Source organism: Podarcis gaigeae, assembly GCF_964106915.1.
Source record: "Podarcis gaigeae genome assembly, chromosome: 5".
In the NCBI taxonomy this organism is placed as follows: Eukaryota; Metazoa; Chordata; class Lepidosauria; order Squamata; family Lacertidae; genus Podarcis; species Podarcis gaigeae.
The window spans coordinates 36232791-36334698 of NC_139681.1; the positions used below are offsets into that span (position 1 = coordinate 36232791).

The 101908-nt window shown below is 41.7% G+C and overlaps 1 protein-coding gene and 1 long non-coding RNA gene across 4 annotated transcripts; one reads left to right on the forward strand and one right to left on the reverse strand.

The window, feature by feature from the left end:
- Nucleotides 1-3010: 3010 nt before the first annotated feature.
- On the reverse strand, nt 3011-95676 carry RNLS (renalase, FAD dependent amine oxidase). Of its 3 annotated transcripts, XM_083740784.1 has the most exons (8): nt 95400-95557; nt 94252-94357; nt 91071-91213; nt 88828-88989; nt 32744-32917; nt 19335-19510; nt 16533-16705; nt 3173-3306 (listed from the first exon to the last, which is right to left on the reverse strand). In XM_083740784.1, exons 1-7 carry the CDS (start codon nt 95518-95520, stop codon nt 16562-16564), a joined length of 1026 nt encoding a protein of 341 aa, XP_083596910.1. In that variant the 5' UTR covers nt 95521-95557; the 3' UTR covers nt 3173-3306; nt 16533-16561. The 3 variants fall into 3 exon arrangements, with proteins under 3 accessions (XP_083596909.1, XP_083596908.1, XP_083596910.1); XM_083740783.1 differs by lacking the exon at nt 16533-16705 and having other exon boundaries at nt 3011-3306; nt 88828-88986; nt 95400-95676; XM_083740782.1 differs by lacking the exon at nt 16533-16705 and having other exon boundaries at nt 3011-3306; nt 95400-95556.
- On the forward strand, nt 64054-70095 carry LOC310845600. Its single transcript, XR_014564861.1, has 3 exons — nt 64054-65579; nt 65871-65968; nt 69542-70095. It is a non-coding gene; the product is annotated as an uncharacterized lncRNA (long non-coding RNA).
- Nucleotides 95677-101908: the final 6232 nt, after the last annotated feature.

Genomic DNA, 101908 nt, shown 5'->3' on the forward strand with positions numbered 1-101908 from the left:
TAATATCTTCATGTAAATGCAGATGAGTAGATTAATTTTCCTTTCCCTATGAGGATCATCCCCCGCCCCCAAATTCTCTGATCAAAATGTCAATGCTGGTCTCAACAACACATTTATTTTTCAAAGGATTTTAACAATGTTAAAATAGCTTCTCTACACCCCCCTTCTTTTTTGGCAAGGTAATTTCCTGCTTGCAGAAAACATTCAAGGTGGAAAAAAATTACTGCTCACTTGTGATCATTTGTCATCCTCAGCTCCTGAACAGGACATGTGGGCTGACAGTTTGTTAATTAAGCTTTTCCAACACAGCATCGTAAAGTTTTATTTCGGCAAAGGCTGTGCTTACTAGCCAACATGCATTATATCACGCAGCTACTAACCCCATTTCCCAGCTGAACACACATATGCTTAAAAATAAAAATAAAAATGATTAGCTTCTGTCAATTTCCTAAAGTTTTTTTTTTTTTTAAGGAAATGGGCTGACGGGTTCTCAATAAAAGACAAATACACACTTATAAGTTGTCAGGGAACTGCCATCAGGGCCAGAGGGAGAGAGCGGGCTCCAGAGGGAATCCAGAGAGCGTCCCGGGATGGGGAGAGGCAGCCCATCTTCTGGGGAAGGGAATCAGCGTAGCACCAGTGGAGAAGGGGGGCAGATGGGGGAATCAGCGAGGCAGTCCCATGACTCCTCACCGGGGACCAGCGGGGAGAGTAAGGGTCCTCCGCTGCCCACACCCTCCTTGCGCAGAAGGCTTCCGCACAGGGAGAGTAGGCGGAGACTAGGCGTCAAAGAGCTTCTTTGCTGGAAGAAGTTCAAGAAACGCCCACTGACGGATTCTGCCAGCGATTGAGACAGCCACGGGCGAGTGGCTGTCCGGACAGAAAAGGTTCACTCAGGCAACCCAGCCAGGTGTGGCACCGGTTTACGCACGAGCAACCCCTAGAACCATTACATAAGTGTTTCTGGGAAGGGCCAGAGAAGTGCTTAATGGGGCCAAACTCAAATGGTCTCCAAATTCTGAATTTCTTAATTTCTGTTCACTAGTGATAAATTTGGGGGACATTTTTTTCAAGGTTTAATGTCAAGATTGTGTGTTATGTGTCAGTCACAGTGGGAACCCTTCACCTCCCTTCTGAACACAGTGTGTGGAAGAGGCGGCTATCATGGCTGCCATTTTTTCCTCACAACGCACTGGACGCAAGGAACTGTGTTCTTCCTACCCTACCTCACCGGTCAGATTACCTTGGAGAACCAGGCACATGGCCTGAAGTTTTATTGAGTTTTCTGTTGTAGCCACTTGTACTGCTAAAGAGTCAAGCTGCTTTTCAACTTCACATTTTCAACACCATCAACAACAAAACGAATTGTTTTTTCCCCACCATACAAGCAGATACCATGTTTCAAATAACCTGCTGGCTTTTCAGCATTTCCCTCTTATTTCCATTGTGATCTTAGAGGCAACCTCCAAGTTGCCCTGGTCTGTGCAACAGTTTAAGAATCACAGACTCATCTAGCAAACAACTGAGCTATTGCAATTGTCTCCCGGTTTTGTTTTTGTCTGCTACACTGAAAGTTGCAGCAGCCCAAATGCAAGCAAGTATATGTTAGCGGACACTTCAAGATAACAATTTGAGTAAAATGTGATTGCTGGAAGAAACATAAATCAACTTAAATTTCTTTCAAATCCTCTTAATTCTTTCCTTATTGTGCACGGTCAGATTGTTGGTTGGCCAGACAACATACAGGATAAGAAAAAGCAAAGCATTTTCATTCACTATCAAAGAGGAAATGGGGTAACAGTGCTCTACTCTTCATGTCTATGATTGAGTAAGTCCCACTACGTTTAATGGACTCACTCCCAGGTAAATGAGTATAGAATTGCTGCCTGAATAGCTCTGCCATTCTAGTAGATTCCTTAGATACTGTGCACACAAAGCCACTGCCTGTATACGACAAAGAACTGTGGTAAATAAGTCAGGGTAATGGCTTTTTAAAAAATCACAAACTGTTAATTGTTTTAGGACACATTACTATAATCTCATTCAGTGATTCTCAAACTATATTCCAGCAAGCAATACGTTGAGGGAAATAATTGGTGAAGTTTGCAATGAAAACTCAAGCCACAAAATATTCTGATATATGCTCCTCAGTGAAACCATGCAATTCCACAATTCTCTCACTGATTTTAGGTGGCCATTTTAAAAGGTGGAATAATCCCCATGAGGTGACATTCCTTTGCATTAACATGGTAAAACGGTTCTGTAAAAAAGTGCAAGGCCATGGAGGTACTATGAGAGACTTTGGGTGCTACCTTGCTGCACAGGAAAAGGTTTCATCAGTTCCCCTGCACTTCCTGTTCTGTCACCACACCACCTTCCCATTTTGCATTGACATCACTGCGTAGAGAACTGGTTCGTGTCATTTCTGTGCAACAGAGATACATCCAAAGCATGTTTTGAAATAGAAGCTGTGTCATGGCTTCCCCAGGATTGGGCAACTTGAACATTTTGCAAGACCGTTTTAGCGTGTGAACATGGGCAGGAGAGCCACACCACCATGGCTTGTATATCCCAACTTTGTTCCATTGTGGAACTCAATCTAGTGTCCACTGGTTTTCCAGGCAGCCTCCCATCCAGGCCCTCACTTCATCCAGCATAGTGGTTGCATCATGTGACTTCATAAGATGCTAAAACTGGTGAATACAGATGACTGATCCCAGTTAGACTCACACAACTACCCATTTCCCACACTAGCTTGCTGTTCTTTGGTGGTTGGTCCCTATAATAATTCAGGAGGTAGCCTAAGGTTTCTTCCCCCTTACCCATCTAAAACTGGTGGAAATGTTTTGCCCAGAGCTGGGGAATTTGGGTGAAGACAGAAGGCATACAACCATTTTGATGTATGTCTGACACTCTGTGAAGCCAGAAAAGTTATCACAGCGAGTGTCTTCAAGGCAGAGCAAATAAATAAGCAACATTTCCAGCTATTGCAATAAATCTGTGAAACGTCTGAAGACTTCTCATGATTTATTTCCTTAAAATAGAGGTCAAGTAGGTCAAGTATATCAAGCTTTAGTATATTGTATAATTCGTCATAGAAATAAGATGGCATGGGGGTGGGACAGGAAACAAACAAACAAATGATGAAAAATCCTACAAACTGGACTTCAAAGCCTGCACAATACTCATTGCTGAATCTATGCACCCATCAAAGTTGGAATGAATAAATCCATCACCTCCACAGACAAGAAACGGTTTCGTATGGAGAGTTATTTGTCCTGGACTGCCAGGGAAAGCTTTGGTAACCTGGGGGGAAAAAACACACAGAGGGGATTAGAAAAATAAGTAGCTATTCATTATATTGCATGACATATGAGTAACTCATATCTCAAGGAAAGACGTGTGTTAATTGGAAGAAACAGTCCCTTCGTTTTAATAATAATTGACACCTATCACAACAAACATGCTTAGTGCTCTTTCATTCTATGGTAAAATGCTTTATGACATGAGAAGGGAAAAGGAACTGAAACCTCTATAAAATTCATGAAGGCCATCTGCCTAAAATACATTTGCACTACTGACGTTGCCGAGTTTTGGAACGTTGGCAATACGAATCTTAGCAGCACACAATAGTTGTCTCAAAAAAAAATACAAAGTACCGAAGCCTGCTTTTTCTGGTTCCAAAGCCATTTCCACTCACTTGTAAATTTACCTTCCTCACTGGATCTCATGGGGAAATCGAAGGAGGTCTTTCATTCTCATCTCTTGCACATGGCATGCTGCCGCACACGTGAGCAAACTGCACTGGGAAAAGTATTTCCCCCAGTATGGCACCTGCCAAGCCAAGTTGGCTTGGTGTGCCTCCCCTGCACCTGCCAACATGGGTGCCAACTTGAATAAAATATTGGGGGGAGGGAAGGTAAGTCCCATTCGATCAAATGACATGGCATACCATTTGAATGGGAATTCCCTTCAACTTTTGGGGAGAGTGGCCTCTTCAAATATTTTATGAGGTGGGACGAAGGGACCTCAGCTCCTAGGAGTTGGCTTCTATGCCCACCAATTTCAGCATAGTCTGAAGCTGCATGATACAACACCTATGATTGCTAGAGTTAAGCAGGTCTGGGTGCAAAAAGATTCTGGATGGGAGTCCCCCTGGGAAAATCAATCGACGCTGCCTTGAGTTTCAGGTTGGAACAAAGGTGGGATAGAAATGTAAATAAATGGATGCATGACTAGAGAGATAAATAAATAAATAAATAGATTTAAACTTGGAAAGATTGAATCCCCATGTCTTACATAGGCTATGACTCCAATTAAGAGATTTCTTACGACAGCTAGTACTACAACAACACCATCATCATTTAATATACAGTAGCTACCCACCAAAAATATCCCTTGTTTGACTTGTAACAAAATAAAGTTAAAAAGACAAAATATAGCAATTAAAAGCAACCACAACAATAAGAGGTAGCAAAAACCTCCTTACAACTGAGAGCGAATGAATCAGGTTAAAAGTCTGGATTTTAAGTACAATTTGCAAGTCTGGGTAAATAAAAAGGTTTTCAGCTGGCTCCAAAAAGACGATAAAGAAGGCATCCAGGTAGGCCTTTCTGGACAGAGCATGCCTAAGCCTCTGCCCAGAAGCCATGTTATCACTGTGCAGGTTTGCATTATGGCTGTGAATGCCCCTAATCTGATTCAGGGCCTCATTTGGCCCTTTTGAGTGGCCCTAATCTGTTCCTGACCTTGATCCAGGGCCCGAAATGGATTGGGGCCTTGCAGAGTTTTTAATTAGGGCTTAAAACCACAATTGAACATTGGGTGGGTAGGTAGGGAAGGGAGAAGGAGACAGTGTGCATGTGTTTCCTTCTACTCCTTCCTCACCTCACCTCCTGACCGACCCTTTAAACAAGCACAGATTGATCTGGGAGACCTGGGGCTGCCTCAACCCACTCTGGCTAAATCCTGGGTCAACCAGAATCAGTTCAGGATTTGGGATTTGGCTGGAGCAATGGTCTGCCTATATTCAGCATTATTAAAATGAAAAACAAAACAAAAACACCTCTCAATTTGAAGAGAGCACAGAAGCAGTGGTCCGAATCCAGTACATTAAAACACAATGTATGTTGAGCCTATGATATTGCTAATGGTCAAGGAATTCTCTAAACAGTGAGAAACGGCATTACATTTCTCTGGGCAAAGTAAACACTGCATGCGTGGTCCCCCACCCCCCTCGACTTTGTTAGGAGAGGAGTGGAATAGATTCCTTTTAGCATCAATAGACCTGTTTACAGAAAGAGAGTACAATATAAATAAAAAGGAACATAGACTGTGATTACTGCTGATGCAAATGGAAATAGCTGTTTATATGTTTACAGATATGGAATTTGCCTGGGCTTTATAAAAGGGACACATCCACAGATTAATGTCAACAGGGCAAAACAGCAACGACTGCTTATCGAAACCTCTGACTCAGATGAAAGAAGTGATACGGAAATACTTTATCTTGAATTAAGGCGATGCCTGCCATATGGCCGTATGGCTATAAAGATGAGCCACAGCTGAGTCAGCAAGCTAATGTCAGCCCCTTCTTCCTTCCTCTTGGCCTCGCTTTCTGTCCTCCTGCACTCTTAGCCTTCTCCTGCTTCCGGCCTTTTCCTGCACATCTTGCCTCATCCGTCCTGTTCATCCCCATCCCTTCTCCATTTGGCTATCACTTCTACCATATGCCTTTTCCTAGGCTACCTACTGCCTCCCTCTTTTAACCCCCATGTTTACCTTCTTGCCTACTCATCTGACCTTTCTGCATTTGCCCCCTCTTCCATAGCTCAGTGGTAAAGCATCTGCTTTATATAGAAGGTCCCAGGTTTAACCCCCAGCCTGACACCATGGAGAGCTCCTGACAGGCAGTGTGGACAGCACTGAGCCTGATGGAGGAAGGGTCTGCTTCAGTACAAGATATCTTCCTATGCTGCCTTGTTTCCATATATAGCAAAGTTCACCTTTGAGATGGCTGAATCTTTCTAACAACAAGCAGAATTTATTATTATTATTATTAAAGGTAAAGGGACCCCTGACCATTAGGTCCAGTCGTGGCCGACTCTCGGGTTGTCGCGCTCATCTCGCTTTATTGGCCGAGGGAGCCGGTGTACAGCTTCCGGGTCATGTGGCCAGCATGACTAAACTGCTTCTGGCGAACCAGAGTAGTGCACGGAAACGCCGTTTACCTTCCTGCCAGAGCGGTACCTATTTATCTACTTCCACTTTGACGCGCTTTCGAACTGCTAGGTTGGCAGGAGCAGGGACCGAGCAATGGGAGCTCACCCCGTCGCGGGGATTCGAACCGCCGACCTTCTGATCGGCAAGTCCTAGGCTCTGTGGTTTAACCCACAGCGCCATCCGCGTCTATTATTATTATTATTATTATTATTATTATTATTCACTCCCGCAAACCTGTAAAGTCTGCTTTTAGAAATCCTGCATTGTCATGTAGCAGTCTATATTACTAGACAATGTCTGTGCACTGGGCTGCTTACTTCTGTAGGTTTGAATTCCTTCTTTGACAATTATTGTCCAAAAAAGAAAAAAAAGCATTGGTAATGTTTACAAATATGCCTAGTTAATGTTAGACTTAATCAATGCTATTTTTTTTATAGAAAAAGAGGTGCCGGAATTCACCATGAACACCTCCCTCATTCTCTTAGAATGGCAATGGCACCCACCTGAGAGGTGCTGGAACTGATGTCCAGCGAGTTCTGAGTGTACAAAAGCACTGGACTTAATAGTTTAATAGCAGCCCTCACCCCCAATGGTAATGTGTATTATTCTACCTATGGGACCGTCTCTCCCAGTATGCCACACAGAGAGCCTCAAGGTCCATAAATAGCAACAACTTAGTGGTCCCGGGCCCTAAGGAAGTTAGATTAGCTTCAACCAGAGCCAGGGCCTTCTCAACACTGGCTCTGGCCTGGTGGAATGCTCTGCCTCATGAGACCAGGGCCCTGCAGGATCTGATTTCTTTCCGCAGGGCATGTAAGACAGAGTTGTTCTGCCTGTCCTTTGGCTTGGAGCCAATTTGATTCCCTCCCTCCCTCTCTTTCTTGTTTTCCTTCTCCTCCTGCGAGGAGGCTACATTTTAATATTTTAATGTTTCAATATTTTAATGTTGTATTTTAATCTTGATTTTAAGTTGTATTCATTCAACTTGTTTTTATTATTGCTTATTAGCTGCCCTGAGCCCGGCCTTGGCTGGGGAGGGTGGGGTATAAATAAAAATTATTATTATTATTACATCCTTCTCAAAACGTAGTTAGCTGCTTGCTCTGCTGCATTTGGTGGCCCACTTCCACATTCTGCTGAGAGGGGCCATTTGACTTTTGCCCCAAAGTCCTACTCCGGCGGCACCAACAATTTCTAACCTTGAACCCTTTTCAACTCTGAACTGAATTTAGCTTGCAGATAAAAGGCATATTTTATTTATTTCTTGTGTTAAAATCCGTACCCAGTTTTCTACCAAATGGTGCTCAAGACGGCTAACAGCCACAATGTAAATACAATATGAGAAAGCATCAATAAAACATACTGTAAAAAAGAACTAAAGTAAGGCAGGCAAAACATTACTAACAACTCTTAAAGCCAATCCAACATCAAGTCTTAAACCTCAGGATTCTTCTTTCGTATTCCAATTAACAACTAAAGACATTCACAGGAACATAATGCTCAGCCTGACTGATGGAGACATTCCTCCTTAATCAGTTTTATTTTACTCATTTATTGCTTTATCTTATACATGTTTATCACCAAGCGTTGCAACACCAACTTTTGCAAAACTTTTATTTAGAAGGCAGTTGTTAACAAAGAGCACCAGCCTTTGTATCATAATAATTGACAAGATGTGTGAACTGAAACATCCCAAGTGGCTTTTGCTGAAGTCTGCTGAAAATCTCAAGGGAATGAATAACGTGGGTGATGCTAATGGCTGCATCTGACGACAAAGCAATCAACATGGCTGAAAAAAGGTCCAGTTTTATGCTCTCCCTGGTTAAGTTTTTCACTGCGATGGATGCCAATATTTATGAATGTTGCTGTCTAATATTTATTGAGTCAGAGATACGCTTGTAATATTGACTGAAATGTCCATCTTCTGGCAAGACTAAGAGAAGGGATTGTGCATCATGTTAACTGAGATCAATGAATAATTTAGAGTGGCCTGCATTTTCCTTTTCCTTTATGCATGTAATATAAAGCCCAGCATCCATCCTCACCATTGACAAAGCCTGTAAAGCCAGGGCTTTACATTACATGCACTTCATGCCAAGTAGCATGGTTGGCTATTGACACCAATTGCAACATCCACTGGTGTGTGTGTGTGTGTGTGTGTGTGTGTTGAGTGTTGATGGAGTTAGGGAACAGACAGAACCCAGGCCCTTTTCTTTCCTCTGGAGAAAGGTGGGGTGTTAGGGTTCACCATGATATTTGTCCGAGGGAACTTCCAAGCTGTCAACAATCTATGGGAAGGGCTGAAGTGCATACTGGGAAATTGAGCCTTGCATAGCTGAAGTGGGTTAAAGCACTCCGCCATCCTAGCACAACAAGTACACTTTTAAAAAAATAAACAGGCTTTTTGCAGTTAGGAAGGTGATGGGGGAAATGCACTGAAAAGTGTGGAATGAATGATTAACCAGAAGTACAAATGCCCTGAAAGCATATCAGAATGCTCATTGTTGTATCCAGGCAGAGACTGAGTACAATCCAACCTCCTTGTAAGCTTAGTGCAAGCAAATCAGGGTGCTCAATAGACCGTCTGGAGGAGCCATGAAACTGAAAATACAGTGAGAGAAGGCTGAGCTTCTCTTACCCTGCTGCTCCATGAGCATAGTTTAAAAACCATCTAAGTATACAGTGCCTTGAACTTTCTAAATTTAACATTGGATTTTGTTTTTAGATACTTTTGTCCAATTTTCCTTCCATTCTGGGGGTGGGGGGAGCAGCCCCTTGGAAATTCCCAACTGACCCATTACAGAGAACAAATAGCTGAGCCTGCAGGATGAGAGAAAGAAATTATTTAGTACAAGGAGGAAAAGGGGAAGATAGGGTGTGAAAGCAAAGTGGAGCAGGGGCCAACAGGAAAGTGATGTGACCAAATTAAGCCATGGCCAAAGAAGAGCCCAGCAGGCCCATCTAATCCAACATCCTGTTATCAGGGGCCAGACACATTCCTTTGGGAAAGAGGACTTTTGGATCTCTCTCTCTCTTTCTCTCCTCGCCTCCCGCATCAGCCTTTCCAACACAGTCAATGGATATTCCCCGTACACATTCTACCACTGTGGTTAAGGATCTGCAGCCAAGAACCAACTGCGCAGTAAACCCAGCAAAGTTTCTCCTCCCCATGTGTATCAGCTCCCTTTAACATTTAGCATGCCCAGTGGCCTTTTTTTGTTTAAAGGGCGGCGGGGGGGGGGGGAGGAAAGAACTGTCTCCAGCCATTGCAAGCCAGCTGTCATATGTGGGCCACTGAGCTTTCTTTAATAATGGAAGGGATGTGCTTTTAGGAAGCAGTTCGAGACTTGACAGCTCGTGGTGGCCTGTTTGGCCTGCCTGATTCCACCTTTTGCAAACGAGCCCATATAAAAAAAGCAGGGCTCTCTGGAGAGCGCAGAGTACAGTAGATGAGTCATGCAGAGCACTACTGTGACATCTGCTACCACGGCTATCGTTATGGATCCGTAAGCCTGCCTGTTCAGGCTGACGGTGTATGTGTGTGGGAGGAGTTAATGGGAGAGAGAGAGAGGGAGAGAGAGAATTTCTCTTTCCCGAACTCTGTAACGCAGTGCCAGACTGCAGTTTTCAAAGCTGCAGCTGCTCAAGGGACATGCGGAGGGGCACGGCATCTATGGCAGTGCCTAGGAGCAATCTGTCTGCAGAGAACATACGTGCAGGAGGAATCCAGGCGCACGCTTCTGGGACCGGCTTTCGCCGCTCCACATTGTCACGGAAAGGAGGGCAGGGGCAGGGCATGCCCCAGTGAAATGGCAGTTGTATCCAGGAATGAATACAACAAGGGGGAAGGAAGGAAAGGAAAAGAATGACCAAACTCAGTGGGGCCTTGTAGACATCTAGAGCAACCCCCTCCTCGGTACAAGAAACCCATAGCTAAATGATTTGACTCTGCTTAAAGACCTCCACCTCTCCCTTAGATAACTGGTTCGACTATAGGCTTGTTCTTACTAAGACGTTTCTCCAGCTGAAATCCACCCTCCTATACCGATTTAAGCCCAATAGTTTTCATCCTATCCTCTGGGGCAGCAGAGAACAAATCTTTGCTGTCTTCTGTGTGAGAATCTTTGGGTATCTGAGTGCTGTTGCAATCTGCCTCAGAATTCACCTAAATCGACCATTTTTTCCAAGCTTTCCTCATAGGCCTTATTTTCCAGATTCTCAATCATCTTTGTTGCCTTTTTTCTGAACCTGTTTTGGTTTGTCTATTTCCTTCTTAAAGTGTGAAGGCAGAACTGTGCCTTCTGATAATTACAGAACTGTGCACAGTGCTTCCAGATGAGCTCTGAACTGTGCAGAATAAAGGGGTGCCTTTACTTCTTACATATTGGAAACCATGGCTCTATTAACTGCAGGCTAAAACTGCATTAGCCTGTATTGATGCTGCATCACACAGCTGACTCATGTTCACATTGTGCAGGACTGTGATCCAGACATCACAGCTAGGTATTCCCCCCAAATCCTATACTTGTACAATTGATTTCCTTCCCTCTAACTGAAGAACTCTGCAATTTTCTCTGTTGAATTCAGTTTCTTTTTGTTTCAGACCAGTTTTCTATTCCTTTTCATTTTGCCAGAAATATTGATCAACAATGGGAAAACATCCAGAAATTTAAAACGCTATGAAAATTGTATTATATTTATCAGGACACCTAATGTCCATTATTACTTCCATTATTATGTGGCTTACATTATTAAGATTCACTTGTAATTATCACTCTTTTTAGAGAAGCTAATCAGTGCCATGCTTTACTCAAATCCTGTATTGTGATGTATAGTTGCTTCTGAAGAGTTCTTGTGAACAATTAGTACTAAATTTGGCCACCAAACTGCAGGATGGGCCAAAGAGAATATACAGCCGTACCTTGGAATTCGAACAGAATCTGTTCTGGAAGTCCGTTTGGCTTCCAAAACATTCAAAAACCAAATCATGGCTTCTGATTGGCTGCAGGAAGCTCCTGCAGCCAATCAGAAGCCGCGGAAGCCCCGTCGGACGTTCGGCTTCCAAAAGAACATTCGCAAAGTGGAACAATCACTTCCAGGTTTGCAGCATTCGGGAGTCAAAATGTCCAGGGTATTCGGGATCCAAGGTATGACTGTATGTCAATTCTGATGAAATCTAGTGGTTCCCAGTTCATTTTCTGGGCCCAATTCATTAATCTTTGACTGCCATTCAGAGTAGTTAAAGGACCATCTTCTCCACTATAAACCTACCTATTCTTCAAAATATTCCTTGGAGGCCTTATTTCACTTCAAGTATGGGAGGGAATTGCCCTGGGCAGGGTCTTTACTGTGGTGGCTTTAAGGCTTTGGAACTCCGAGACTAACAGTGTGTTTGCAAGGCACCTTTTGCTGTCTATGGTACTGAGCTTTTTAGAGGGAAGGTTCTGCTGCTTTTTTGCTTTTGTTGTTGCTGTTTCAAATAACTGTATTTGGTTTTGATGCTGTTTAGCTGCCTTAGAGTGTCAGTGTTGTGAAATGTGAAAGGGAAAAAGATAAGAGTTTTAAAAACTAGATGAAATAGAATAGAGTGGCAACTGAAATGACAACTGGACCAAAAGTCATGAACATTATTAATGTTTTTGGTGGTGGTGGTGGGGAATGGGACATAGATCTACGCTTGGTTCAGAGTAAAGGTTCTTTTAGGTAGATCAAAAGATGTACATCCCTCTGGCAGTGAGACCAAAGGATATACTGTAGAAATGAAAGACAACAAAACAAATGAGAAGGTTTTAAAAAATAACAAACAACAGCTTAAGAAGAAGAATGCAACCCCTCCTTCAAATCTTCCCAGTAAAATTTCCCACTTGACTCTTCCTTGGAATCTGTTGTTGTTTAGTTTGGATTTGCTTCTTCCGGATCAAAGATTTGTTTAGAAGTGCAGCTGAACTACAAATGTCAAGTTTACTGCTCTACTTCCCTTGTGTTATTGTATGCCACTAGGTACAGGGCAGCACAAAGCATCAACCTTAGTAAGAAACCGATGGTACCGAGCAACAACAGCTCCGATCATTCGTAAGAAAAATAATTGTCTACAAGATAATAAATCTCATTTGCCTCAGGTGTTTAACTGGGACTTGGAAAACCCAGCCCCTCTGCTGTTAATAATTTAACTGGCACTCTAAGCCAGTTAAAACTAGGGAGCCTAGCTCACCTGTTCCTGGACTGTAATGGGGAGGAGAAAGCAAAAGAGGGCCACCTGAAAGGGAGCAGGGCGCAACAGGAGTAAACAACGGTGTGCAGAAGCAACTGGGCAAGACACAAGCCTCTGGACCTACAATTCTTGATTCAAACAATGGACAGAAGAGAACCCTATCCTATGGAGGGGAAGAGAGTTAAAAGAGGTCTTCTGTCCTTTGGCCACATTGGATCTTCTAGTCAGTGTGTACATAGAATAAAAAAAATAGCATTGTAGAGTTGGATAAGATGCTGAGGGTAATCTAGTCCAACCCCACTGTAATCCAGCAATCACACAAGTATGCATACATATAAACGCACACAGGGAAGAAATGCCCATGTAGGATTATTATTAGCTGACAGTGCTGTACTTCCAAATTAAAAATCCCCTTCCATAGGGTTGTTTGGGCTGTACGATACCTGTGGCAGAGATGCCCTTCCAATTCAGCAGGAGAGACCAAGCCAACGTGCCTCTTGACCCTTTGTGCTTGGGAATGGGAGGCAGGTCTGCTTTTAAATGGCGCTACCTCTTTGCTTTAGGAATGTGGGCTCCTTTAACATATAATTTCAATGATACAGCAAATGCGCTGCTTATAAAAAAGTATGAAATGGCCATATTGCTCAGGCTATGCTCCCCCCCGCCCGAGTCCTACCACAATGCAACATGATGGCTGAAAAGACTTTCTGGCTCAGGAATCCTTGATTGCTGATGCTAATGTTGTCTTATCATAATTAAACCATGGGATAGAGCACGGCAGCTGTGCTGCTAAGTAGTATCAATAGAAGTTTGGGAGGACTAATCCCACATCTTCCATGGATAATTGTAATGTCTGCATTTTAATCCTGGGATTGTATTTGGCCCATATGAAGGGCATAATGGCTGTACTGAATTAACAAAAAGAATAAATCCCGCTTGAAAGCCTCGGGGGGTTGGGGGGACCACGTCCACCCTTCATTTTCTCCTTTTGCTGCTGTGTCAATAGTTGATTGGAATGTTAAAGCAGAAATAGCTGTAAGGTAATTAGCAAGCACCACTGTATAGCACTTAAGCGTAGTCAGTTCTTGTAGGGAGCTTCCTTTCTGAGAATGCATTCTTCATTTACATTCACTTAATGCCATCTATGGGGACAGATCTATGGCTGACAAATAAGCTTCTTATGAATCAGCCACATCTAATATATAAGCATGTGTGAATTAATGGGGCAGGCAAAGACCTCTTTGTCACCGTCATCACCACCACCACCATTGTTATTTATTAAATTTCTATATCACCTTTTACTTGAAGATTACAGGGTGGTTTACAATATAAAAACAGAAGAAATACTTACTGTAATAACAAACCAAAACAATAGAGTGGTACCTTGGTTCCCAAATGTAATCCGTTCCGGAAGTCCGTTCGACTTCCGAAACGTTCAAAATCCAAGCGGCGTTGGACGTTTGGCTTCTGAAAAACATTCAAAACCCGGAACACTTACTTCCGGGTTTTCGCCATTCAGGAGCAGATTTGTTCGTCAACTATGTTGTTTGAGAACCAAGGTTCCACTGTATCTCTTTCCCCCTCCCCAGATTAAAAGGTCACAGTTTAATTATCTTAAGGCCTGGGAAAAGAGGTATGGTTTAGCCTGACACCTAAAGATATGCAAGACTCCCCAGGGATAGAATTCCACAAATGGGGAGTCACTGCAGAAAAGGCCCATTCTCATGTTGCAGTCCTTAAACAGTCCTAAGCTGTTTAAGGTTTTATAGGTCAAAACCAGCAGTCTGAAATGGGCCCAGAAACTAATTGGCAGCCTGTGCAGTTGGGCCAAGATTGGCATTATATGCTCAAAGCGTCTTGCCTCAGAGAGCAACCTGGCCACTAAATTCTGCACCAGCTAAAGTTTCCGAACTGTCATCAGAGGCTGCTCCACCATAGGCGCCGACTCCATGGGGCCTGAGGGGACCCGAGCCCCCTCAAAAATTCGTTTGGGGGGGCTCCGCCCCCCCAATAATTTAAGAAAATTATTAGTTATATTATGCTTTGTAAAATCACAAAATTATGTTGGTATTTTTTATTTTCCTTGTTTGACGATAGTTATCTTTTAAAATACATTCAGTAATGAATTAAAACAAAGCCACTCCCGATCTAGAGAGGGGGTGGGGTTGCGGGCTCTCGACCCATCAACAATCTCGCGGGGCTGGCGTCAGCCCTGCGAGAAGCGGGGATTCCCCCTAGCTCATTAATATTCACCGCCCACGGCGGCAGCCAATCGGCTGCCACAAAGGGCGGGCCCTCACAGGTTCACTTAAGGTCGGGGCAGCCCGGGGCTCGCCCCTTTCGTTCCCCCAGCAGCAGCGGTTTGGAGGTCTTGGGCCCCCCAATATTTTTTATAAGTCGGTATGGGCCCCCGCCCCCCCAATATTTTTTATAAGTCGGCGCCCCTGTGCTCCACATATAACACATTGCTGTAATCTAACCTAGAAGTAACCAGAGCATACACAACAGCAGTTAAACTGTACCTGTCTTGATATGGGTGCAGCTGGGCCACCAGCCAAATTAATGGAAGGAACTCCATGGCACCGAGGCCACGTGAAGCTCAAGTGACAGCAAAGTACCCCTGAGCTATGTACCTGCTCCTTCAGAAGTAGTGTAACCCCAACAAGAGCAGACAACCTCCCAGCCATTCAGTCTAGGGAACCACTCACTAACAATGCCTCATTCTTATATGGATTGAGCTTCACTTTATTGGCTCTCATGCAGTCCATTACCTAAGCAAGAAAATGGTCCAGCACATACACTGCCTCACCAGCAAATGTAAAGGAGAAGTGGAGCTATGTGCGATCAGCATATTGCTGACAATGTTCTCCAAAACACTAGGTGATTTATGATTTCACGTGCAGAGGACATTATCTGGCATGTGCATTGTAAGGTTTGCATAAATGTTACATGCAAAGATTCATGTCCCATTTACTTTGGCCCTGAGCCCCATATGCCTAGCCCTAAAGTACCCTATGCTTGGTTCTTGGCTAACCTGTAGTGGACACAGAAGGCCACCTCCATCATTCTGCCCGGACTCTGAGGTCCAGCGCCAAGGGCCTTCTAGCGGTTCCCTTGCTGCAAGAAGCCAAGTTACAGGGAACCAGACAGAGGGCCTTCTCGGTAGTGGCACCCGCCCTGTGGAATGCCCTTCCACCAAATGTCAAAGAGAAAAATAACTACCAAACTTTTAGAAGACATCTGAAGGCAGCCCTGTTTAGGGAAGCTTTTAACGTTTAATAAGTTACTGTATTTTAGTGTTTTGTTGGAAGCCGCCCAGAGCGGCTGGGGAAACCCAGCCAGATGGGAGGGGGAAAATAATAAACTATTATTATTATTAGTGGCTAGAGAATATCTAGGTCCAAGGAAAGATCTGTTCAAAGCACCCTTATTATTTTTGATGTAGACAGGTGGTGTAATCTTGCTACATTTATAGTACTGAAATGTTGTCTTTTGCATGCTCTTATGTTCCTTGTATGTTGCTGTTTTATTATTGCTGTTGGTGTGAAATTATTCTTACAATTGTTGATTACGTGATGTATTGTTATTCTTGTTGTGGACAACACCACATCTTTTTTGTGTGGAAAGGCCGTGTATGCTGTGATGACGCTGATGATGTTTGTTAGGGAAGCTAACTCCTAGGGCAAGGGTGCATAGGATTGAAACCTTAGATGCCTACCTAAAAGATGAAATGTGGCAAACAGATAATTGCAAACACATTTACAAGACACACACTTGTCAAGCCCTGGCTGCCTCAGTGGTACCCTCGGTTTTTGCTCCATGGCAGCCCTAAGATCCATGAATCGTGTTCAGAGTTGTGCATCTCTCTTCCTCTCTCTGGGCTCCAGGAATTAAATACCATGTCCCTAATTTCAACCAGCTATTACAGTGCAGGCATTGTGGGCATTACAGTAGCACGAGTGATGAATTATAATAACCACAATAAACCTAATTAACAACCTGGTGTTTTTATCTTTGTAATTAAATCTAGCTGCCATAATGATAACCACTCTGGAAATCCTGCTGCTGCTGCTATTATATTATGATCAAAACAGATTACCTTATGGTAGTATTTTTAACCTCTGGTCCTCAGATGGCCTCTTGCTGGTTCAGAGGCTGCTTCCTGCCACTCTGGAGCAAGAGTGGCATTTGAGCCTCCTGCTGCTGAGGCAGAAGCTCAATTTGCCCCTTCCTTCGACAGAAAGGGAGTCCCAGAGCCAGATCACTCTGCAGCTAGATGAAAGTGGGGAGATGAGCGAGTGATAAAACTCAAGTTTCAGCACAGGCTATGCTCACCTCCTAAGAGGCTGTTGCACATGTGTTGTGGTCGCAACATTTAAGAACAAGGGACAAACCCACGCTACAAGATGAGTATGAATCATGTGCATCGGCCAAAAACCGTGGCTTCAAATTTACTTTTCTTCTTTTAATTTCAAAAACACAGGCTCCAGAGCCATGGCAGAAATGGAAAGGTGACAGACTATTCAGCGGCTAAGTTTATACAGCTTCTTTCTACCAATGCATACAAGATGATTGGCGATTTAAAATAATGGCTTATAAGGCACAGTACAAAATGAAAACAAAGCAGAGAAATAAGAAAACAAGCAAATGGAGTTATCAAAGATACTCATGTTTCCAGGGGAATTAATTTTTCATGTTCATCATAGTTTTGATTTTTAAAGCTGAGCAGCCTAAGGCGTGTAAAGGACCATCACTTTCAACATGAACTTATCTTCAGAGTCCCTTCAGTCTTCTGGGGGCAGGGAGGTGCTTGCAAGCAAGGGGGTCCTTTTAGTGGTGGTGCCAAATTATGGAATCCTGTTCCTAGATATGCTTTCTGGGATCTTTCCTTAGTTATATTTTGGGTGCCAGGCAAAGATTATACTGTTCTTTCATGCTTTTAATGTATCTAAGATCCCCTCTTTGTCTTTTTTCGTTTTTTTAAGCCGCTGTTTAATTTGCTGGCCTTGATGTTTTTATCATGCAGTTTGATTGTTGTTTACTTTGCTGTTTGGTATTGTTTATACTTCTACCGGTTACTTGAGGGTATTGTCTTTAAAAAATGGACTTTTTATAAAACAAACAATCAAAATAGTTTCTTAACTTAGTTCAGGGGCAGTGTGATGAACATACCTAATAGCAAACAGCGTACTGTGAGTGTTAACAGGTCTATCTCCATGTCTGGTCCTGTCCTGTAACATCTTGTGAAATTCATTGTGTGATGTGATGTCCTCTGTCGAAAACCTTGGTTATGGAGCATCATGGAAGAACCCTAACTATCTGCTAACTATATCTATATCTATATCTATATCTATATCTATCTATCATCTATCTATCTATCTATCTATCTATCTATCTATCTATCTATCTATCTATCATCTATCTATCTATATCTATATCTATATCTATATCTATATCTATAACTATAACTATCTATACTCATACACACATGCCATTTTGATTTGCACTAAGTGGTTAGGCTGCTAAATTTCATTTAGAAAGGAAAAAAAGAATTTTGAAAAGCCTGGCCTGAATTAGACACTTCAGATATGTGTCCATCTTTATTTTTTACAACTGGTAACTATCAGCATCTTCTGGTAATTATCTGCACACACATACAGTATATACACACATTACAGTTGCTTAATATACCATATTTTTCGTTCTATAAGATGCACTTTTCCCCTCCTAAAAAGTAAGGGGAAATGTGTGTGCGTCTTATGGAGCAAATGCAGGATGCGTGGCTATCCCAGAAGCCAGAACAGCAAGAGGGATCACTGTGCAGTGATCTCTCTTGCTGTTCTGGCTTCTGGGATAGCCGCGCGAAGCCTCTTCAGGGCAGGGGGAGCATTATGGCTCCATTTGTTTATGTGAAGGCATAGAAGAAGAGAAGGAGCTATGCCAAAAGAGAAACAGCCATTTCAGCCACCAGAGCAAGGTGCCTCATATTTGACAGTCAGCTATATACTATTTCCCTTTATCATCTTTTGTCCAGAGATAGGAAAACAGCTAACCAGGATTGCATCAGAGGCACCATTTTTTTTTGTTCCCAGCATCTGGCTAGCTGGAGGCCCAGCCTGGGATGGGTGGCATGTATCTCCAGAAGGGACTCACACGGGGAACCAAGATAGCAATAGCTTCTCTGCTCCATTTCACACATTTGATAAGTAACTGTCCTGCAACGCTCAGTTGTCCTGTAGCAAGACAACAGGGTCAGAAAGAATATAGCAGAATAAAGAATAGACTTCAGGCCCTCTGTGCGACCAGGTTTTCACACCACAGTGGTGCATGGATATAGGATCTCTCTCTGTGATATGCTTGACCACCATGATTGCTGCTGATGCCATTGCAGCACGGAATCCCAGCCATGCAGGGTGGTTTTCTAAAAAAGGTTGGTATGAACCTACCTTAGAATGGGTCAACCTCATGGAATGCTTAGCCCAATTCTGCACATTTTCCATAGTTGGTGGCAGGCATAATTCTTAACTGGAGATGCCAATAATTCGACTAAACCCACACATACAGAACTCAAAGTGCTGAAATGGTGTTGGTAGGTGGTCTCCCTTCTGTCTGGATCTAGACCTGCTTAGCTTCAATGAGGTGACTGCATCATGTGCCCTCATAACAAAGCCCTGGCTCTTTGTGCTCTACCACAGAGCTTCAGCAAGGGGCCACATCCTGATACAATTGAGCTATGTAGGTGGCTTGCATTCAGATGTCTCACAAAATGCTGAACAAACTACAGCGAGTCAGTGTTCAGAAGCCAGTGCAATGCTTGAATAAAAATCCTGTGCGCCTCTCACATTCCTGAACAAGCTATCATTGGACGAGCATTTTGCTATCATCCTTTATTATTGATTACCTGAGAATACCTCCACCTATGGCACTTGATGCTGGCTGGTTTAGGCAAACTAGGTACAACATCTTTCAGCTGGTCTAGGATCAACTGCTGAACCTTTTCCTTGTCTGACTCCAAGTGGCTAGTTCCAAAGGGAACGCTGGTGTGAACAACAACAGATGGAGCGACATCAGGTGATTCTGCAAGAGACACAAATAAATATATATATATATTATTTGGTGTACAAATAATTATGTTCAAGATTCAGCACTGTTTTGTACCTTAAATGCAGCTTCAATTGGAATCCAAAAGCAACTAACGGCATAGTAGTTAATATGGATAGCACAAAGTAAGCATTATAATCTGTTTTCTCTCTGAACAACATTTAATTCAGGGGTGGGGAACCTTTTTCAGCCTGAAGACCGCATCTCCTTCTGAGGGCCACATGCCAGAGGGAATAAATGTATTTTTTACTTTTGTACAATGGGCTAGTATCTTTACATATTCACAAGCCCCTCTCTGTCATCTATCTGCGCAAGCAGGGGGCATTATTGGAGTTCAAGGACACAATATAAGCGGGCAAAAACACTAAAGTTGTGGCTTGGGGACAGGGGGTATAGCTTAGAGAGAGAGTCCTGAGGACCATATAGAGAGGAATGTACCACCTAGTAACTAAAGTATATAAAAGCTAAAAAGTAAATGACCCCTGGATGGCTAAGTCCAGTCAAAGGTGACTATGGGGTTGCAGTGCTCAACTCGCTTTCAGGCCGAGGGAGCCAGTGTTTGTCCACAGACAGCTTTCCGGGTCACGTGGCCAGCATGACTAAACCACTTCTGGCACAACGGAACATTGTGACATAAGCCAGAGCATACAGAAACACCGTTTCCCTTCCTGCTGCAGCTGTACCTATTTATCTACTTGCACTGGCATGCTTTCAAACTGCTAGGTTGGCAGGAGCTGGGACAGAGCAACGGGAGCTCACCCCGTCATGGGGATTTGAACCGCTGACCTTCTTGGCAAGCCGAAGAGGCTCAGCACTAGGCACACAGTGTGCCAAGGATGCAGAACCTGTGGTCCTCCAGATGTTGCTGAACTCCATTTCCCATCAACCCCACCTAATATGATAAATGGTCAGTGATGAAGGAAGTTGTAGTCCAGCAATATGCAATATGTTGTAGTAGGTAAAGGGTTAGACTAGGACCATTCCAGGTTCAAATGCCTACTCAGCCACAAAGCTCATTGGTAAACACTTGTACTGGTCGTATTCTCTTCACTTAACCTATTTTCCAGAGTTGGTGTGAGGCCAAAACAGGTTAGCGGACTGCCATGTGCACCACACTGAGTTGCTTGGAGAAATAATTGTAGTAAGACAATAAATCAAAGTGTGCTGCCACCAGTGAGACGGTGGTAGATCCTGCTGCCTGGTCCTGTCAGCTGCTTTCTCCTTTCCCTCACTATTCAGACAAACCATGTCCCTACTAACCACATTGGGTGAATGCATTAGCAGGATGAATTAGGGATGTTTTACAGTGGAAAATTTAATGCCATGAATCTGATTGCAAGGTGGCAACCCTGAGATACTTCCAGGGGTAGAGGCAGTTCTTACTAGACCTCCTTCTAGTCTCTGTCTAGCTTCAGATATTCTTTCTTTCTTATATCTTTTGCAGCTCACACCTAAAATCCTCCCAAGCCACCTGAGGCTACTTTGGGCCTAACTTTGTGCAATGTGTAAATGATTTATCTGCCAACACAAGCTCTTCTCAGCTCGTCCCCAAAGGGGTGCTGTGAGGGTTGTGTTGCCCAGGAGCAATGAACCACACAGGAGATGGGAAGCTTCCTAGTAAAAGTAGAGAGGGATGCTGTGCTCACTCAGCAATAAGAAACGGCAACCGAGAAGCTGTTTTTTTGTTGGGATGGCAGCAGAGAACTGTGTGTGACTGAGGCTGAAACCCAAACTGCAATGGATTTAATACTGAGGTTACTGGAGCAAGATTGTTCTTAAAATTAAGGGTTATTCTTAGAAGCTGACATTCGAAAACACACGAAGCGAAATTGGATTCTGAAGGTGACGGGCTATGTTTTTATGGGGGCGCGGGGGAATCACAGTTAAGTTCCATGAAAACGGTGGTGTGGTGAAATGCAGAAGCTGACCAAAACTAAAAGTGATACAATAGGAGTGCATCTTCCTGTATTTTGCGTATTTGCTGTTCTTCCTACACTTTGCTCAGCATGTGCCTCATCTGATTTCAGGCACAGAACTCATTTATCACTCAGAAATGTCAAACATGCTTGTGTTTGGAGCCAAAATGTAAACAGGGCTCAAGCACTTGGTACAGCCCCAGTTCTGTTGCGTATGACCACCAGGATAGTCTCGAAACAAACCTAAAAAACTTGTTACCGCTCAAAGCCTAGGGGAGGATTATTTATTGGGAACTAGAAGCTTGCTACGGTGAAGTATCACTGCCCACTCCAAAAAGATGGCCGATACCTCATAGAAAATAAACAAATAGCAGTGGTGAGTCTAACTCAGAGAAACAAGATATCATAACAGTGAAGAAAGAAAGGGAGAGAAAGAGAGTGAGGCCAATAAGAAGAAAGTACAATATTTGTGATTTTAGCTATAGGAAAGATCTTGGTACCAATGGCCCTCCGGCTTATTGCCAACTACCATTCATTCACTCATTATTGCCAACTAAGGAATGAATCAGTAACATTCTAGGAACTGGACTAACACAACTAAATTTGGTTAGATGCTTCCAAAACAAGTTAGGGAGCAATCGTAACCTACCTACCTGGGAATAAGCCCCACTTAACTCAATAGGACTTAATACTCAAATGTTTATAGGTATACATTTCCTGCTTTGTCTCCTGTTAATTTGATTCTTTCCCTTTTCTTGACTGAATTATCTGGAGCTATTTCTTCTTCTTTCCCATGGTGTACCTGCACTCCAGTGGAGGAACATTATGATTTGAGGTGTATGAGTTGATTGGTTTCTGCTGTAATTATTGATTGTTATTGTATGCTAATGTTTTATCGTTGTAGATGGCTAGAGAACATTGCTATGGGGGAAACAGATAAATATTGCAAAAAAGAAAAAAAGTCTGCTCTTTCTTTCCTCCTTTTCCTTCAGCAGTTACCATATTCACCCCATGGGCTGTGAGCAGTAGATATCTTTGATGTTTTCCAGCCCTGCTGTATCCATGCTAGGCTGTTTCCCCACACCCCTCTTCTTGGTATAGTTAAAATGTAAGAGAATAAGGCATTCTTTTTTCCCTTTTGCTTTTAAAAAGAGTCCTTTCATCCCTTCTTCAGAAGGCAGAAAATAACCTAAGGAGAAAAACTGCAGTTGATCCCCCAATTTCTGATGCAAATTATTCAGTGTTAGAGATTTTGCAGAAGTCTTTCCCCTGTAACTATCAAACAAACAGCCCTTTCACTGCATTTATAGTCGTCTTTCTGCCAGGGGACCATCATACTACTTGCATTCTGCATAGAGGAAAGTTCTTGGGATAATGAAGCCTCATGAAGATTTTGCACTGGACTGTTCTAAGTATTTTTGCTCGTGCCCCTGCCACCCGCTTCCCTCCCAGCCCATAGTGTCCTTATCCCTTTGCCTTTCTATCTAGTCAATTCCTTAAACTAGACCTGCTCGAGACAGTTTTCTCAGTTTGCACCCTGACTTGCATGTGATTATTCCACATGAACCTTGCTGTGGATCTGTTTCAAGAGCTCCATTGCAATTCTGATCCCAGTCCTACTAGAGCTCACCTTTCAAATAATTGACAGCCTATGGGACCGATGCTGGTGGAAAGGCAAACAGAAATAAGCAAGTCAGAATTTGCTTAGGAAATAACACCAGAACATGCTGAGTCACTATATGGAAATATATATCAATGTGCTGTGGCTCCTCGCTCCATACACAATGACACTGGGAAAAGTCAACTTTGTTGACTTCCAGCACATAAAAAGGACTTCTCCAATCTGGCTGTCTCAACTCCATAATACAGCTGGAGAGGTGGAGCCTGTAGTGCCTGGGTGCTACTCTGTCCTCAAAGCTGCTGTCACCACGAATATTGGCAACAGAGTTTTAGGTTGTCCCTAAAACAATCACCTGTTAGCTTGTATTGACTGCTGCTTGCATAGCCAACATGGGCAAGAAGACTGCAAGCCCTTTTGTGACAGTTTACAAATACTGTCACTTGATTCTAACCAGAAATCCCTCTGGTCAGAAGTCCAGGGTGTATTTAGTAGGGTTGTAGTTTTTGGTTAATTAATTGTTTCAGTTGGTATATTCATGTTTTGACTGGCTAGAAACTTGCTACCCGATGAATTGGGAGGCTGATATTTTAAAATAACTTACAAAAAACTGTTGGTATTAGCTGCTATCTTAGTAGAGAAATTCCCTCTTGAGCAAAGGATATGGTTTTTTCTACGTGGCTTCTGCTGTGACAAATGCTTGCATTGTCCAAAAACAAAACATGTTTTCTATTCTATGATTTGTTTTATTCACACGAAAAACCATGTAGCTTTGATCAATCAACTAACCATTCAGCTAAAACTCATATAGTTAATCAGCTAGGGTTTATCATTTTTATTGTGTTGTATTTAGGACTCATGTGCTGAAATAAAAAAAAAGCAGAGACAGGTCAAATAAATTTGAAGAAAGATACAAGGCAAAACAACAACAACAACAACAACTTGGTTTCCCAAAAGTTCTGATTCTAGCACTTTTGTAGCTACACTGACTGTTTTCAAACCATCCCATTCAAAAATTGTTTCTATGAATTGGCCCACGTCTGATATTATGTAATGGGGGCTATGAATCTTAAGTTAGGGAAAAATATATTAGCACTGTTGATGTCATACATCTTAAAATATTAATTGCTTTCCATTTTCATTTTATCAGCTGAAACACAGAAGGATTACAGCACATCAATGAAATCATTTAATCTAATCTCAGTTGAACAGTATTTTTGTTCTGTGCTAATTCGCATTTACAGGTGAACCCACCTAATTTACACTTTCTGAAACAATACATGAACCAAACAAAACATGCCTATTTCTTTAAAATTCACACTTCTCCAAATTTTCAAGTGCAGTTCTTTGCCGCAGTGATGTGTAGAGAACTGAAGGCTAGAAAAATGGGGAACTGGGATAAACTAAAAGTGATAACATAGCTAACAAGTAGCTATGTTATTGCTACTTGTTTCTGATAAAAGAAGGACTTTGGGACGGACAGATATGGATATTGCATGCTTTCCCACATATTTTCAAGAAACAATTTTGTTCACATGTATTTTGCCTATGGGAAAATGGATTAAAAAAAAAAGAATAAAAAAAAAATAAGGAGTTTAAGATAACTAACTGCCAGAAAGGGGTCTGGGAGTATCACGATAAACAAAAGTTCATGTTAAAGAGACATTAAATATTTAAGAAGTTATAGTGATTTAACTTTTTAATCTTAATGATTAAAAGTGCTCATGACATCCATGAAGTTTGAAGGAAAGAAGTATCAGTGAAAATGGTTCTACAGTATTCTTAGCTAAACTACAAACCTGAGCTCAGTAATGTCTTAGCTATCTTAGCAGATTGTAAATCATGAAGAATTAAAGGTTTTGCTTGAGTAAATGTCTCGCTTAATACACTTCACAACGTGAGAACTCTTCCCGTGGAGACTGGAGAAGGTAGAAATTATACATAGTCTATGAAAGTGGGAAGCAATACAGCAATTCAGGAAGGTTTTAGAAAGTGGTGAGGTCTGAAAACAACAGTTTAAAGTCAAGCAGGCAGGGATGCCTGGTCTGTTCAACCAAGAAACTTCTTTTTGCAAAATTTGCTACTGTGTTTGCCAGCTACCTTTTCATTTACATTACAGTATTTCTTATACATGTGAGGTAAAGGTAAAGGGACCCCTGACCATTAGGTCCAGTTGTGACCAACTCTGGGGTTGCGGCGCTCATCTCGCTTTATTGGCCGAGGGAGCCGGTGTACAGCTTCCGGGTCATGTGGCCAGCATGACTAAGCCGCTTCTGGCGAACCAGAGCAGCGCACGGAAATGCCGTTTACCTTCCCGCCGGAGCGGTACCTATTTATCTACTTGCACTTTGACATGCTTCCGAACTGCTAGGTGGGCAGGAGCAGGGACTGAGCAACGGGAGCTCACCCCATCACGGGGATTCGAACCGCCAACCTTGTGATCAGCAAGTCCTAGGCTCTGTGGTTTAACCCACAGCGCCACCCGTGTCCCACACATGTGAAATAGGGAAGGAATAAACCACTGACAGCCAATGCGGCATTTTCCAGGTGCTGTGGGACTCTTATTCCCATCAGCCCAAGTTAGCATTTGACAACGGTCAGGGATGATGCAGCTTCTGAAGGGCACCACATACCATACCCCCATAAATAAGTGTCTCTGCTCTTATTCATTTTTTAGACAACCCCACAGAAAGCCACAGAATTAGAATAATTCTGCCGTTGTTTTAAAATACTGTTTTGACAAGTTATCAAGCAAGTTCTCACAGAAACTGACATTTCTTACAATAAAAAAAGAAAGCTCTAAAATCTTTGATTTTTCTTTAATATAAAAAACACAAACAAACTGTATTTGCCCAAGTATAATCGCATTCTGTGCAAATTGAATCGGTGATTGTTACCCAGTTCTGAACTTAAAAAAGGATTTGATGCCAAAAGTCCCTACCACAATCAACACTTTTGTTCACGGTCTCCACAGGGATACAGAGAACAGAATGTGCTGAGAAACTAAACCACATTTGCTTTTAGAAGTGGTAGTTCCTCTCGTTTGTGAATGAAGTGGTATTTCTAGGGCAAACTGAGGAAGCATGTGCTAGTTTCCATATGCATCTCTGCCCCGTGGTTCATAGTGTTTTATTTTATTGATGTGTAAGAGAGAAAAAAGGAGAACAGTATGACTATAAAAAACCCCTTTTTAAAAGAACCATAGGTATTTGTTTCAGGCCTGGTTGAGATGGTCAGTCCATACGATGACCTAGAATCAGAGCTTGGTCACTTTGTGAAAGGTTGATATAAAAATGTTGGGTGTAAACATGCAAATAAATCAATAATCTCCCTTTAAAGCCATCTGAACTCACGTGAGAGGCGGGATGTTGCATGTAATGTATGTGCAATGGGCCTAACCCTTCTCCCTCCCAAAACAGCCCTTCCCCCAACACCATAATTTATGTGATCCTGGGCAATTAGGTTTCTCAAGTCTCATCCTTATTCTCACCATATGAATGCTGCTGCCCAAGGGCAAAATGACCAAACCACATCCTCAGGTTTCCTTTAAAAAGATATTTCAGTTAGCCACTTGATTTTATGGTACAGTAGACATTTTATGGTATGGTGTACACATAGCATATGTTCAGTACTTTTAAGTGGTAAGAGGCAACACTCTGTCTTTTAGCGTAGATAGAATCCGCTGTGCCACGCATGTTTTGCCCTGAAATATTGCTAAAACAACGGCAATTGGTCTGCCTACTGAAGCGGGGTTTGTGCTCACGATTTTTTAAATGTTGCATTTGACTCCTGATCTAACGATCCGTTCCAGGTGTGCAAATTCTGACGCATGCCATTCCTTGCAATGGTTTTGCTATTTGTGTCCTGTTTAATGGGAAGTTAAGACTTGCTTGTTCAGGAAGATCGCTGGCTTGCCTTTTCTTTTTTTAGTTTTAATTAATACTGCTTATTTTATTGTGTTTTTTTTTAATCTTGTTTTATTTTACATGATCGATTTGGCTCAATCAGCAAAATCTCTAAGTGGTTTACATAAAATGCACATTAAAATTACCAATAAAATCAGATGCTAAAGAAAGTTAGTCTGAACTTTTTCAAAATAAACCCAGCATGTTAAAATACATATCAAATGTGTAAGTCTAGGTAAGCTTGCATAAACAAAAACGTTTTTAGCAGGCATCAAAAGCAGTAGTCTCAATGGGCAGGGAGTTCCACAGTGTAGCTGCTGCCATGGTGAAGGACTGATTCCTTGCGAGTGCTGAACGAATATTATGTGGCACTTTGTATTTTTATAAGCTATTAGCTTTCACAGTCCACTGTGCTGAGACCGCACGATTAGAATTTTTGAAATAAATAAGAAAGCATTTCTATAAGAGGTTAGCCTCCAGTGCAATTTATTTTAATTATATAGAGAGAATGGCAGGAAAAAATGCCATTTCTGACTACTCCCCTTTCCTTCTACCTAAAGAACAAAGCAGAGGTCTCCAACCCAGTGCCCGTGGGCACCATTGGGCAAGTTCCCTAGACCCCGAGTGTTCATTTAAAAAATAAATAAAATATCTAGCTCTCCTATAAAGAAAGCTGCAGGACAAATATGTGAGAAACTTTTATGCCATTTTCTGTGAAATGAGACGGGTGGTGTGGCTACCTTGTATATTTTTCCTAGTGCTTAGGAATGATCTGTGTGTGTGTGTGTGTGTGTGTGTGTGTGTGTTTGTGTGTGTGTCTGTGTGTGTGTGTGTGTGAGAGAGAGAGAGAGAGAGAGAGAGAGAGAGAGAGAGACAGACAGACAGACAGACAGACAGACAGATCTCCATAATCAGGACCAGTAGGACATAGCTAACTTCCCATGGAAAGCATAAGGATGTCAGGGGTGCCCGTCTCTCTAATTCTGAATTATGCCATGCTCCCTGTGGCAGCCATTTTGTGATATGCCATGCCTCCTCCGTGGTAGCCATTTTGTGACTGGCATTTCCAGCCCTCTTTCAGCATTTGAAATGCTCCCCAAAGGGCTGGCAACCCCTGAATTGAAGTCTGAATGGCAATCTGGAAGGGAAAATGACACACACAAATAGAGATCTAATGACAAGTAGGATGAGAAGAAAAAAACTTGGAAAGTAGGTAATCTGTTATTTGAGCGGACTGGGTGCCTCTAAAATATCTATCGAGAAAAATCATTTTGGATTTAATAAGATGTATCTAGCTATGAATAATGAATAAAAATAAATTCCTTCGAATCTAAAAATAAACTTGGAATTTCCTCTGAAATGTCAGTACTGACGTTAATGTACTACTTTGCAAACGGATGGGCTGTTCTTGGTTTTTCTATTAAAAATTCACATGGCTTGTCGAGTTTCTTCTATTCCTCCTGGAATCGCCTTAATGTATAGAGCACATATCAGAGGGAGTCCTGCAAAGAGAATGCTGGATAACCTATTCCGTCTTTCGTTATCTTCGTGAATAATTTCTTAGTGGCCTTGAAAGGAGATACAAAAGGGGCTATAAAGCAAACCGATAAAGCAAAAAGGAGTCAAATGTATTGGTGGAGTGACCTGCTGAGGGAGGCAAAGTAAATAAAGGCCTTTTTGCAACAGGAGGAGGAGAAGAAACTGTATATGCGGAGGCTAGAGCAAGCTTGAAAAAGCTGAAAACGTTTTCCTGCAAATTTCTTAACTGGAAAGCAAGCCACAAGAGAGGCAGTATGCAGCATGTCTAGTGGTTAAGGATGATGATCACTGTTGTTCAGTAACTTCTGGAGGGCCACAGGTTCCCCATCCCTGATCTACTGAGTCTCACCAGGCGAGAATGAGCCTTGCAAGGAACACTGTTTTCTGCTCTGTCTGATGCATATTGGCATGACATAACTGGCACCATGTCAAGAAGCCTACACAAAGCTTGTAGGCAGGACAAAGAAGAATGACACCTTCTGTCTGCACCCTATGGCTTGCTTCTTCTTTCGGCAAAGCCCACTCTTTGTGGGTTTCGTGCACCAGAGTTGGCCAAACATGTTATGCACTGCAGACTGAGAACAATGTGTATGAGTTCAGTTTTAAGCACTTATTTATGCTCTTGTACTTATCTTCCTTCCAATGGGAGCACAATGACTTGTGAGCATTATAGTTTTGGTGAATCTATATCTATCTATCATCTATCTATCTATCTATCTATCTATCTATCTATCTATCTATCATCATCTATCTATCATCTATCTATCTATCTCTATCCCTGGCTAGATAGTCTTCATCATAAGCATCCTGGCTTGCAGTAATGTTCATTAAACATAGCAAAAGACGTATGTCCTTAAGGACAAAAATCCCCTTCACTCTTACTGTTCTTGTTCAGCTATTTCATTGCTATTTTTTAAATTAAAGAAAACCCAGAGAATATGGAACCATCTCATAAAACCCCTGAGATTAAATAGAGCCCTTGCCTTCACAACTATTTCTGTTTTGCTGCTAATAAGCACATTGTCCTACTACTACTTTTCTTGGAACGGAGTTGCAATTTGCAAAATTCAACCGAGTTAACAAGGGGCAACAGAGTACAAAAGAGAAGGAGGACCATATGTCATAATGAGGTCTTGTGGGAAGAAATTCATCTGCAACTGCTGGTCTTCAGCATTTTTTTTTTTAAAAAAGCTTATAACAGTTATATAGTTCACTCCCTCTGAGAAAGCTGGTTATCTTAGACAAATTACTGCCAACAAATATTTCTCCCCCACCCCCACCTCACTCCCAACTCTCAATTTATAAATCTGTGTCATGAAGGATGAGCATGCTTTGATACACTGTGGCTTTCTCTTAATCCATCAGGAGCAGCTGGTTAAATCAGGCTTACATGTATACAGGCACAATGGCATGATATTTCAATCAACGGAGGCTGATATTTAATTCCCCCTTCCCTTCTTGTTTTGTTTATTATTAATTAAACACAATAGAAACAACAATGGAGTTGGCACTTCATTGGGCAATACAAGTTTCCTAACAGGCACCTGCCCATCCCATTACTGTAGCTATTAGCTCCAAATATTTCTCCCCAATGTTCCAGAAGTGGCTAGCTGCTTCTGTTGTGCGTTTTCTCAGTTTGCAGAAGAGAAATATCCATTTGCAAGTGTGGTCTGAATCCAAACTGCACCTGCAAGAATGTTGTCAGGTGGGTGGGGCTGCCCACCTGTCAACGTTGGCCACAGGAGGTGGGCCCTTGCAGGATTATGGTTGATCTGGGCAAGAACAGCTGCCACAATCGCAGGACCACAAGTTGGCTGATGGCAAGATGGCAATGGATGAGAAAAAGAAGAAGAGAAGATGGGGAAAAGAAGCAACTAGCCAAGCCAGATTCTCTGACAAACCATGTAGAGAATTCAGGTGAAAAGTTACATCTTTCCCCTCTGCTAAAAAAAAGAGATGTCCTTAAATATCAATTCTTAACTTATACTTTAATAGAACTAATATATTTTCATGTTTCAGATGTTTTAAATGTGAGAATCCTCACAGCACACATGATTTTGTACTAAATGCAGAATATAATAGATGGAAGGTTAAAATTCCTCTCCCACATCACAAACATAAACCATAAGCCAACTGGGAGAGCAGAGCAAGATTTGGGGAACAGTCCAAGGGATGCTGATTGAAGTGAAAACTGGGAAGATGCCCTGGGAATTTTATGGAAGGGTACGATATGAATCTCTAAAATAAATAAAACAAAGACAGTATGACTGTTGTTGACAATGAGGACAGATAAAAGTAGTTATTAATAACTGTATTTTTCTGGTTATAAATTGAGGTGTGGGGGTGTTACTGGCTTGTTTTGGTTTTGTCCTTGTTTTTATAATATATTTAGTGCTTTTATCTTGTATTTTTATGCTGTGAACCACCCTGAGATCTACAGATGAAGGGTGGGATACAAATTTATAAATACTACTACTATATATATTTTTTAAAAAGTATGTCTTATATATGGTTCTTACACTGTTGGAAGTCAGGGCTTGCCTAATAATAATAATAATAATAATAATAATAATAATATCCTGCACAACCAAACTAAATCTGTGCAATTTTTATTTAGTGATCTGAGCAGAGAAATGAAGGCTGGGAAATATATAAAGTCATCTATATCTAGATCTTTACATACATAGACATAGATGCTATGTATATATAACCATCTTTGAATGAAGACCAACTTAGAAAGCAATCTAGGAAACAGGCAGGCTGCAACTGAAAGCACATCACTCTAGTACTTCTCATGCTTCATTGCCCTGTGTTCAATATTGGATTTAGGTCAAGGTCCAGATCTTGACCTTCTATGCCCTTGGTGGGCTGCACCTCCCATGGCCTCCTGATATGACCTACATGACAGCTGCATTCATTAGGGATGCTGCAGTTACAGGGACAAGGGTGAAACGGGTAGGAGCAGAGGGCAGCCTTTCCTGGCAGATGGCCCACAGCAGTGCCCTTAAAGAGCAGAGGCTCGAGTGTCTACAGATTCTACCCAATTGGTGCAAATTGCCACTGAACTTGCACCTTTGCAACAGCCCCTCTGCAGAAAGAGCTTGGCATAGTTTCCCCTGAAAGAATACAGTCTTAAGACACAACATGAGGACTGTGTGAGTTCGTGCCTTGGAAAAAGGCAAGTCTCACTTCATTTTGAGAAGACACCTTTGAAAATATACAATCTGGAGGGACTTCTAAGGAAGGGGTGCTGGAAATAGGACTTCACTTTCAGGGGCCCATGCCACAGATAGATGCCGACAACCATTTGCATATCATTAGAACCTGTGGCAAAATGCAGAATTCTGGAGACTTTAGAGCCAAAGTACACATTAAATGTGTGGTTTGTTAACTGCGTCTTGGAAACTGCAATGTAGGAGCAGCTGAAGTTGGGGGAAAGCACATCCTAACTGCGACAGGAGAAACGAGGTGGAGGGTGGGTGGGTGTTAAAACCTTTCTTCCCATGCCACAGTCCTGATGAAAATCTCTCCTCCTCCAAAGAAGGCATTTGCCTTAGAAGGGGGGGGGGGGGAATAAAAGTGGCACCCAATGCCTCTTCCACAGCCATTTTCAACAACGTATCCCAAAACACTGACAAAAGCAGCACTTTGGGGGGGGGGGGAGGTCTTCTTGAATAATATATGGAATTACAGAAATGTCATGGTCCTTCCATGCTAACACGCCCCCCCCCCCCTCAGCACTGCCACAGGACTGGGCTCAACAGCCATGCCTACACATTTCATTTCTGGAGCCAAGCATACTCAGCGGGGAAGAGTGACGAAGGGTAGTAAAATTCTGGATGGACGGTAGAATAAATTGTGCAAAAATCAAATCTTTAAACAGCAAAACCAGGGCATTTCTTGGAATAGCCAGGTTTTGATGTTTTCCTTTGTTCTTCCTCTTTCTCTTTTTAACCCATCTCTGACACTGCTTTCATAAAATGCTATAATATAAACCATGTGTCGGGTGATGATGATGATGATTTTTAAAAATCCTTCTTAATTTCATTGTGCATTTTATTGCAGGCCAAATGTGACATTACTTTTTTTTTTGTTAATCCCCTACGGCATGGAGTTAAATACTTGCTCTGTTCAGAATAGCAACACTCAATTAAGTCGCTTCTCCCCCCGCCCTTCATGATCTACACCCTCCTTTGTTACTGTGCTTAAAGGGAATAATGGGAGCACTGACCTATATTGCGCTTCTTATTATCAATGGAGATGAAGCGTATGCAGGGATTATCGGAGATGTACCGTACTGCCCAAGGGACATCAATCTGTGTGCCGGCTTCATAAAAAAGGCCCAGAGCGTAACGAGAGGAGTAGCTCACAGATTCCAGTTGCTGCCTTTGACTTTTGTTAATTACTGTGGAGGAAAAAAAAGACAAATAAAGGAATTAGACAATTACTTTTCTCTCAGAGCATTAAACCTGCAAATAATGCTATAGTTAAGCCGCTTAGACTTTTCCTAAAACAGCACTCATATGTGCCTAGAAATAAAAGGAAGGGGGGTTGCGGGCAGCAGAAGTCATGCGCCGTTGCATAGTTTCAAATGACAGAACACGAATGTAGTCCTAGGTCTTTGTTACTGTCACACAGAGGGTCATCAGACAGTTTTAAGGATACTTAAAGAAGCCACGTTTTATGAAACATGGGATATATCCTTGTGCATAAAATGGAAAAGGTAGATGCGAGCAGAGGTGAGCGGAGGGTGGGGAGGCGATATAAGCCACTTGCACACACAAAAAAAGGGGGGTGGAGAGCTTTGCCACAACAGAATCTTGAGAACACATTATGGCTAAGAGGAAAGTCCTGCAAGATAAAATCGTATCATCCACAAAATATATGTAATCGGATTACTAGCTAATGGCTATAACGAGGAGAAGAGGAAGAAGAAGAAGAAGAATTACATCTCACAAAGGGTATCGTATCACATATTAATACATTTAATTTGGGACATTTCATAACTTACAGTAAATTCTAAAAGCCCACTCAAGAACAGAGACGTGGTACTCCATTCAGAAACCCGTTCCAAAAATGTTATTAGGCAAATAGGAATCCATTTCCTCCCAAGGAATAAAACTCAAAGGAAGTCCCAAGAGGCCGTGTCCCTGAGTGTACTTTCAAATCTTTATTATTGCTATTACATTTCTACCCCACCTTCCCTTCAAGGACCTCAAGGTGGCATATGTGGTTCTCTATTATATCTTCACAACAATCCTGTGGGGTAGGTTAGGTTGCGCGATAGTGGCTGGCCCAAGGTTGCCCAACGGCTGAGTGGGCTTTCGAACCTGGGTTTCCCAGTACTACTCTGACACTGACCACTACAACACCGTGTGTTAACCGTGAGGAGCCTACATTATTATTCATGCCCTAAGAACTAATTTCAGATTTGCTAGTAGAAGTACAGTGGTACCTCAGGTTACAGATGCTTCAGGTTACAGACTCCAGAAATAGTACTATTTCTGGGTTAGCGGAGTCTGTAACCTGAAGCGTCTGTAACCCGAGGTACCACTGTATCCCCCTGCCGTGGTGGGCCGCTGTGGTGGTCTGGGCTGGTGACCTTGTCCTCTTATTATAATGCAGACATAAATTCAAGAATGTGAGTCTTATTTTAGTCTCTTTTTCTTTAAAAGTAGTCAAGGAGAATACTTCCAAGCTTCCATAATAAATAACAATACATACGTAATATTGTACTCAGTAGAATTACCCGCATAGATAGATTTCCTTTGCGTGCAAAAAATTACCAGAAAGTCATGCAACCACACGTGTGCATCTGCATGTTTGGAATTTAGAACAAGGACTCCAGAAAATATCAATCTTAAACACCAAATAATCTTTTCATTACTAATCAGCAACATTCTTGACAATGCAGACTCAGTTCTTGGTGACCTCTAGATCTGGGAGTTCATGAGTACAAAAATATATATGTCTATGCTGCTGTGAGTATAGATAAGATTGTGAGTCGTGGACAAGAACCAGTGCATTCACGATTAGAGATTAAAAGTGCTGTTTCATTTCAACATGGCTCCAGAGTAATTTCCCTGGACTAAACACACATGGAGACATTCATTCATTTATTTATTCCACTTTCACGCCTGCTAAGGACCCTCAAAGCAGTTGTACCATAAAACTAACCCTCCCCCGTCAGGGGGAAAGGATCCATCAGAACGTTGTGTAAGGCAAAGACAAATACAGTGGTGCCTCAGAAGTCAAATTGGAAATCCGTTCGACTTCCAAAATGTTTGGAAACCAAGGCGCAGCTTCTGATTGGCTGCAGGAAGCTCTTGCAGCCAACTGGAAGCCGTGGAAGCCCCATCGGACGTTCGGCTTCTAAAGAATGATCGCAAACAGAACACTCATTTGCGGGCTTGCAGCGTTTGGGAGCCAAAATGGACAAGTACCAAGGCGTTTGACAACCAAGGTACAACTGTATGTTCTAAATGAAGGTGATGCTTCCTTGAAACTGCAGAAATCACCAGTGCCATCTGCAGGTAGTCACAGCTGTCACCTCTTCACGTCACCCAGCAGTGGTTGTGAAGCAAACTCCAGAGCCGCAAGCCCCACAGGGCAATAGGAAGGGCTGCTAATCCACAGCTGTCATGCACTTCAACTGTATTCACAGCCTCCGCCCTGACTACTTGACTCACCATTTCATCGGTGCCTCGTTCACCCCACGGGCATTGAAGTTTAATGGCTCTTTAAAACACTTTATATACACCAATGAAGTGGGAGGCGACACAATCCAGTCTGCCCTCCCCACCCCCATTTCATTCAGCTGAATGCAAGAAATCTGTAGCTAAAGCATCCCCAACAGTTATTAATTTTATTATAGAGGTGAGGAAACCCCCCCCACCCCCAGTCTGAGGGAAGTATTCCCTCATGAGAAACCTACATGGGAATGATGGGCAGGGCCCGTTGTGAAAGCTGGTGAAGCAACGGCTGTGATTCGTATATTTGCACAGCAGGATGCATTCAAGCTATGCAAACGTCACAAGGTTTCCATACAGACATCTGTCTATCCTCCATCCATTATAGCAGTTCAATAACACATTTTAGCCAGGCAAAAGCAATAAGAGAGGGTGTAGGTATGTGGCTTTGTGTGTGTCTTTTATTGGGGGGGGGGCAGATTGGAGAACAGCTAGGCGAGGCCAGGAGGCCTATGTTTTATTATAATACAGGGGTGGTGAAGGGATGCGGGTGGCGCTGTGGGTTAAACCACAGAGCCTCTTGGGCTTGCCGATCAGAAGGTCGGCGGTTCGAATCCCCGGAACGGGGTGAGCTCCCGTTGTTCGGTCCCTGCTCCTGCCAACCTAGCAGTTCGAAAGCACGTCAAAGTGCAGGTAGATAAATAGGTACCGCTCCAGCAGGAAGGTAAATGGCATTTCCGTGTGCTGCTCTGGTTCACCAGAAGCGGCTTAGTCATGCTGGCCACGTAACCCAGAAGCTGTACGCCGGCTCCCTCAGCCAATAAAGCGAGATGAGTGCCACAACCCCAGAGTCGGTCACAACTGGACCTAACGGTTAGGGGTCCCTTTACCTTTAGGGGTGGTGAACTGGTTGGTTAGGTGGAACCAAATGTCAAGGGTGGCCAGGGCCAGAGGCAAAAGTGATTGGGGCAACAAACATAAATGTTAGCTTTGTACGATATGTTAGCTGGTTTCTACACATACCTCTATCTATCCTCCATCCAGGCAAGCAAATGCCATTATCAGAGCTACAGGACACATTTCAACATGAAAAGAGGGACTAAAGCAGGGTAGATGAGGAGCATGGCCTGGGGAGAGGTTCCGTGGCATGAGGAGAGTCCAGAAGGTCAGATAGGTGATCTGAGATTCCCCACCCCTGATATGAAGATTTATGCCTCACTTTTTTAATACAGGCAGCAACCATTTTAGGAGTATCCAATATGTGCTCAACCATGCACACGCGCATCGTGCCGAACCTGGAAGTGACCCAAAAACATCACCAAAATGTCACCAAAAAGGCGACGGAATGGGGTAGGCTGACGTGGGCCCCATGCATGGGAGTCCGGAACTGATTGTTGCCTGTATATATGAGCTATTCAAGGCACCCTGCGATAATTAAAATCACAAAAAGAAAATACAGCAAGAAGAAGAAATATATATAACAGACATGAGCATGGCAGATAAAACAGTCTTCAATAAAAACACCTCAGTGTGGAAAATTAAAAGATTGATAAAAGAAAAGGATGTCTTCACAAGTCAGCAGAAGGCCATCAGAGAGGAGGCTCCCCAAAACTCATAGAATGAAGCATCCCACCATCCTAGTTACTGTGGCTGTTGTCCTGCTCCTCATCACAACTGACCATTCTCCCAAAGTGGGACATAGATAAGGGCTCTGTGGTGGCTACCCACTCCTGCTTAGAGACACCCCATGAAGTTACAACCTGGTGCCACCATAAATAACTGGTTCCAAAGTAAAATCACTCTTACCATCAATAGTCCCCCCCAAAGAAACTTCAATGCAAATCTATCCTCCTGTAAATTAAGCCCATGAGGTCTAAGCATGCCATCTGAGGCAGCCGAGGACAAGTCTTTGCCTTCTTGCACAGGGCAGCCATCCAGGTTTTTGTAGACTTCCATCATATCCCCCCTCAATATTCCTTTAACCTAGTTCATAGGACTTTGTTTCAAAAGCCCACCAGGTTCCTTGCTCTCCTCTTAATTTGCCCCAATTTGGCTATATATTCCTTAATTTGTGGTGCCCAGAACTGGGCACAGTACTCTAGATGAGGTGTGACGACTGCAGGATAAAATGGGACTATTACTTATTGCTACTTGGAAACGATGTCTCTATTAATGTAGCCTAAAGCTGCATTTTCCTTTATTGCAGCCATGTTATACTACTGACTTACGATCAACTCAAGATTGCCCACAATCCTGAGGTCTTTTCACTACAGCTAAGCCACTATACCCGTGCATTTAACCCCTTCCCGCCAGCCTATACCTATGTATCTGATTTCCCTCACCAAGCGCAGCACTTCAAAATATGAAACCCACCAAAGTAGTCCAACTACATTCGATTCTACAAGTAAGGGATGACTAACCTTTTCAGGCCTGTGGGCACACTTTAAACCTCTAGCCACTTATCTCCCCCTCCTCTGGATCAACCTCACTGAGAGACAGAGAGAGATAAGGGGGCACGCACACAAACACACTTCACTTTTCCAAGAGATCTATGTCAAAGTCGGATCTTGTGGAGTTAATCTGACCTTTGAAAAACACTTAAGATAGGAAAGAGGAAGTGGGAAAGAATGTGGCACATCCAGCTTCAGCTCCATGTATTTTTCAACAGAGAAAAATGTTACCACCCTCACCACTTCATGAGCAGTCAGTTATGTGTGTGTGTCTCAGAAGACTTGTGGGTGCTAGGGAAAGACCTCATGGGTGCCATGTTTGTGACCCCTTCTACAAGTTGTGTTAAGAAGTCCTGCTTCCTTAGTTGTGGCTCTTGTGAACTATTGAGTGACAGTATTCCATGTGCCAGACATTTCAGGTGAAGGCTAAGCTGAAATTAATACCAATTTACATTCACATGGGATAGCTGACCATCTGTGAACAGGCACAATCTGGATCTTATAGAGTCCCCCGTGTGCTCAGACTTCTGAACGAAGCACCCTCCCCATGGTGCCCTTCACCTTTTGTTAGCTATCTCAGTAATAACCGTGACTGAATAGTCACTGGAAACATGGCTTAAATCTCAAGGTGAAACACCAGTTAAATGGTTAATGTGACAAAAAAGGATATAAAGCAGACACTTCCCTTAAAAGAGTCTGTGCCAAAGTAACCAATCCTCTACTAGGTTTATCTTTTAAAGTAAGTTTATATGATTATTCAAATTACCAATGCACTTGCACCAACTTTCTCCTTTAATTGGAACAGATGGATATATATATATATACACAAAATATGCAATATCCTCCCCATGGATCTACACTACTGTGCTGTTTCATTATTAAGAAGCCATTTGGCAGGTGAAAGTGTACATGTATGGTCGTGTTTGAGGGCCTATTAGCATCTTGTTTGAGCAAATAAAAGCCTTTGTGAACTGAACGTCAACGTAACATTCAAGTTTCGAATGAAAGACAAAAAATGTTCACGTTAAGTGTTGTCTTTCACCCATTGCCTAGATCAGATTAACAGAAATATTGCATAACAATGCACAGTTATATGCCTGGCATTGTGAAGATTTCTACTAAGGACAGTGAGGTGAGTCAAGTTCAATCAAGGTGAGAGTTTCAGTTCTGGGAATTCTGTGTGTGTTGGTTTGAATTTGAACAAGGTAGATGATTTGACATGGTTTCTAAAATAATATATATATCTCCTTCCTTCCCAAAGCAGGTATGATTTAATAACAACTCTAGAGTGTGGGTGTTGGGGGCAGAGTTGCGCTCTTGCTTTTAGAATGCACTCATACAGAGTACAAGATGTTGGAGTTCTCTGAGAGTTCTAAAAAGCCAAGCTAATTAAGTCATGGATAGAAGGTTTGCAACAGACCACCACAACTGGAGCATAAACGGAAGCCTTGGTCATAACTGTCCCACTGGCAATTTAATTACAAAGAAACAGAGATGGTTATTTCCCCCTGAAACATACTAAAAACAAAACTGTATTATCATTCAGATGTAGCAACACCTCTTCCATTATGACTTAGAAAGAAAAACCGCTATCCCGATGCTACAACATTCAAATAAAAATGCTAGTGCTCCATCCTAATACGGACAAGTGATAAATTAAGGACTCCAATGTGCAGAAGCCAGAAGACACCATGAGAGCTGGGAGATAACCACGTTGAGCACTTATAAATTAAGAAATGAGAACCAACAAACTCTAGAGAGTGAAGGAATTGACCTGAATACCCAATATTGACTTGGAAGTGGTAGAGCAGTGGGACAATGCCCAGCAAGAGTCATCTGCTGGGTCAAGGACAGTGATGACTTGTGTGTAGGCTCTAGGTTGGTGCAACTGTATGAAAGCAAAGGGCAGATGGGTTCTGTAAAGAGGAAAGCAGAAAACACATGGAGGGGTTCAAGGTATGCCTCACCTTGCTAAGGCTCCCAGATGCAGGGGGAAGGGCTGTAGCTCAGTATTAAGAGTACATATTGTGCATGGAAAAGGTCCCAAGTTCAATAAATGGCATCTCCAAGTAGGGTTGGGAAAGAGTCCTGTCTAAAACCCTGGAGAATTGTTGGGTAGCCAACACTGTGCCCTCTAGATTAACTGGACTGTAAATCCCACCATCCCTACCCATTGGCTATGCTAGAGATGATGGGAGCTGGAGTTCAATAGCAATTAGAGGGCCACAGGTTCGCCCACTTTTGCTGTAGACAATACTGAGTGAGATGGACCCACAGATTGATGTGCTGTAAGGCAGCATCCTGTATTTCTTATAAGAGTGGTGGTACCCAAGATGAAGCTGGATGGGGGAATGAGCTAGGAAGGAGAAAAAAGAGACCCATGTCCTTGATCTGGGGGGAAAACCCCTCATAAGCAGTAGTATGTGTGGGAATTAAGGACCATTTATGAGCAAGGAAAGGGAGATTGTAGGAAGTGGGATCAGTTGAATGAAATATATTAAATGGCAAGGATAAAGGAAACTAGGGATAAAGGAGCTCTTGATAGTAAAAGAAAAGAAGAAACAGGCTCCTTGTATGAATCTTCTTTATACTAGGTCAGGTCATTTTGCAATGTACTCTCTATTGATTCATCTATTTGGAAAAAATCATAGACAGTTAAAAATTAGTGGTGTGCAATAATAAAAACACAACAAATAAGGCAGATTAAAAACAGTTTCCCAAAAGAAATCTGATTTCTGACATTGAGTCGACAGAACCTTTTGGGAAGGCCTGTAGAAATAGTTTCTAGCATCTGATGAAATGTGCATGATGTTGGTACTTGTCTAACTTTAGTGGACAGGCATGCTTAAGGACCTGATCTGAGTAACCATGAAACAAACCTCTGGTGCCCATGGAACCATGAGGTGGGCCCATACAGTGAGCAGACAGGTATATAGGGAGTAAACTGATCTCTCAAACGTGTTTAGGGCTTTAGACACTACCGGTAAACTTTAAATTTGGTCCGGGAGCATATTAGCAACCAGCGTAGCTCTCAGCGCACTAGTGTTATGAGTTGACTCTAATATCCTATACACAGAGATAGGCTGCAAACCAGGTGAGACTGTTCATCCACCTTGCCCAATGTTCACTACCCAGGAGGGTTTAAATATTAGGTGGCTGAAAGTCTTTCTTTCTTTCTTTCTTTCTTTCTTTCTTTCTTTCTTTCTCAAACACTTATCTCATCCTTCCTCAGGTACAGTGTGCAGTCCTCCTTTCTCCTCATATGATCATCAGAACAACCCCCAGTGACCTTCATGAGAATTTGAACCTAGATGTCCCCAGTTCTCTAGCTCTGATACTTTAAGCACTGAATTATGCTGGATCTATTCACACAAGGAAAGGTTAAGTGAGACTGGCAGATCTGGACTGCTCAGTAGAGGAGCATAGAATTGTACTGTTCACCTTTTATTTTGTTACTTTCCTTTTGTATGTATATACATATGCTTGGGGTTGTGTGAACACACACACACACACACACACACACACACACACACACACACACACACACAAAATGTTCAATGCAGTACAAAAAATATATTATTTCTTCCTTCAACAGACTGTTTTGTTTAAGATGATTTTATTTGTAGTGTCTGACTAAATCATACTTTGGCCAAGAATTTAAAACTAGTCAATTAGATACAGATTGCCTGAACAAGCTGTAGTATTTGGAGCTGCTGCTGATTGCTGTTTTAAGTTAAAAAGGAAATTGTGGTTAAACTGTAACATAGGTATTTTTAGCGTGGGCATTCTGTTTAACAGAATTCAGAAGAACATTTGCCCTGACAGATTATGCAGCCTGACCTTTTTTTTACCTTGGAGCTGATGTTTGCCAAGACCAAATTCCAAGAAGAAGGGATACAAGAAAAGATGTGGTGTTAGTTCCATGGAGTTGGAATGTTCCAAAAAACAAGGAACATCGATTGTGCCATAACTAGCAATAGGATTGTTGAAGTGGTGCCCAATTAAATGTTCTTTTGGGATGACTCACTGGAGGGGATCTGACTGATCCAACAGACTCCAGGCTGTGAAGGAATCCACCTCTTCCCACCCCCCACCCCTGGCTAAATTGGCTGGAGACCCTGGGAATTTTATGCCTTCTCCTTGCATTGTGTGGTTGGGCTCTTTGCCTGAATCATCTACAGCTATTCATAAGTATCTTGTTGCTGTGCTGCACCTGCTCCCTTGCTTGTTGGCCAACGTAGACTGGACTGTGAAGGCTGCCCGGTGGATGGATACAGCCCTTGCTTGTTTCAGGGGGTTAAACCAGAACACATGTAGTCCCTTTCTCAATTCCATGAGACTGATGGTGAAGCAATGGATGTCTAGAATAAGGGGGTGGGGTGGGGTGGGAAATGGAAAGAAAGGCAACTTCCTGAAATGTTTTGATCAAGGAGATTCATTTACTCATGAGACTAAAAGCCATGTCTGAACATGCATGGGAAGATACCGGGGGGGGGGGGGGAGTTAAATACATGCACAACAATAGCTAAGAGAAGAACAATACAAAGCAAAGTTCAAGCATTCTGCAGTTCCCACTATACTTGGGAGATGGATCCAGATTTAGTCATCCTTTAGAGAATACTCATAGAAATAAATGGGACTTCAGCTAGTGATGATTAACATAATCTCCATTGATTTCAGTGGATGTACTATAAACCTGAATTTGACTCTCAGAAATCACAGAATCATAGAGTTCGTGCCACAAGATTCCTGAAGCGAAAGCACTTCCACACAGGAAATATTTGGTATATTTATAACCCTGGCTTTCTTCCCATTATGGAACTCAAGGAGATGTACATGGGTTTCCCAGAATGTCTCACATCTAGGCACTGACGAAACCCAAACCTGCTTCACTTCAACTAGATTGCTCCTTCATGTGCCTTGTACACCACGCACTGTGGCACAGTACCTTGAATCCTTAATATGGGTTGGCATATGAAAGCAGCACAAATGTGGTAAAGATAAACAACGATTAGTTGCAGCCAGATTACATGAACGTGCATTTTTTAAATGGGTATCACATATCTATCTTGGCAATCCTATACATGTCTCCTCAGACATAGGCCCCACTGAGTTCAGTGGGAGTTACTCCTACGCAAGTCAGTATAGGATTCCAGCCTAAATCCGTTGAGTATGCTTCCTGTGCACCAACCAAATTAATTTCAAACTAGGTAAAACTCAAGTTAAACATTAGCACCGAACAGACATATAAGCAAAGCTTCCACATGTTACAATAAATATGCTATTCTGGTGTCATTAAGGGTGAAAACAGTAACAATAATATTTGATAACTGACACCACAATCCTAGGCATGTCTGCTCAAAAGTAAGGTCCATTGAACAGGAAAGTATGTACTGTATTGTAGCCTAAATTTTATTCAGAACTGTTGGTAACTGGGAGCTCACGCACAGTAATTGCATAATTTTATGTGTGAGTTCGAGACGGTTGCTCTGATACCAGTTGTCCGAAGCCCCACATGCTATGGTGACATGCAAGTCTAGAGATAGGTAAGTTTTTTTGATTCTGTTTGATTCTATAAAGCCAAACCTATCTAATTTGTATTTTCCGAAAGAATACATGAACTAAAACACAGCCATCTTTCAAAATTTTGCAATGCAATTCTCCAGCCAATGTGTATACCAATGAAAGCAACACACACCATTTGATTATATTAGGGTACATTGCTTTCAAAGAATGTGTACATTAGGCAAAACTGCACACAAACATCTTTATTACAACAAATACACACTACAATGATGGTGAATTTTCATGATAATTTTTTTCCTTAATGCAATCTAGAAATGGAACTGTGGTGAACTGAATTTAAGGCTGGAGAAACAGAGAGAAATCAAAATTAACAGATCCACCCTTGTCTATAAGCAACTTTGGACATTTGTCTTACAAGTAAAAAGATTATTTATTTAGGCAATTTAAATTCTGCTTATCCATAAAAAAGCAGGGGAAGTTTAAAAACATACTCTTTATGTAAGACTATAAAGAATTACTGTTTGCGTTATGGAGAAAACTTTTAGAAGCACTTCTGAGAACGAAACCTTAACATAGGAAACCGCCCTTGAACACTGTTGCGACTTGTAAGGGTAGAGCTGTATTTTTAAAACGCAATGTGAGAACGAGCCTGAAATACTTTCTTTCCCTTTAGAATAAAGGACATTTTGCAATCAGAAGCGACACTGTTTCAACCTGACAGGCCTTAAACTCTATACAGCATTATGTCTGAGGTCTTGAATTATACAAAATTACACATTACATTAAAAGTTGATGAAGTCAGCAAGCAAGAAAACCATTCCTTCCTTTGTGGGATTTCTCTACCAGAGAATCAGAAGCTGCTTATTAAGATACTATCTGTGAGGAGGCTATAAAGAAGAGACTTTAAAAAGAAAAAGAAAAAAGCCATTTGTTAATCATTAAGGTTTTTTTTTTTTAACTGTCACAGTGAAAGGATGCTGGCTTCTTGCCACCGCATAGGCCATTTCCAGCTGCAGAGCATTTGACTGCTTTTATACTTACGTAGGAGGTAGCAAAGGTTATGAGAAAGACATGGTCCTCGAGCTGCGTTTCCTTATCATGTCTTCAGATTTTAAAGGGCAGCACTGCAGATAAATTCAGCCATGTTAAGGCTTGCACAATAATGGCAATTTTAAAAAGAGATATGCAAAAATGTAAGTGCACTTCGAATATGCTGAACTTCCATTTTGGTGTTTCTACTGAGAGCCGCAGCATAATAGTTATCTTTGCAAGAGCACAGTGCTTAGGAACATTACGGCAATTGTCTATTAATGAGCGGCATTTCTAAATCACTGTCGTCATGAATGGTTTCCTATAAAGTTTATTGCCTGAAGTTTGTGACACGTGAAAGATGTGTAAAGGGTACATTTATGGAGTTATATAATCAAAGCAGGGGAAAAGACACGAAGAATTACATCACAATGAGTTTTATGAAGTAACATAATGAGTTACGACAACTTTTCAGGTGCGTGTATCAGTTCAGTGAAACAACTGAAAAACAGAATCGTTATAAGAAAGCAGCTACAGTGGTACCTCAGGTTACATACACTTCAGGTTACAGACTCAGTTAACCCAGAAATAGTGATTCAGGTTAAGAACTTTGCTTCAGGATGAGAAAAGAAATCGTGCTCCGGTGGCGTGGCGGCAGCAGGAGGCCCCATTAGCTAAAGTGGTGCTTCAGGTTAAGAACAGTTTCAGGTTAAGTACGGACCTCCGGAACGAATTAAGTACTTAACCTGAGGTACCACTGTATTCACATAAAATCCTAAATTACTCAGCTAGAACGCTGTTTTGATACAGACCAACTTAAGTGGAACACCCTGATTCTAAAAATATTACGTAGGCATATGACTCTCAGTGATATCATTGCCACATATTTCCAGATCAAATGTGCTATCTGGCTAAGGCAAAACACCCGAGTCCCACGGTTCTCTTTGGGAAGGAGTTAAGTACATCCTCTGAAAAGTGCAGCAAAAAGAGCTATAGCTGGGTAAACTTTCATGTATTGAGATTATGAATCATCTTTCTAAATACAGAAAGTGCACGGAGAAAACAAGGACACCCAATAGTAGTTTCTTGTAAGCTCATGCTTAACCAGAAAAACCTTCCTCCAAATCCGATCATAATGATTTGGAGGGCCCTGCTCATAAATATGCTGTTTCATTATGCAAAGGGGAGAAATGGCTCTTCTGTTAACCTAGGCATTGTACTGGTGGGTGGTGAGAGCCACCCTGGATGCCTGCCTGTGCCAAAAGATTGGAACGTAAATTACACCCATCTGACAGGCTGCACCTTCCAACTATTCGAAGGTTTGCTTCATAGAATCATATGCACACGTCTCCCAAAAGGGATAGATGTATAGATTTTTTGGGTTCATTTATTTCCCACCTTTCTTCCAAGGAGCTCAAGGTGGCGTACGTGGCTACCCGCTCCCAGTTTCAGTCCAAATTTGCCCATTGAGCTTCATGACCAACGGGAGATTTGAACTCTCGTCTCCCAGGTCCTAGCCTAACATTCTAACCACTACACCACACTGGCTCTCCTTATGATTGTGACCTAGGTTTTAATGTGTTCATAGACACTTCCTAGAGTGTTACAGGACTAAACAGCTATAACAAGTGTGGTTAACGGAACAAGGGTACAGCAGGCATGACTAACCCCTAGTTCTATAAGCAAATTGAGTCACTAGGCAGTTCCTGAGCTTAGCTTAGTGTTAGAATTGCAGATCTTGTTGCAATCATGCCAATAAAAATTGTGGTCCAGGCTATCCAATACTCTGATGTCTTATTTCTTTCTTCTAGTAAGTACCTGCACCAGCATTACAAGTGAGATCTGTAAAAAAAGTTTCAGTATATTGCCGCCTAATAATAAGAATACTTCTGTTCTAGGTGTCAGCCAGCCAGCCAGCCAGCTGTGCCCTCCTTTAGGTTGCCAGAAATCAGGAAATGGTAGCTTGTGGCCACCCAGATGTTGTAAAATTCCAATGTCCACCCGTCTCAGTTAGCATGGTCAGTGTTCAGGTATGATGAGAGAACAACAGTATCTGCTATAAGGCATTAAGAGGTCATACTGGGCATTTCACACCACACAACTTTCTTCCGTTTCTAACACTCAATCTTCTGTAGGTAAACACTATACTCCGTTCTTATTGGGGTTTTGTTTTAGGAATTTGGGTTATATTTAATGTTAATCTTACTCAGAGTAGACCCACTGATGTTAATAGACATGACTAACTTAGGTTCCTTAATTTCAGTGGGCCTACTTTGAACAGAACTTAGTTGAGCACAGTCCTCGCCTCCTTAGGGGTTTGGTTTTTTTTTTTTTTTCTAAAAATTTGTTGTGCTTCGGTAAAACTCAGGGTTCCCTTCAGCATACTGATACCTCTCTCTTCTTTCTCAGTAACCCCATTTTGGCTACAATCCTGTTCGTACCTTGCATGCAAGTTCACTATTAGAAGAAGTGATATTTAGCTTAGGGGGTTCAGTAGTTCATATTTTAGCAAACCCAGCTTCTCCTCTGGGGATGGGTCATAGACATCTGCTTTGCATGCAGAAGATTGCAAGTTCAAATCCCTGGTATCTCTAGGTAGGGCTGGGACAAAATCACTAGCAGTCAGTGCAGACAATACTGAGTAGATGGGCTAATGCTCCAACTTATTATAAGGCAACTTTCTGTGTTCCTGAAGTGCACGCATACTGTATTCTGTTTTGTGCATTTTGAAAACAGGGTAACTGGTTCACTTTTATCAAGTGATAAAATTATGAATTCCAATTGTCTGACTTTAAGATCATGTGCTGGCAAAAGGGTGCGTGGCATAGCAACAGCCTCCCCCCCCCCATGGATGTATTTATTAATTAAGCTGGAATTACTCCATGGTCTTTGTAATCATTTGGACCACGCCATGGCAGCTTTGTTTCCTACCTTGAAGTGCGGAGATTTAGACAATGAACCTTTTCACGGTACATGCCATAAATATAAAACTCTCATTGCTTATATAATCTTAATTACAAAGCACTTAGCAAATAACTTTTGCATAAAGCATAGCATGCCTCAAGCAGTTGAGGTGAACAATGAAATAAGAGCATTCATTTTCTTCGTGCATGACACTATTTGCAGAAATGGCACTAAAAGCCTTTTAAGTCACACAAAAGAGAATCTGGGTTTCTGAGGTGGCTCCTCCCTCGTCAGAGAACAAAGGCATGTCTAGTGATCTTGACCGACCTGTTTATCTCCTCCACACTCATGATGGATCAAAATAATATTTGGTTTAGGAGAATTCACTCATGCACCTAGCTCTAGCTGGTAGATCTCAGGTTTTACACACCTGTGCTAAGGCACCTGGCTTAACCTCTGCACCACGTAAGCCAGGGATGTGGTCCTCCAGTTACTGTTGGAGTCTAACTCCGATGAGCCCCAATCAGCATGGACAATGGTTCAAATCACTTGGCTCCCCATCCCTGATGTAAGCAGAAAATGCTTACTTCCCATTTGTTCCAACATTCACATGCTGGAAGAACAGTGCTTTGGAGCGGGCTGCCCTCTGTGTACTACCCAGATCTATGTATTCTTTCCCTCTGAATCAGATAGGGGCAAAGGCAGAAATCGAGCAGATTAATCTCTGCACCCTGATGTCATTGCTCAGTGGGACGCTTAAAAGTCTTCCGGCAGGATAAGTGAGCAGAGCAGGCCGAACGTGGCCTAAAGCATGAAGTCAAAAACAACTGTGATACCAGCTGGCAAGGAAAAGAAATAAAATATATGGGCAATACCCCAGGTTGGCAGTTCACAATTTAAGGCAATCCCATCTTCCTTAGGCACAACACCAGCTTCCTTTCCTGTTTCATCCAGAGATGGAATGTACCCACAAGATTCACAAAGCTTCCTTAATGCTTCTACTCAACACAGATTGGCCCAGTGATTCAGGAGTGGGCAAGAGGATCTGGCCAGATCCCAGTTCTACATGTACCATGCTGACAGGGAGGCAGGGCTGCCCACCTGTCAATCACCTGGCAAGACGCCAGGAGACACAACGTCAAAAGAAATAATAGTTTAATGGCATTCTGAGTGCGCTCCCCATTCTTTCCTTTCTTCCTTTGTAGCCTGGCTTAGACACAAGTCAAGCTACACCAGGGAGTTATCAGTTGGCTGACTGGCACTGACAACATGCCTTTCTTCCCAATGAACAATTAGGTGTGAATTCCAAGGCTCCCACTTGTTCCTTTGCAGCTGTGTCTTTACCTGCCCCCCACATCTGTCAGGTGTGGGCCAACTGGGTGTTATTTGTGGAATGGCCTCATGGGCCAAGTTGGGTCTAATTTTGCCTGTGGGCCATAGACCCCCCACTTCTGCAGTAATGTACCACCACATACATTTTGCATGGCTCATTTTTTGGAGTCAGAATATTGACAGATCTTTCCACCAAGTGCAGTCTTAGTTTCCCTCCAAACCGAGCTTCCATTGTGCTACAGGCACTGTCAAGACACTGTCAAGGATTCTTAGCAGCACCACACAGAGTTGCTGAAGTGAAAACAATGGCTTGTTACCTCCAGCAGATTGGAAGCCACTTCTCCCCACTCTTTGGGGTGGGCTGGGGCCCTGTTGAATGGAAGGGGAGCAGGTAGAGTGGAAGTTCACATGTGAATGCATCCCAGGCACAAAAATCATCTGACCCAGCCTATCCTTCTGGGGCCAGAACAAAGAGCTGACATCTACTCCCACTTAAAGTCCTCAAGTGATTCAGCGAAACCACATCAAAACACTATGGGAAGCAGCTGATGGGCTGAGCAGCACAAAAGACATACTATAAGCATAAAACAATCTTTCTTCACTTCTGTGAAGCGAAGCATAGTCAACCCCTGTCTTTTCTTGTCATGCTTTCTTTTTTAAAAAAAGTCTCTTACAACATATAGTGGTACCTTGGGTTATATACATTTCAGGTTACATACGCTTCAGGTTACAGACTCCGCTAACCCAGAAATATTACCTTGGGTTAAGAACGTTGCTTCAGGATGAGAACAGAAATCGTGCAGCAGCAGTGCAGCGGCAGCAGGAGGCCCCATTAGCTAAAGTGGTGCTTCCGGTTAAGAACACTTTCAGGTTAAGAACAGACCTCCTGAACAAATTAAGTTCTTAACCCGAGGTACCACTGTATACCACTTAATGCATTGTCTTGATACATTTGCATATTGCTCTCACAGCTCACCCAATGAAATATTGATCCTCCATAGCAATTGCTGCTCCGCTTTCATTCCCATGAACATATCACTGTGTATAAGAAACAGTATTTCTTACGCAGGACTATGTCCTCATGATCGCATGTCAGTGACATTATGGGCTGGTTAGTTTTACTTCCCTCTGTGTATTTTCCTCACCTGGCATTTCCTTTTAAAATGATTCCTTCCTGTTTTTAAGAAACATTCATGGGGGGGTTGTGAATACATTTTTTTAAAAACTAGTCCACTTCATATTTGGATAGAGGGTCTGTATTATACACCTGGTACAGTGAGTTCTATGTAAGCTCACACCATAATAAAGCAATTCACTTGGGGGGGGGGGGTTATAATCAGGAACAGATTAAAGCAATGAGGATCTTATTATACTCAGCCAAAGACTGAGAACCCACCTCCCAGATGAGGGAGGAACAAATCTGTCAGTTTTGGGTTCTCTCCTTTTCTCACCCACCCCTCTCACACATATATCCTCTCAAAACAACCTTTGGACGCCAATGGTTGGTACTGGTAGCTTAGTGGCAAATTCAGAAGTGCAGGGTTCCTTTATGACAGTCATTCCACACCTCCTCACAGCTATGCCGCCTTCTAAGATTATACAATCTTCTAAGATTATACATCAAAAATGAGCTTTCGGTCTCTTACTTTGTTTGGAGTTCCGATGAACAATATATGCGGGATCAGGGTATGGGTTTGTTGGTTTGTTTTTAGTTCATCAAGAAGACGACAAAGGTAGAAAGAGCAAGAGGCTTGGCTTTTGCTGAGAATAAGTTACAACTCAGAGCAAATCACACAAACACACGCTCAGAGCAAAACGTTTTTGGGTTTTTGCAGAACAAAGCAAAGCAGCTTTAAAAAGTTTCAATAACACAGCCCACAAGTAAAATAATTTTTTTTAAAAAACCAACCCTTACAGGACAGAGACATAAATGTGCAGAAATTAAATTACAAGTCCTCAGCTTCAAAAAACCAGGGTCCTTCTCAAAGCAATAGCAATTTGCCTTCAAATGAAGCCCGTTTCAAGCGTTTCCCCAGAGGGAAGGAGGAGGCAGAGAGCAGAGCCTTTAGATAGCCCAGAATGTCCTTGGCAATGCTCTTGGCAAGGACATTCTGGTGCAAAATTGCAAAACTGCCTGAGGGAAAAATCTTGGGTGCTGCAGATAATGACCTATTAGTCTCGTTCTTTAGCTACTTAGAGGGCAATTAATATGAGAACTTTGCAGCAGCAATGCATAAGTCAATGCAAATCATCACTCATTGGGAGCTGGGTTGTAGGGTGCCAACATGGGGACTTTCCTAGAACTCTGCTCCCACAAAACATAATGGATCAATGACCCACAACCCTAGCTAACTACACCCTTGGTTGGTGCAATCCTAAACTAACCCAAGGTTAGTTAAAGGACAATGCACTAGAAAAGTCTATTGGTGTTGTTTAGCGCACAAGTAATTGAGCAAGAAATAACTATAAGGCTAAACCCACTGACTCCAGGCCACAAAGTGAATCAGGAAACAAAATATAACTTCACAGTCTTTAAAAGAGATATGGGAATTGCTATGGCAGAATATAAATGACATTTTTTTCTTTCCTGTCCCTACATTTCTTTGAAAGCAAAATCTCAAGTGAATTGTGTTGGGCCAAGGAACCGTTTACTTCAAGGTGGAGTCAGTGAATCATGAGGAAAAACTGGAAGTGCTGGCAGGCATATGCTAATCCGCTGTACAGTTTGTTCTCTTGACATATATTAGGAAATTGCTTAAATAATAATAACAATATTAATATATTTAAGTATTTCCAGCTGGCATACATATCCTTGATCCAGCACATTATCTGCTGCACCAGCTGGGTTAACCGAAATCCGTTTATTAGTGACAGAAAACAATTGTCATTGTTCTGGTCAAAAGGCGCTGCTCAATAAGGAAATTAAACTCCCTGCTTTCTCCTCAAATTTCACATCACCCTGATTGGGCAGATGAAAGATATTTGATAAGATAAGTGGAAGTAATTGGCATTACTCAAAATATGTATTAATTACCTGTGACTGGATGTATCAAGTTATTCAAGCTTGTACATTAGAAATTAATGAAGGATATGCAATATTTGCCAGTGAAGCTTCAAGAATCTTCGGTGATCTAAATGTATTGCAGATAACAGCCTTCTAGCATTGTCATGTTTTCTGTGCTTGTGCCAGATAACGTTCGAGGTTCCTGTCCACATGTGTGACAGAAGGCCTGTGACAGAGCTGTAAGCAGATGCCTTCACAAAATGCTCTAACTCAGAGGTTTTCAACTTTTTTGAGTCCACGGCTCCCTTGACCAACTGCATTCTTTCTGCAGCACCCCTGTGGGGCTCAGGAGCCCAGTTATGTCACCCCTTGCCTGCAGAGCTGGCAGCCTCTCACCCTTTTTCGAACACCCTCCCTTGTGCAGCGTTCTCTCAGCTTCCTCTCCTCTCCCCTCTCTTGGGAGTCCTCTGGGCTCTGCTGCCCTGGTGTCTGAGCTGCCCCTACCATCCCAAAGAGAGGTACCTCCTCACACTGCCCCACAGGGGCCTGGGAAGAGGATGCACCAAGCCTTAGTGGTCTAATGGAGACTGGCCAAAGGTGAACACTTTACCTTGCGAAGCAGCAGTGGCAGCGGTGGGTGCTGCAGGGCCTGCATGGTGGAAAGGCTCATCCTCAGCACCGGTCCCAGGCACTGCTCCCAAGCAGGCCTTGCACACAGCAAGCACAAGAAAGGCCAGCACAGTGCCTGCCCGCCTGCCCAGCCTTCAACTTGTCTGTCCATTCCCAACTGCAAGGGCTGGTGGACTAGCTGGCTAGGCTCCCTCACCTGCTTACTCCAAGGCTGCCTCAGCTCCAGGCAACAAGCACTCCCTGACCAGCCCCAGAGCCACCATTTGCCTGCGGAGCTTGTAGCCAGGGCTGCTGCAACAAACAGCTGTGCAAGCCTTGGGGAGGCAGAGACGCGAGGAGGGATGAAGGAAAGAGGGACAGAGGCCAGTGTTGCCTGTGGCACCCCTGACCAGCATTCAGGGCACCTCAGGGTGCCACGGCACACTGGTTGAAAACCTCTGCTCTATTCTATCTGTGGGCAAAGAAACTGATGTGTTAAAAACAAATAAATCCTGAACTTCCACAGTGGGGAGTAAAAATTATCCCAAAGGTGCTATTTTTCTTGAAAAAGAGATGCTGGAACTTATTATGAGTGCCTCCCTTGTTCTCTTATAATGGCAATGGTGTCCACCTAAGAGGTGCTGGAGATGAGTTCTGGTGAGTTCCGGCTGGAAAAAAGCCCTGGTTCTAGTGGTGGAGAGTAGTAGGTCTCACCAACAACAGTCACAATAGCACACTTGAGGTTGTTTGTTTGTTTGCTTGCCTTTCAGGGTTGGGGGTTGTTGCTGCTGCTGCTGCTTCTGCAGGTGGGAGCAGGAGCAACTGTGCTGGTAGTCTGGCTACCATTTACATCTTCCAAAAATTCCTGGACCTACCTAGTGCCATTCTGCGACACTGGAGGAAGGTGGCCTTCAGAGAGGATGGCATCTACTCTCTCTCTCCCCCACCCTCGGCACATGATGGAGAAGATTATGAAAAGCAGACTTTTTCTAGCTAAGAAAAATAAAAGATTTCTTCCACAAAAAAGGTCTTCTGAGAAACGTGTCATGTTATCCTCAGCTCCAGGAAGCACAGGCAGAAATAGGATGGGGCCAGGAACTTGTTGCAGTGGGAAATGGTGGGTTAAGGAGTTTGGCCTGGCAAGTCAGGAGGCAGACAGTTTGGGTGGTACTCAATGCTAGTCCTACTCAGAGTAGACCCACTCAAATTAACGACGATGACCAAGTTAATTCCACTAATGTCAATGGATCCAATGTGTGCAAAACTCTCCCACAAGAGTGGGAAATCGAAAGATCATGAAGAATCATCCATTAACCATTTCTGCATAGAATGTAATGTGGTAGATAAAATGTTAAGAAGACATTCTACAATAGTGATCCTCTGAACACAGCCTCTGTAACACTACACTCTAGAGGTCGTATTATATTTCAGTCCATCTCAGATCTCAGTCCTGAAAGATTGTTGGCAACAAGGTGAAAAGATGAAAAAGATTGCAAAACGCACTGCATACCATTGGATCACCTTTCTTGGAAATGATATTGGGTAGACTTTTAAGCAAGGCATAATAATTATTCATGACATGATGCAGATTGTGATGAACAGCTCTGTGTACCTGCCAGTTGTATATGGCTGCACCTATGAAAGTTGAGCTATATACCTATAATGGATTTGACTGCAATCTGAAACACCAGAGACAGGAAACGGCGGCCCTCCAGATGATTTTCGACTCCCAGCTCCTGTCAACGCCAGCTATTGTGGTTGAGAACAACAGGGGTTATAGTCCAGCAAGATCTGAAGGGCAAGAGGCTTCCAACCCCTGCTAGACACACCTCCCCAGGAGTAAGTCTCGTTTAACTCAATTAAACAAGGTTCTGAGTAGACATGTATAGGACTGCCCTACAAGTTAGCTGCACGATACTCAACAGATGGGACAAGTTATTCATCAAAACTTGACTTAAGTCCCATTGATTTTACCTGGATCTTGACTTAGTCTGGATCCAACGCATTAATTTTTCGTACTTTCAAGCAATGGAAAGGAAATGTCCTAAATTACTGAGAGATACATTCACACATTTCCAGCACAGGCAGAAAGGCTAGTGAGGAGTTTTGCTAAGAAAGATTGCCACAGTGAACCAATAAAGGTGAAAGCAGCTGTCCCCACTCTTAGCTTGTGTCATGGAAGGTGGTAGTGGAGGGGAGGGCCAGTGTCATTTCAGTGCAGAGCCACTGTTGACATCAGAAGTAATCCTCAGAATCTGTAGGCATGCAACCAGGAATGCTAAAAGGATTTCCTGGGCCCAGGATACTGCATGCGCATTGGGTTCCTTGCTTTCTCCCCTCCCCAAGCAATCTACTGCCAGGAAGCAGGGATGGGTCTAGCTTCCTAGGGGCCTTTGGGGTCAGATAGCAGTAGGCATTTTGTCCCCCACAACTCGTTCCTCCTCAAATGACACTCCTCCTCCTCCCTTGTGGCCCCACCCCTTTAAAATAAATCTTTACCAATATGGCAGTCCCCTCTTGTTAAGGAAAAATATAAAATTTTGAATTTGTTGGGGGTAAGACTCACCCATTTTCTATGCCTCACCTCCAAAGGAATCATTATGGTTTACCATGCTAGTTATATCCAGATTACAGCAACAGACCGAGATCTCCCTGGAATCTTCCACACAGCGTACAGATGAAAAATAATTTCAATTTTGGCTGTTTCTGTTTGTTCACTTCTCTATATTAATGTTTCCACACTCAAAAAGTGTGTGTTGGAAGGCAAAACCCATTCTTTACTGGCATTTGCAGGAATCTTTGAAAATATGCACTTTGAATAAACAACTTACTTTCGTTATTCACCAAGATTTTCTACTCGCAACTTAAACAAACTTAGACATCAGAAGGTATTCTAGGATTGATCTTTATTATCATGTGCCCATGTTATATTGGTACACCAATGCACAAGGCGGAATAGTAAATTAAAGTTTACTTTCTTAAACTAAATACTTTTTTAAAAAAAAAGTTAATTTGCTTTCTCAAAATAAGAAAAAGCCTTTCATAATTATTCAGCTACAATTCAACCACATGTGAAGCATGTATACAGTGAACAAAAATGGCACACTGAAAACCCCAAGGGGATTCCCCTCCCACAGTCTTTGATCTTCTGGACCTCATCCTAGTTTTGCAGAGAGAGAATGAACGATGGGTTCAAATCACAGCTCTGGCTTCACTCATTGGCTAAAACCCATAGTGGCTAGGCTAGTTTATTTCACAGCAACTGTACGGGGGGGGGGGGAGGCAAGGAGATGTTTCAGTTTATAACTTCTTTTACAGAACATGCAAGGACTCCCCCGCCCCCTTTAAAATGCAAGGTAAGAGTCTATGTGCCTTGCAGGGTTTGCATTTATCTGCCCTGAGCAAATCTGCTCACTTCCTACATTTTGTCAGTTTTCATGGCAAATTAGCAAGTTGTATTGGCTTTAAAAAAGGATTTTGTATCCATAAAATAACGACACAGTATATGTTATGCTGACATTATTGTAGCCAAATGTTATCGTTTATCTTTAGATACAAGGGCAACCAATCACATATACTTGGCCAAGTCTTTAGTTCTGCAAAGACCCATTGTCCCTACAAAAGAGAATGTGCTGAGCGATCTACTTAACAAAAGAAGCAGATTATGTCGAACATGATTCCTGAATCTAAATATGAGCTTGATGAACAACGTAAAATCTGTTGTGTGATGCCAACAACAACAACGGGATAGGGAGAAAAAACTATTTCAACATGTTGGATGGGGTAATGAGGGGAAGGGAATACAAACTGCGCCCTGGACAGCAAAGTCCACAAATCTCTAATTTCTGTTAGCTCTTCCACACTCCAAATTAAAACTTTTTAATGCAGATATAGATAGATTTATGACCAGATCATTTTTCTCTTCTCCCACACCTTTTTATTTTTATTTTTAAGAAACTGTCTAGTCTAATGAAGAGTTGTGGACTGCTTGAAAACTTGAAGATCTTTTTGTGACATTTTTGTTTGCCTAATAAAAAGTACTGCCCTACTTTTGAAGTGAGTTTATTTTAAAATAACCATAGTTCATGTTAACACAGTTTCATATGCTCCACCAAAGGAACCTGCTTCGTCAAGCAAAAAAATAATAGAGGTGCATTAGTCTCAAGAGGAAAATAAAGGGGGGGGGAAGAAAGGGGTGGACAAAGGAAGAATTTCAGAACTAGGCATTGGGGGAACATGTTAGACCTTTAATCTGAATATGGTGGCTTGTCATCTCAAAAGATGCTTGGAGCATACCATGCGAAAGCAAGCATAAAAAAACTGACTTTGGTTTGAGAAAGTGAAGATGAATCATGGGGCTATGAATCATGAGATTGATTCCTATTGTGTATTCTGGTAGCCTCAGAGAAGGGTTCTAGTGAGAGAACAAAAGAGGACTCTTGCTAGATGAAATGTATCAGAATGAAGGGGGCACAGATAAGCAACGGCAAAGGAAGATATAACCTAATCTGGGGAAATACATACAAATACACACAGACATACACCAACACATATCTCAGCCTTTGGTTGATTACTCATCGCTAGATAACATTTTATTGTGCTGTGCAAGTTCTTTTTATTTCACCTTTATTATATACCACAAATCCCTTCCTTTTAAAATAATGGTTATAGTTCAGTTGTCTATTTCAAACAGCGTGTAATTGGCATTTCAGTTTTAAACAAAGTATGCCTGGTACACACCTTTCTTGCCCTTATACTGGGAAATAAAACTTGCAGATCAAAGCATAGCTTTATAGAAAGTACTATCTAAGTGAGGGGGGGGGGGAAACACTTTTGTGGAGTATCACTACATTAGTATGTATAATTTAAGTGTGTTTGAGGTCTGAAGTTCTGAAGGACCCAAATATTGATATGAATTTGCATACCACTGAAATTCCATAATTTATTGATAGGGAAGCCTATTAAATAATAGAGGTGATGCTTGCAGCAGTTAGAAAGCTTATGTATAATTTACAAATTAAAAAAACCACATAGGTGGAATTCCAGTTTACTTGCACAGAAGTACTGTGCATACTGTACATTTAAAAGTCAACTTCTAATTTCTATTTCCACAAGATGCATTTTGAGATCTTGGGGGCAAGTGAAAGCTTTGTTTGAGAAAACTGGCTTTGCTAGATAAACATCTCTCTGAATATTAAATATTCCCAGTAATCAGAGACCCTCTTGTTACCCAGATCAGGAGCTGGCCTGAGCATCAAGCAGAGTGAGGCAGACACCAGTAAATTTCTGTTCTTCATTATCAAAAGAGGACAGAAAGCATGAGGACCACTCCCTTCTTCCAGGACCTATTTATTATTTATTATTATTATTTATTGAGAAAGATTTATATTGTGCAGGGATGATGAACCCTGTGCCTGTCCTGATATTGTTGGACTCCAACTGCCATCATCCCTGACCAATGGCCATGCTGCCTGGGGCTGGGGGGAGCTGGAGTCCTTAAAACATCTGGAGGGCCACAGGTTACCCACCCCTGATATACCCTGCTTTATCATAAAACTCTCTAAGTGGTGTACAAATTCTGAAAGAAAAGTAATACAGGAAGGGACATTGCAGATTGGCACTGCAAACAGGAAATGGTAAAACATCACTAATCCACACCATTATTTGACTGGAAGAACACAGAAAGAGCTTTCAGGATCAGACCATCTAGATCAGCATCCTGTTCTTGACAGTGGCCAACCAGATGCCAAGTCCAGAACAGGACCCGAGGGAGAGAGAACTCCCCGCTCCTGTGGTTTCCTTAACCATCCTCTCACCAGGTACCTCAACTGCAGTTTTTTCCCCGAACACACCTATGGAAATCACTCTACTGTGCCAGGCTGTATTGTTAGTTGTACATATGTTGTACATATGTTGTACATAGTTGTACATATGTTAGTTGACCAATAAATGGTCACATTTTCTGCAGTCTCAATAATGATTGTGGGGGATCAAACATAAAACGGCAGAAAAATGACTGGACACCACATAAACTGTGAATGAACCAAGTATGGCTATTCTTGTATGTAACTGTCTCGTATGGAAGCATCTCTATTCTCTCCTTGAGCTACCTTATTTCTAACCACAAAAAGTCAAATAAAAAAATAATAAAAATGGGTTAACAAGATTTTCAGAAAATGCCTAGGCTCGGACTTTAGCAAGAGCAAAAGTGGTTGGGCAGATGCCAAAAATACATCCCCACATGCCCTCTGTACTGGCCTGGTACTTGCATTGCTGACAGCTCTCCTGGTTGAACTTAGAGCTTATGATGGGTAGTCTTTTAGGTACACAGGACCAAGACATTTTTGCAAATGCAAGCCTTGCTTTTAACAGCATCAGATCACTTCGACTGGCATTTCCTTGTTCTAGAGCTTGAAGAACAAGACTGGTGTCACACGAGAGCTGATGTAGTTACATGCCACTGAAAACGAGCATCTCAGAAGCCTTACTTGCATAACTTAATTTGTTTTATTATTATTTTTTCAAAATTTGAGAAAACGTTTTCAGGCTGAGACAGGCCGCCTGGAGCAAATTTTTACAGCCGAGCAATAAACCTCTTAAAACATGGGCTTATAATGGAAATCCTGTCAGGGCCTTAATTAAAGTAGGCGCCACAAAAGCGCAACCACTTAGACAACAAATGGATTTTGCCGAGAACACTGGGCATCTACTGACCCGTCTGCCTTAAATGCTTCCATTTCTATTGAATTCCCAACCCTTTCGGTCCATTATTCCAACGATGGTTCCAAAGACGTCTCTGAATCAGATCTCTTGTTCATCTTGCAGTAGAATTTGTGTTACACAAAGCCCTATTCACTCACTGTCCCCTCATGTGATTACCACTGTGCAAGGGGAAGAGTAGGACTGCACTCGAAGGCCCAGCCCCCCTCTTCAACCCCCTCCCCCACCTTCCATGCATGGAGGAGGGGAAGGTCTGAATGAAGGTGACCTCTAGGCGAGTAGGCTCCCCAAATGGTTGAGAACTCTACACTCAGGTCCTGCATGCAAGCTCCCATGGGCATCTAGTTCACTACTGTAATAGGATGCTAGACAAGGCACATCTACACCATACATCAGAAGCACATTTAACACACATTTAAAGAATATAGCTTGCCCCCAAAGAATCCTGGGAACTGTAGCCACCAACATATTGTTAAAAGGGTCGTAAAGAGTTACAAAGTACACAGACTTGAATAAAACTGTCACGTGCTAATTTATAGGCATAGATGCAAATTTGGAAACAATTAGTAAAATTTAAATAGAAATAGTGAGATACATCTGTGTGCCTGGTCAAGTCTGTGACTCAAGATGCTCACTGTTGATGAGAAACCTCAAGGCCCCTATCTACTCTTCCTTAGTGGAGTTCTTTTTTATCATTAATCTGACCTTGGACTGGACACCACTTCCAACAGAGAACTGTCCTTTGAACTTGGAAAGATCAGGGTTCTTAGCTGCAAGGGGAGCCTTAACAAGTAGAAAAGGTTTCCTGCTGCAGGAGTAATCAAAGCCAGCGCATGTTGTATGATGGCAGGAGTGCGTCTAGTCGTGTAGCCTTGCCACCCTTTTCTTCTCATGTTAGCTTTTCAGGACTGTAATACCTAAGCTCTGCAGAGGGCTTAGGTATAAGTTCTAACCACAGCATGACCTTCTGTTAACCCCTTCCCTCTATCTAACAGAGGCCCATGGGAATATCCACGACCAAACTTACTCATAACCAATGCAAAATGTGAGTGTTAATGATCTGTATCCCACAGACTTGCCATAAGGTTTAATGAGTTCATCACACCTGCAAAGCAATTTGCACTTTTCAATGCACTTGGAACCATTTCTTGGCAAACCGGGGCAAATGAGACTTCAGAAAAGAATTCAAATTCAAATAGTACAATGTGCTGTAACCTCCTACAGGGATCACAAAGGCACTACTGCTTAAAGGTTAAATGTGGTGTGTACATTTTGCATCCAACTATATATAAACACCAAAATACTTTTGGAAATTCACTTGTCAGCTCCCATCTCAACCTGGAAGTGGATGATGGAAATGTACTTGATTGTGACAATTCCCTGAGCAGAAATCTCTCCTCCCCCCCACAACATGGGGTATGCTTGCAGCTGTTTCCATTCCCATTTAATCTGTATAGTCCACATGACGCTACCCGCAAACACCAATCTCAGTGCTTTCCCCTGAGATCTGGACTACTCTGGTCTAATTTAAATAGGAAAAGCATGGATTAATAGCCAAATATTGCTCAAATATGGAAAAGGCCTATATAGGTTTAAAAATACAAACAACCCTCTGCTGTTAGATTCCAACTCCCATCAGACCCAGCCAGCTTGGCCAATTGTCAGGGCCACAAGTTTCCCATTCCTAGCGCACTAGGATTCAGAAAAATCAAGGCCCACGTGAAAGCTGGCTGTTTGATGTAAGAAAGTGAAGGGCGTCTGGGAAATGATTTAGAATGAGATAAAAAAATGTTGAAATATACATTTGTTAAAAAACCAGAAGCCCTTCTATTGGGTATTGTGGGTACAGAAATTTATAAGAATGATAAAAAATTGTTTTTATATGCGATAACTGCAGCAAGGATACTATTAGCCCAAAGATGGAAACAAGAAGAAACACCATCTAAGGAAGAGTGGCAAGAGAAACTGATGAACTATGTTGAGATGGAGAGACTAACAGGGAAAATTCGGAACCAGCAGGACCAAACTTTCCTAAAGGAATGGAAGAAGTTTTTGATAAATTTGGAAAGCAATTGTAACCAACTGACATCGCTTGTAGGGTTAAAAGAAGTTTTGTAAGGAGAAATTTATAAATTATTGTGAAAAGAATTAAGAAAAGATGTCTTGGGAATTTGAGTTTATAGTAATAATTTTAGTAACAAAATGCATAATCAGAAAGACTTTAGAAAAGCATCAGTTGAGGTTGAAGGAAGTCTTAGGCTGTGATAGCCAAAAATTTCAAAATGATGTTTAAAAGGATGTTATACTGGAGAATATGTGTAAAAACTAATAAAAAATTATTTTAAAAAATAAAAAAGGCAGAAAAGAAAGCTGGTTGTTTGAAGTCTGCTCATAATTCAACTTCTGAAAATTGCCACACGGGGCAAAAAAAAAAAAAGGCAATCTTTCTCAACCACAATGCAAATTAGATGTGCAAAGTGGCACACAAAGTATGCAAACCATTGTTAGTGATGGGGGGGGGGGACACACAATACTTTTTAGCTGTGCTACAGAGATGTTTCAATTCTACTTCTCCTCACCTCTTTTTACCTCCTGTTTAAATGTACTATCTTCTATTTTGTTCCCAGATCTAGGTACTTAAATTACTTGTATTGACTTTGTCCATACATCAATAATACTGATTTATTGTTTATGTTTACTGTTTGTATATTTACAAAAGCCATATATTATAAGAAATTAGAAATCGGGGGTGGGGATAATGAAAAAAACTGCAAGTCTCTACCACAGTCTCTTCATAGACATAGAGCATCTAAGGCCAAATGATCGTGAAAGGGACTCATAGACAGGATCAAACCACTTTATCGGTAATTCCAGGAATGAAAAGTATTATACTACTCAGGTATATATTAAAAAATGTAATGTGTGAAGTGGTGCTTAAGCTTTCATGTTTTCTGGGTAGATTGAGATCTGTAGTTTTGATGTCCACATAGGGGAAATGTGTTTTAAAATACTTTTCTCTAATAGTATTTCCCCCCTGGTCAGACAAGTCTCCTATAAATCTGCAAGTCAGTTGTTGCAGGGGTTTGTAAATGATCCAAAAGTACAATATGATTAAGCCTTTAATGGACAAACTGTAAACCTTAACAGATGCACTGAAATATTTAAAAGATCCTTATGACCTAGTTCTGATTCCATTGTTTCACCCCTCTAATGATGTTTTGAATTACACTATAAGCATTTAGAAGCTGCACCTACTCATAATGCTGGCAACTTCTCAGAGTTTTAAGCATATTATGTTATTACTATTAGCAATCCCTTGCTGGTATTATTTTGGAATTATGTTCTTAAAGCATCCATTTTAAAATTATGTCTTTAAAATGCCCTAACAGAGGAGGGAGGGAGGCAGGCACAAAATCACATAATATATTCACATTTCATTATTGTAATTTACCAACAAAACAATCTGCTGTATTGAGCACTATAGTTGTCCTTATATTAATTTAATTTTGAGAACTAAAATGTAAGTTCTCGCTGTGTCATTGTGAAGCCTTCATCTCATCCACAGAATTACCTGTAGGGTTTTAAGGACAAGAATCTTCTGGGAAAATATTGCCGCACAATGTCATAGGATTTTTAAATGGCTAAGCTAGATACATTAAATGAAGTTGCAAAAGAGTGTTCTTTCAAGTATTAAAATACACAAACTTCAAAGCAACACATAGAACAACCCTGTATGCTTCTGAGTTCTTTGCATGAAGGACCGTATTCAAATATTGTTACGAGAAATGGTGGTAACTGAAAGGTTTGGTGTGTTGGGACTCATGAAGAATATGATCCTCTTGCACACAATGGAACAGCCAACACAACTCAATATTAGCACAGTCCCTTCAAGGTGTAGTACAGTAGTAATAAAGCTACAATAGGAGTAAATGCTGTCTGGGGGAATCGTTGCATTAGGAGAAGGCGAAGAATATAACCCACTGCATAAATTATTAAATCACAGTTAGTCTCTGCACCTTTCTATAGTAGTCTCAGGTTTCATATATTGACTTGGCATTCCTTCAGTTCAAAGCACTTTAAAACACAATTAGAAAATTGTGCAGCCTTTCCAGTTGCAGCAGGGCCTCAGGACACCAAATCCACAATCAGTTGTTGCTATTACTCAAACTCTGTTTGGATGTTGTCCTTTGTCCAAGGAACTCAAAAGTGTGCACAGGGTTATCTTGGAACAATCTGATGACCTACTTTAGGCTTAGAGACTGTCTTCTCCAAAGCCACCTAGACTATTTCATAAGTCTGGATTTCAAGCCCGACATCATGTTCTTTAATGGCTATTTAATAGGAAGCAAAACAGGGCTACCCTGAAATAGGGCAACCATATAGAAGCACGTCAGATTGTGATTTCGAAAGACAATTACATTTTACAAAATTGCATTCCTGCCACCCTGTCCCTAAATGGCCAGAGAGCCCATGCTTTTCAACTTCCAGTACTGATGAAACGTTGAGCGCCGAGTCACCGAATTGTAAAGTTGGAAGGGACCACAATGTCACCTAGTCCAACCTCTGCAATGCAGGAATCTTTTGCCCAACTTGGGGTTCAAAGCTACGATGCTGAGATTAAGAGTCAGAGTGTCTGTTCGAGAGAAAGAAGGAAATGTTTGTTGGGGGCAGGGTTGGCCTTTTGGAGCACTAACAACGTATGACATCCTCGAGGTGGAGTCCTTTCCCTGAACTATGGGAGGAGGTTTCAAGGAAGAGCGGAAAGGGGGAGGGAATTACCAGAACCCCCAGATCCCAAATATAGCAATAAAGTCCTAGGGTTTGATGCAGGTGTTACAAGGTTCCTGAAAAGGCACACATTCTTGTGAGCAATTAACTGCTTAGAACCAGTTGCAATAACTGCTGCATCTCCAGCAGAAGCAGATCAGTGCTTTGAGTAGTGATGCAGGACGTGCAACCTCTTTTCCCCCCAATGGTGCTTGAAAAACCAAATGGAATTTTGCTAATCTCAGAGGATTCATTCATTGCTCCCTTCGCTCTGTACTTCTTCCTACCGATCAGGTTTTTTCTTCCATTGCAATGCTTTCCCCGTCTTTTGTTATTGCTTTCCCCGTCTTTAGTTATTACAATAATCAGCCTGAAGAACAACCACATCTCAAGAAGTTGGGAGGAAAAATGGGCTTGGCCACTCAAAATGCGAAAACGTTTGACATCTCCTTTTTAGGCTGGTAAGGAATGAACCATCAGCTTTCCCCTTACTTTAAATTATCAAGTAGCTGTGGTATCCCAGCACTCGTTCACATGAATGGTTATTTCATAACATGGCTCTAACTCACTTTACACTGAGCAAGCATTGAATAACCAGGAAATGAATAATGAAAGCTACACTTAAAAAGACACCCAAACAAGTTAAGGTATGACAACATACAGCGCAAGTGGAGATGAATTTGAAAATCATTCCAGATAAGCAAAAAAATGCAAAAGTTCATGTAGTGGCTATGAGTGGAAACTCAAAAGCCTCCAGCTAAAATTTCCCCTTATCCATGAAGTCAGAAAAGCAAATATGAATAGGAGTATTTCCACCTTGTGAGTGTTGTAAGAGCTATAGTAACACAGAATATTAGTAAGCAGAATTATTACCTAACAACTCAGTGCTTTTTGTTGAAATTATTGCATTTAATAAAATATACTTTATTATGCTTAATTGGCACAGAGCATGAAGACTGATCTAGTGACTTCTTGTACTAAAAATTAATAATACTCAGTGTTCTTTTTTCTTTTTTGCCATGCTCTGCTGCAGGAAAAAATAAATAAAATCCCAGAGCAGCTTTCAAGTATCCGTAGGAAGACTGTCCCTGCTGTTAGGCCTACAATCTAGTAGATACACAAAACAACAAAATGGATTAGCATATGGAACTCATGTGTGAGTAAGCCCTGGCATCCTTATGAACAGGGAAGCCCATGACTGGCTAGAGCTCCATGTGCTCCAAAAATGCACATGTGGAGCATGAGAACTGTGCTGTTTGTGAAATGGCGCTTGTCAGTTTCGTGGCAATTTTTAAAAGACAGAATGTTCTCTAAATTCTGGAAAGTAAACAGATCAGAAATGCAGTAAGTGCTCCCACTTATTTTTGCACGATAAGTAAAACCTCTGTTCATTAAATATCAGACAGCCAATTTTTATTCTACAAAAGATGACTGTTTGGACAGAAAGACATTCTTTTAATCTAGCGACGTCTGGGCATTCTGTGTTTATGAGTGGGAGCTCCCTTTAAAACGAACATGAAAGGACAAAGCTTACACAAGAAGCCCATCCACAGTCAAGAAAACAATAAATAACAGAATAAGATCAGACAGATAATACAACAACACTTTACACTTCTCTTTTTTTTTAAGTTCAGAGGTCCCATTTCTTCTTAAAAGCATGAAAAAGCCGTACATATTGTAGCAATCATATAATTAAGATTTCAGAAGAACAACCGATGGGAGTGTGGGGGGAGCTATGATAACAAACGCCTACTTTAACATATTTGGGCAGCAAGTCCCACACAGCTCTCTGAGAACACAATAATCTCTCTTCATGTTGGGATTCCCACAAGTTAAAAAGAGCTTCTTCTTCTTCACTGTGGGTTCCCATTATCCTATGGAAAATCTGCTAAGGTCCAGAAAGCTAAAAATAAAACAATGACGATCATACCAAATCCGACCAAAATTTATGATTGGTCTGGGTTAACAATAATTGGAAAGGAAAGGAAGGAAGGAAGATGAAACAGAAACATGAACAACAACAACAACCAGAGGCAGGTAGCCCTCTATGTTCTATAATCAATGGAGTCATTCCAAGTGATAAGAGCCGAGTAAGATTTTTGTAGGGTAGGACATGTCAAGCCAGAGGTGGAGGAAAGGCAGGAGGGAAGGCAACATAAGATCAGCAGCCAGCAGTGAGGATATGGGGGAGGAGGTGCATATTTGTCCATTTCTCGTTCATGTCACTTCTGCAAGCGTTCACTCCTAAGGCCATCCCTTTTTTTACATCAATCTAAAACCTCTTTTTCTTGCAAAGCAAATTACTCAGTTGCACCAATGACTGCACAGGTTACTGTCAATGAACGAATACAAGGAAAGCTGTTCTGGAAGCTAACGGGGGCCTCTGTAGAAGCCATTGCCGCAGGACACTTTCGACACACCTGCAAGTGAGTAATGTTTGATAAACAATTAAATCTGAATGGTTATTTTACTGCACTCCCAAGGTAGATGTCAACATCTGTAGCAGTTTTGCTTTCTTTAAACAAACAACAACAAACGTAAGACGAACCTGCTGGAACAGACCAAAGGCCCAGCTAGGGCGGCATCCTGTTCTCCCAGTGCCAACCAAGGAAAGCCCAGAAGCAGTACCTGAACACAACAGAACTTTTCCCACGTGACTTTATATATTTTTTTAATTAATTTTCTATTCCACTCTTCTGAGCAAGGCAAATTTCAAAATATTAAAATAGTACAATTTAAAATAAAATAAACTCACGTTTAAAACAATGGAAAACATTTTAAAACAATTCAGAACATTCCCCCCCCCCCAAGCCATTGCATACCTGGTTTCATCACACATTTTAATAGTCAGCTGTGACTATAAACAGACATGTTCTATGTGTGGAAGGCATCCTGATCATATAGACCAGTTCCACCCACTAGGTAATAATAATAATAATAATAATAATATAATATAATAATAAATTTACCCTGCCCATCTGCCCAGGCTTCCCCAGCCACTCTGGGCGGCTCAGAACAGAATATTAAAAACACAATAAAACATCAAACATTAAAAACTTCCCTAAACAGGTACATCTGACATAGGTAGGAACCTTGGAAGCTGCCTTACACCCAGGAAGAACAAAGGTCCGTCCAGCTCAGTATTGTCTAAACTGATTAGTAGAGGGTGGAGACACAGGGAATGAACTGCTCATGCAGCAAAGCATGACCTGCACTGCTGAAGGCCAAATGACACACGGCCACATCTTCATAGTTCTGTCTGAGTATTTAACAATAAATAAATAAGTGAATTGTCACCATAGGGGCCCCAATCTAGACTGGGACCCAACAACAGTATGAGGAATTGGGGGGGGGGGCTTCTTCCTTGGTCCTGATTTGGAATAAAAGGTCCTCCTGAGCTTGTAATCCTTTAATCTCTACTCACAAGCAAGTTCCATGAGTCTGATGGAATTTACTCCCAAGATAAGTGGGTATAGGACTGCAGCCTTAGTCCAATGCGTGGGTAAAAGTTTATTGAGTATTCTGAAACAATGCTATGGGGGTATTCAGAACTGTGGAAGGAGGACCTCATAAGATGTCTGGATGGTGGGGTGACAACTTTTCGTTTCCATGTCTGAGACTCGTATGGAGTAATTATTTTGTTAAGATGAAAGTCAGCTACACAGTGTAGCAATGCTGAAGCTACGTAGGCGTAGCGAATGATCTGTTGTTAAATGAGAGACTTTTGAGAGTCTTATAAAAGTTGCTCGGTACTTTCCAAAAGGAGATGAGTCAAATAAATAAGTAACTGGAAGTATCCTTAAAATAATTCAAAGCAAAAGCTAGGAGGATAGAAATGGGAGAAGAATACACACAGAAGAATACTCATGCAGCAATGCAAAATTATGACATTGCACTTCTGCATTTTAAGAGGGTCACAGAACATCATCCAATGAAGACATAAAGGATCATTGTTCTCCTATGCAACACAACTGCCCACAGGAAATTAACATGGCCCAGAGAGGCTTTGAGACATGCTTTAGAAATCTAATTCCGTATTTTTTTACAGTAGATTTGTAGATTTTATCTTTAATATATCCTAGATGGATGCTGTCTCCCGTTTCCCCCCTTCCTTCTCTTTATCTGATTGCTGGGAAAAGGCTGAAATAATTATCATCTTAATTGAGAATGAGGTTGTTGTGTTTTTTTGGTGTGTTTTTTTTAAGTCTTGGAGAAGGTTTTCACATTCTAAAACTGAGGAATCATAACTCATACTCTTGGAAGGTAAAATCCACTGCCAACCAAATTGCTGTTACGTCCCATGAAAAACGTATCACACTTCTTTATTGCTAACCAGTCAGCTCCTATATGTATGAAGGGAGACACAAAATCTAAAATCAAATGGCAACTAGTCCTAATTTAGAAAACAGAGCAGGATAATAACAACCTGCTCCATTGCCCCCGTGATGTGCACTGCCCCCCTCATTTATGAGCTAAACAAGTGCAAAATGATTCTGAAAAAGAGGTTGCTTTGCAACCTAATCCAACACGGTGTGCAGTCGCAGTCCCTCAGAGGATTGGATATCGAGGCATAAGTGGGAAGGAAATCTATCCTTTCTGGAATTTGTAGAATCCAATGCCAGCTCTGGAGCAGCAGGTTTTACATCCGTTCATCAGACTGCTTTAAAATTCCTTAACTATGGTTTGTGCTGCAGCAGATAGAGAAGCTCTCCTGAGTTACACGTTCATCATTGTCACCTGTGGGCCCTAATTATATGCTGGGGCCTTTTAGAAAACCTGTCTGTAAAAAGAAATAGCTGAGTTGGCTGATTTTGATGTAGTCCTTGCTTGTTGATTTACAGCTGCCTTGGTCAACCTGGTGCCCTTCAGATGTTGTTGGACTACAACTCCCATCAGCCCCAGCCAGCTCTTCTTAGTTTCATTTATCTGTCTCTTTCCAGGAGAGACTTATAGATTCATTATAGCATGGGCTTTTTTCCCCCAGATGGAACTTGCCAGGACTCAGTTCCAGCACCTCTCAGGTGTGCGCCACTGGCATTCTAAAAGAACGAGAGATGTTCATGGTGAGTTCCAGCACCTCTTTTTCTAGAAAAATAGTGCTGATTATAGCCATTACGTAACTATCCTCTAGGGATAAATTGCTTTATAAAAACGTTTTGGTTTTTTTTAAAAAGAATCAGCTTTCAGTGAACAGCAGCAGCAGCACAGTATTTCAAGCATTAAAAACATTGAATGAAAGGCTCAAAAACCTACCGTATTTTTCGCTCTATAAGACGCACTTCTGCCTTCCTAAAAAGTAAGGGGAAATGTGTGTGCATCTTATGGAGCGAATGCAGGCTGCGCAGCTATCGCTGAAGCCAGAAGATCCCTCTTGCTCTCCTGGGTTCAGCAATAGCCACATAAAACCTCTTGGTCGCAGCTGGAGCGCTCCTGCCTCTTCACTCAAGAGGCTTTGCGTTGCTTTCTTGTTTCTTGTTTCTCCTCTAAAAACTAGGTGCGTCTTATGGTCGGGTGTGTCTTATAGAGCGAAAATTCAGTAATTTCCAAACCTAATTTCCAAATTATTCTAGACACATAATTGCTATCTCTTTTCTTTTTTTTAACATGACTGTTGGCAGTGAAAGTGGTTCTAGATTCAATACTAGTAGGAGATGATTTTTGTTGTCAGGTTAGACAACAAATTCTGGATGTTATCCAGTGGGTAAGCAGCCTTGCTAAAAAAATTAAAAACTGTATCATGTGATTACAGCAACACAAGTGATTATGACAACAAAGCACACACACACAAGCACACACACACAATTTCAAAAATTGAAATCTACCCCAATTATATATTTCCTCGTTAGGACTGGAACAATACTTGCCAAGGAGCCCTATGGCCAGCAGTTTGATAAAGATCGTAGACTTGCCCCAGTTCAATGCATTCTATGGTCACTCAAGAACCAATTTCCTTATGAGTTTTATTTAAGGCTAGGTCAAAGCTTTATTCCTTTCTCTAGGTGAAAAGGAGTTTCAAAGCTGCAGAGGGGTTCTGAGGTGCACTGTTTGGGTTGTTTGTGGCATAGATGCAGAAACTGTTTCCATACAGATGTTGGATACCAACCCTCCTCAGCCCCAGCTACCATGACCAATTGTCAACCATGATGAGAATTGAATACAACAACAGCCGGAGGACTACAGGTTCCCCAAAGTACTGATGCTAACTCACAAAAAAGTCCAATCGCCTAATAAACCTAATAATGAGGAAGGACAGCATTAGTCTTAGCATTATATGTTTTGCCTTGTATAAATTTGTTCCTGTAAGCCTGTCTTGTAAGCCGCAAAACCTCGGTTTTTCTCCTTTAATTGGAGCATATGATTTACAGCTTTCTTCTGTAGCTTTTATGAAAGACATTTTTAGCTGTCCCGTGTGAGTTGCTAACATCTGCACTGATGAAGAAATTGCAAAAAAGAGGGGGGGGGGAGGGAATGCATCTCACAAAGGATTACAACTATCAGATTTTTAAAGAGTAGTTATATATTATAATTTGATGTGCTGATAGTTTTTGAAGTACAGTCCAATGTAAACTTCAAAAGATAATGAATATTTCATTACCATGGAGCTGACAGAAAAAGTTCAGAATTAGGACAGTTAGACTATATATAACCACTTAAACGGCCTCAACCGTATTTAGAGGCTTCAATTGTATTTCCTGATTGGTTATGAACTGTCCTTTTCTGCCCTGCAGTACTGAGGGATGTTGGTGAAAACTGCAGGCGCATCAAGGTCTATGAAGGAGGGCACCAGGAAGCCTCTCTGGAGTGGAGGTTGACAGCTTCCCTAATGCCTCGCTTCCTCCGCCCCATGACAACTTCCACTCTTCTGATCTCCAAAATAAATATTTTATTCTTCTTTCTGCTCAGCATCCTGAAGGGTGTTTATTTTATTTTATTTCATAAAAAATATTCATTTTTGCCAGAGTTCCACTGTGGGTGGGCTTGCAGCGAAACAATGCTGAATGAAGATGCCTTATTTTTCTGAACTGGGAACTGACTAGGTAGATTTCAAAAGCAATTAATCCTACAAACCCAGCTATGCTGGTTTGGGAAAGACCTTTGAGATGAAACATCAACATGCTGTGTGGAAAGTGTGCCCTCCCAAAGAGAAGCCACCATCCAGCCTTTGTGGAAATATTTAGACTGAAGGGCAGGATACAAATCTATTAAGTTCATACATGCACCCACCGTTTGCTTGGTTCTTGTGCCTCACTGCTGATCAGCCAGCTCTCCTTCCCATTGGGTAGTATTTTTAAAAGCAGGAGCATAATGCATATTACTGACTAGAGCAGTGTTTTCCAACCTTAGGTCTCCAGCTGCTGTTGGACTACAACTCCCATCATCCCTAGCTAGCAAGACCAGTGGTCGGGGATGATGGGAACTGTAGTCTAAAAACTGCTGAAGACCCAAAGTTGAGAAACACTGGACTAGAGGATATCAACCCAAGGCAGATCTACACTCATGGTTTTTAAAGTTAAGGAAGGGTTAAGGGATGGTTTTGATAATATCGACGTCCTACTTTTTACGTCCGTAATGCATTATTAACTTGTCTTTTTATCACTTTTTAAAAAATCGTTTTATGCTGCTATATCGGGGAAACACTGCTCGTATGTCCCTCCCTCCCTCCATTGGTATTTGAGGGGCAGATAGCAAAAGACAAGAGGTGGAGGGGTGTGTGTGTGTGTGTGTGTTAAAAGTTGACTCCAGAGTGGAGCAGAGCAACCAGCAGGGAAAGAATCAGCATTTTGGAAAATCATGTGGCCGGGTATTACTTACATTTGACGGGGGGGGGGGGGGGGACCACCAAGGTAAAAAACGTTTTAATTAACAAGTATGCCCTGTTTTAAAAGCTTTAAAATGACATATATAATGTCGTTCTATTAGGATGAAATAATGTTAAAGGGGTCGATGTAGATCCAGCCCCAGTGGTGATAGTTAAAAAGGATATTTCTGAGAACACCTTCCCAAAAGCTGGCATTAGTATATACTAATCAATGAAAGTGCACGGGGAGCAAATTTGAGCAGGGCTACAAGGTGCTACAAGGTGCAAGGGAAGAGTTAAGCACCCGCTCCTTCTCATGCTGCCCATCTACTCTGACTGGCCCAGCTCCTCCAAACACACACACTATTGGTTTGTTTAACCCTTTCCCTGCACACCACACCCGTGCTCCAAATTGCTCCCCTCTTCTACGCATCTTTTGGGGCTTAAAGAGGGGAGATGCACATTCAAAAACTCAATGGGATGGACACACTCCATGCAATGCACGAATGTCAAGAAGACTCATGTATGTATTGTGTTAGCCATAGCATGTGGCACAGTTGCTTCAATTTGCAAACTGGGTAACTATACGGTTAAATTTTCTGGCGGACTATAAAAATCACTAAGCTGAAAGTAGCGACTAGTTGAAGTAATTAATCAAGGAGATAACCTTTGAATGCATTGCTCCTTTCAGGAATATGGTTGCTAGTTAAATATGAACATCTGGGAAGCCATTATGAATTCACTGTGCATAAACCTACTGACCTGTACATAAAACTCCATTTTATTACAAAGAAATTAAACGTAATAAGGAATGAAACAACAGCAAAAGTGTGCTTTCCTTTGCACCGTTCCCAGTCTCCTGCTCACTAATTACAAAAGACAGCAACACCTTGACAAAAGTTTGGGATACTTAAGTACAATATGTCTTATTTGTTTGGACGGTATACGGCACGTAAGCATAGAGGTGTGTGCATAAAGAAAACTCATGTCCTTTGAGACCTGCTCACATGGAATGGGAAAGATTCTACAGAGAAGCAGATACAAGATCCCGACATTTGTCAGGGGCTCAAAGTAGTGATTACATCGAAGTTTGGAGATGGGGCCCATGTGAAGCCAAACCATGGTGAAAATAATCAGGACTTTGTTCTCTTTATATCTTTGGCTCTGGCTGTTGCATCCGGTAAGGGAACAATGAACAGAGCATCTACTGGTGGATCCCCATTCAGCAAGGGACATGCACACAGAAATCCACTTCTCTGGCCCCAGTTGGATTTGGACATCCAAAACATGTTGCCACTTAGAAAAGTACCTTTTAAAACAGACCTGAAGAATCAGGTATTGAACAGGGACCCCAAACACAAAATGTTCCAAGCATTGCTGCATCAAATTTTCAAATTCTATTTGGGTTTTTGCTTTGTTCCTGCCTTTACATTGGTTTTTATTGTGTTGTGTTTGTGTGTGTAACAAAAATCCTAAACATAGTTTATTCTTCTTCACCTGCTCACTGTGAAGATTCAAAATAAATCTAATCATATGTGTGCAAAACACCCAAACTTTTAATGGGAGCAAGTGTTTGTGCTGGAATATACGGTGCCTTGTCTCTAGTACGAAGAACTAAAACCAAACAAGTGGTTGATTCTAACTGAGTGGGAGAATTAAAAGCAGTACTTAACAATACAAAATCCTGCCACTTCACTTTGAACGCATTGCTACCTTTTGCCTGGGGAAAAAAAAAACATTTGGAGATAATCACGCCTTCTTGCTGGGGCAAGATGAGAAATTAGGGAAACCTTGAACAAAGCTGCCAATTAGCACTATCATTTCAAACCAAAAGGAAGAACTGATACAATTGAGCTTACAGATGAGATGCATGGCTGCCCAAGTTAAATCGTACAGTGACTTCCTCCGTGAAATTCAGAAGAAAAGCAAGAAGCAAATATCGGAAAGCCCTTCAGTTTTACATCTAAAACTGGAGCTGGAGAACAAAAGCATATAGCTCTGCAGTTTTCAAAAGCTATGACTCAGCAATACCTCACCCCCTTTCCCAGCTTTCCACTCCCTAAGAAACTACAGCCACCTGTCTTTGTATATATGAGGTAAAATCTATGGGAATAGCTGTACAGGCACAATGTTTCAAAACCTAAGGCTCCAAAAAGTTAACACAAGCCTTTATTTTAACACTTGCTGCCCTGGGAGATGCTTTCTTCAGCTTGCCTAAGGATTCTGCAAACGGTTGCCAATTTTCAGTTTTCCACTGGATAATAAATACATTTTATTGCTATTATTAAATAGATGTTCGTTCGACTTCCCTATAAAAACTTTGTATTCAAACCAGCTGACAAATCCCAACGTCTCCCCGCACTCTGCTGTGTATCAACAACCATCAGTAAAAGTATAAAATGTAAATTCAAACGCATACACACAAATTATACCTAAACCACTCTTAAAACACATGGCAGTGACAACAAAACAAAGTACAAAAGCAGCTGACCACTTTGAAACCAAAAGCCTGCTTGGGGCTTAAGCAAACATCTAAAAATGGGAAGGGAAGGAAAACAGATTTGCACATATAACAATAATCAGTACAGCCTCTGATTATACGCAAAAGGAAGAAAAAAGTTGTGCAACAGACATTTTGGGAAAGCAACATAAAAAAAGACATGAACAGGAAAACTGAGCATGGCTATGCATCAATTGATCTTGATAAGTGCTCAAAGTGTTGCCTTAGTTTGCAGTTCCATAAATACTATCTGAGAATAAGTCCCATTGAATTGAGTGGGCTTATTTCCAAATAGATATGTATAGGATTCCAAGGGACACAAGAAAATTAACTGATCTCCTAAGTATACTTCAAAAGATATGTGGTTATAAATTAGTGAAAGTCTTAATCAGGCCTCCCCAACCCATGATCCCTAGCTAACAGGACCAGTGGTCAGGGATGATGGGAATTGTAGTCCAAAACATCTGGAGGGCCGAAGGTTGGGGATGCATGGTCTTCATCATATGGAAATAAAACATTATTACTGCCTCTGAGTCTAGGAGTAAAATGATCTATGATCATAAATACCGGTAAATCTTGTCAATGATAATTTTGATCAACTGATAATTAAAAGCATGACAGATACGTAACTATAAACGCCATAGATGGAACAAGTAACAGATATAAAAAATAAGTGTTAGTTTCTATTTTTAAAATAATCATAGTAAGGACACCACAACACATGTTTAATTCAGTAAGCAATGAATCACTTTATATGAGCAACGAGATACTGCTAATACAGTTAAAAACAATGCAACAGAGTACTGGGGATGATTTAGAGACCCCCAAATATTATAAAATATTACACACTAGTATTGCCTGTGAAAGATATCTATTCTCTCATCATTTCATCATGTACTATGATTAAATACTTCCAGTGCTAATTAACCATTGGTTTCAATAACTTTAAAACTTGAATACTATGTGGTTACCAGTTTTGGAACAAGTCAGAACCTTAAACCAACTTAAACCATGGTTTAATGTTGGGGTTTGTACCAAATGGGAAACTATGGTTAATTGGAGATTTATGACCTCCATTCAGACGTGGCAGAAAGGAAGGAAGGAAGTGGCTGTGGGAGGCACAAGACTTGTTCATATCTGGTTATTACACCAAGATATGAGAGTCTGAACCTAGCCTTTGTCATAACAAGAAATGACAGTAATTTTGCTGCCTCAGAAAGTACCAGCTTCACTAATCTAATTATATTTTCAACATCTACAATTTAGGGACCTGTTTTGAAGGGTGCAAACAGAAGGATGTGTTGGCTGAATATATCCATAGGACTTTTTTTAAAAAAAGTATAGCATCTTGATGAAAATTATATTTAAGGGTTTTATTTAGGCTGCTCAATAACAGTGTTCTCTGGGCAGCTAACAATATAAAATACAATACCATAAAACAACAAATTGTATCATAAAAAAATTACAGCAGAGATAGCAATAAAACCAGTTTTACAGCATGACTGAAAATACACAGCCTATAAACAGACTAAGACCAGAAATTATCTAAAGTTGTGGGAGAATAAAAACAAAACAAAACAACTTCACTTGATATAAAAATGACCATAAACATGACTCTGGGTGCACCTCTCTGAGAAGGGCATTCCACAGCTGGGGTGCCACCATTGAGAAGGCCCTACTGAGAAGCAGATTTCAAGATTGGAGTAGATATATGTGAAGCTATCTTTCAGGAATCAAGGTCCTAAGCCATTAATTGTTTTAAAATGGAAAAATTACCATCAGACTAACTTATCCAAGAAATGATAGAATTATATTTGGGAAGCAAGTCCCTGAGAAATTTAACTTGCGGCAATAAAATTTTAAAAATGGATATATTTTTGAATAGTATTACAAACTGGGAAGAAAATAAAAATGCATTGCATTGAGTGATATAGCTCACAAGAGACCAAAAAGAAAGAACAAATCTAACTTCTTACATATATGGCCGGGCTGAAAATTATGAAGTATGTTTGGAAATAAGCAATCTTTCCATAATCTCTTTGCACCTTTAAAACCAGGTCCCCAACTTGAAGATACTGATAAAAATATATAAGTAATAATACTAATAGGTTGTGACATTTTATGCCACATGCAGTTTTCACACGCAAGACGTATAAAAAAGAGAAACAGTAGGGTACATATTAGAAGCACAAAGCAATTTGAGCAAAAATAATATAAAATAACTTGGGAAAAGGAGTTTTAAATATCTGTTTGAAGAATGTGTTAGAAAAATCTAATTTTGGCAATTTTATAAAATTACAACAATTATATTCCTGTGTTTCAAGCAGGAAAAGACATTACAGTACAGTGGTACCTTGGTTTACGAACTTAATCCATTCCGGAAGTCCGTTCTTAAACCAAAGCATTCTTAAACCAAGGCGTGCTTTCCCATAGCACTCAATTTACAAATGGAACACACTCGACAGGAAGCGGAACATGTTCTGCTTCCAAGGCAAAGTTCACAAACCAAAACACCTACTTCCGGGTTTGCAGAGTTCTTAATCCAAGTTGTTCATAAACTAAGCTGTTCTTAAACCAAGGTAGCACTGTACAAGCTTTCAGAAAAAATAGGTTTTTGTTTTAAATAAATAAATAATATTTTGGGGGAATTGCAAAAACATGCACGGATCCCAGGTAAAAGAAATACAATTGTAATCTCAAGTTTCAATCCTAAAGCCCATTCAACACAAAGGGCGTTGACTTCAGATAGACAGTTATAGGACTACAATCGTTTATTATGCTAACATGTAGTACAGAAATCTTGAGTGATAATATCCACCCTGCAACCTTCTGCCATTTGCTCTGGGATTCTACCTAAGTTTGTAAAATGTTTCTCTCACCCACATATTACTACCATTTCGCTCTCTCGCAACTTTCCCAAAGGATGGAAATTTGGGCATATAAGATTTGATATAAATTTGGGAGTGGGGGGCGCAGTTGAATAACAGAAGAACAATCATAGAAGTGATTCTCCGATTGTTCATTTCTGATGCTTGATGTGAAAACAAGATGAAATTAAAGCGCAGCTTTATTTTATGTTGTGGAAAGACTTCCTTCCTTCCTGTTGTGTTTTATGAGACAGCATTTGCTGAAGAGAACAGCGCTGTGGAAATGAAAGCTTGCATGCATGAGCAGCTGAGGTGGTTCGGAGGAATTGGTTTATAATGCTAAATAATGGAATAATTTTCCTAGCAACGTCCTTGGTAAGCACACAGAGCGTGGCACGCTAGCATTAATTATACAGTCCATTTTCATCTCAGATTGCCTGAGTTTAGTATGAATTGGTGAATCTTATTCATTTGGAAGGAAGTTCTTCAAGGCATCAGATAAAGCTCTCTGATGGCAAAAAGGTCTTCTGAGGGCCCCATCTCCTGGCATTGCGTAACAAGATGTTCATCCTTTTTTCCATGTTGAAAAAACTAAGAATAATCCGGTAGAGTAAATACTGGCTGCATGCAAGATGGATGGAAAAATTCCACAACTTTATATTCAAATTAAAAATTCAACAGATGGGAGGCATATACAGCCCATGTGCTTTTATTAATATGGTTAGTATGGCTTCTGACAAGTACCGCGGTCGTCAGCATTGATCACTGTGTAACCAACCAATTTCCCCCCTCTCTAAAGACAGCTCACTTTCTTATACCGCGCCACTGCACTTCTACCCAATTTCAAATATTTATAAAGCATCCCTTCGTTAAAGAGCGACAAGTTCAGAGGACTCGGAGAGCGGCTATGTTGTCGCAGTTCCCTTCCGTCTCAAGGCACCAGAAGAGAATTGCCCAGATTGTCTCCACATGTGCCCTGATTCAGCTCAAGACAACTGACCCAAGCTGCAGCCACACACATTATATAACTGCAATAGCCAGCGCTTATTCTTAATAACTGCTAAGAACGGCACACAGATACACGCTGCAGGAACTCTGCCTGAATAATCCCCCTGCCTTTACTGTTCTACGATGCACGAGAAGCCGGGACAAACAACACTGAATTTCCACATCCAAAAGTATGCTCAGGGCACCCCTGGGTTAGTGCACCAAGGAGGAACAGAGCAGGTTCACAGGCCATCACAGCAAGCTGCTTTGGTCATCTTGTATTGAATGTTTGTGGGTATGGAGAAGCAATCAGTTCAGGGCTCATCCATACTTCTTGTTTAATGCAAACAGTAGGCTTCCTGTGCCTCCATTAATTCTCCCTCATCCATATGAGGTTCCCCACCAAATCACTGCCTTCCCACACGTACCCACTCTGGATTTTTTCATACTAAGGATACTCTGAAAAATAGAGTATATGAGAAAGTAGGAGAGGGTACAAGCTTACTATGCACATTAAACAACACGATAGATGAGCTTTGGGTTCCTTGAACTTGGCCTAGATCCTCATGGTTAATCCTATTTATCAAGGACCTAATGTTGCACTAATCCCAATCTACTGCACCATTACAACATCTGCAGCCTTTTTATGGCGTTTAGAGTGGTGTGCTGAATTTAGATCTTGGGCCACAAGGGAATGCTCAGATGCTCACTTCACAAAAAGCCCACGTTCCACATAGGCTGATAAAAAGATGACACATTAGATTGAAACCAGTCCACCAAAATGGTTGTGGGAATTGTCCCCAGGAGCTTGATTTCTAGGGGGAATTTTTATTTAGAAAAATGCTGCCAACATCGAAAGCCTGATAAGGAGCAGAATGTAACACAGTAAGAATCGTCATATCAGTGAATTCCAGAATATCAATCACCATGAAGACTTCGAAGACATAAAAACATACAAATACTACGAAGGAAATTCAGAAATTATTTTCGTAATTTATGGAACACGTGTGCCTTGTCCGAGAATAAAAAGACCAAAAGCGAACAGTTTTGATTTGTTACAGTGTCAAAACTGCCAACATCTTTTTCAGATGCCTCTACATCACTCAGAAATTACAACATTCAGGCAAAGTTGTGAATGCAGTAGCTACATGTTACACAAGAACTGTTGTTGTAACAGAGCTTTTGTCTCCTATCCAATAATTAGCTAACCAATTATGGAAAATATGATTGTGTACTTCCATCTAATAATATCCTAGCTGTGTTTCTCTGTCCTTATTGCTGGTTCTAAAATACATAATGTTTTAGACATGGTCGTGTGATGTACACTTCCCCCCAAACCATATTCAGCTGTACGTTCTGCCATGGGTGCAGAGGTAGGGAATGGGGAAAATTGCCCCATCTGGCTTTTTACCTTGGACCTTCAGTGCAGCGGTTACGGACCACAAAAGAAGGCCATGCACAAAACTGAGGAGGTATTCTAAAGCCCACCCTGGACCCCTTGAAGTACACAGCCTCCAGAGTTCTGCATACCCACCTATCATTTTGGAAACCGTCCTGTCCCCCAGACACTTTTTGCTCAGGTAGACCTTCCCCTCAGGCAGCAAATTTTTTCAAGGGAAGTGTGGAGGATGCTACAACCCCAGCCAAGTCCGTTCTTTGCCTCGTTCACTCCATTACCTTTCCTGTTTGGTTAGTCAGGACCTTTAAGGGTGGGACACAAAGCTATGTGTTTTCCTTAAAGATCATTTCCCAGTATTTCAATCATCTGGGGACGGTTCTAAGGAACACAAGTTATCTATTAAATACAAGACTAAAGACAACCTAAGAAGGCATATCTACCTGTGGATGACACCAGGAACCTGGGCATAGACTCTCTAGGAACCTTGACATAAAATCATGGTCTTTAACTCTTGGGTCACTGGGAATTTGGGAAACTTGATTCTACTCAGTGTCCTCTTCTTGCGACAAGTAACAGCACTCCACTTCCTAGTTCCCCTAACTGCCCCCATTTCTCAGTTTCCCCTGTGCTTTCTGTTCTAATGAGAGCCAAACCTCCTCCATTTGATTAGTTTTCACTACTGAATTTTCAGCTTCCATTTCAGCCTACCAAATCTCTAGCATCCCACCCTGCTTCTGTTAAAGCAGGGGTCAGCAATTTTTTTCAGCAGGGGGTCAGACCTTGTGGGGGCCCAGACTATATTTTGAAGAAAAAAAACCCCACAAGAATGAATACCTATGTCCCACAAATAACCCAGAGATGCATTTTAAATAAAAGGACACATTCTACTCATGTAAAAACACGTTGATTCCTGGACCGTTCGCGGGCCGGATTGAGAAGGCGATTGGGCTGGATCCAGCCCCTGGGCCTTAGGGTTGCTTTAACACATGGGTAGACAAACTATGTCTCTCTTTCCCAATCTATCCCTATCACAGAAGCAAAGCAGCAACTGTAAGCCATTAGTCCAGGCATGCTGGTGCTTACGCATACATTCTACTCCCAAGTAACCATTTTATGATCTCTAACCATTTTGGTGGTATTAACTACACAGCTCTTTCCCTCTCTGATACCGTTTTGGTGTTCTGCAACTAAACCCACGCTGATTTAATCCAAATTGAGACTGAGTGGTATGGTGCTAATTCCCCATGGCAACTGACATGCAGAGCAACATCCTCATGGAGACTCTGGGCCCAAGATCTAAAAATATCATGCCTCTGCAGTAATGTTGCACATGAGTTCATGTGTTTCATGTGATCAGGAACACATGTAGGTTTGGCAACATTATGTAGTGCTTCCTTGGCTGAAGACTTAGGTTGGAACAAGCAACAAGAAAGAGGAGGACTGGGCCCCAACAGCCACTCGAAGAAGCTTTACCATGCTGCAGCCTATCCCTGTTGGATTCGCTGCACACACAAGTAACTAATCTATGTACCCACATTGTTGCAAGGACACAGTAGGCAATGAATAAAGACTCAGAACAGTGTGACAACCTCAGTTAGATTCCAGCACAGCCTGCACCAGACAAGCATACCTTTAGTAAACTGAAACTATTAAAGGTCTGCATAATGTTAAGATCTACCGCATGCTTTAACCACCTTATTATGCTCTCTACAGGAAGTAAGCTTGTGGGGCAACTCTTCTTCTTTGCCAATGTAACTGGTAAGTTTGCCAAAATGACAACAAAGGAAAAGCTATTTAAGTGGGCTACCTGTTTAAGTATTAGATGATTCATTAATTATTGTAGGAAAAGGTTTGTTTGTTTGTTTGAATTATGCAGATGTTTGATAATTTCTGCTCTTAATTTCAGTCATCCTAAATGTTTCTGGATACTATTATGATTCATAATTTTCCACGACTGTTCCTCCTGTGTTCCATTAAAATAAGTTAAAATAGACACAGTATATTCATTAGTAACCTTAAATGTTGATTCACTAGATAGGTTTATCTATGTGAATCAATGTTCAGTGTTACTAATCAATTTTATCATAGAGTTTAGCACATATAAACTATATAGTACATATATTATGACAGTAATCTTATGTGCTTAAATATATCATGTTATCTGACAGCCTTTCAGTGTCCCTGTGGAACAGCAATGGCTTGTATGTAAGAAAGACATCCATTCATCGGCGGTTTCTGAACTGTGAGGGCAGGTGAGCTTTTAAGAAAGACTGGCAATCTTTACACCTGCAGATGAGAGATGGAGAAATGATTGAGAGAGATCTCAGAACTAGGAGATAAGGCTACCATACAAAATATGCAAATTAACTGTGGTGAGCTTCTGTGGAATGTCCTAGGGGAATAAAGACTCACCCCCACCTGCCTGCTACATTTTGAATGCTCCCATTTTATTTCCTTGTTGGATAATATTCTCTCTTCCGTTTAGTTTTAAGCTTTTAAATTAGGTTAGCTTATTTGTATTGCTTCAGTATGGATTTATTTATTTTTTGCACTTATTGACATTATTTCTATCTGTTCTTAATGAATTGTTACACTTATTATTGCTCATTTGGTATGTAATGAGCCGTTTTGAGCACCACTGTGGAAAAGTGGAATGCAAATGAACTGATGATGATAGATCTTAAAACAGACTCGGCTTTCATGTTGCAAGCCAACCGCCTTATCCCCCCCAAATGAGGGCTCAGTATTTCCTTTTTTAAAAAGAAAGAAAACGCATGCAAGCTGAAAGACCAAACTGGCTTCACATTAGAAGCTGGATTCTGACATTCCCAGGACAATTATGAAGTTGTGTAAATCTCTAGCTGCCTACTAGTCAGCAGAAAATAACTATAAAAAAGCAACCTAAACAACAACAAAAAGCTTACTTCTTTTAAAGACATACTTCCTCATATCATGGCAGAATGGAAAATGGCATGATGTTTTCAGAAAGGCAAATGTTATACGGATATTGCTACAGAAACTTCACTGGGTTGATAAGGGCTTGGAATAAGCAAATCACCAGTGTTATAAAAGCATGGGAATGTTTATCTTTTGGCTCCATTAGCACCTTTTTATTAAACAATTTTGGCTGAGTGAAGGCCTCTCAAGCTAAGTGTGGGGTGCTGGAACATGACAACAATACGAAATTATGCCTGCACAATATCAGACGTGCACAATTTGTGACCCCAAAAGCTGGATTCAGCCTACTAGAAGCTTAATAAATCTCCTGTTTTTACTGCCTGCCTGGGCCTGCAAAAACAGGAGTTAAGGACTTGGCAGGCTACAATACATTTGGGCTACATTTGGTTGTGCCGGCCAGCCTGACACCTTTTGAAATTCCCACGATGAAGCAAGACATGTTATATAGGCTGTTACACACACAATCACACAAAAAGACACACACACTAAACTCAAGTTAATTGCACGCAAAAGCTGCAAAAAAATTAGCAGGGGCAATCAGAAAAAGATCTATTATTTGTTTAATTTTCTAACATTACTCAGATTTTTTTCTTTTCCTTTTTTAATCAAACGAAAGCCTATTGGCTCAACATGTTTTATCTGTGGCTAAAGGATCATGTATCAATTCTGCCATTTGTATTGATGTAAATGTATTTTGTATAGCTAACTATATAGCTCTATCCCCAGTATATTTTCCTTTATTGATACAGCTAGTGGCTAATGAAAATAAAGTTTCTATCTATCTGCCTACTAAACTCAAGTTAATTGTATGAAGGAAGTGAGGAATAACCTTATCTTGCTGTATATGGAGATTAGCATTTTTGTGATTGAACTACATGTACAGTACATCCCATCATTTCTCTGAGGAGAAGCAGCGCCTCTCCATTTTCTTCCCCTCATACAACCTGTTTCTGGGCTAGACAGTATGTGGCCACTCAGTGAACTTCAAATATGAGGTTTTTTAACCTGGGTTTCCTCAGTCCTGGCCTAGCCTAGCCCTCTATTAGGGATACAACCCAGGTTCCCAAGTGAAGCACTTACTTATACAGGAGCAAATTCCTAAGGAAGCAGGTGGTATTTTACAGTTTGGGTACAGTTTGGCTCTCACCTAGTAAAAGGTTTTAAGACATATTCCACACATTACTTTCTCTTTCTCTTATAGTCTGGTCTACTGCATTTGCAAGCATAAATATTAGAATCTATTATCATTATCATTATTTAAATAGAGCTGCCATATTTCAAAAAGTAAAAACCAGGACACCCCAAAGGTGGTTGAGCTCCCCCCCCCCCCCCGGAAACACCCAGAACTGTTGAGCTTTTTAAAGGAAAACCCCAAAATGCCAAAAAAGGTGATTTTTTTAGATTGACTTGCCTAAGATCCAGGACAAAGCGCCACAGCTAACAACAAGAAGCGCTTACAGATAAAAACAAGAATTGCTAAAAACATAGAAAAAAACAATTGTTGAAACAATTAAACATCATATACATTTTTAAAAAACAGCATACAAATATTTACAATAAAAGCAGCATAGCACCAGTTATGCTTCCTCCCAATCTGGGCACTCAAAAGTCCTGACTCTTTCAGAATAATTTTCTTCCCCCAGCTACACCCCCACCAGTTTGTGACAACATGGTTTTCACAGAAAGCAGATGGTATGCTAGATATCAGCTTTCCATGCTTCTGTTTTAATACAGCTTACAGCAGTCTTGCGCTTCTCTCAAGCTAACTCTTGATCAACAGGCAGGGATGACAAGGAAGCTCACGTGCGTGACACCGTACCCAGCTGAAAGGGGACAGTCACACAAACCAAACTGCCGAATGAGAGTAAAGAAAGAAAGACAAAAGGAAAAGAAACATTCTTGTTTCTTTTTTCCCTTTGGAGTCCTATGTTTGGGGCACTTGCTAAGTTTCAGGGACTGTGTACTAATGGAGGTGGTGGATGGCTGATGGAGGATGCTGGATGCGAGACAGGGAAATGTAGGTCTCCCAGGGTGAGATGTTAGGAGGAAAAAACAGGGGTGCCAGGTGAGAGCTGGGAGGGGCTATTTGTGGGTAATAGGGGGTGAAAACCCTTTAGGAGACGACTCCGTATTTTACTTGTTCTGTTTGTATTTTTTGTAGCTGTTGTTGTATTGTGAAAAACTTGAATAAAAATATTATTTAAAACAAAAAAAATACAAACAGGAATATAACTGTCGAATGGAGGGAATGCAGGCATGCATACAACTAAGTAGTCAATATAATCACTTCACACATCTGAAGTGTTGGTGGTATGGTACTATCGTCTTTCAGCTAACAGTATTATCAGGGAACTCTGATAGCAGTGTTAGCTGAAAGAGGGTATACACGGATAGGAGACAGCCTTGCCCAGCCAGCATGGCCAATGCAAGTTGCAGTCCCAAACATCTCGATCAGAAAAAAGATGATCCACTCTGCAGCATCCTTATATAGCCGGCTGGGACAACTGCAAGCTGCAGAGTGAAACAGAAGACACTTGCTTATTCCTCTTGATTAGCCAGCCTCAGCCTCTGCCCTTTTCCTCAGTGAAGACGACAGCTTGACTGCTCCACTTCACCCTCAACCATACATTAAAATGGAAAGGGAAAATAATTGACTGAAGATTCTACAAGCAACTGACTGTGCTATGGAACAATTGTGTTGTGTAACGGTATGGAACAAAGCCATGGGGAATTGCTCTAAAAGGCATCAGAGAACAAATGTGAATTATCATGCCCATTGGCATTTTCATTAATGCAAAGCGAGCGAGCAATGGAAACTTCACCAAGGAGAGATCTAGATTTTATTTTATTTTTTGATTTAGCATCCCAAATTCTCCAGTCCAAATAACATTGTTCAAATGGGGTGGGTCTCCTCTGTTTCAAAAACAAATTCCGATGATAAGCGTTGGCAGACGTACAGAACTTGGAATATTTTGACACGGATTTGGATAGAAGAGGAGGGGGGGGGGGAAAGAGGGAAGAAGCCTTGAAAATGGAAAGGTAGTTTTATGGAATGAAGACACAAAGACATTTATTCATTCACTCACACACTGACAGTATAACACAGACATCTGCCAGTATACAAAAAGGCTTTGAGTTGTCAGAGAAGACCCATTGAAATGAATGGCTATAATTAACTTTGGTCTGTTAATTTCAATGAGTCTACTCTGAATAAAAGTATATTTAAACAACTCAGGACTGCAATACCTCAAGGACCGCCTCTTCCCATATGAACCTATCCAGTCCCTGAGATCATCTTCTGAGGCCCTTCTTTGTGTGCCTCCTCCTTGAGAGGCCCGGAGGGTGGCAACTCGAGAACGGGCCTCTTCTGCAGTGGCTCCCTGTTGGGGAATGCTCTCCCCAGAGAGGTTCGCCTAACGCCTTCATTATACACCTTTAGGCGCCAGGTAAAAATGATCCTCTTTAACTAGGCCTTTGGTTGACTGACATTCAATGCCCTTTTAAAATGTATTTTTTTCCCAGGGGTGTTATTGGGTTGTTCTTGTTTTTATTTTCATTATGTATTCTGTGTTTTTATATTGTGATTTTTATCCTGTGAACAGCCCTGAGACCTGTGGGTATAGGGCGGTATAATACTACTACTACTACTACAACTACTACTAATAATAATTGATGACAAACCTTTATTGCTTTGCAGTCCGCCTCTTATTGAATTTTAACAGGAAATGCCAACCAAAACCCCCCAAAAGGTACAGAGGGCTAAAAAAAGTGTTATTTCAATGTGAAACTTTGGAGAAAGAGGAGCTAGGCAAGGATGCAAGCTTAAATTTAGGGACTGCCTATGGAGCACAATGAATGCCCCAACCCTAAAATTAAGGAATGGACCCACCTTGTGATTACTTCAGTTGGGACACCCTTGCATTTCCAGTTCAGGAAAGCCTTTATGTTACTACAGGGGAATGTTGGGGTGGGGGTTTATTTATTGAAATTGAAAATAATTCCCACTCTCCTGAAATTCACCTGAAAATCTGTAAAATGCCCTCTTAGCGCTTGTTTACACACAATTTTGCAGTCGTAGGCATGCTAAGTGGTGACCTGCATGTGGGAATGAGCTGCCAAGGATCTAACACCAAATATGGGGCTTTCATATTTTAATCACCAGGCATCCCCTCAACCTCGAGGCTGTGCTGGAGCTGCAAGTCATCAAGGGCGAGTCTCAACATGCTTCATCATGTGTCGTGGCCGAGAGTGCAATCCTATACACAATGTTGCTAGCCTTGTCATCCCTGACATTTTATCAGTTTGGCTTGGGCTGATGGGAGTTGCAGTCTAACAACATCTGGGGAGCCTCACACTGACTACCCTTGCTTTACACACTTACCTGGGAGTAAATCCCATTGAACTCAGAGGCTGTTACTTCCAAGCATCCATGCTTAGAATTGCACTGTTAATGTGATGGATAATTAAAATCCCACTTCCCTACACATGTGTGGATGAGGAACTTCCTATTATTTATTACATTCCCCCCTTCAAATTTAAAATAAATCTTATCAAGTCAGCACAAATGTTTTAATTGCAGAAAACATTGATTTGGAGGCCAAAGTTGAGCTTGAAATAATATCTGGCATTTATTCACAGCTAAACCGAACCTACCTTCCGATTTTTAAAGGCATTTTGATCTAGCCATTTCAAAGGCCATTAAAATGCTGCCATCCACTGCCTCTTTAAAATACTGCAGCTTAGAAGAGGATTGCCTCATCCCCTGCAAGACTGGTTCCAGTGCAACATGCGAAACACTTCCAGGTTCAGTAAATGGTAACCCTTCAAGTGCCAAACATTTCTCCTGCCCGATAAATCCAATGCAAGGAAATGCTAGACTTGAAACATGTCAAAATATTGGTTCTTTTGAAGCTTAACTCTGACAGTTAAGTGTCACAGTGGGGATTCAATTTGATAAACTTATGCTGCTCCTGGTTTTTAAGTTTTAGCTTGCAGGCTTTTTGCATTCTGAAACTGAATGTTTAGAATTTGTGTTTCTGAAATCCCCCCCCCCCCCAATTCCGTGGAAAGTGGCAATAGCCATTGACTGTCAGCAATTTTTTTTTGTTTTTAAATCACCGACTCATTTAGAGAAAAAACATCTTAATAATTAAAATATTTGCACATGTAGGGTGAAATTACTAAAGGTAAATGTCAAGTAAAAATAAGCTTAAACTTATAAATAAGGCAGTAGCTTTTGTCTTCCCATTAAAGGAGGCTATTCATTTGAATGTGTTCGAACTGATCAGGATAAATATTAGGCTGCAGCCTGCTCAAGATTCTGTGTCCTGTGAAATAGTCTTCAACTGCAGAATCACATCTACAAGAGGAAAGGCATTAAAGCAACAATGAGAAATGCCAATTCCTCAGTTCTAAGCGACCGAAGCAACCACAGAAATCACTACACATGTCTCAGTATTTCCACTTATCACACTATCATTTCCTTTGTTATGAGACAATGTAAACAGATAAGATAAACCAAATTATGCACTGCCCCCAAGATTAGGTCCAGACCCTATTCAGAGCTTCAGAAAACAGCATGCCTCAATCTGAAGGGTTTTGAAGGCTGTTTAACTCAGTTTTAGGATCCAAGGCAAAGTCTCTTTGGTGGTGGGGAGGTTTCATCCTCCACCCCTCAATTTGCTGTTGGGAAATAAACAATAATCTGTATTTTTTTTCATTTTGAAAAGTAGATGGAATTTGCATGCCCAGCATCCCTTTAGTGAGGATTAAAACTGCCAATGCACAAGCAAACAGGTCCAAGAATCTTTCTACTGGGCATGTTGAAATTCTGATTTTTGATTATTATTTTTTAAAGGAAAAACCTTACAATTTCTCATGCAACTGTGGCTAGAACTAGGTGAGAATGCTTAGTAACTCCTATACCTAGCTTTCTATGGGCTGGGATGTTTTCTTTCTTTATTTATCTATCACCTGAGATGTCCCTTTCCGTACCTGTAGTCTAAAGTAGCACAGCCCAGGCACCTTAATGACAATTATGCCTTCAGTTGTCCTAGATGTAATGGACAAAGTAATTACGGATTTATTTAGAGAATTTGTATGCCACACTTAAAAAACAAAAGCAACAAACCTCTCCGGATGGCTTGCAATAAAGAACCATTCCAAGGTGGAATCTGCATCAAAATGAAACACTTCGGCAGAACAGACAAAACCTGACCCAAAGGAGCTTACAGCACAGGCCAGAATGCACAACAAATACAAAGATCTTAGCCCAGTGCAGAAATGGCATCAAAGACTGTGCCAGCAGAGCCTCCCTAGGGCTATTATTCCATAGATTCCCTTTTCAGTCATGGCATCTCATCTCTCCAATCGCCACATGCCTAACATCAAATGGCTGGGGCAGAGGGGGGCATGGAGGCATGTCTCCGATAACGTCAGAGTTCAGATATAGGTTTCCATATATATTACACTACACAAAAACGCATATAAATTACATTAATAACTGAACATTGTGGTCTTCACAACGCCAGTTTGAACTGGCAGCCAGCCAGCATGCAAGCCCTGGCTGCAAATCCTGTCAGCCATGACACTCACTGGAAGACCTTGAGCCACTCTCTCTCAGCCACACCTACCTTGCAGGGGGTTTTTTTGAGGATAAAATGGGGTGTCGGGGAGACAACCACTTCTTTAAGCTCCTTGTGAGAAGCGAACGATGTTAATATAGCAAGCAAGCAAACATACAAGTATGTAAAACAAAACTAAACGAGGAACCTTACTGTTCACAATGTCTCCCTGAAGCTGAAGAATCTGTGGGACAGGCATTGTGAGAATAACTATGTCAAACTGGTCCGAGGAGCCTGTACTGATGCAGACCTCCCACTTCTCATCTCTGAGGCAGATTTGTGTGACGTGGTGGTTATAGAAGACATCAGCACCTGCTTTGAAAGAAAGAGAGAACCTAAGAGATATCTGAATCAATTAACGAACAAACATCACCCGTACTTTAGTCACATCAATGTTGATGCTACACACTTTTCTCACAGATGCCTTTGAAAGCTGTCCAGCAACTTCATCCTCTTAAGAACACAGCTGCACAGGTTTTGACCGGACCCAGTTAGGCAGAACATGCGACTCCACTTCTTTCCCATCTTCATTGGCGCCTGGTCTGTCTCAAGTCCCACATAAACCTGCTTGTGCAGTAGTTCAGAGCAGCCTTTTCCAAATTTGTGCCCTCCAGATGTTTTGGACAACAACTTCCATCAGTCCCAGTCCCTGATGCAGCTGACAGGAGTTGCAGTCTAAAACTACAGCACCAGGTTGGCAAGGGCCGCCCTCGGGAGGCCCTCCTCTGGGTTTTTCAGCCATCTTAGATGAGGTGGGCTGTGGCAGTGGAGAGGGGAAGGTTCTCCATTGTGGAACCTCACTTCGGGAATTCTCGCAGCGCCTTCCTATGCATATCTACTGAGAGGCAAGTCCTGTTCAACAGGACTTTCTCCTGAATATGGGACAGTGCCTGAAATATTTTACACACTTCCCTATGATTAAGAGCTATTGAACCCAACAAGGCTTACCTCTGAATAGACACATGTGTTGCAAATGCCTTTTTGGTGACAAAGACCTTCACGTTTTCTAAGGTCTTTAAGTTTCATGTGGTATTTTATGTAGCTGTTCATTGTTCTCTTTCATTTATAACTCTTGTTTTTAAATTGTATTGATTAGTTTGTATCTTTTTTTTGTCACATTGAAGCAACTCCACTGCAACTAATGGACCTTATTTTCACATGGTTTTCTTCTAGCAGCTGAGAATAAGCCAGCTAAATATGCCATAGATTCTTGGCTTTAATCCCACCTTAAATCACAATGGACCTGGTTCTTCTGTGCTCCATGAAGAGACAGAAAGAAAAACCAATCTGCAAATATTATTTTCTCTCCCAGCACCTTCCTTGCCGGACCTCACTTGCTAGCTTGTCCTTCTGTCTGCCCTGCCACACCAGCTAATGCAAGTGATATATTAACTTTCTGGTTTTCCCCTCTGACATGAACTACTGTACACAGAGGGTGGACTATGAGAGTCAAAGTGTAAGTCTGAGACACTGAAACAAGCAATGGTAGAATAGGGTAGGTATGTAGAGAATGGAAAGAATTTGGGGCTCTGTTTCTTCCAGCTGGATGGAACCCAACTTGAAGAGGTTCAACAGCTTTTTCATTGGTCTTCATTAGTTAATCTCAGGCCTGTGGTAAGGAAAGCAGCTATCCTCCAAGAAACAAATCTGCCTTCATAACTGACACCTGTTTGGTTAAGAGAGCCAGCCAGATCTTGCTCACCTGCTTAGAGTGATAGTCAGGAAGGCAAAGTAGCACATCCCCGATGGCTTTTAGAATGGGCTGCAAGACCTTCCTTATGCAAATGGCAATGGGGAGGGGAGGTCACTTTGGCTGGATATTTAACTGCTGCAGCAGATGTTTTACTTGTCTGCAATTTGCTTTTATTAACAGTGGATGATGCAGTTTTAATTATGAGTGAAGAACCTTGCAGCTTCTCCAGAGCCATTTTATCATCATAACCAGGTTCGAAACCCAAATGAAAAAGGCCAGAAACTGCTTTGCCACCATGCACACAATAATTTGCTGAACTGAGCATAGGATGCAGAGAGAGATAAATATTTTAACTAAGTTAAGTACAATAATGCATAGACAGGCCAAATCCAGTAGCTCTATTTCTGTTCCACCATTCATTAGTATATGTGTGGGTGTAGAGAGAGAGAAGCATGAATTTATAGTAACAAATAAAAATAGACTATAGGGTTTATCCATAGTAAGATGTCACCTGCCAAATGTGATTTTATAAACACACCAAGAATGCAATTCTATACACAATGGCCTGAAAGCAAACTGCATTCGTCTCAATTGAGCTTCCTTCCTATTAAACACGTGTAGGATTGCACCAAAAGATTCACTTTTAAATGTGGGGCATGCTTCCACAATAATATATTTAGGATCATTGTTTCAAGGTCTATACCTGACTCCTTTAAATAGTGCTTCACAATTGATGAAATTCCCTCTGGTGTTACAAAATTATCCGCCCCTTCCTTCATCTGCATTCCTTCTACAGGGGCAGTCAATGGCCGCAGCACTCCGTGAGTCAGCAGATCTTCATAGAAGCTGAAAACAAGCAAAACAAAAGCATAAACACATCAATGTCAAATTGTCTATAGCTACTGTATTAACTATGTCCCCAAAAGGATGCTTCTGTTTGAAATACCCAACTTAAAGTTGAATGATCAAATCCACAACCATTAAAATCAAAAGGAAAAATATCCACATGCGCAGCAATGGCCTTTGCATTCACCAGAAAGATATTGCTACTTAAGATAAATTACCAATAACTGATTTCACAGCCCTAATTTTAAGATCTGATTGACCAGTTTATATGTGCTTTTGTGTTTGTGTGTGTGTGTATGAAGCTAATCTGCTGCCCTGAAGATGCTATGTAAGAATGTAAGACAGTTGTCAACCTATGGGAAGCCATAGGTTCCCAGAAGTTGGGAATAACAGCACTCTCCCCATTTGTGATTCCAAGCAACTGGCATTCAGAGGCATATTTTCTTCAACAGTGGAGGTAAAACCCCAACTACCAAACCCCAGTCAGCACTGCCAGTGGTCAGGGATGCTGGAACTTCAAGAACATCTGGTACTAGGCCACTTTTGGCCCTCTGGATATGCACAGAATGCAGGCATGGAGACAGGAATCAGCGGCCCAAAAAAGGCCTGAAAGTGCACAAATGCTGCCTGCTGAAACCTCAGAAGGCAAAGGTCTGTTAGTGCCAGTATCCTCTTGCAACTAGTAAAACCAAGGCAAATGCTGAAAAATATCTGAAATTGCAGTAGAAATGATTAAAGTAAGAAAGAAAAAAAAGCAAACTGCAAAATATGTTTATTTTAGTCAGGTCTTTATTCTCTTCTGTGATGAATTAATTGCTACACACCCAGTTTAAAGGGAATGCAATGTGGTCTTAATCTGGATGACTACATTATTGGGTACTCCTATTGTTATTGTTCTATTGTAAAATCTTGAGCACAGCCTTGGGAGGGCAATTGTACCCTGGGAGAGATTTTTATAACCCACTGAGTAAGTAAATAATAAATAAAAATAAAAAATGTCCTGATTACACAAGTCACAGATTCTGGCTTTCCTTGATGAAAGGATCTGGATTAAATTTATTTCATTCTAGCACAGACTCTTTTCAGCCCAGTTCAAATAACATATTCCTACGTTCCATGGGAAGGAAACAGCAGGTGTAAGGGGACTGCACAGCTAACCCAATGCATCAGTGGTGGGCCGTCTGTGCCCTCCAGATGTTGTTGGACCTCAGTTCACATCAGGCAGGAATGATGGGAGTTGGGAGTCCAAGCCACATTTCCCCATCCTTGCCTTATGTTCTGGTTGGGAGAAGCAAGCCCTCCTGCCCCGCCTCTCAAGATAAAGCAGCAATCTATAAGCTGGAAGCAGGTGTCCATGTGCCCAACTCCCTCTCTCTTCCTAGTGAAAGATAACTATACAGTTGCTCATCGTCACAAATTTATCATCACACCTATCAAGCTTACCAAGAATGGAAGCTACTCAAATTCTTGTTGAAGCTACCCATGTTCTTACCACACTGTCATGTCTGAAGGAAAACACAAGGATAAACAACGTGACATGGGAGAACATGAAAAGGAAATGATGCATGCCTCAGGCCATAAAGACTTTGCTATGTTTCCACAAAATAGTGCTGTGTAATGACTCTGCCAACAGAGATTCAGCAGGTGCCTTCTCTTTCAACTTCAAAAAACATGCTGAAAACTTCCGTATTCTGTCAGGTTTATGCAGGCAACTAAGAAGGCATATTTCTGTAACAGTTAGCTGATCTATGATTTTGAATGTTTGTATTTTTTTTAATGGTATGGTTTTGTGAACGTGAAGAGTTCACTAGCATGAGATGTAGTACTGGCTTCCTGGTTACATGTCTGGCAGCAGCTACTAGCCACTACGTACAGAGAAACAGAACAAATAGGGCCCAAACCTGTCAATTACATCAGAGATCCATGTTCAAAGCTACAAATGGCACTTTCTTTTTAAAAAGCAAGTGATTTAGATCAGGGTTGTGCCATATGTGAAGGGAAATACCTGTCTAGGGCCTCCCTTGCCATGTGCCGGGTTGCTTTGAGCCACCATTTTAAGTTTCCCACAATACCTTGAAGCACTTGATATAGCATTGTTCGAGGCCAGTAAAATGGTCGCCAACAGGCACTGATTGGCAGAGCAGCATCACGAGGTAAGCCTACCGGATGCATGGAGGACAATTTGCCGAGGACTGCTTCAAGCCTGTAGTCAGTCGTAAGTAGAACAGTCCTCTTCCAACAAATACTACTTGTGAGCTTCCATAGGATCAATGCAGACATGCCAACTGATCAGGCAAAAATAGGCTGCCAAACTCTTAAACCTTTCACAGGACTTTGATGTCAAAAAATTAACAGGTGAAGCTTTTCACAGAATGGAGATAGGTAGGGCTGCTAGCTAAAACTGTCTGCTACTCACACTAAAGGCATAGGTGCATTAGCTGGTTGAGAACTTGGCAACCTTACACTACCTGCTCTCTGAAACAGAAGACTAAACTTGATGGGGGGGGGGAATCTCAACTTTCACAGTATCCTTATGTTAACAAAGATTTGCAATTGCTCTTTCATATACTAAGAATGTGCAATATTTGTGACAAAAGACCTACATGAGCCACTTAGGATGCTTCAACACAGTCATACAGACACCAATGCTTCACAAATGATGAAACACAACTGTAGCTTACAAGTGTATACAAAACTAAAGCAACCTCTTATTTTTAAAAACAAAAAACAAAAAGTGAAACAGGAAAAAGCTGAGAATGAACAGAGAAAATGCCAACTGAGATTCCATCTCAAGAGTTTCAGTAAGATCTAATTAGCAAAATTAAGGTACTTTCATTATCAGTGTCACTTTCCTTCTTAAAAGTCACTTTACCAAATTCCCTTTAATCTTTCATTCATTGGTGCTCAGCGGTAGGTTGCAATGTAATCAATAACCACGGGTTGCTGTAACTGTATTGGCAGTTTCACCCTTGACATATGAGCCCCCCACCCCCCCAAAAGAAAAACCCAGCCCGTTGTCATTCATTTCCCCCGCTCACCCTTGGTGCTTTTTGGCATATTCGGGCATCCGAGTGACGTACTGGGCTCCTAGATCTGCCGTGCATTTCGGATCCTGAGTGCTGCGGCTTGTAGCCATTCTTCCCCCTTAAAAATCACGTGCGTGGAGACAAGAAGTTTTTTAAAGCACAGCCGCGCGTATCCAATCAGCTTCCTCCGTGGGGCAAAATAAGCCAGTGGCGCCTAGTAACTGGGAAGCGGCAGGGGTATGGTCAAGTCATTCGGAGCAGGGGCGATGGTTTGTTGCCTAGCGCTCAATTAAGAGCTCAATCCCAGATAAGTGCATCTATAGGATTGCTGCCTAAAGCTGTCTGCTTAGGAATCCGGTTCCAAGTTATAAAGACCCAACAACCCCAGCTTCGTCCGGAATGGGATTTTTCATCGTGTATATCGGGGGAGAACAGATTTCAGGGCTCTTGTGTTTTCCCTCCACCCCAAATCCACTAGATGCAGCTAGGTGCAAAGGACACGCATTCGTTGGTTGATTGACTGACTGACTGACTGACAGACTCTACGAACCTATAAATATACCTAAGCGACGGTAGAGTGTTAAAACACAACAACAGCCCTTCCACACAAAAATCGAGTCCGGTTAACTCGAGTTTTCTGCGGTCTAATTTGGAAAGCGCGTGCGTCATTTTATTAAAACGGTGAGTCAGAAATCCTTGACGCTCCCCTGGCAAATCAGCCGCGGATCTATTAGTAGATCCCGATCTACCTTTATCCAAGCTTGAGTATAATGCACGCTGCCTCGGAAATAAGCCCTGCATGGGGGGACGTATTTTGAAGCCGTGTGTGCTATGCTTAACGCATCTACCGCCGGGACTCGCTCAACTTTTTATTTTATTTTTAGTTTAGGACAGCGCTGCCAGACGGCCACAGACCCTGTGCAAAATTACCTGCAAGTCCCAAGGAACACGGCGGGACTTGCCTCTGAGTAAACGTGCAAAGGATTAGGGCGGACACTTTGCAGTGTGCTCATGTGGAGAAGCGGAACTTGGGCGCGTTTATTCCGGGCACCTCTCCTGCCAGCCTTCCCAGATCCCGCAGCCTGCCTGCCCGGTTTATTTATTTATTTTTAATTCTTTTACCCAACAGGATCTACTACGGCCGAAGACGAGAGACCCACCTGCGCCGCGCGCCTTGTCCCACAGCACGATGCGCAAGAGGCGCTGCGGCAGCTCCCTGCGCAAAAGCGCAGCGCACAGGCTGCCCGTCAGCCCCGCGCCCACAATCAGAACCCGCGCCATGGCAGGACCGGCCGGCGGATGGGGGTGGGATCCTCTCCCTCTTCCTGGGTTGCTTGTGCAACTGGGAGGCGGAGCCGACTCGCTGCGGGCCGCCGGCAGAGGGAGATCGCGCTGCTTCCTCGCGAAGGCAGCCGCTGCTTGGTAGCTTGTTCCCCAGTCCTGGTGCCACTGCGAGTGCGGAGGTTCCTCAGAGCCGGCCTTGTAGGTGGAGGAGGCAGGAAAAGGACCCTAATTTCTCCAAGTTAGGAAGCGTGCATAGGAACCCTGTTTTGTGCAAAAACACACCCCGCTCCCTGTTCAGTTGGATTGCGCACCAGAACCAAATTACATACTTAATTACCGGCGCAGGGCCTGCCCAAGACATTTTGGCACCTGGGGTAAACCACAAAAGAGTGCCCCACTCCCCACAGGGGCAGAAGGCGGGGAGTGAAGATCTAAATCAGGAACAAGCAGGGGAATGAAAATATACATTAGGATCTGCTGCCGCTGTGCATCCTGCCGCCTGAGGTCCCCTTGTCTCCCCTTGCCTCATGGGTGGGGGTCGTGGGCAGCCTTGTCCTGACTGGAAAGGAAACGAAGAAATATAATGAAAGATGCATGCGATTTTTTAAAAAAAGAATATATATATAAATTACAGAAGCATCTTCATATGTAATAGTGACACATCTCAATATTAAGAATATTTCACAATACTCAGTGTAACATACATTAAAACGTTCCAAGAAAAGTTCACAGCTCAGATGCATTAAGCATGTTTCTTGCTTTGAGATGAGCAAACCATAGTTTGCAGCAGTGTCTCAAATGTACACAGGTCAGCTCAGCCACAGCTTACCTTTTCAAATTGGGTGGAAGCTGGTTTGAGGGAAAGTGCATCGAAACAGTAGCATTTCTCAAGAAAGTAACAGAATGCATATGGATTGTGGCCAGTGTTAGGTGTACTTAGCTTGAAATACCAGTGGTGGGAGTGCCGTGGATCTGGAGTACATTTCAATGTGCGTATAGCCTAGTTTTCGTCAAAGGGTGAAGACAGGGCCAGTGCTATAATTAGGTCAGCTAGACAGTTGCCTAGGGCAGAGACCTCCGAGAGGCGCAGCGTTATACAGATTAGTTTTTATATCTGATAAATTTCTGAATAGATTTTCCTTTTATTTTGCACTTTGGATAATTTTATCATTTTTGAAGTAATTCATACATTAGAAGTGTTGAGGGGAGGGTTGGTATATGGTACACACCCTCAACTTGCATGCATTTAACTTGTGCATATTCAGCTTTATGTGCTTGGCAAAATAAAAGTTCATAAAAATAAAAAGGGGGTGGGGATAGGACAGGTATCTGGCTAAAAAAACTTTGGCAAACCTACCCACCATTGCAGCTAGAGTGTTTGGTTATACCGGATTTTGGCTTTAGGTGCGATCCCCAGAACCTAACCCCCATGTAATTCGTGGACTTACTCACTTACTGTATATGAGATAGAACATAAAGTTGATTGGAATTTATGTTTCATGTGAAAAATTCCTTAATTTTAAATGTATTACAGTCGTATCTTAATTGTATTTTAAAATGTATTCATTTTTCTAGAGACCTATGGGCGATAAAAAGCTACCGTCTGGAGTTCAGTGCTGCAAATGAAAGGCTAATAAAAAGCTAAGGAGCAAGGAAAGCGAGAGGGTTTCCCCCTGAAATACCTTTGTGCACAGAAAGAAATGGAAGAACAAGAATATGACTATACTCTTGTTGAAAATAGCACTGAAGGAGCGGAAATTGATTGATTGGTTGCATTTATAAACTCTAAGCCAGAAGTTTCACAAATTGGAGATATTTCTGGAAAACACAAAGAAAAAAAAAGGATGTCAAGAAATGTGAGAGGACTGTAAATCCTTGCAAAAGAAGGTGGTATTTTTTATGCTTTATCTGAATTAGTGACCCTGCTAACTGGCCTAACAGCTGCAGTGATAATTTGCGGAGGCTTATAAAACATGGACCACAGCAGGTTGTATCACAAGCTTTTCTCAAAAGTTCAAACTTATAAAAATTTACAAACGCTCAACTATGTTGCAACGAGGTTGCAAAAGAAACTTAGTTGGCTTGGTAGCTATATCCATTGAACATGTCGAAGCACCAACACTTTGACCTGAAAGTGACGGCATTTGCAAAGGAAAAGGCATGCAAAGCGAGATTTTGAAGTGCCTGAAATTGAGAACAGCCTGGGGTGAAGAAGCTCGCTCTTTACTCTGGCCTTGTGATACCCGATTTGTCTGATTCAGGGTTTTTTACACACACCACAATATTTGGGGATTTGGAAACTGGCCTTGCAGATGCTGAACTCTGTATTCGCATCAGCTCTGGCCAGCAAGGGCCGTGGTCAGAGATTATGAGATTTGTAGGCCAGCAACATCTGGAGGGCCACAGGTTCCCTATTCCTGATGTAAGAAGACATGGCGGGATCAGACCAAAGGCCCATCTCATCCAGGATCCTGGCAGCCAACCTATGGCAGCCTATGGGAAACCCTCAAGATTAATGTGTAATGTAAAATATTTCCCAAGTCTGTTTTAATGCTCCGTGGATGACTGCATACAAGACTTAACATCTATACGTGCATTTGTCCTGGAAGGCAACACTTTGTGCTTGGTAATTCATTTATTTTTTAAAGTTCAGTAATGGTTTATAATAAAAAGGAGGAGGGACTGAGTGACTGAGTTTCCACTTGTGACTCCTAAACACAGGTATTTGGAGGCCTATAGGCCTATACAGTGGTACCTCAGGTTAAGTACTTAATTCGTTCCGGAGGTCCATACTTAACCTGAAACTGTTCTTAACCTGAAGCATCACTTTAGCTAATGGGGCCTCCTGCTGCTGCCACGCCACTGGAGCACGATTTCTTTTCTCATCCTGAAGCAAAGTACTTAGCCCGAGGTAATATTTCTAGGTTAGCGGAGTCTGTAACCTGAAACGTATGTAACCTGAAGCATATGTAACCAGAGGTACCACTGTACTTCAGAAACCATTTGAAAGTTCCTAAAGAATCTGTTTAGATATCAGTATTATGTGCACCAAAGTAACTTGTATCAAATAATAGTTACCTGGTTTCTGTTTTTAAGCAAAAATTTTCAGTGTCTTTTTTTAAAACTACAATTGTTGTAAAGTGTTCCAATTTTTAAAAAAACAAATTAGCGGTATATAAATATTTCTTAGAAAACAAATAAGTAAATACTGTAGCAAGTTTGAAACTGTGGCATGGAGTAGCTGCAACTTTCAAAGGCTGTTGAAGGCAGCTTATTAAGTACTTGCTTTTGTTTGTGCAGAAATAAGTGTCAACTCTGTTTCCTTTTCAAAAATGTGTAGATATGCATGCTGGATGTGCACTAGAAATCCAAAACGTACTTCCTTAGAAACAGCTGAATGATTATGGAACAAGCTGGCACTCTTTGATTGGGCCAGGGGATGGGAAGGAAGCACGGTGCAGTTCACATTTAAGGATGAACCTGGCCTATTTTCACTTTCCAAAACAATGTGCAAACAAGACACAGCCATCCTGGGAAATTCAAACTTCTCCGAGATTAGCAGTGCAGTTCTCTATAGCCAAACCATATCTATAAAAATGCACACCAGGGTAAAATGTGCACATATGCCTATATTAGTGAGAATAACATAAAAGGTAAAGGGGCCCCTGACCATTAGGTCCAGTTGTGACCGACTCTGGGGTTGTGGTGCTCATCTCGCTTTATTGGCCGAGGGAGCCAGCGTACAGCTTCCGGTCATGTGGCCAGCATGATTAAGCCACTTCTGGAGAACCAGAGCAGCGCACGGAAACGCCGTTTACCTTCCTGCTGGAGTGGTACCTATTTATCTACTTGCACTTTGATGTGCTTTCGAACTGCTAGGTGGGCAGGAGCAGGACCGAGCAACGGGAGCTCACCCCGTCGCGGGGATTCGAACAACCAACCTTCTGATCAGCAAGCCCTAGGCTCTGTGGTTTAACCCACAGCGCCACCCACGTCTCTGAAAATAACATACAAAATGCATTATGTTAGGGGGAACCACTTTGAAGCAGCAGCAGTGATGATGCTGAGGTACCCCACCCACTGTGGGAGGCTATTTGTATCTATATTTGGGGAAAGTGCATAGAAAAATGGGTATATTAGGAGAGGTGCACACCAAAATGCTGATGAGCATTTGTGAGGACTTTAATTCTCTCTGCCCCACCTTGCAAAATGGTATGCTAACATTGGGAACTGAATTTAAGATGATAAAAATTAGAAACGGAGAAACTGAAATTGACACATTGCCCATCCCTAGTTGAAGAGTTTAGATTGTGCTTAACACTGAATTCAGCAGGACTAGAAAGTGCTTAACTTGGGATATGTATCCAATTCCTTTTTTTATTATTAGAACTATGCATTGGTTTGTGAAATTTGTATGTATCTATTGTGAATGAGAAATATTTGTCTCTGTGTGAACTGGTACTATGTACGGCCAGAAGAGGGCAGGCTTATCCTTTGGAATTGCTCTTCACAGTTGCAGCAGCAAATAAGTTGATGCAGTTTAGATAGGGTACATCTCCGTACAGATGAATGTACTAAGTAACATATATTTATTCTCTCTCGCTCTCTCTGTGTGTTTTCTATTCTTTAGAGATCTCTCAGAAGCGTATTGATTGCAGAAGCTTATTGATTGCTTTAGAAGCGTATTGATTGTAGAAGTTAGGCACTGTGACACTTGCACACACTTTTCTTATGCTGTCTCTTTAATCACATACAACAAATTCCCGGTTTTCAGAATCGGGAAATAGAAACAACTAGGCAAGTGTAGAATACGAAACCCAGACTCGCACTGAGGAAGCCAGGGCACTTAAATAATTTTTTGTAAGGTAGACACAGTGGTCTAAAATATCAAGCATGATATAAAAGAAGAACTGAACCCTTGGTTCTGACCCAAATATTAAATGTATACATTTGTGTGGTTTGAGAGTTGCACAGTCAGGGAAAAAACAATTCTGTCCAGGGTTGTAAAGACTGCGGAGAGAATAATTGGGTGCACTCTTCCCACCTTGGATCAAATCTATGCTGCCAGGTGTCATAAGAAAGCTGTAGAGATAGTGCAGGATAGTGCACATCCCGGAAATGATCTCTTTCAGCTTCTGCCTTCTGGAAGAAGGTACAGGGTTATAAAGACTAGGACTAGCCGCCTGAGAAACAGTTTTTATCCAAATGCGATTTTGGTTTTAAATGCAGTGTAAGGTAGTCTCTGTGGGAGTATATTGTATTTAATTATGGGGTATCAGAGTTTTTAGCGGGTTAACCAGGCTGGGATAGCAGGGATAGCAGGCTTGTTGGTTTTTGAATGTCTGATGTAGATTTTTTCAATTTTGTTGTTCTGTATGGGACAATGACAATAAAGTTTATAGTATCGTATCGTATATAAAAGCATTGTGATACTAGCAGTTTTATTTTTCAAGCTGCAACAGGCCCATTGGGCAGACCATCCCTGTGTTGCAAAGATGTCTGCAAGCGTGACACAAAGGTTAGCAACATCAACCCCACCATGTAAGAACCCCATGCAGACAACCGCAGTGCCTGGAGACAGTCAGGTCATGTATACATGGCAGTGACCAGAAGTGGATCGACTACTGGGGGAGTGCAAATAAATGCCATAGGGCATCCGAAGCACCACAACCAGATGCCTTCATTTGCCCCAGCTGCAACAAAACATGTCTTTCCCATATGTCCATCTCTACAGCTGCAGCGGGCGCTACAACCGTCCAACAGTTTGACTTCACCCCCCAGAGGTGCTCCCTCCATTGTCACCTGAGACAGATGGATGCCAACAACATATCTTAAAGGCGGCCAACAGAGGTTTGTTCCAGGTTTTCACAGGTCCAGACAAGAATCTCAGTACCTGCAGACGCACAGCCTGGTTGGGCTGGGTTGACTCGATCAGGCTAGGGCTTGGGATGACTTAATCCTTGGCACTACGGTTGCTGCTCCTCTGTGTTGCTGCCCGCTGGACCTCACCAGCCCCAACCCCTGGAGTCTATGACCTGAAATGGAGCAGTGATGAATAGACGGCAGAAGAGCAAGAAGGCCACACAGAAAGACTGGGCCAAGTCAAGTCAGTTTATTGTGTGTTAGCAGACAGCCATTGTGTGTTAGCAGACAGCCATTGTGTGTTAGCAGACAGCCATTGTGTGTTAGCAGACAGCCATTCTACACATGAAACGATAACAAAAGTATTATTATTATTATTGAGATTTACATTTCTGCTTCTTAATTTTTAAGTTTAATAGCACAGATTTTTTGAAGCAGGAAACTTAGATATTCTGAAGTATATACTACATCAGACAGCAGAAAACAGGTCTTTGCTAGGGATCAGCTTCCCTTCTGTGATCTT

What these genes read in the sequence shown, in the direction of transcription:
- RNLS (XM_083740782.1), bottom strand. Translation starts at nt 95,520, where the DNA reads ATGGCGCGGGTTCTGATTGTGGGCGCGGGGCTGACGGGCAGCCTGTGC. An exon ending in GGACAAGGCGCGCGGCGCAG is followed by an intron (nt 94,358 to 95,399) that starts GTGGGTCTCTCG and finishes GTGATTTTTAAG; the next exon opens with GGGGAAGAATGGCTACAAGC. An exon ending in TCAGGGAGACATTGTGAACA is followed by an intron (nt 32,918 to 88,827) that starts GTAAGGTTCCTC and finishes TTTCCTCCACAG; the next exon opens with TAATTAACAAAAGTCAAAGG.